At 54.7% G+C, this 139,623-nt stretch overlaps 4 protein-coding genes, 1 long non-coding RNA gene and 1 pseudogene across 9 annotated transcripts; 3 read left to right on the plus strand and 3 right to left on the minus strand.

Moving 5' to 3' along the window:
- Positions 1–1,145: 1,145 nt before the first annotated feature.
- Positions 1,146–9,119, minus strand: ISLR2 (immunoglobulin superfamily containing leucine rich repeat 2). 5 transcript variants are annotated; one of them, XM_055320262.1, is made up of 4 exons: positions 7,285–7,302; positions 6,637–6,694; positions 5,899–6,045; positions 1,146–4,542 (listed from the first exon to the last, which is right to left on the minus strand). In XM_055320262.1, the coding sequence occupies exons 3-4, from the start codon at positions 5,924–5,926 to the stop codon at positions 2,297–2,299; spliced, it is 2,274 nt and encodes a 757-aa protein (XP_055176237.1). In that variant the 5' UTR covers positions 5,927–6,045; positions 6,637–6,694; positions 7,285–7,302; the 3' UTR covers positions 1,146–2,296. The 5 variants fall into 5 exon arrangements, with proteins under 5 accessions (XP_055176237.1, XP_055176239.1, XP_055176241.1 ...); XM_055320264.1 differs by lacking the exons at positions 6,637–6,694; positions 7,285–7,302 and adding an exon at positions 8,977–9,119 and having other exon boundaries at positions 5,939–6,045; XM_055320266.1 differs by lacking the exon at positions 7,285–7,302 and having other exon boundaries at positions 1,146–4,539; positions 5,939–6,045; positions 6,637–7,124.
- A 12,105-nt stretch (positions 9,120–21,224) lies between these two features.
- PML (PML nuclear body scaffold) lies at positions 21,225–67,218 on the minus strand. The gene is given in 10 exon segments (XM_055319644.1): positions 21,225–23,759; positions 24,853–25,003; positions 32,768–32,820; positions 33,874–34,129; positions 34,502–34,675; positions 40,605–40,675; positions 42,378–42,753; positions 42,756–42,960; positions 63,723–64,189; positions 66,964–67,218. Coding segments are annotated over 10 exon segments (2,676 nt in total). The 5' UTR covers positions 67,099–67,218; the 3' UTR covers positions 21,225–22,971.
- On the plus strand, positions 34,662–38,002 carry LOC129506202 (uncharacterized). The gene is made up of 2 exons (XR_008663723.1): positions 34,662–35,195; positions 35,323–38,002. It is a non-coding gene; the product is annotated as an uncharacterized LOC129506202 (long non-coding RNA).
- Positions 45,167–46,038, plus strand: LOC129506201 (60S ribosomal protein L35a-like; annotated as a pseudogene).
- Positions 67,219–69,627: 2,409 nt separating the features above from the next.
- Positions 69,628–82,503, plus strand: STOML1 (stomatin like 1). The gene is given in 8 exon segments (XM_055320237.1): positions 69,628–69,777; positions 71,576–71,682; positions 72,805–72,954; positions 73,265–73,468; positions 76,315–76,345; positions 76,348–76,509; positions 77,065–77,277; positions 77,784–82,503. Coding segments are annotated over 8 exon segments (1,194 nt in total). The 5' UTR covers positions 69,628–69,644; the 3' UTR covers positions 77,978–82,503.
- Positions 82,504–95,667: 13,164 nt separating this feature from the next.
- Positions 95,668–118,036, minus strand: LOXL1 (lysyl oxidase like 1). The gene is made up of 7 exons (XM_055319862.1): positions 116,797–118,036; positions 104,205–104,313; positions 101,406–101,543; positions 100,799–100,955; positions 100,159–100,254; positions 98,548–98,663; positions 95,668–96,005 (listed from the first exon to the last, which is right to left on the minus strand). The coding sequence occupies exons 1-7, from the start codon at positions 117,947–117,949 to the stop codon at positions 95,999–96,001; spliced, it is 1,776 nt and encodes a 591-aa protein (XP_055175837.1). The 5' UTR covers positions 117,950–118,036; the 3' UTR covers positions 95,668–95,998.
- Positions 118,037–139,623: the final 21,587 nt, after the last annotated feature.

A 139,623-nucleotide genomic window follows, 5' to 3' on the forward strand; every position in this document is an offset into this window, starting at 1 on the left:
CAGGCCCTGCCCTGTGGGCTGGTCAGGGCCACAGCACTCCCTCTTAATTCCTGTTTCTGTCTCCCGTTCTCCTCCACACAGGAAACCTCACTTCTAGGACTATCAAATCAGTGTGCTTTCAGCACTGATCCTACATGTGCACCCACCTCAACTCACCCCAGGGACTCACAGACCTTGTCAGTTGTCCATCATCCACTGAGCAGCCCTGTCCCAGACACACACGTGCGCACACGCGCAGGCACCTGCTTGGGCATGCACACACAGCTCCTCCGCTGAAGGTGCCAGCTTGTTCTGCAGAACCAGCCTTGCCAGGTTGGTTTTCTGCTCTCCATCATTTTGCCTGCTCTGTACTTTGTGTTATCTGGGACTTCTTTTGTGCAAGGTGCAGCAGTCTTGCCCCTATGAATCCCCCCACGGTCTTCTTCTCACTGGAGATGAAACAGAAACCAGGCAGTCCACACACGTGTGCACATGCACACACACACACACACACACACACAGCAACACCCCATCAGAGCCACAGTGTCCACCCACGGAGGATTTGGCACCCACACAACACACTCCACGTGCATGCCCTTGAGCTCCCTGGACTCCTGGAGCTTAGCCTGCAGAGAGCCACCCACCCTCCCTGCAAGCCCTCTCCACTCCTTCCAGCTTCCACCATCCCACGTGGTTTTACCCCCTCCACCCAGGAGTCGGAGGCGCCGCGGAGAAAGAGCAGGCGGCAAAATCACAGGACAGTCAAACCAACACGAAATCACACAAAGGATCCCAAAGGGAGGATCCTGGGGGCTCCTTCCTTCTGTGGTTTCCACCAGCATCCCCCAGGCTTCCTTCCTCTGTCCCCCCCCCCCCCAGAAAGAGTCAGCGAGCCCAGTTCAAATCGATTGTTTTATTGACTGTTTACATACAGACGCCTTTAGAAAAGGGCGCGGGCTCCGGAGGGGGCAGGGCGCTCCTCCGCCCCGGGCCGCACTTGTGCTGCGCTTTGCGGACGGGCCGGTCCCGACGCCCGACCCCCACCCACCCCCCACCCCCCGCCCCATCCCCGACGTTTACCTTCAAGAATGAAAACAGGACCCCGCCCCAGGCGCCGCGCCGAGTCCACCCTCCCTTCCGCCCCACCCCTGCCCGCCCGCCCCCCGCCCCCCTACACTACACGGTCACACTTTACGGAACACAGACTTCTGCTACGGAGCTCGCTCGGCTATAGGACTAGTCGCCGGGAGGGAGGGGGGCGGGTGGCCCAGGACCGAGCCTCTCTGGTCCGCATCCCGCCGCCCGGCGCGCTCGGCTTTGTGCTGCGACCTGGGGCGCGGCCCGGGGACCGCCCTGGACTTCCTTTGCACCCCCCTCCCCCAACCTGGAAAAGCAGGTCTGGGCTGCGGGCAGCAGCGGAGGTGGAGGTGGAGAGCTCCGAGCGCCGGGACCCCAACTCACCCACAACGAAACTCCCCCAGGACCAAGCCCGCGGCTCCGCGGCGCCTTAAGTTAGGAGGAGGAGGGAGAGAATGGGGTTCCCCCACGCGTCCCAGGGGCTGGGAAGGGGGTGTTAGCACCAGACCCGGAGTGTCGCTGTCTTTGGGGGCGGGGGGACAAAAACAGAAACAAAAAAACACAACGAAAATATGAAAATCGGAGGCGGAGCTGAAAGGCGCCCCAGGAACCGGGCTGGGCTCCAGCCCGTCAGCAGGTTGGGGGGATGGGGGCACCGAAGGGTTTGCTTCCCCGGTCGGAAGCGGGCTTCCAAACTAAGACTAGGGAGTTGCCACCAAAGTCCTGGCTTCTGGGACGTGCACCCCAGAAAGGACGGAGTGGGGGTCCAGGCGGGACCCTGCAGCGCTCCGCGCAAGGGGCTTCTGCTTAGGGTCCGGGCTGACCCCTGGCCGCAGCGTTGCCACCAGACGCTCCCCACGTCGCCTCGGTTTCCTCGGGTTCCAGGGCCCACGGCAGGCAGGAGCATCACACTTTGCAGATAACAATTGCGGTGGGAATGGAGAGGCGCGGACATGGCTTCAGGGGCGGCAGGTGGGGTGTCAGAGGGAGGGCAGCGCGGGTACTGTGCTTGCCACGGAGGGGCACTGGGTCCGCCAGGTAGTGGGGGGCCAGGGACCGGTGAAGTCGTCCCCCTCCCCACTAGAGGTCCCCGGTAGTGAAGGTCGGGGATGGTAAAGGGGCGGAATAAGTGAAGGTTGCAGGACGGGGTGGGGGTGGGCAGCGCCCTGCCAGCCCGGGGCTTCTGCTCCGGGCACCCAAGGTGGGGGACGGGAATGGGCGGGCCCTCGGCGCTGGGGGTTCAGCCTGCCGTCTGCTTGTAGTTGCCATTAATTTCCTGGGCGATGTTGACCGCCTCAGCGCCCAGGGGCAGCCGATCACTGTACTCGGAGCCCGCCTCGAACTCCTCTTGGTTGGCCTTGGACTGGGACTCCGCCAGCGAGCAGGCCGCCAGGCTCTCCTCCCTCTGCAGGTCCCCGCCTGGGTCCCCCTGCTCCGCGTCTTCGTCCAGGCCCTCCCCGGAGGCCTCCTCTGGCCCCCCCGCGTCTGCCCCGCCTCCAGCGGGGTAGCTTTTCTCGGACTCGAGGTAGGAGGCACGCGGGTCAAAGTCGGCGGCGATGCGTTTCTCCATGGGGTCAGGGGCCTGTGGCCGCAGGATTAGACGGTAGGGCTTACCTGGGTGTTTGGCCAAGAGGTGGCAGCAGGCGGCGCCCAGCAGGGGCACGGTGGCCAGCACCAGGAGGAACACGCTCACCGCCACGATCACCAGCAGGGAGGGCAGCTCTTTCTTGGTGGCGAACACCACCTGCACGTGGCAGGCCTCCCCTGCTAGCGCCAGGCACACGGAGTAGTTAGTGCCGGGCCGCAGGCCGCGGAACCAGTAGGCGTTGACCCCCTCCTCCACGCGCGACCACTGCACGGCCGCGCCGCCCCCGGCTGGACACAGGTAGAGCAGGCGCAGCGGCCTCCGGCCGGGCCGCCCGGGGCCCCCGGGCCCGGATCCCCAGCGCGCCGCCAGCGGCGTCAGCTGCACCCGAGCCTCGCGCTCCGCCACGTCCAGCGCGATGACCCCCAGCTCGAAGACGTGCTGCTTGAGCTCCGAGCTCTGGTTGAACGCGTGGTTGGACACGTACCGCGAGGGGTCCCCGTGGCCGCAGCGCTGCTCCTCCACTGGGTGCGCGGAGACCTGGTCCTCCGCCTCCTCCCCCTCACCTGCCTCCGCCTCCTCCTCCTCCGGCCCCGCCTCCGCCTCCCCGAGGGCAACCCGGGCCAGGCCTTGGCCTTTGACTTTGCCCTCGGGCTTGGACGGTAGAACGCTGTTGCCTCGGCCTTTGGCTGTGGACTTGCGCTCAGAAGCAGGGGCCTGCCCTTCAGAGTCTCCCCCAGCGCCGGGAGCGTGCTTGGGGGGGCCAGCAGCCGCCACCGCCACGCGGAGGGACGTGGAGTTGGCGCCCAGCTCATTGTGGGCACGGCAGGTGTAGATGCCCGCTTCCTTGGCACTCAGGAGGGGCACCAAGAGGGAACCGTTGGTGAGGGCCAGGAATCGGGGGTTGGCTGGAGGTGCGGGCCACGCGGGTGCTGGAGTGGGGGTTGGGGCCTCCGTCTGGGTCGGCCCGTCCCCATCTCCTTCCTCCTCCCTGTACTCTGCCCCAAGCCCCTCGTCCTCCCCGCTCCGGACGGGAGGCTCTAAGACTACGGTACCACCCGGGATCTGAAGTTGCCATTGGAGGCGGGGTGTGGGGTGTCCTTCCGCGACGCAGTGGAGCATGAGCGCCAGGCCCGCGGGCAACGGGCTGCCCGGAGCCTCAGGCGGCGGCTCCGCACTCAGCCGCACGCTGGGTGGGACACAGGACAGGGCGGGCAGGCGGTGCACCGGCACCCCCTGCAGCGCCGGAGGCGAGGCACACGCAATGGAGTCGGGCTCGGGTAAGGAGACCCTGGTGCTTGCGGCCCAGGTCTGCAGCCACACGAGGCTGCAGCCGCAGTGGAAGGGGTTGTGATACAGTTGCAGATGCGACAGCGCGCTCAAGGCATCGAAGGTGCCAGGAGCCAGAGTACGCAGGCGGTTGTTGTTGATGCGCAGGGAGCGCAGGTCGGGCAGTGCCCCAAGGGCGTCCCGGGGCAGCGAGCCCAAGCGATTGTGGTTCATTTTGAGCAGCTGCAGCGCGCTCAGGTTACGCAGGTCGCTCCACGGAAAGCTGGATATGAGGTTGTGGCTGAGGTCGAGGTTCTTGAGCTGGCTCAGCACCGCCAGCGCGCCCGGCTCCACCGTGCGCACCTCATTGTGGGCCAGCCACAGCGACGTGACCTGGGTGACGTCGGCGAAGGCCCCACGCCGCAGCACTGTGATCTTGTTGGCGGACAGGCTAAGCGTGGTCACGTTGGCCGGCAGTCCCTCGGGCACCTCGCGCAGCTCCTTGTACGCGCAGTCGGCGAACTGGTGCGCGTACTTGTCCACGCAGGCGCAAGGCTCTGGGCACGCTGCAGCCACTCCTAGCAGAGCCCAGGCCAGCCACAGGGCCCGCACAGGCACCATCGCGGAATCTGCTGGTGGAAGCCAGGGGAAGAGGGGAGAAGGTGACTCAGGAGCCCGGCTTCCCTCCCCCTATTAAGTACTGTCTGCGCAAACACATCTAGGGCAGGCCCTAGGGCTCCAGTAACCTCCTCTGGGCTCAGGAGTATCTCTTGGACACGAGTGGGGCTCGATCAAAGTCTCAGGATCCACTGCATGCTCTCTCTCAGGACTCTGACTTCCTCTTCTAGCGGCCTCGGACCTCGATTTTCCCCCCTACTCTTTGAATCTGGCACCAGACCTCTTAGAGGCTCAGTGGCTCGCCTGTCTGCACTGGGCTCTGCCCTCACCCCGGTGTGTGTGTGTGTGTCTAAGCCTTCGTTTAACTCCTTGGCAGGGAACCACAGTAAAAGTATTTTTGTCCGTGACCTGTTGTCCTTCCTGGAACTGTGTGTCCCATGCACAGCGCTCGCACACGCGACCATACGAGCAGACAACAATACAAACACGCGCTGGGCACCGCCATCAAATCAAGTCCTGCAGGGTTTAGAGGTTCCCAGCCCATTTGCTAGCATACACACACAAAGACACCCAGGCGTGGACACACTGCACCCTGGAGACTTCATTGTTCTTTCGGCTGAACCTAGCTTTTGCACAGCGTTCTCCCTCGCGGCGCTCTCCTGTTCATTGTGCAGCTGAGCTGACAGACACAAGGACACAAGTCCTCGCACGAACCGACCCACACGCGGGCACACGCGCGCACGCTTGCATGCACAAAAGCCCTCCGCTGAGGCTGAAATCCCAGCGGACCAGCAATGCCCAGAACTTGCAGCGGTGGTGGGAGGCGACCCGGGCAGCAGACCCGACGGCGCCCCTCCCTCAGACACCCAAGCACTCTGCCCTGGGCGGCAGCTCCCTGGGACGCGGGAGAACCGAGGTTGCTGGGTCAACTTCCTTCTGAGAGAGGAGGTCCTCCCCCACGCCTGGACCAGGATCCTTGAGGAGGTTGTCACTAAAGATGCCTCCTCCCATCCCCTAGAGCCCAGGCGGCTCCCAGAGGGCGTGGGGTCCCCAAGCTGCAGGTGACGGGCTGCCACTAGCTAAGGAAGCCAGAGACGGTCCGGAATCTGCCCCTTTTCTGCAGCTCTGATGCCTTAGCATCCCTCAACACCCTCCCCCCCCCAATTAAACCTTCTCATCCGCAGCCACCCAAACGCCTGCTGCTCCCACCTGGGGTTCTGGGACGGTAGGGCTGAGCCCCTCCCACACGACCCTCTTTGGGAACCTGGGTTCCCCACGCCGCCTTTGCTCCCAGGGGAGGCCCCCTCCCCACCCCTCCTGGTCTCCCTCTGACGGCACAAGCGGATTACGGGACCCCAGGTGGGACCTACCTACACCCGGGGCGAGGTTGTGGGGCATCCCCAGGCTTACCCGCTGCTCGCCGACCCTCCGCTCGCTGCCCTCGGGCTGCAACCCCTGCTCCGGACGGGAGGTCTGGGGGCCAGGCCACTACCCAAGGGCGCTTTCCACATCTGTTGCTGTGGGAAAGACCGGGGAGGGCGGAGAAGGGGCCAGGTGAGAGTGGGCAGCTCCCGGGCCCTGAGGTCCCGCTTCAGTTTTTCCTTTCGCGTCCGTTCCCCCCACGTCTGGCTGGCTGCACACTGGAGTCCTCGCGCGCTCCCGGCTGGGCGGCCACGCGCACAGCCTCTCCCACCTCCCGCATGGGCCGCATTTGTTAAAGCCGCAGCGGCTCTCCCCGAGGCTGAGCCGCGCGGGTCCCCAGGGTGCCCCCGCGCGCACCGCCCTCCTCCGGCTCTCCCCGGTTCCCCGCACACCCAGACCCACGGCCCCCCACGTTCACACACCGGGCAGACATTGCCACTATGCCTAATCACACCGCCCCCCACATCCAAACACATTAGTGCAGACACACACGGACCCTTCACACCCTCCACGCAGTCGACCTTCACATGTTCGAATTCTTTATCATCATGTAATAATAACCGAGGCAGTGTGTGGAGGCCTCTCTACCTTCACACACCTTTTCAAAGGCTCACCTTCGCCCGGGACGCTCACCATTGCCCCCCCCTCCCCGCCACGCGCACACACACACATTCACGCTCACTCACCCTCACGCGCGGGTCCCGCCGGGGCCGGGGAGCTTCGCTGCTAATTGAATGCCAGCCGCTTTTACGCCCAGCAACACGTGAGACAAACCATCTTTGAGGAATTTGGGGGAAGGCGAGGCGCACGACCGGAGGGGGGGGCGTGTCTTTGCCTTTAAACTCTTTCTGCAAACGCGGGCCGCGCCGCCGGCGGACCTGAACTAGGACCTGCTGAGCTGCGCGCAGCCGGGCGCGCGCGGACCCTTCCTTCCCGCACCCCCCTCCCCACTAGCAGCCTCCTCCCCGAAGCCACGTTCAACACGATGCATAATTGATAGTGTTAGCAGAGCGCCTCGCCCTCCCTGCTATTTTTTGCTTGGATCTGGGTAGATGCGAGCCCTGGTCTCCCCCGCCCCCCGCCTGTCCAACCGGGAGACCGGAGCGCACGACCCGCGGGGCGCGCGGGGAGGTGACGCCTACACCCCAGCCCGCCGCCGCCCCTGCCCTGCCGTTTACGCCCTAATCTTTGGGTCTGGATTTCCGTGGCTGGAGCAGCGCGCGAAGCCCACCGCCCAGCCTGCAGCCTGGGCGCACGGCCCGGTGCGCGGGGAGCTCGGTACCGGCCTACGCCTCCCTCCCCCGGGGCGGCCTGGGCGCACCCCGGCGCCTTACCGTCAGCTCTTGGCAGCTACCGGGGAGGGGGGCACCGGGGCAGAGCGGCAGGCAGCAGCGCCCCAGGGATGGTTACAAAACGTCTGCTCCTCCTGAGCCGTGTGGGCTGGGAACTTCAGGCCCGAGCCTCTCTCGCCGTCCCTCCCTCGCCAACGTCTTCACAGCCTCTCCGGCAAACCGTCAACCCCACGCACTAGCCCCCAAGCCTCCGCGGCCGCCACCGCCAGCGTGTCTCACACCCTCACACAACAGCCGGCCTCAGCAGATTCGAATACTCGCTGTTCCCGACTCTCGCTCCCTGTCTCTGGCGAAACCCCGACATTTCTTTTAGCGACGAGGAGGTGGAGGCGCAGGAATGTCGAGGCATTTGGCTGGAACTCGATGTGTAGCTCCTGCCTGCCCATAGCAGCCCTGGAGACAGAGCTGGCGGCCAGAATGGGGAAGGGGATGCAGGCTCCGGGAGACCCCGGGGGACACCCCCCACCCCGCCCTTCCTTCCCGGTCCTTTCCCTGGACGCTGCGCGCTCTCGGGGCGCCCGGTCCCCGAGCCCTCATCCCAGGCCGGGTGCGGGGGTTCTCTGGCGGTGGGTCGATGGCGCGGGTTTGGGGCCTCTGAGATCAATCTCCGGATTTGAGTGTTGAGCATTTTAATGAGCCAAGGAAGTGGGGAAGGGAGACGGACGAGGAGCTTTGCAGCTACACGGGCTGCCCAACCGGCGCTCCGAGAATCCTTTGTAAATTAAATATGAACCGACCCGCGCGCGCTCAGCATCCCTCTCTCTCTCCTCCTCCTGCGGGGGCTGCAGGCGGCCCAACGGGCTGGGACCGGCCCGGCTCCTTCGGACCAGGATTGCCAACCCAGAATGTCACTCCACCTGCCTGGGCCTGACGACCTAGGGGGGAGTACAGGGCGCCCTGAGAGCGATGGAGTCTTCCAGGAGGGTTGGAGGGGTGAGGGCGCCTGGGCTCCGCAGTCTGGGGCCGAGTCCCTGCGGTTGGGCCAGGGAGTGGTGCAGCGGGAGGGTCCGGTGCAACCTCTTTGTCCGTGGAGCCAGGGCGGCGTGTTGGGAACGCGCAGGGGGGCGGTTCTGCGACCTCGGTTCTGGAAGAGGGGTCCCGGAGGCGGGGGGCCCGCAGCAAGGATGGGCAGGCAGGGCCCGGGGCGCGGGTCTGGGAGACGTCCCGGGGCGCGGGGGAGGGGCGCCTGCCCTAGAGGCGGGGGCCGAAGCTCGGGCGGGAGGCGCCCTGCTTGTGGAACTTTCCACCCAGCTTTCACCTTTCTTGTGGTTCTTTTTGGCTTGGTCGAGGAGGCGGACAGGTAGGCGGGCGGGTGAGGGACAACCTGGAAGCGCTGATGGAATGGAAGGCGGAGGCTGGGGAGCAGAAGGGGGAATGGGCTGGCTCATCCTCCGCGGAGAGCCTCCCGGAACCGCAGGGACCCGCCCCGCCAGCGTCCCGGGAACCCTCGGGGCCCGCGGGCCACGCAGGACCCCCTTTTCCGTGGCTTGCTTGCCAGGGATGCAGAAGCCAGAGGATTCGGCGGGGAGACGGGGCTCCGGGGCCAGGAGGGCGGCCAAGGATGCGGTGGTCACCCAGGCGAGGGACCGGCCGCCCGCGGGCCCCTGCGACCCCCGTGGGGGAGAAGCTAGCGCTTCTGTGCCCCGAGCCCCCGTGGGGAGAGACGCCCCTTACCCCCGCCTGCGACCCCGGAGCGCCCAGTGCCTGCCCTGCCGGGGCAGAGTCCGCCGAGGCCGGAGCCGGGAGCCACGCCTGCAGGATCAGCCTGGGGCCCCGCCGGGAGAGGACCGCGCGTTCCCCCCGGGGCGGCCGGGGCGCGGGAGCTGGCGTGCGGTCTGTAGGGTGAATGATGCTACAGTTGCGAGGGGCCCGGGAGCCCGAGCAGCGAACACCCCACCCCCGCCGCCTCCCACGTCCTTGATCGTTAAAGAAACAGGCACCTAATCAGGTGCGTGGAAGTAGGTAGGCGGGGAGGAGGGATTCAAGGTTCTCAGCCGCCAGGGGTGGGGGGAGGGGGGCGGGTTCCAGAATGGGATTCTGTAGCATCCCCGGCTCAGGCTTCTGGACCAGGATGGGGGCCGGACCCTCGACAGGCCCCCCCCGCCCCCCGGCAGCTGTGGCTCCAGGCAGGTCTTTGCGGATCGACTTCTGACTGCAGACTTCGCGGACCCGCGTGGTCCAGAGGGTGAGGACGGTTGCAAGCCCGCGGCCCCCCGCGCTGGTTCCCGCCGCTCCGTGGGCGCCGGGTCCCGGTCCCGGGCCTGGTCCGTGCGCGCCCCCTGCTGGACACGGTGTGCAGGGCGCAGAGGCCGGGGCCGGGTCCCAGAGGGGCACGCGCCCCCAGGGCACCGCAGCTTTCCTTCTCAAGCCCACCCAGTCTCGCCCAGGGCGTCTGCAGCCTCCTGTCCGCTGCCCACCACACGCGCCCCATTGAGTACCAGCACGTTCCAGTGCTCTCAGTTCTCCCGGGAGGGAGGAAATCTTCCTGTCTGCCTTCCTCACCCACACCCCCCACCCACCCCTGGTGGGATGAGCCCATTCTCTTTGAGTCTTATAGGAGGGTTCTAGAACACAGTCCTTAAGCCTTATGACTTTGTCAGGGACCTAAAATGTCCGAGATCTGGAAAAGAAAATCTGCTGGCTCTAAAAGCTGGGGAAACCCCCTGAGAGTCGGAAGTCGTAGATGTTTAATAGGAAAAAGTTCAGGACTTTTCTAACACGGTGTGAACGATCCAGTTACCCCTGCACTCAAGAGTCGTATGTGCCCTCGTATTTAGTGTGGCATGTGAGTGACTTAAGGGATGTGGGACGGCCTCGAGAGGCAGAAAGCGGGGACCCAGGAGGGCATCAAATCCTCCCTGCATCACAGCGGCTCAGGAGTTCTTCCCACAGCTGCCCTCCAACCAGGGTCTCCAGAACACTCACCGCTCCCGCCTTGCAGCTCCCACCTTGCACTCCGCAGTGTACCTCCCGGCCTCCCAACACACACACTCACACAGTGCTCCTACCCCCCCCCCCCCCCCCCCCCCCCCCCCCCCCCCCCGAGAAGCAGCTTTCTTTTTTCTAATTTCCAGCAAAAAAGCTCCCCCACCTGGGAAGCCAGTTCCCCTTGAGGATAGCTCCTCCCACCTGCCAGCTCTCCTTCCCCTCCTACACCCTCCATGGAGTGGTCAAGAGGAAAGGTTTCTTTTTTTTTTTTTTTTTTTTTTTTTTTTAAGAGGAAAGGTTTCAACAGCAGACTCCACCAGGTACCAGCTGTGTGACCTTGGCCAAGTTACTTTACCTCTCTGTGTCTGGGGTTGGGGAACCGGCATAAATAAGAATAGCTATTGTGTTAAGTGGCTGTGAGGATTCAGTGAGTCAATGCATGCAAATCGCATAGTACCTGGCACTTAGTGCTCAGAAACGACTAATTTTTTCCAACAATAGCCAGAATTAGCCATTATTATTGCCTCCCAGAGTTGGGTACAGGTATGATGAGATGTTCTGTTACACCTGCTCCCACATGCTTGTGTCCCCCCCCCCCAGCCTGCTCCATAGGAAGAAGGACCTTGGCCCTGCCCCCATGTGTCTCTCTTTCCTCCCTCCGCCCCTACCCCCATGGCATGGGTCGCAATCAGAATTACTATTACGATTTGTAAAGCTCTGTAGTCTCAGATACTGAAACTCAGATTCTCATGCTTGTAGCTGTCACCAGTGTGCCTGTTTGGAAAGAAAGACTTGCAGCTGCAGCCCTGGTGGAAGGTTTTTAATTAAAACCACAATCTGTTTAAGTATTTATTGGGCTCAGTGACTTCAATTACTTTCCGGGGAAAAACAAAACAAAACAAAAATCCACATTTGCATATGGGAAGACCTTTGATTTCAGAGGAAAGTAGCAACCTGTGGCAGTTTGCTGGAGGCCACTGGGAGGAATTTCCTGAATGGTTCAAATGAAGCTCGACTTATTAATAACCTGGGATCTAGTCCACAACCTTCCTCCTAGTGCTTTCATGAAATTAGCTTAACATGCTGGCAAGGCCCTTTATTGCCATCAAAATTAACGACGGCTCTTCCGGTGGCATCTCTTGTAATTATCTGGGTCTGTGCTTATCTCACTAAAAAGAGGGGGGAGCCCCTGCCTGGGAGAGGCAACACACCTGCCTGCGAGGGGCAGCGTGCTTAGCTCTTCTACTCAGCCCAGGCGAGACTGGTTCTCCCCAGAGTGAGGAGTCTGGGCAGCCTGCCCCTCCACAGTAGGGTGAAGCAGGGTAAAGGAGGGTTTCCATCTGCAGATAACAAAGTTCTCATCTCGAAGGGAGCAAGCAGGCCTGGCATCAGGGCTGGTTGGTTCAGTGGCCCAGTGACATCAGCAGGGCCCTCTCCTGCCCCTCTCCTCCGCCACCCTTAACGGGGCTCCGGCCTGAGTCTTGTGTTCCTTGATGCCCGTTGGAGGGCTTCGGCAGCAGCTGGGGTAACATGCTTGGTGGCGGCAGACTAGTGGGACAGAGGGACTGGATTCCCTTTCTACAAGCCACAGCCTCTCCTTAGGTCTTATCCACGCCTATTGGCTCAGGACCTCTCATCTGTGAGCCAATCAGTGGTAAAGGGGATCAAATTGATTGGCTGAGAGTAATCATCTAGCCCTGAAAAGGATGTTGAGGACTCAATCCCAAGATTATCTACAGGCAAGAAATCCTTTAAATCCAAGTGCTGGGGAATGGCATGATCGGAGTAATCTATAATTGTGTCAAACTGAATCGAAATGAAACTGACCGTAATTATATTAGATGCCATGTCAGACATTAAACCACATTAGACACCATATCTGGAGATCGGACCAGTCTATGTCCACCATCTGTGACCAGGATCAGGACGCAGTGCGCGACCAGGATTAGGGAGCTCTCTGGGGTAGGTATACGTACAAGCTAGCGAATTCTTTGCTTTCACAGAATTCTTGAAATGATAAAAATTTGTTCTTGGAAATGCCTGCGCTGGGATCCAAATGCCTGTGCTGGGATCCAAAGCTATTTTGGGAGCAGTAGAAGCTTGAGTCTTCAGTTGGATATTTATGAACAGGAGATGTTTATGAACTCAAAGATGTTCCTACATGACTTCACATCCTGAACATGTCGCCTGGTCCCACGGCAGAGAAGAGAGGCACTTTACTGTCGAGGTGGAAGACAAGGGGAAGAACTGTACCCTGGTCTTATGAAGAATGTGGAGGCAGCGCAAAGCTGCCAGCTTCACAGACTCCTTGTGTGACCTTAAGCGACTTCTGTCCTCCTCCTAGATGTCCATGCTTGTGAAGGTAGGAAAGTGGGCTGGGTTTGCTCGGAGGCCCTTCCAGTGCTGCTGCTCTCTGAGGCCTTGGCTCTTGGGTGCTGTGGCTTTAGAAGGAGCCAGTTTGCCGGTTGAACTGGAGCATCTAGGGAGCCTCTGCAGGCGCTTCCTGCAAGAAGAGGTCTTTGGAGAGTCTGGGAACCATTGCTTGCCCTCCCCCTCATGGCCCTGGAGGGCTTCTTTATTTTCCTTTCTCCACACTGCCTTATCTCTTGAGGTCATCAGCACACCTGGGCCAGGAGCTAACTCCTCCTCCCCAAAACTGCTCTCCATTGTTCTCAGGGCAGGGGGAGTCTTCTTGCTACAAAACACATCTGGAAGGCTCTTCCTGTAGTAGGATAAGTGAGACATCACTAGAAATTAAGTCTGATCACTCAGTATTTCAGGAGCCTGATACGTGGGCCCAGGAAGAAATGCCAAGGCTGCCAGGGGCTTCCTGACTGGAGAGGGCATGCAGAAGGAAGACACAACTCTTCATGCCCTTCTGGCCACTCCTCTCTGCTCTGCTCCCCTCAGGTCTCCATCTCCTGGTGCCCTTAGTAGTGCCTTCAGAAGCCACGTTTGCTGTGACCCCCTGAGGTCCCCCTGTGGCCCTCATCTGAGACCACAAGGGTCCGACCTGGGGTGAGCGGCTCCTCCTCCTTCATCCTCCAGGTGGAAAGCTCCTGGAGGGTCACCCAGAGCTTTCTCATCTCCTGTCCCCATCAAAGCCAGAACAGCACAGGATGGGGCACATGGTGGCATCAAATAAACTGAATGTCCTCTGGGATAGTCTCTCACTGACAACAGGCTCTTTGTTTTTGGAACCCATTTCCCAGAAGCAAAGCTGCGATAAGGATTCACACACATGCCCATTGACTGAGGAAATTTCTTAGCAGAAACTGGCAGGAGAAGGGAAGTAGGAGAGGAAGGGGAAGAAGCCAAGGCAGCGGTGTGATCTCAGGAAATCTCAGTGGAGGTCTGATCCCCGGGAGTTCTAGGCATAAATCACACCTCAGAGTCTATACTGATTGAGGCGGGGAAGCTCGCCTCCTCCATGGATGCACAGCAGCAGCGGTCAGACACTGCCTAAGGGCTGCTCCCGGAGATAGAAACTTCCAGGCACTTCACACACACACACACACACACACACACACACACACACACACACACGCTCGTGAAGCTTCTCTGAGATGCCTTCTCAGGGTAGTCTGGTCTAGGACAGGCCGAGCTTGGTGGCCAGTGCTGACCTTGCCTGTGGGGCCTGTTTCCCATCCAGAATCAGCCATCTGCCTGAGAGTCTCAAGGGCCTCCTAAACCACAGTGAGCGCGTGCGACTGCACCACTCGGCCTGTTCATAGAACCAGACTACCCAGAAGGCACTCAGAGAAGCTTCATGAGCGTGTGTGTGTGTGTGATGTGAGAGTAGGAGTGAGGTGTGAGGTGAGGTAAGTGACCGGAAGTTTCTATCATCCGGGAGCACCCCTTAGGCAGTGTCTTACCGCTGCTGGGCGAGGAGGGTGAGTGCATCCATGGATGAGGCGAGCTTCCCCGCCTCAACCAGTATAGACTCTGAGTGTGAGTTATGCCTAAAACTCCCGGGGATCATACCCTCCTGCGAGATTTCCGTAGATTTACACCGCTGCCGATTCTTCTTCCCCTTCCCTCTCCTACTTCCCTCACCCTGCCAGTTTCTGCTAAGGAAATTTCCTCAGTCTATGGGCATGTGGTGAATCCTTAAAATCCGCAGCTTTGCCTTTTGGGAAACTGGGTTCCAAAAACATAAGGAGCCTGTTGTCCAGTGAGAGACTATCCCAGAGACATTCTCACTCGTGTATATTTTGATCCACCATGTGCCCCACCTGTGCTGTTTCTGGCTATTGAAGGACAGGATATGAGAAAGCCTCTGGTGACCCTCCAGGAGCATTCCACCTGGAGGATGAAGGAGGAGATCCGCTCACCCCCCATAGGTCCCCCTGTGGCCCTCATCTGAGACCACAAGGGTCCGACCTGGGGTGAGCGGCTCCTCCTCCTTCATCCTCCAGGTGGAAAGCTCCTGGAGGGTCACCCAGAGCTTTCTCATCTCCTGTCCCCATCAAAGCCAGAACAGCACAGGATGGGGCACATGGTGGCATCAAATAAACTGAATGTCCTCTGGGATAGTCTCTCACTGACAACAGGCTCTTTGTTTTTGGAACCCATTTCCCAGAAGCAAAGCTGCGATAAGGATTCACACACATGCCCATTGACTGAGGAAATTTCTTAGCAGAAACTGGCAGGAGAAGGGAAGTAGGAGAGGAAGGGGAAGAAGCCAAGGCAGCGGTGTGATCTCAGGAAATCTCAGTGGAGGTCTGATCCCCGGGAGTTCTAGGCATAAATCACACCTCAGAGTCTATACTGATTGAGGCGGGGAAGCTCGCCTCCTCCATGGATGCACAGCAGCAGCGGTCAGACACTGCCTAAGGGCTGCTCCCGGAGATAGAAACTTCCAGGCACTTCACACACACACACACACACACACACACACACACACACACACACACGCTCGTGAAGCTTCTCTGAGATGCCTTCTCAGGGTAGTCTGGTCTAGGACAGGCCGAGCTTGGTGGCCAGTGCTGACCTTGCTGGTTAGGAGGCCCTTGAGACTCTCAGGCAGATGGCTGATTCTGGATGGGAAACAGGCCCCCACGCAGGTCTCCCGTATTAGCCCCTGTACCCCACTCCAGGGCTCCTGGGCCCCAGAAGCAGAGCCACCCCACGTGTGGGGAAGACTGAGGTGGTGCCCTATTGGAGCAGGTCCCAATGACTAACAGCATATCCCAGAGAGAGAGCATTCCTGCCAGGCAGCTGGCCAGGGCAGAGACGTGGAGGAAGGACATCCCTCCCTCAGGCGAGCCTCGGCATGTCCAATTCTGCACCCAGGTAAGGCCAGATCTGATGGCCGTGTCTTGGGGTCAGCCAGGGACATTTCAGTGTAAGGGGGGCCAGAGCAGGAGACCAGGGAATAGGGGCTGCCCCTGCTTTCCCCTCCGACTTTCTGCCTTCTTTGCCTCAGTTTCCCTTCCTGTGCCATGGGGCTAAACATCCTTTCCAACCTGTCTGTCTCCTCTGGGACAGGAGCTTAGATCTGTCCTTTCTTGCTCTCAGGCCTGTCCCTACCTAGTCCAAAAGGAGGAAGCATCTTTCAAGTGCAGCCACCCCCAGGAGGGACCGCCCCCTCCCCTAGTTCTCTGCAGGGCCCTCTTTGAAGTGCCCCAAATAGGTTTTCCCTGCCAGCCAGCAAAATGCCTCAGCCTCATTTCCCTGAGTCCTTATCTCCAGACCCAGCTGGAAACTTGATGTATTTATTTGCTTCTCCCAGAACCTCTTCTGTCCAACCCACAGCTCTGCTGGTGCTGCAGAAAGTGACCTTCCTGGAGATGGCTGTGTCTGGTAGCCAGGTGGGGGCTGAGGAGAGAAGGGACAGCAGTAAATCCCTCCAGCCTTCAGCCTGCAGGGTGAACCCATTGTCATTGCTGTAGTCATTGTCTTAGGCTTCATAGGGGTAGGGGAGACAGTTCAGGAGGCTTGGAGAGATGGGGACAGAAGTACCAGAAGTAGTTGGGATAGGGTCTTTCCATTCTTAAATGGACTGGAGTCAGGAGGGGGAGGGAGAAAGAGAGAAAGAGAGAGAGAGAGAGGAGGAAAGTGAAGGAGAGGGAGCAGACAGGATAGGGGTGGAGGAAGGGAGGAGGGAGCAGGGAAGAAGGAGGAGGAGGAAGGAGGGAGAGGGCAGGGCAATGGAAGGAAGAAGCCCACAGGGCCTTGTGGGGTCAGCACAGTGCCTTCTCTAGGGTGCTGGAGGTATAGAGTTACTTTTTACTCAGTGTTGCCAATTCACAGAGTTTCGTGCTTTCTGTATGTCACTGCGTTTGTCCTCCTCATTTCTGAAGGCTGTATTATCACCCCCAATTTGCATATGAGGCCACGGAGGGAGGCGAAGGATCTTGTCTAAGGTCTCCAGAGCCCCCGTCCTAACCACCTGCAGACTCAGGGACCCTACCTCGGGCCTAGCCCGCTGTCCTCTGCTCCGGGGCTGCTCTCATCTACTGAGAACTCTCCAGCGTCAGCCAGCACCGTTGGGCCAAAGAACTCCTAGAACTCCCAGAGAGAGTCTCTGAAGGCAAATTCTGTTCCCAGGCCCTCACGCTCCAGCTGGTCAAGGAACAGTTTCAGAGGATCAGACAGGTGACACCGGATTTCACACTTAGGTCCTCTCACACTTGTCCGGCCGGCTTTGCGGAAAATGTCTGTGGTTAGTTAGCCAGCTTTTGTAATCTGCTTGGCTGTCGGGTTTGGAATCCTGATATTTATAAACTGAGTTTAGCACAGTCCAGGCAGCTGGTCTTTAAGGAATTCCTCAGGGCTGAGTTTAAGGAGTTTGCTGGAGCCAAGAATGAAAGAATTCTCCCTCCCTCTGTCAGCAAATGCATTTTGTAAGGGTGGGTAGAGACTTCCACACTTTCTGTTTTGGTTTATTTGGGAAGGGGTGTCTCAGTTGAAGATCTAGACCCTTCTCTCTAAAGAATCACCACAGGCATCTGCTTTACTCAGATCTGAAGGGTCTGGAGCTGACACCTGGATCTTGATACAACAATGAATGATGGGCCTGTCCCCCTCTGGCCCCAAGCCCCAGGCCCAGGTACCAGGCTCACCCCAGCACCAAGGCTACTCTGGGAGAGTGCTTCCTTGCAGACTTCTGCTCTCCTTCCCTCCCTACCGCCTCCCTGCAGCCTCTTCCACCTCATTCCCACCAGCAAGTCAACCACATGAAGGGCTTAATAAGCCCCAAGACACTTCTTACTTGCAGTGTCACTGGGGATGGGGACTTCCCCTAAATCACGCATTCTCAACGGATCAAGATTATGCCACAGAGGATGCAAATTGGTTCAAGGGGTCCCACTAACCACCTTAGATATTTCAGTGGTTTCTGACCCCAGAAAGGACCACAGCACACACACAGACATATGGTACGTGTGTGTAAGGCAAAAGGAAAGGGATCTCTACTTGCAGATGATAGGATTTTGTATGTAGAACATCCTAAGTAATAGATAGGGTATCTATAGTATTAAAGTTTCATGGGGGGGGGCGCATGACTAGGTAAAAATAGGTCTAAAGAGGCTTCTTATGGGGGCAAAATAAAAGTTTTGAGAAGCACAGCTGGGCCCAGAGTGTTGGGATGTTAGCTTTTTAAAGCTTGAATTTCACACTTGTGAGACCGAAGGATCAGGAGGGAACAGGAAGGGGAGGGCGGGGAGTGTCCCCCCCCCCCGCCCCCGCCCGCCCGTGGCGCCAAGGCGGTGCACCTGCCAGCTGTGGGTCACAGATGGCTCCAGTCTAGACACAGGCGCCCCGTTGGGCAAACTCCAACTCTGTGACATACAAGTTTAATGACCTTGAGTAAGGTGCGCGGCCTTCCCGCCCCCACCCGCACCGGCACCCCGCGTTCAGCTGTAGAGAGAGGGTGAGAGGGGGCTGGGAAGGTTCCCGGGACTAAATGGGGTGCACGATTCCTTCGGGTCATGCCGCTGGGGGCAGTACTCCCAGGCTCCAGGGGGAGGCTCGGGCTCCCGACTGATCCTCGGCTGGGGTGCAGCGAGCTGCTCCGAGCTCCGGTGGAAGCGGATTGCTGGGGCATCGAAGAGGATGCTGCGGAGGGGGCAGGCCACTCCCAGGGCCCATAGGAGGGGGTTCCCAGAAGCTCCTGCCCCTCTGTCCACAGCTTCATGGACTCTGAAGCTGCTAAAGCGACCTATCCGTAGCCTCAAGAGTGACAAATTCAGGACACCTGGGTGGCTCAGTGGTTGAGCACCTGCCTTTGACTCAGGTCATGAACCTGGGGTCCTGGGATAGGGTCCCTCATCGGGCTCCCTGCATGGAGCCTGCTTCTCCCTCTGCCTGTGTCTCTGCCTCTCTCTCTCTCTCTCTCTCTCTCTCTCTCTCTCTCTCGTTGTGTCTCTCATCAATAAATAAAATCTTTTTTTCAAAAAAAAGGTGACAAATTCCTTTCGTCTGCTTCCTAACTCCATTGCTAATCTTCATCGCCCAATGTGCCCCTAAATTTCATATAGCTCCAAATCCTAACCTAAGGCCTTAGGCCACCTTCCTTTAAAAAAAAAAAAAATTTTATTAATTTATTCATGAGAGACACAGAGAGAGAGGCAGAGACACAGGCAGAGGGAGAAGCAGGCTCCATGCAGGGAGCCTGACATGGGACTCGATCCCGGGACCCCGGGGTCACGCCCTGGGCCAAAGGCGTAGCTAAACCGCCGAGCGCCCCCCCCCCCCCCCGGGCTGCCCCCTTAGGCCACCTTCTAACCCTTCTGACCCTGCCCTATCCTTACCCTTGGCTCTAACCTGGGCCCGGACCTTAGCTCTAACCCTCATCCATGACCGTTACCCTAATTCCCCTGGCAGGTAGCCCAGGATTTCTCCAAATGAAGTCACAAGTTTTGCAATACCTGCCTCCCTCCCGAGCTTGTGGTTACCTAATATTTGTCCTTGAATCAGACCTTCAAATAATCCCACTTTAGCGTCATTCTGAGCAGCGATGTTCGGAAATCACAGTTTTGATACGCTGACTCTATGTTTTTCTAGGACATATTAAACTCAGCACAACCCCATGAACGATCCTACCCGCTCCCCCCCCAAGCTCTACCCAAAGTGCCTCCTGTGCCACCCGCTCTGAGCCCCGAGCCTAGGGAAGCACCGGGCGCCCCCGAGCCCCAGCCCCATGCACCCCTACCCCCCACTGGCCCCGCCGGGCCTGCGTCCCCTGCTGGCTGAGCCTGGGAGTAGCTGTGGCTCAGCTCCTTGGGGGTCCGGGGTCTGGGGTCGCGACCTGCTGCTGCCTTTGGCCTGCCACTTGGTGCCATTAACTGTGGGGTTCTTCAATTGTGAGGGCTGAAGAAAGGTGAGAAAGGACCCCCCCTTTCCCATACTCTAGGTACAGGGCTGGGGATACCTGGGGTGTGGGGTGGGGACAACCTGAGGTCAGAGGATCCAGCCAAGGAGGGGCTGGCAGGTGGAGGGTGAAGGGTAAACTCAGAGAGGGACAATTGTCGGGGTTGGGAGTAGGGGTTGGAGCGGGGTTGGGAGTAGGGGTTGGAGCGAGAATGGGTGGGAGTAAGGATGAAGGGGGGCAGGCAGGGGGTGGGGGGAGGGGATGGGGGGAGGGACACAGGTACCAGGCAGCAGCTGGGGTTGGGCCGGTAGAAGGAAGAGTAAGGTTGGAGTTAAAGCAGATTTCTGAGCCAGGTTCCTGGGGTGTGAGTGCCTGGGCCTCAGGAGGCCCTGGAGCAGGCCGGGCTGGCTGCCGCTGAGCCGAGCGGTCCCTGGAAGGCTGCTCTCTACTTCAGGTATGCGAGGCTGACACCCCTCATTGGGGTGTGTTGGGGACACAGCACCACTGGCTTCTCAGCCACTCCAGGGCAGAAGCCCCTGCTCTCCTCCCTGATTCCCTCGGACCCCCTGCAATCGCCTGCTCCATTCCAGATCCTGTTTTTTTTTTTTTAATTCCCTGAAGCCAACCCCATGCGTGTATATATATACATATTTTTTTTTTTGCTAAGATCTAACATCTATTAATTTTTTATAACTCATGAAGCAATAAAACTGTCATCTTCGTTGTCTGTAAAATAAGATCTTATGTTTGTGTGGTTCTTCACATATTCAAAAGCTATTTCCACATTCTCTCATTGGTTCATGCAAAGGCCTGTGATGTAAAAGTGATCCCTATGATCCCATCTGACAGTGCTGGGGCCCAAGCACCGGGGAGCTTGACGCACCAGATGGGTGGAGCTGGTGGAGCGAGGACAAAACTCAGTGCCCTGACCTCTATCCCAGCAAGTTCATGGTGAGCTGACCTAGCGTTCAAACGGGAGGCACAGGGGACGCCTCCGGATTTGCTCTTGGGGACTAAAACTCCAGGACTGGAACTTGGGCATCTGGGGGCAGGGAGATGCCGTTAAGGGTGGTGGCACTGATCAAATGACAATTACGGGGCCGCTCACCCAGGCCTGGGGGAGGGCCAGTTCCCACACTGCCTGTGCTGTGGGAATCCCTGCATGTACTCCTGTGGATTCCACCTGTGACACCCTGGACACACATTGATTACACATTGCTCATGTTCTGGGCTCCCCTCCCCCTTTTGGGGGGTTTTCCCACCTGGGACTCTGGGGACACAGACAGGGGGTGCACGATTACCCTGCAGGGACTGAGGGGGAAGTTGTTAGACTCTGGTCTCTGGCTCCTGACTCCCTCTAGGGGGCAATTCTTGAAACTGGTGCTTCTTTTCCTCCTCCTCCATTTGCCTCTTCTTTTGGGAGATGATCCCCCGCAGGCCCACCCTGGGTCTCCCCCTTTGGAATGGGGGAGTTCACATCTGTGAGGCCCTCAGCACTGAGCAACATGGGGTCTCAGCTCTCCTAGGTCCTGAAAGGATTTCACAAAGGGCAGCTCTCCCACATCCAGGGTCCTACCCTCTTCCCCGGGGCAAGAGGCTGCCCAGTGGCTCCTGGGGTGGGCTGAGCAGCGCTTGATCAGTGCATCAGACTTTGAACATTCACATCTTTTTTTTTTTTTAAGAGTTTATTTATTTATTCATGAAAGACACACACACACACAGAGAGGGAGACACAGGCAGAGGGAGAAGCAGGCTCCATGCCGGGAGCCCGACATGGTTCTCAATCCCTGGACCTGGGATCCTGCCCTGAGCCGAAGGCAGATGCTCAATCACTGAGCCACCCAGGGATCCCCCAACATTTGCATCTTTATTAAAGGCTGCATAACTGGAGAGAGGCACAACAGCCCTTTGTTAGAAAACCTGCGGTCAAACGCATTGGGGTTCACCGTAGGACCAGTGCTCCCACTGTGGCAGCCAGTTCCTAGGTAATCCCTTAGGGAATCTCCAGGGCACCTCGATGAATGGGGGCTGAGGCGTGGGCACGCAGACCTCCCCCCTGTGAAAGCTCAGGCTCTGGAAGCTGGAGGTCTGGGCTGTGTCCTGGTGGCAGGAGCCAAGGAAGAGGGAACATTGGGTAGCAGGGCAGGGCCAGTGGTTCTGCTAGTCAGAGGGAAGGCCCTGACCTGCCGGTGTTCTGCTGCTGATCTCTGGTACGACCACAACGCTGGGGACCTTGGCTTAGGGCTGAGAGCTAGGTTTAAGCCCTTGTCCACTGCCTCGGTGGCCATCGTCCATGTCTAAACCCAGAATGGCAGAGCTGGACGGGAACTCAGAGACCAGCTGGACCGACTGGCCCATTTATCAGGTGGGTATGCTGGAGCTCGGGAAGGGGTCTTTTCCTAGGTCACACTCCCTGTCCGGACTAGGACGGGCTCTGCTACAGCGCCCTGCTCCTCTTTCGGGGAGCAGTCTAACCGAACACTGGCTCTGAGTCTTAGCAGGCATCAGAATCATTTGGAGGATGTGCTTAAACAGCTGGCTGGGTCCACCTCAGAGATGCTGATTCCAGAGGGCCGGGGGAGGGCTCTCGGGGGATGCCAACACTGCAAGTCCCTGGTGTATGTGGCAAGCAGCGCTGGGTAGGAGGACACTCCTCGGTGTGGCGGATGTGGGCAATGCAGAGGGCAAAAGCCATGCAGACAGGGGCTGGCGGCCTGAGGACCAAGGAGCAAAGCCTAACTAAGAGGAGGTGGCTGCGTGGCCAGCAGGAAAGAAGCAAGCTCGGAAGGGTCATACTTTGGAAGGAGGGGTAGGCATGGAGCAGCAGCTTCTGCCTCTGCAGATATGAGGCCCTCTGGGGACAAAAATACATTTTGTTCCCAAAGAAGTGAACAGAGAGCTGGCCTTCAGACAGGCAGACGGTGGGAGAACCAAACTCAAGAGGGCAGTTTGGTTTGAAAGGCACTTGGGGTACCCGTGGGTGTTGCGGGCACTGTCTGCGGGGACTACCAGCAGGTCCCCTACTGCAGTGACTGGGGGTCAGGGAGGGGCTGCAGGGACACTCATGGAAGTGGCAAGTTGGGGGTGGGGGGGGCCACTCGGCCCGGAGGCCAGGCCTTCTTTACGCCCTGGTTTTGGCTCCTTGACAAGAGGGGCCAGGGCTCAGGGGAAACCAACCTACTGGTGCCCCCAAAGCCTGAAAGGGGATCTGGTGGCCCTGGGTGGTTAGAACTCAGACTTAGAACCTTCTCTGTGGGGTTTTTAGAGAAGGGGAATTTGGTCCCAGAGAGCTGATTCTGGACCAAAAGACGACTGAGTGCTAGGGATTAGGACACGGGAATGCTGTGATGGGTCGGGCAGGCGGCTGGCTCAGGGACCCCATCCCTCTCTGTACCTAGAGATCCCAAGCCAGTCTTGGCTTCCTCTCAGCTCTGCTGGCATGCCCTCTTTGCAAAGCTGTGGCCAGTGAGAAGGGTGGAGAGGCCTTGTGCCTGAGCGGAGACGGCCCCCTCCGACCGGCCTTTGAAGTAGGTGCTCAGGGCCTGCAGGCTGACAGCTCGCTGGCTGGGGGGTGACATGCTGGTCTGCGGGCCCAGGTAGCGGCTGTACTTCTTCAAGCCCTGCTGTGGGTCACGGCGGTGCGCGGCCAGCAGCTCGGTGAAGCTCACATTGTGCAGGGCCAGGAGGCGGGCCTGGGCCTGGACCAGGGCGGCCTCCTGCACCAGGGGCTGCAGGGACGCAAAGCACTGCAGGCTGCTGAAGGAGTAGACGTGCTGGGCTAGCCGAGGGCCCGGGGAGATCTCGAGGAGCCGGCACAGGTCTCGCAGGGCCAGGACGGTGGCCAGGGCACTGCGTTCGTTCACGTTTCTTGCCAGGTAGGTCTTGGCCAGACTCCCGAGTCTGAAGCTGCTGGCCTGGGGAACCCGCTCCCGGACGAGGGGCAGCACAGCCAGGAAGCCCGAGATGGCCTCCTGGAACCCCCAAAGCCTGTTCATGTCTTCCAGGGCCTGGAAGAAAATCGGGAGGCTGGGCCCCCACAGTTTGGAGCAGGCCAGGACGGGGCGGCGCATGGAGCCCAGGAAGCCAAGGAAGTGCTGCAGCCCCACCTCCAGGGAGACGGCCTTGGAGAACATGCTGGAGTAGGCCTGGGGCTGGATGAGCACGCGGAACTCACTCTCCCGGTTTACAGCCGCCAGCTGGCTAATCTTCTGGGCTGGGCAGGAGAGAAGGGCAGGGTGAGGCCCCAGGGGCCTGTGAGCCCCAGGGCGGGGGCAGCGGGACCACTAGGGCAGCTGTCCCCCCACACGGAGACCCCACCTTGGGGCCTGCCGGCAGGAACCCAGCATCACCTCCAAATGCGGCTCTACGCTGGCTGCGGTGGGGCCAGGGGTCAGGAGGGGGAGGGCTGGCCACTCTGCAAACATGCCCTACTCACCTGCTGGGAGTCCAGCTCCCCCCTGCCCCCACCACCTGCCCAGAGTTTGCCAAGCAGGTTAGGTCTGGGTCCCTCCTGCCCGCCTTCTGTTAGCCTCACCCGCCTACACTGGGGAGCCTTCTGTGTCTCCACCACATCCTCCGCTCCCTGCCTCAGCCTCCAGTCCGGACCATCGGTCGCTGAGCCGAGACTCCCAGCCTGCTCAGAGCCCTGGGACACGCGGCCCACCTGTGCGACCTACTCCCTTCAGAACGTGGCTCAGAGCTGCCCTGCGAGGTCTGCAAACGACTCCCCCATCCTCGGGGGGCACCGCTATTTCTGCCTGGCTGGGCCGGCCCCAGGCTGGGTCTGTGCCACAGGGCAGGCTGGGACCTTCTGGTTCGACAAAGGGTACTGCAGGTAAGGCCTGTGGGGTGGTGAGGGGCTCCTGGGAGGAGGGCTCATCTTCCTCCACGACCGCGGCCTCCAGCCTCCCTGCGTAGCCCAGTGGTGGCATGAGCCTCTACCCAGAACCCCGCCCTCGAGGCCCAGGGCCTTGCTTGGACTGCCGGCCTCAGAGCGGGGACTTCCCACACGGTGGTTGTCTAGAAGTGCGCTGCCAGGGCTCAGAGAAGCGCTGGTCAGAGGTGAGCTCAAGGATGCACCTGCCTCATGCTTTCAGGCGCTGGTCAAGGCAGGAGTCCTTATTCCATCAGCCAAGAGGGACACCTGGGGTCCTGGGGGGACGCCACGTGCTGCCTGCTTTCTGGCTGCTGTCACTGGCCAGAGCTCTAGGCTCTCCTGGGCCCAGAACATAGCTCTGCCTGCACCTATTTCCGGGACTCAGAGACTAAGCTTAGAGCGGGGTGGGGGTAGCCACTGGAGAACCCACTTTCACTGTCAATCTTGAGGTCAAAGAAAACCAGGGGCCTGTCTTCTGCTTGGGGGCCGGCGAGGCTGTTGTCCAGGACCCTGAGGGAGCTAGGGCCCTCCAGCTGGAGGTCACTGGACTCGCTGCTGCTGTCGTCCAGCTCTCGGGAGGACTGCAACACAGAAAAACCAACAGGTCAGGGGTCCGGAGGGCGAGTGTGCATGCTGGCAATGTGAGCCTGTGCCCGTGATGAGCCTGTGTGTGCGTGACTGCATGGTGTGAATGTGGGGACACGAGTGAGCTGGTGTGGTCGGTGGCACCGGCATGCACACGAGGGAGGGCAGGGTGTCGGGAAGAGGGAGGTGTATGTCTGAGTGCGCACGCAGGATGAGTCGCAAGAATGCACATCAACGTGTGTGTGCACGTGAGGCCATGTGTGAACCACACAGTAGTGAGCAGGAGTGAGAGACTGAGATCACGCGGGGGAGTGTGTGTGAAAGCACGAGCAAGGGAACGAGGGCAAATGTCAAACGTGTGTGTGCATGCATTGGGTGTCAATTTGTGAACGTGTGTTGACAGGTGTGTGGGCCTGTGAGTGTATGTGAGTGCACGGTGTGGGTGTGGACGCTCAGGGAAGGGGCCAGTGCTGTGGGGGGCACGGCCGGAGGGTCTGCTGCTCCCTTCTCTCTGAACAGACTCAGAAGAAACTCATGAGCTTGGGACAGGAGGAAGGAGGCTCAGCTCAAACCCCAGAACTTCCTCGGGAAGGGGCCTGGAGCCTGGCTTTCGTCCCCGTGGCCAGCCCAGGCCCCAGCGCCCTACACAGAGGCTGGGTGGGGGGGCCCGCTCAGCCTCAGGAGCACCCCATCTGAGGCCGCAGGGCCGGGCAGCGAGAGCAGTGGGGAGAGGCCTTGGGGCTGCTCAGGGAAGCCTCAGGCCCAGGGCTCCCCTACCGGGGCGCCCGAGGCCCTGTTCCCTCCAGCTCAAGGCAGGGACACCGAGAGACTCGGGGCTGGGGGAAGGCTCCAGGGCTGCAGCTCCCTTCATCTGCACAGCTGCCAAACCCACAAGTGTCTTCGGTGGCCTGCTCAGGATCTCAGGATGTCCTGGGAATGCCACCTGCGGGTGGAGCCAGAGACCAAGAGGAAAGGACAAGGCCGATGTCACGGGGTGGGGGGGGTGGGGGGGGTACTGCTGGCACAGCCCAGAGCAGGCCTCGGGTCTTCCTGCCTCCAGACAGCCTCTAGAAGGGTGATGCTGGGTGGACTGCCCCGCGGCTACCTGAAGCCTCCCAGGATTAATGCTGGCTTCTGGCTAATGTCCCTGGCTCGGGGGCGGGGGGGGGGGGGCGGCGCGGGTGGCATGGCTCTAGCCCTAATTTTACTCCCCAGGTGAAACATTTTAACAAAATGTCAGCCAAGAGCCAAGCCATTACTCGGCACAGGTAAAATGTGCTGGATTTTCCTAGGAGTGGCTGAGTTTTACTGTTTGCTTTCCATGGCCCTACCCCAGGCTCACCAGGTCCTCCCAGTCACTGACAAAGACTATGAATCCATCTACAGTGGGTCTTGCTTAAAGCCCGAGACGTGATCCTGGAGACCCGGGATCGAGTCCCACGTCAGGCTTCCTGCATGGAGCCTGCTTCTCCCTCTGCCTGTGTCTCTGCCTCTCTCTCTCTCTGTCTCTCATGAATAAATAAATAAAATCTTAAAAAAAAAAGAGAGAGAGAGAAGCCGAGAGTTAGGGGGTTCCACACATAAGGCCCCTGCATATCTCAATCCCTGATTTGGCCATGCATCAAATGTGGATTTTGCCTGGCTTGCTCTGAGTCATCTCATGGCCCCAGCTCCCTTCCGTCCTGTAAGGAGCCTCTGCAGGTGTCTTCCTCAAAGTTGCTGGCTAATGGTCCAGAGACACCACTTTCTTCCCCTACCCCGGAAGGAAAAATCCAAGTTTTGTTTTTGTTTTTTTTTAATCTTCAGCCTTCCAGACCTTGCTCTTGCACTTGGGCTGGTGGAAAGAGCTGGACTCCTCTTGCTGTGTCCTCCCCAGAGCCAAATAACTGTCCCTTTTCCCAAGGCCTCTTGGTCACCCACTGACATGGCACACTGCCAGCTTTTTCTTCGTCCTTCCTATTTTTGATCCTAATATAACAGCAAATGCACATGCGGTGGCCCGGAGTCCTTCCACCAGTCTCCTTCCTTCTGGAATATCCTCTCGGGCTTTAAAGCCATAGTCAGCTCTTTGGATATCCTCTTCCAAGATCTGAACTCCCTGGAGAGCAGCACCGCAGCTTCCTTGGGCTAGCTCCATCCTCATACCGGGGTCATTTATGATGGCCAGCAGAATCTCATTTTTAGGGCCTCCCGTTGTCCTGGGGTCATTTTCTCTTTTATAGTGGCACAACATGTCTTTCTTGTCACGTACTGAAGACCATGCTGGCTCCCTTCATAAAAGGACAGCCTCCCTTCTGCTGAGCTCGTCCCTGGCGGGAAGGCTGGAACCTCCAGCCCTGACTCTTCTTCCTCTCAGATTCCTCTTCACTCTCGGGACTTCTGTCGAGTGCAGCTAGTGCAAGGGGATGATCTTGCCAGAACGCCTTCCACTGAACTCCAGCCGGCCATACACGTGAGCCCCCCCTCCCCGGCCCTAAATCCCAGCAACATGGCCAGGAAGTACTGGCACGCTTAGAAGAGACTTCGGAAGACCCAGCAATCAACACAAGATGCAGGATGTCTTCCTGCCCCCCTCTGCTCACAGAAGGGGCGCCACTGCTGGGCTTCCGTCCACCGTCCGGGTGACTGAGTGTGCGGGTGGGGAGCGTAGAGGGATAGTAGGAGAGACCCGGACCCAAGCCAGGAAAAGGCCTTTTCTTGCAAAACGCTTGAGATCTGCTGGGGAGGGAAGAGGAACAGCGGGAGAGGAAACAGAGTGGGGGAAGATGAGAGTCCACATGCATGACCTGGAAAGTGAGAAGTGGGAAGCTCCAAGGAACAAGCAAGCGGGCAGGCGTGGTGGGAATGTAAGGAAAGAGGAAGAGGACTTGAGGATGTACTTCTGGAAGCTGGGAGTCAAATCCCCTTTAATATTCTTTGAAAGATGCAAGTAAATACTAGGCTTCATTTCTTTATTATACTTGTAATGGACTGTGTTTCTTTGACTGCCACAGGGGGCCCAGGCGTTTTTCAGGATACACACGGCACTAGGATACACATGCAGCCTGGCTGGTGAGCCACAGTTCACTGGTCTTCCACACAGATTAACTCAGTCGGGCAACTGCATTCCGAACCCACACAGCAGGCCTACCCGCCATACCAAGCCTACCCACAGGAAGCAGCTGGCATTTTAATCACCTTCCACGGGCCTAGGAGGTTTCTTTGGGAAGATCCAGTGTCCCCCTCTCCCCTGCTGGATCACATCCCAGTACATACGGGTCACCTCCATTCAAGGCTGATAACACACACAAATCACAGACGTGCCACCGAATCCCCCAATTCAGTGGTTCTCTCCTTTCTGGCTGTGCATTAGCAGCTTCAACAAATCCAGATGCCCGGGCTGTACCCCAGACCAATTCAATTACGATCTCTGGGGGTGGGAGCCAGGAATCTGGCATTGATAACCGATCCCCCCGTAACCACCCCCCCAAAAAAAGACTCCCGTGTGCAGCCGGGGTTGGGAACTACTGTCCGAGTGGTCAGCAGCCACTTAGACAGAAGCCCGACTCTTCAGCATCCGGTCACCCGGTGTCGTCTATGCAGTATCACCATTAATTCTTATCAAGAGTCCCCAGGTTTCTGAGGAATTTTCTTAGCACCCAAGCTTAAATGACAGCTGGGATCAGTTTGGCAAGACACACACATTTCTCGTTTTTGCAGACACAAAGCCCCAGCTCTCCCAGCTCTTGCAAAGTCTGGAAGGCCCGAACCACTTCACAGGTATCTGCAAACTGGACCATCCTGTCAGCTAGCCTGTGACTCCCGCTGCCCTCTGCCCACTGCGCCCAGCTTCTCAGACGAGCACCTGCTTCTTTTCCTGACACCCACACTCCCCAGCGTCACGGCCCCTCTCATGGATCGGCCATCGCCCACGGGCCTCCCTTCTACGGCTGGCCACCACTGCCACTTCAGCCACAGACTGCCCCCTCCTGTGTCCACTTGGTCCTGCTACTGCCAGACACTGAGGCTAGTCATCTGTCACAAGAATAGGTGAGAGCATCTATTTTTTCCTGCCTTGGGCCCTAACACAGAGCCTATGGCAGAGGCACCGCTGACCACCCCTTCCCCCCGCCTGCCCTGCCTCGTTTTCAGGCCTCGTCCTCACCCACAGTCCTGGGTCTTACCCCTCCGCTGCCTTCTCCCACTCACGGATCACTCTTCCTGTGCAGTCTCTCCCTGAGCCTTGCCCATCTTGCCAGGCTTGTGCCAGAGCCCCCAGATTCCAGCAACAGACTCAGCTACAGCCTGGGGTGGGGGTCCCTACGCACCTGATATGCTTGGAAAACATGCTCTTTAAGTAGTAGGCCAACTTTCACACCTGGAAGGTGGGATGGAGGCCATGGTGGGGTGCGGTGGGGTGGTGGTGGCTGGGGCAGGGGTGTGCGGAAGCCTGGAACACCTTGCAAGGGTTGCCCTGCTCCCCAGTCAAGTTCCTGCAGGTACTCTAGGAGCTCCAGGGGCGGCAGGGGGCATAGGAGGTGGGTGAGAAATGCACAAAGGCCCCTAATTTGTTTCCTTTTAAAATACTATGTTTTTAAAAAGTTTGGGTTAATTTTAAAGTAATGGTTAATTTTTAAAATGTACAGTCTGAAAAATACCAACACAAAAGCAGTGGCCCTCTGGCTCTCTCCCACTCCAGAGCTGGCCTCCGGAGGTGAGTGGCTGCTTCTAATTTTTTTTTAACTCATCACGACCTAAAATGAACTTCTTTCTCCCTCCTCCCTTGAAGAACCTCAGCCGTCACCTAGTGCCTCCCTGCTGACAGCTGAGGCTTAGGCTGACACCTGCCCCCTCGATATTGCCGGTGAGACCCCTGGCATGGCCATCCTTTCTCCCAGTGTCCTTTCCAAGCTTCTTTCTACCTCCGCCCCAGGTCAGTTTTGTTTTAGGTTTCGGGGAGGAAAGAGATGCCCAGAGTTTCAGAGGAATGTAGAATGTGGAAAGGTAAGACGGAAAATCTGACCGGTGCTGAGGAACAATCAAGAGACGCCTCCAGGGTGGCCAGAGAGCCTCCGTTTGCGCGGCCAGGCAGATGCTGCGACGTACTCAGAGGAGAGGCAGAGAGATGAGTCTGAGGGATCTATGGGGCATCTGAGGGCAGACGTCAGAGGGCCACGGGCTACTGGTCTAGCAGCAGGAGCGAGCGCCAGGCACCAATGGAAGCCACGGGTGTGGCTGAGACCACAGGGAAGGGCACACTAGGAAGAGAAGAGGGGCTGTGGCTGGAAAGAACAGAGGCCTGGGAGGAAGGAGGATGAGGAGCAGCAGCTGGAGCTATGGGAACTGGGGCGGGGAGGGAGGAGGCCTTCGAAGTACCTGAGAGCTAAGGGACAGGATGCTGTGGTCAGGGTCCCCATGGGCCAGTTCGTGGTAGGATGTGCAGGGGTTGGCCACGGGGCTGCTGGCTGCAGCAGAGTGGGGTGAAGACCCCGGAGAAGACAAGGTGCTGGGTGTGGAGGTCACCCAGAAAGAAGGCTGGGCCTGGCTAAGAAGAAGCCACCTGGGAGGCAAATGCTGGAGCCTTCCCTCTGTGAGAGGGAGGCAAATGCCAGAGCCTTCCCTCTGTGGGATGGAGGCAGGAGGAGGCATGAAATGGTCTGGGGTGAGTGGGGTTGCCCTCAAGGCACAGGGGACCTTACCAGATGGTGGGACCAGTCTAGGAGGCACAGAAGACCCGACCCGTCTCCCACTCTGATGCTCACAGGGTGTGGGAGAAGAGGGGACACGGTAACCCCCCCCCCCCCCCGCCCCGAGAACCAAGTTTCAGCGCAGGGAGGACACAAAGCCACCTGCAAGAGAAGAGCTGAATCCAGCAGGGAACGTGATGGTCGTGGAAGAAGGGTGTGCAAGGGCAATCATTCAACAAGTATTTATTGAGTAGCCATATCTGCCAGTCCTGACCTCATGGGCTGGGGTCCTGGCAAGGCCCAGTAGAAAGCCTTGGGGTGGCAGGATGGGGCAGTGGGAGGTGCAAAGGGTAACAGATACTTCCTATTTTTTGGGCAAAGAGGCCCGGGGATGTGAGGAACAGCAGCCTGAATCTCACTCGTGCCCTTTCGGGGGAAGAGGGCTTACATGTCCTTGCTGAAACCATCCAGCCATTCCTTCCTCGGTCTGCTCTTTGACCACAATGCACTGAATGCCTACGGTGTGCAGGGTCTTTGGTGCATGGGCCGGGCTGGGCCACGCAGTGGGGTGGAGGCGGCCCGGGCAGCAGGGGCTGAGTGAGTGGCCACAAAGCTCCAAAAGGATGGTGGCCAGCAGCTAGAGCAGAGGGAGGTGCCAGGGACTCTGAGGCCTGAGGGCGGCTGGGCTGGTGGGGGGCGTCTCTGGAGGGCAAGGGGAGGGCAAGGGGGTGGCAAGGCAATTGGAGAGCCTTTCAGTGGGACCTGGACCACGTAGTGGCTGGGGGGGTTCTCCCCGGGGGCTCTGTCAATCCCTGGGGGAGATTTCCGCCCTAAGAGTCTGGGGCGCTCTGTCCCCCTTCATTCCCACTGTTGAGAGAGGTGTTAAGCTGAGCAGCCACAGAGGAGAAAGGAAGGGCAAAAAAGTTGTTGAGCCACTGGGCTACGTTGGGGGAGCCCCGGAGGGAGCAGCCGAGGGAGCGCACTGCTCCGCGTGCCCGGCGTCGATGGCCCATGGCCCTCTGGAAGTGGCAGGGACCCTCCTGGGCACCGAAAGGATGGCCAGGAGGCCCTATGGCGGCAGGGGTGGTGGCCTGGACTGCAGGGGCAGGGTAAGTACACACGGGTTTACAGTACACTTTGAGGGGCAGGCGGAAGATTCGCCCAAGACGGGCGGTTCTCTGCGCTCTACGAGACAGGGGGCCGGTCCCGCGGCGGGGGCGGACGGCAGCCTCCTCCTGGTGGCGGGCAGGCTGGCTGGGAGAGTCGGCCTCAGAGACTGCGGCTTGCTCGGCGGGGTGGTGGGAAGACCGAGCCGGGGGGCGGCATGCGCCATGGGGCAGGCGGGAGGCCCAGCAGAGGCGGAAGGCTCCTCGTGCTCTTGGCAGGGGGTGGGCAGGCGAGGCATGTGGTGTCGCGGTCTCCGTGGACTCCGTGCACTTTCCAACACAGAACCTCAGACTGAGAGCTGGAAGGGACCTCAGAGGCCACCCAGTCCAACCTTTCACTCTGTTCGGATCCCCTTTTCCCCAGCCTCCGTTAACCAACCTCCAGGGACAGAAGGGAGGCAGCCCACAGTGGTGCTTGCTCCGCTGTGGGGTGGTTTTAAAGTCCTCTCTTACGGAGTGAAAACTGGCCTAATTGGGCCCTGTGCGCTGCTGCCCACACCCTCGGGCCCCTGCGCTGACCCTCGCTGGCTGCGGTTAGCTGGGGTATGGGTTCTCGTCCACCCTCCTTGCTGAGGACTTAGAGGTTAGAGAACATGTAAGGAAGCTCCAGGCGTAAGGAAGCTCCAGACAAAGGCATTGGCTAGTCCAGCAAAGAGACAGGGCGCTGGAAGGAAGTGTTCTATCAGCATTTCGGAGGAGTACATATGGTTACTGAAGGCTCCTGCCCTGGTACGGGGGGACGGCTGGGGTGGTCCGGGCCCGCAGCTGGCATTTGGAGGCTGTCCTCAGGACAGCGGGGAATTCACTGCCTCGCTGGAGAACTCCCCAGGTGCAGGGCAAGTCTGAGAGTCACCTGCTGTGGCTGTGTCCCCTGGGACCTGGAGTGGGGGGAGGCAGGAGTCCGGGGCCGAACTTCTGGACCACTCACCGAGTTTTCAGCGTCTGAGTCTTCCGAGCTGCTGATCACCACAACGCGTTCCTCTGAAACAATGCAGGGGGCACAGCATTAGGCCCTCCTGGGACGCTCGCTGGGTGGGGCCCCAGGTACACTCTGTGGGAATCCCTGAAGGGCCAGTGGACGGGGCAGACGACGTGTGCCCTGCAGCGGGGGGAGATGGGAATATTCCCTGGGCATGCCTGCTGGTCTGGGTCTGTTTATTCAGCTTGGTTCCTGACACCCCTCTTTGCGAGGGACCTTCCATCAGGGTCTGCTTATTCAAAACGGCTTTCTGTCACTGCCCACTGTGCCCTGTGCATGAATACTCAATTTAGCTATTGGCCTTGAAATCGGAATTTGCTCCCGGTACAGGCAACTTGGCAAGCAGCACCTGCTTTGGAACTTTTGCAATCCTAGAGAAAGAAGCACGTTGGTTTGTTCCAACCCTCAGCCTCATGAGCTGAGATGTTTGGCTTAGAAGATACTTTATTTGGTTAATCAAAACCTTTTGATTACCAATAGCATTGTGAGCAAGGAATGTCGGTCAGGGCTCAGTGTGCAAGCAGGATCAGGGCTCAGTCTGGGACCTAGAATGAAAACAAAGGGGGGGCCTCTGGGTGAAGCAGATCTAGGAAGAACTATCTCGACCATTCCAGAATTCTATTAGTTGACCTCAGCTCACGCCCCAGGACTCCCTGTCTGGCAGCGTCCCTAAGAGAGATCGAAGGACAAATGAGGCATGCTTGAGGCAGGTGACCTTTGCAGACAAATTTGGGAAGTGAGAGGTGTGGACTTTCCCCGAGGTCTCTCTGGGCACGTGCTAGGTACCCACCAACAGACGCACCCTTGTGTGTGTCGGGGGAAGGAGCTACGGAACCACGGGCTTCCTCGCACTGGAATCCCAGTACATCACACAGTAACTTGTATCCATCCTCACTCCCTCCCCTGGTAAACCGTGGGCGTCCCCTCTCCCCTCTGGTGGCAGCTGAGGGCACAACACACGGGGGACGCTGTTGCCTTTGGCCTCCCTGGGTCCCACCCAGGCCTTGGAGGACAGCACGCTGGCTTTGGCCTCTGCCGCCTGCCCGCCTCCCTACCTGCCTCCCCAGGGTCGCCGGTTGAGTGGTTGCTGTTGGGCAGAAAGATCTCGTTTCCCATGATGGGACTTTCAGGGCTGGAGGGCCCATCCAGGGGTGGCGAGACCGCCTTGGAGGTGCTGGGCCTGGGCTGCTCCGGGGAGCTCTGGGCCAACCGAGTCTCCCGCTCCTCCTCAGACTCCATCTTGATGGCCTTCCTGGGGCACTCGGTTTGGCAGGACTTCCTCTTCTGGGGAGTGACTTTGTTGCAGACCTCCTACACGGCAGGGAGTCAGAGGCCAGGTTAGCAGCCTTTGGGGGTGCCGGGGCGGTGGGCAGAGATGCGGACCTGGGTGGCAGGGGCCTGTGGGCCTCCCTCACCCCCGCCCCCCGCTCTCGCCATGCAGATCGTGTCTCTCTCCACACACAGCGCCCCCTGAGCCATCACACGCACTGGCTGTGCGCTGACCACCGCCTCTGCGGGCCTCTGCCCACCCCGGAGCGGCTTGTGCTTACGGGGGGCTTCGCAGCATGGCCCCCAGGAGCAAGGGAGAGAACAGAGTCAGTGCTGACAAAGGCCTGCATTCTCACCCCAATTGGCCCCGCCTGCCGGGTGGGACCTGGGCCTCGGGTGCGGAGGGAAGCTCACCTCTCTACAGGACGGGTCTTTGATGGAGTAGGCGTGTACCGGCACCGGGTGGACCCCGGGCACAGACTGTACCAAAGCCACACTGTGGGTCTCCGCCAGCTGCGGGGCCTGTGCCGGACCCGCCAGTTGCGGGGCCTGCGCCAGACTCCCCAGCATCTCCTCTGGCGGTGGGGTCTAGAAACAGAGATGGAAATGAGAACCCCGGCCTGGGGGCGGCCCAGTCCCCAGGGCCCACCAGGGGCCAGGAATTCCTCCTCGCACCCTCTAGGACCTCACCTTCTCAGGCCCGTGAGGTGCTGGCGTCTGGGCCATTTCAGTGCCTGGGCTCCCGCCCAGAGCCAGCCAGTGACTTCTGGTATCGCATGGACCAGAAGGCCTGACGGCTTGCTCAACAGCTAGCTCTAGAAACAAAGCTCTCACTCCCCACGGAAGCCAATCCTCTCCAGGTGCGGAGTTCCAACAGTGAGGACACCCTCCCTGGGAGCTTCACCATGACCCTCACTCTGCCCCTGGGCCTTGATCCCACCCGGCCAGAGAAGTCAGTACACACCCGGGACACATCACTTAAAACTGCTCCAGCCTCAGTTCCCCTGTGCAGAACGGGAATACCAGTACCAGCGGTCTCAGGGGACGCTGTGGATGAAGCGTGCTTAGAAGAGCACCTGGCACTTCCTAAGTGCCACCACCGATAACGGTCAGTACTGTTTTGGTCGCACCAGGTGAAGTGTGTCCTACATCTAAGTCAAAAGGAAGCAGGCAGGGGCAGTTCCTCCAAAAGCTAACCACAGAATTTCCAAACGAGCCAACAATTCTGCTCCCAGGCACAGGCGCAACGGACTGGAAACACGTTCAAACAGAAACCTGCACACGAATATTCACAGCGGCCAAAAGGCCCATCAGGTGCTGAGTCGATACACAAAACGTGGCGCAGCCATTGGTTGGGACATTATTTGGCCACGAGAAGGAACGTGCAACCTGGATGAACCTTGCACGCTGTGCTAAATGAAAAGAAGGCAGCCAGAGAAGAACGCACGTTGTATAGCGCCCCCCAGGTGAACAGGGCCCACGTCTCCTTTCGGGGCAATGGCCCAGCTGGGTGGGGTGGCTGTACAAGACTGAGGGTGCTAAGAGGTCACCCAACTGTACTCTCTAAGATGGTTCAGATGGCGACTTCCCTCTATGAATTTTCCCACAATAGAAAAAAAAGATTACCGTTAAAAGAAAGAAACAGGGACCATCCTGTGGTTATTGCCAACCTACAGAGAAGGGTCAGAGGGACAAGGGGTGAAGTGATCTGATTCCCCAAGGTCCTGGACCAAGGCAGGGTTTGAATCTAGTGTTTCTGAAATGCAAGTTCCTTTTATTTTTATTTATTTATTTATTTGACAGAGAGGGGGTGGGGAGAGAGCCTAAGAGGGGACAGTGGCAGGGAGAAGGAGAGGGAGAAGCAGGCTCCTCGCTGAGCAGAGGGCCAGCTGTGGGGCTCCATCCCAGGACCCTGGGATCATGACCTGAGCCGAAGGTGGACACTCAACCGACTGAGCCACCCAGGTGCCCCCAAGTTCCCTTTTCTTTAGTCACTGTCTCTCCTTTCTATCCCTCCACACCACCTTTCTCTACTGTGAAGCATCCGCTGGACCGTTTGCTGAAAATAAGTGACAAGTGATGTGGGAAGCGTCCCTCGGAGGGGGGAGGCCCAGACTCTGGCGTTCGGCTCCAGGAACCCTGGCCTGCTATTCCTGCCTCCAATCCTGCCCCGTTGGTGCTCCAGCTCTGTGTGTGCCCAGGAGATGACCATGAGCAGAGCCCTGTGGCTGTGTAGTGAAGGAAAGGGAACCCCTCACAGCTGGACGGGGTGCGTCCTCGAGCAGAGCTGCGCTGAAGAAGCCAGACCCTGGACTGTGAGATTAGGAGGAGGCCGGGGATATGCCTTCCTCCCAGGGACAAGCTCTCTCCCTCCTGTGTGGTAGAGGAAGGGTCAGGACCACACTCACAGGGGGAACCCCGGGAACTGCCTGGCCAAACCCGTGCTGGGGGCAGGAAGGGGAAACCCAGCACAAGATGGGGCCACATGCTGCACCGGAACCCCCAGCCGGGGCTCTCCTTGGTCTCAAGCACTCTGATGTGGGATGTGGGCTCCCCTATCATTTGCTATAATGGACTGATTTCTTTTGCCCCCTCTTCCTTCCTGGATTTCTTTTTCTCAACATCTTTACAGAAAGGAAGGAGAGCGGTCCCTCTGGATCAGAGCAGAGTGTGTATCTGGGGGAAGGGGAGAGAACAGACGATCTCCTGGGCCTCTAGGAACGCATACAATCTCCGCGGAGTGCTCTACACCAGTATTTTTCAAACTGTAGTCTGTGACCCACTGGCGGATCATGGAAGCAATCCAGTAGGTCGGGACTAGCATTTTTAAACGTTACACAATAGTACAGAACAGAAAGCATTAGAGCACATCCCATGTAACAAGTGTAATTTGCTGTGCAAAACTATCACTTTAGTCACAATTAGGTATGTCCATGTGTATATACTGTAGACTAGATATAAAATATATTTCTCAGGGGGTAGTGGTCAAAAATTGAAACCACCGTGAGGATGGCTATTATATTACGGAAAAAAGTGAGGATGAATATGTAAAGAAAACAGAGCCCCTGCGCACTGTTGGTGGGAATGCAGGACGGCGTAGCCCACCATGGAAAATTGCAGAGTGACTCCTCAAAACATAAAAAAATAGAATGACCGGGACCCTGGGTGGCTCAGTGGTTTGGCGCCTGCCTTCGGCCCAGAGCATGATCTTGGAGTTCCGGGATCGAGTCCCACGTCAGGCTCCCTGCATGGAGCCTGCTTCTCCCTCTGCCTGTGTCTCTGCCTCTCTCTCTCTCTCTGTATCTCTCATGAATAAATAAAATCCTTTTTTATTTTTTAATTTTCTTAAAAAAAATCCAGAATGACCATATGATCCAGCAATTCTGCAGCTGGGGTTATTTTACATTATGTTGTATTTTATCACCATGGAAGTTTTTTAAAAGAAGTTGAAAAGGTCCTTTTGCATCTGGATCTACGACTCACTGGTAGGTGAAGACCCCCTTTCCACGTGAGCTATGAACGCCCCACAGGTGGGCCTGCCTTCTTCTCTCTGCCTCTGCCCCACCCATGACACCCTGACTCTCCTGTTAACGAACCAGGGGACACACAGGAGGGCTCACTAAAGACAAAAAAATCATGATGACTGATTTCCAGTCACTTTATAGCTTTAAAATGTTTTATTTTTTTCATTGAAGTATTATAACGTCATTACAAAAAGAGCCTAGAGGGATCCCTGGGTGGCTCAGGGGTTTAGTGCCTGCCTTTGGCTGAGGGTGTGACCCCGGGGTCCCGGGATCAAGTCCCACATCAGGCTCCCTGCATGGAGCCTGCTTCTCCCTCTGCGTGTGTCTCTGCTTCTCTCTCTCTCTGTGTGTCTATTATGAATAAATAAATAAAATCTTAAAAAAAAAAAAAGAGCCTAGAAGTCAAAGGAAAACGCCTCTAAGCTGGGCAGTCCCAGTCAAGCCTACCTCTGCGTCTTCTCATCACCTCTCACACCCATGCCATGAAAGTAAAGCAACGCTTTCAAGAGGGATCAAGTGTTGGTACCAAAAGCCCAGCTCCTGCTTCCTAAGGCCGGGGCACGGGCCCAAGAGTGGCCTTTCTCCTCGCCTCGCTGAAGGACCGGACTTTCTCCTGGGACAGCCGGACCGTGCCTGCCACCTCGCCAGGGCTGCTCCACGGGTCCCTGGGGCTCCCAGTGTGTGAAATCTGTTCCCCTCCCCCAGCTCCACTGGCCTCCCTGCCCCCTCCTCCAGCCTGCTACCAAAGTAAAGCAAGAGGCTTTGCAAAAAGAGCATTCTTTTTTTTAATTTAAAAAATTTTTAAACTAAAAAAATTGTTATTATTTTGCATTCTTCTGATGTTCCAAGTTCAAACTGCTTAGTAGTGGATAGGATAGTGAGAGGTCACATAAGACCCAGCAAAATGCTGTTCATTAACCAGGGACTGGGACCTGGAAGACAGCCGGGTTCTGTGGACCTGGGACACTTTGCACAATTATTCATAGGATTTTTTTTTTTAAATAGGATTTCTGTGGGGACTTATTCATTCTAGTACTGTAAAACCAAAACAACCCAAATATGCACTGGCAGGGAACTGGCTAAATATAGTACATCACATCCATTCCATAGGCCACTATGCAGATGTCAGAAGGCATCAGGAAGCTCCCTACCTATGGACAGTGTAAGAATTCCAGAGAATTCCAGAATACTTCCTTGGGTGAAAAAGCTTGGCCACAATACTATGAATATATGGTATTATGCTACCTTTGTACTAAAAAGGAATGGAAAAACTAACTACCTGTAATCGTATTTGCTTGTAGTTAGATAAAGAAATTCTGGAAGGATATGTAAGAAATTAATAAAGATAGGTATATGGGCATGAGAAGTAGAAAGACAGGGACAAGGTGGGAGTGAGACATTATGTATCATTTTCTTTCTTTTTTCAAATCCAGGTAAGGTACGTGCAGGACATGGGCGGCAAGGTGCCATACATAGGGTATTATGTGAAAATATAGGATATGCACAATTACAATCTTAGGTAGTATAAGAAATCATTGTGATGCTGGCTAATGGAAGGCTCATATGAGGAATGGAGTAGGGAGGGATGCTAGGTGAGTGTCCTCCCTACCTCAAAACAGTGGTTCTCAACTTAGCTATAAATTATCATCACCTGGGGGCCAGGAAAAAAATTTTTAGGTACAACTTATATACAGTGAAATGCAGAAATTGTGAGTGTACAAAAGTTTAAAAAATTGGAGTACAGTTGACATATTTATCACTTTCTGTGTTTTTATTTCTGACAATGTGACTGTATTACTGATCTAAAAAATACAATAAAATGTCCTTTTTTATTTTTCAAGCTAAACATATGGGGATGCAGTACCCAAGGCAATTAGGAGTTGGCTTCTAGTCCTACCTATAGTTCGCCGTGTCATGTAGCCCTGAGTTAAGTCACCCTCTCCCTGGGCCTTACCTTCATCCTGTACAACAGAGGGGGTAAGACTCCATGCTCTCTCCTAGCTCTAAAATTCTCAGAGGCTAAATCCTGCCTCCTCCAGGAAGTCTCTCCAGATTGCCTCTGTTTATAGCAATCTCTCTCTCCTAAAGGCCATGCATGGCAAAGCTAGGAAGGCTCACCTGACTGCTACCACCAGACCTGCTTTCCATGGATCAGTCTGGCGTGCACATCCTTGACAGGGAGGTGCACGCACACCTGGATGAGCAGGATGTGGAGGAGACCAGATGCCTGGTCCAAGAAGGAACTCAGGAAACTTAGCCCGAAGGAGAGGAATCATGCCTGCAATCATCCAAGAGAGCAAGCCAAAGGGGTGCCCCTGCATTTTCACCCAGGCAAGCAATCTAAGAGCAATCCAGAGACAGGAGTGGCCGCCTCAAGAATGAGTGACCTTTAACTTCCTGGAGGTGTGTGTGTGGACAGCCACAGGTCAAGGGTGCTGCAGAGGGAATGCCAGAATAGGGGGGTTATGGACACCTCCAAATCCTGAGAAACTATGATTCCTGCATATATGCTGCTCCTGAAATCACACCAATGAAACCCAAGCTGCTGGGCCTGAGGTCTGACTCCTGGCCCCATTCTTGCTCCAGGAGCCAAGTGTAGGGGGAGAGGAAGGGAAGGCCCCTATGTCGATTCCAGGAAAAGGCACACGTATCTGGGGTGGGGTACAGGATAAGGGAGAGGTCCTCTACCACAACTATCAGGGCCACCCACCAGCGACCGCCTTCTTCACCTCCTGTCCACCCCTTCCCGAACCCATCAAGTGCCACTCTGGCATTCAGCAGCCCAGAACCAGCCAGTTCACCCAGCCTTCCTTTCTTCCCTCCCACCAAAAGCTCCAGTCCAGCCACCTGCCATCCCTCTCAGGCGCTCTCCCTCCTCTACTGCCTGCAGACATGGGGACAAGAAGACTGTTTCCTTCCAGACGCAGGGGAACTCCGGAGCCGCCGATCTGCTGGACCATACCGCCTCCCCTTCAGACCTCAACCCCTCTCACCTGGTCAACGTCTAAAGAGTCCCTGGGAGTGCTGGCAGCGTCTGGGCTGGCTCTCCTGGGTACAGCTAGATCTGGAGAACACAGAAAAGGTCAAAGGCAGGTCAGGGATATTTTGGCTTGGGCCGGTGACAGAGGAAATGTCCCTGCTGCTTTTCCTAGAGTCTTATGCTTCAGGACCTCTCACGGCAACGGGGCAGCTCCGTGGAGGGGCTGCCATGTGGAAGGAGAGCTCCCTAACTGCAGTGAGCATGAACCCAAAAGGGAGGGGGGAAGCAGAAGAGAACAAGCCCCAGGCGCACCTGTCCATTTCTTGGCCGCCACCAAGGCAAAGTGTGAACAATCCTAAGGCTGTTATTGCTGCTCACTTCTCTGCATACAGTGAGAGCGTCACGGTACTCTTATGACCCACAGCTCCTTTCCCTGCCACTGCCCAGTTACGATACCAAAGACAAGATGCTTAAACTCTGTGGGGGTCATTTCCTGTATATGGAGTAACATTCGCTGCCTCATGGAGGAGGCACGAGTCCATGACCACTCTAGGATTATGCTTTTATGGGCCCACGTCCACCAGCCCCAAGGGCAGGAGAGAGGGAGCTGAGGGAGCCCCCATGGCTGGCGCTTGCTCAGATGCCTTCAGATTCTGTTGCCACCCACCCCTCTCCCAGTAAGGGCGTCCTCACACCAGTTATCTATCTAGAGCTCAGATTTCAGCCTAGAGATTTTTGTCTAAGGGCTTTTAAAGGTTCCTCGCTCTGGGGGCCCTGTTGGGCATCTCTTCCCCCAGTGTCTTCTGAAAGCCCCCCACCCCCTCCCTGACATCACCAGCTCATACAGAGTCACCACAATTCCTGGATTTGGACTGCAGAGCCAAGCACTACCTCATCTCCAGCTATATAATGTGTCCCATCTGTGTCCTGGTTGGACTGGACAACTCTTGAGCTCAGGAACCGGCCTGCTGTCTACTTCCCAAGTGCCCAATACCAGGCAGGGCCCACGAAGGTGGGCAGTTGGTCCAGATGACAGGCCATGGAGGAGGCAAAGCATCTCCTCCACTGAGCCACAGCATGGTTTTGGGTAAACATCCAACCACTCAACAACCAACCAACCATCCAAATTTTGGGGGGTAAAAATCCATCCAAGGGGACAGCCCGGGTGGCTCAGCGATTTAGCACTGGCTTTGGCCCAGGGTGTGATCCTAGAGACCCAGGATCGAGTCCCACGTCGGGCTCCCTGCATGGAGCCTGCTTCCCCCTCTGCCTGTGTCTCTGCCTCTCTCTCTCTCTGTGTCTCACCTCATGAATAAATAAATAAAAAAATATATTTTTAAAATAAAATATTTTTTTAAAAAATCCATCCAAGGGAGCAGGTTTTCTCTGCTCCCTTCTGCTCTAACTTCACTGCTGACTGCTCTGTTGCTAGATACTGGGCTTAAGAGGAACTTCCTGGAGTGGTTCTCTCTCCAGGGCTGAACTGATACTGCATCTGGTTCTCAGCTTTGTGTTTTAACTTCCCTGAGGATCGCCACATCACAGCTCATCCAAAAGGTCTTACAAATTGGTAAAACGTGACCCCCCTTGGGAGGCCGCAGACCCACCCCAGGGCCTCCCCTCCTCCTTACCCTGTGCTCTAGAATCTACCATGCGAGCAAACCAGAGACTTCATGTGTCAAAAGCCACAGTTTCCGCTTCTGCCACATGCAAATGGCCCCTTCCCCCCTCCCCCCACCCAGGGAGCAACAGCAATGCAAAAGGATGCAAAGAGGCGGGCGCTCACCTCTGCCCCCCGTGATGCAGGAGACAAGCTCCTGCAGGCGCACTTTGAATTCCTCGAAGCCGTCGGTGCGCACGGCCGTGTGCAGGTCGCGGGGCTCCTCCTGGCGCAGGCGGCCGAGCGCGTCGCGCAGGAAGCCGTGCATGTCCAGCACCTCCTGGTCCGAGGCGTAGAGCTTCATCCTGTGCACCAGCGCGCTCCCCGTGCGGATGCGCTGCAGCACGGCCTCCAGGCGGCCCATGCGGCCCGCCAGCTCCTCGTAGCAGCGCTGGTACCGCGCCGTCACCCCCGCCAGCAGCTCCTGCTCCCGCGCCAGCACGTGCTCCACCAGCTGGCGCACCTGCGCGTGGATCAGCGCCTCGGTGTCGGCGCGCGCGCGCGGCCCAGCTGGCTGACGGCCGAGTGCATCTGCGCGTGCGCCGCCCCGAAGGCGCCGTCCTGGTCCCGCAGCACCCGGGCCATGGTGTCCAGCTCCTCCTGGCGCTGCTGGATCTCCGCGCTGATGTCGCACTTGAGCTCGCCGTGGCTGCTGTCCAGGAGCGCGCACGAGCAGCACAGCGGCTTGGAGCAGCCTCGGCAGTAGATGCTGCGGACACACGAGGCCGGCGCGGTTGAGGGCTCTCCTGCCCCCCCCCCCGCCCCCAGCTCCCCAAGGGAGACTCCCCTTCGAGGGTGATAAAACCTCGAATCGTGGCATGTTCCCCGGTTCCGTCTGTGGCCAGTGCGACGGTGTCCAAACCACCAATAAAGCATTAGCACATGTAAAGGTACTGAGGTTCCAACCGCTAGCCTCCCCCCAGCCTCCCCCTAGCCTCCCGCTAGCCTCCAGCTAGCCTCCACCCAGCCTCCTGCTAGCCTCCCCCTAGCCTCCACCCAGCCCCCACCTAGCCTCCAGCTAGCCTCCACCCAGCCCCCACCTAGCCTCCACCCAGCCTCCAGCTAGCCTCCACCCAGCCCCCAGCTAGCCTCCACCCAGCCCCCACCTAGCCTCCACCCAGCCTCCAGCTAGCCTCCACCCAGCCCCCAGCTAGCCTCCACCCAGCCTCCAGCTAGCCTCCACACACACAGGGGATCAGCTCTTCACACGCTTCTGAACTTCCTTTCCCTTCCTGCTAGGCAACCAGATGAACGTCCAGGTGCCTCCTTCCAGCCCTCTGTCTGCTTTCAACCACTTTGCACAGATAGCCAGGCTATGCAGCTGCTCGCAGGATCTTAAGGAGCTGATGCGACGCATCCCGTGTAATCCTCACTAGAGTTTCAGAGGCGAGGAGAGCTACCTAAGTTACCCTCATTTCACAGGTGAAGAAACAGAGGCCCTCAGAGGTTAAATAATTGCCCCAAGTATCTACAACAATTCTAGTAGGTTGATACTTGGTTTACAAGAAAGATCATGCTACAAATGAGATCATGAGTCATGACTCTGTAACTTCCTCCTCTAATTTAACTTTTGCTTAGGACAACATTCCTGGAGGTCTGATAAGTATGGGTCTAACGTATTCTCTTTAAAAGCTCCCTTAAAGGGGATCCCTGGGTGGCTCAGTGGTTCAGCACCTGCCTTTGGCCCAGGGCTTGATCCTGGAGTCCTGGGATCGAGTCCCGCATCAGGCTCCCGGCATGGGGCCTGCTTCCCCCTCTGCCTGTGTCTCTGACTCTCTCTCTCTCATGGTCTATCATGAAGAAATAAATAAAATCCTTAAAAAGTAAAATAAAATAAAGCTCCCTTAAATTCCATGTGTACCACAACTGATCCAGTCAGTCTCCCGTTATGGACAATCCAGTGATTTCCTATTTGTACTCCCCCCACCCCTTTTTGCCAATATGGACAATGTTAGGCTGACTTTATGTGGCCTAACACGTCTTCTGTTCTATGAAATAGGTTACAAATAATAGGAGTGCTAAATCAAACCGTATGCATGCTTTTAGTTATTTAATATATTTTAGCTAGCAGACACTTCTATGGCATTATTATAAACATTTGAGGAATATCAACCCTTTTAATCCTCCTAACAGTCCTACAGAGTAGGAATTATTATATCTTCATTTTTTTTAAAAGATTTTATTTATTTACTCATGAGAGACACACAGAGAGGCAGAGACACAGGCAGAGGGAGAAGCAGGCTCCATGCAGGGAGCCCGACACGGGACTCGATCCTGGGTCTCCAGGATCACACCCTGGGCTGAAGGCAGCGCTAAACCGTTGAACCACCTGGGCTGCCCTTATATCTTCATTTTAATGATGGGGAACCTGAACAAGAGGTACAATGACTTGTCCAAGGTGACACAATTAGTGAGTGATAGACTCCAGAGACAAACTGTAGTAGGCAGAAAATGTACTAATAATCCCCAGAACCTGTGTATGTTACCTTATATGATGGCAAGGACTTAGTACATGTGATTAAGTTAAGGATCCGGGATGGGAAGATTATCTTGGATTATCTGGGTGGACCCAGTATAATCACGAGGATCCTTATAAGGAAAATAGAGGGGGAAGCAGGCAGGTGTGAGGAAGAAGATTTGATCATGGAAGCAGAGGTCTCATGATGCTATCCTGCTGGCTTTGAAGATGGACCGGGGTCATGAACCAAGGAATGCAGGCAGCCCCTAGAAGTTGGAAAAGGCAAGAAGACAGATTCTCCCCAAGAGCCTCCAGAAGGAACACGGCCCTACTGACACCTTGATTTTATCTCAGTGAAACCCATTTCAGGCTTCTGACCTCCAGAGGTACATAATAATAACAACTTTGTGATATTTCGCTATACCTTTCTCTTCCTACCATCTTGGGGCCTGTGGAGGCTTTTTTTTTTCTTTTTTTAAAAGATCTTATTTATTTATTCATGAGAGATACACAGAGAGAGGCAGAGACATAGGCAGAGGGAGAAGCAGGCTCCTCGCAGGGAGCCTGATGTGGGACTCGATCCCAGCACCAGGACCATGCCCTGAGCCAAAGGCAAATGCTCAACTGCTGAGCTACCCAGGCTTCCCAGGGCCTGTGGAGGCTTGCTGGGAACAGGACTCTTAGAATGACAAGTATGTCCACAGAGCTGTGGTCCAAGGCCGTGTTTGCTGGCTATACGTGGGGTTTCCAGAACCAGAGGGAGCACACAGATCTTCTTAAAATTGAAGGTGTTTATGCGTGAGATGAAACTGAATTCCATCCAGGCAAGAGATATGCTTACGTGAACAAAGCAAAGAACAACAGAGTGACTCCCAGTGGCAAACCAAACCAAACCAGACTAGTCTGGGGAAAAGCAATTCATGAAGCAGTGGCATGGTTCATGCCAAATTCCCAAGCAACCTTCCTGCTAAAGCCATTGGCCATAGAATTCATGTGATGCTGTACCCCTCAAGAATTTAAACTTACAAGTAAATACATAAAGGTGTAGAAAAGAAAATCAATTTGTAATGTTTTAAGCTCCTAAATTTGCAGTAATTTGTTACAGTAGCCATAGGAAACTACCATAAAACCCCAGGCAGTCTGGCTCAAGTCCATGGTCTCAAACACTCCACTGCTGCCTCTTCAACACTCCCAGGAAAATATTGTTAGTCATTTCCCCAGAAATATTGCTGTAATTTGTTCTCACTAGCAACGATAGCCCACCTGAGGCCAGGAGAAAGGATCTTAGCTGGAGCCACTTTGGCCTCTGTTACTGAGATCAATTTGTCCTGGAACTGCCAGCAGAGACCCTGCTGGCCAACCTGACTTCAAAATTGTGGCACCAGGCACAGGGCCCCAGCTTCACCAGCTCTCAACCTCCCCACATCCCCCGAGAAGGGAAGGCCTTAGAGCTTGAACCTCTTGATCAAACACAGGAGACTTATTCCAGGCCAGCAGAGGTTTCCTGGAGAGCCCAGAGTATGAGGGAATCATGGGGGCTGCCACTGGGTCAAGGGCCTTCAGCTCCTTCCAGCCTCAGGAAATATGATGTGACAGAGACCCAGCAGTAAGAGGCAGGGCCAGTGACTGATGTCAGTGGCAGCTGAAGCAGAGAAAAGAGCTGGACAAATGCAGATCTGACCTCGGCCCAGCACCCTGGGCAAATACCTAACCTCCTTGCACACCTCAGTGTTCTTATCTGTAAAACAGGGATAATCCCCAACTCACATGGGAGTGGAGTAGAGGATCAAATGAGAGAAGTCCTACATAAATGTTCTCAACAAAGACTGTGATTATTGTAATTGACTGAAATATTCCTACTCAACCAATGATACGAGTAACGAGAAATGCTGAGCAATTATGAAGAGAACTAGTAACTCTGCAGAGGGCAGCTTGGCACCAGCCATCAAAATCACAATGTTTTTATCCTCTGGCCCAGCAATCTCTCTTACAGGTATCTGTTCTATAGCTCTATCTCTACGTCTTTGAAACAACATCTGTACAATGTCACGCAGTATGTAAGAGCAAAAAAATAGAAACAATGCTAGGCAATATGTTTTATAAATTAGGATACAGCCTTACAGTGGAATCTTATGCAGCTTTAAGAAACCACAGAAGCTCTTTATATGGAAAAATCTCCACGGTAAAATGAGGATGATAATAGGAATGATAGAAAGATTAAATGACCTAATATATATATATATATATAAAAGGTTAGAGTAGTGACTAGCATACAATGATGTTCAATATTTGTACTATTATAATGTATATTTTATTTTATATTTTATATATCTGCCTTTGGCTCAGGTCATGGTCCCAGGGTCCCAGGATGAAGCCCTGCATCAGGCTCCAGCTCAATGGGGAGTCTGCTTCTCCCTCTCCCTCTACCCCCTACTTGTCCTCTCTCTCTTGCTCACTCTCTCTCAAATATTTACTTAAGTAAATAAAATCTTATTTGAGAGAGAGTGAGCAAGAGAGAGAGGACAAGTAGGGGGTAGAGGGAGAGGGAGAAGCAGACTCCCCATTGAGCTGGAGCCTGATGCAGGGCTTCATCCTGGGACCCTGGGACCATGACCTGAGCCAAAGGCAGATGCTTCTCTGACTGAGCCATCCAGGCACCCCTATAATGTATATTTTATTTTATTTTTTTTAATATTTTATTTATTTATTCATAGAGACAGAGAGAGAGAGAGAGAGAGGCAGAGACACAGGCAGAGGGAGAAGCAGGCTCCATGCAGAGAGCCTGATGTGGGACTCGATCCAGGGTCTCCAGGATCACGCCCTGGGCTGCAGGCGGCACTAAACCGCTGCGCCACCGGGGCTGCCCTATCATATATATTTTAAATTTAAAAAATCAATAAGATGCTACCTATTGTGTAAGAATGAAGTAAGATGGAGTTAGGAATAGATGGGGCTAGGCAGGGCAAGATAAGAGAAAGGCCCAGAGTCAGGCTCCCATAAATCCCAAGGACACTGAGAGGCCCCAGAGTCAGGCTCCTACCCATCCCAAGGAAACTGAGATAATGCAGCAAAAACAGAAAAAATAAAAAATAAAAATAAAATAAACCTGGCTCCCTAACTCCAAAATGTTAGGGAGTATCTTCCTTTGGTGGTTAGATGGACAGACCAGACCCCAAGACAGCCATATGTCAATAACTCAAGACAGCACAAAGAAATCTCAAGGCTGTGGGCTCCCTGGTTTGGTTCTCAATAAAAGGCCAGCCAGAAAGCCTTCAGCGGCAACCCTGTCGGGACCCCCCTCACTTCTGAGATCTTTCTCTGTATCTTGGCTTAATAATCTTCTATCACTTTACTCACTCTCTGTTTGTCCACCACATTCATTCTTCGGCTCTGTGAGACAAGAACCTAGCTCTTCCATATCAAGACTATATTCAGGGGCCCCTGGGTGGCTCAGTGGCTGAGCATCTGCCTTTGGCTCAGGTCATGATCTTGGGGTCCTGGGATCGAATGCCGCAGTGGGCTCCCCACAGAGAGCCTGCTTCTCCCTCTGCCTATGTCTCTGCCTCTCTCTGTCTCTCATGAATAATTTTTTAAAAAAAGACTATACTCATATTTGGTTGTATCTACATAAAGACATTTTAGAAGGACACACAAGTTGATAAAAGTGGTTCTGGGTGGGGCAGGGCAGAGGTGGAATGAGACATTTCACTGTTAAGTCCTTTAAATGGTTTTTATATTTGGGGTGCCTGGCTGGCTCAGTCAGTTGAACGTGAGACTCTTGATCTCGGGGTTTTGAATTCAAGCCCCACACTGGGGGTAGAGCGTACATTTAAAAACAATTATTCTAATGAAATCTTTTGACTGCTTTCATGTTTGAACCTTGTGAATGGATGCCTATTTTCTAAATGAAAGAAGAGAACACAAGTCAATGTGGGCAACCACATAGTGCGCAGAAATAGAGAACTAAAGCTTGCTGTCACTTTCCCTGCTTTGGACCCTGGGAAGGGCTGAGTCTGAACTCAGCCTCCCTTCCTTAGGAGGAATGTTCCAGAGCTACCTTGGTGGCTCAGCAGTTGAGCATCTGCCTCTGGCTCAGGGTGTGATCGGGGCCAGGGATCGAGTCCCACATCAGGCTCCCCACTGGGAGCCTGCTTCTCCCTGTACACCTAGAGTGGTCTGGCTGGCGGTAGAGCAAGACTTTCTGGGTTGACCCCAGTCTCTGCTAGGGACTTACTCTGAAGCCCCATCTCCCCTAAATGGGTCCTCCTAGGGCAAGTGGCCACTGCTCCCCCACTGGACAGAAGCAGACAATTGGCAGCAGGTTTCCGTGAGGTGGTTGGCCTGCATCAGACTCCCTGGGTCTGAAAGCTCCCAGCCTTCTGATAAGACCAAGGTGCAGACCATAAATTGGAGTGGCTCATCAACGGGCTGCCCCCCGGGACCAGGACTTCCTTGGCTTAAGATTCCTTCACCCTCATTCAAGGGACCCTCACTGAGCAGCACCTTTATGCTTGGCACTTTGCGGAAGGCAAGGTGAGGTGGGCACATGCCCACAAGGAGCTCCATGACAAAAACCAGAACTTAGACACAGACATAGAAAATAGCTCTGAAGCAAAATGACAGTAATTTGCTCCTGGATTACTGAAAAGAATGAACTAAAACAGCATAGAATTAATAAGAAGTTGCTCCAGAAAGTGGCTGGAATATTCCAGAATTAAGAGTCGAAAATCACTTAATTCTAGCCCAGCAATTCAGATGAAAAGAGATATGGAAAAAAATTTCGATGCTCTCATTCACAAACAGCAATTCACAAATGCTTAAAAAACAAACCCAAGGGATCCCTGGGTGGCGCAGCAGTTTGGCGCCTGCCTTTGGCTCAGGGCGCGATCCTGGAGACCCTGGATCGAATCCCATATCGGGCTCCCGGTGCATGGAGCCTGCTTCTCCCTCTGCCTATGTCTCTGCCTCTCTCTCTCTCTCTCTGTGACTATCATAAATAAATAAATTAAAAAAAAAAGATTAAAAAAACAAACCCAAACAAACTGTAGATGTAATTCTAGCAAAAAGTATACATATGGAAAAAAAAGACAAAACTACTGAGAAAAATCTAAAAAACAGGAAGATGTACCCAGGTCCCAATGGAGGAGGCTAAATATTAATGATTATCAATTCTTCTCAAGTTAATATAAAGGGTTAAGGGAATTTTAATCAAATCACAGATGAGATTTTGAAACTGTACTGACTGATTCTACATTTCACAGGATAGAATAAACAGATCAAATAGTTAAGAAATTTTGGGGAAGCCAGTGTCAGGAAGAATTTTCTCTGCCAAGATAACATAGGACAGAATGTCCATTAAGAGAGTACATGTGGGGGTACCTGGGTGGCTCGGTTGGTTAAGCATCTGGCTGTTGGTTTTGGCTCAGGTCATGATCTCAGGGTTGTAGGATTGAGCCCCATGTCGGGCTCCGCACTGGGCGTGAAGTCTGCTTAATATTCTCGCCCTCTCCCTCTACCTCTTCCCCAAAGCACATGCTGTCTGTCTGTCTCTCTCTCAAATAAATAAATAAATAAATCTTTAAAAAAAAAAGGGGGTATGTGTGGAGCTAGTCGCAGAGTAATGAGAAAGATGAGCAGAACAGACTAGATAGTCCTGAAATAGGCCCTGTCATCTATAATAATGTGATATTTTATGAGATACAAAAAGCATCCCACACTAATGGACATTAAACAATTCCATTCAGCAACTGGAATCGAGAAAACTGGCTACCCAGGGGCAAAAAGCAAGTTAGAGCTTGCTTCATATATCACACTTCATCACATTTGTGATGGGTCACGGAATTAAAGATGAACCCTAACAATATGCTAGTTGACTGTTTACTTAAGATGGTAAAGACCTATAAACTCTGAAGAAATGGAAGAAATCATACAATCGACGGATGCGACTACCTAAAAATTCAAAACTACATATTTTCTGGAAAGACATTCACAACTGTCTATCATGAGAAAAGCAAGTTACGGAATGCCACACACTGTTCGTTTTGGTTTAGATGATTATAGAGATCCCAAGAGGGAGAGAAAACAGTCTACATTGATGGGAGTTAGTCACTTCTTTCTCTTTTTCCCTCCCTCCCCCTTTTCATCTATTTAGATCTTCCAAAAATTTCCATAATCACTTCAAAGTGAAGGAGTTTGGGCTTTAAATAGAAGGCAATGGAGACCTCAAAAAACATTCCATCTGGGAATTACAAAGCTCTTCCTCTTCTTCCCTGAGATGGGTTGTTTCCCTTATCCATTTATGACTGTTCAGTGAACTGACTACGTTGTTAATATTTTTTTCATTTTTTATTTTTTAAAGATTTTAAAAAATTTATTTATTAATGAGAGAGAGAGAGAGAGAGAGGCAGAGACACAGGCAGAGGGAGAAGCAGGCTCCCTGTGGGGAGCTCAATGTGGGACTCGATACCAGGACTCCAGGATCATGCCCTGAGCCAAAGGCCGACACTCAACCACTGAGCCATCCAGGTGCCATGTTGTTAATATTTTAATAAAAGCCTCACATTGGTGGCAGCAGAGGCGACTAGTGACCCCGTGTGAACAAAGCTGTTCTCAGGGATCCATGTGCATTCATCTTCCTTAAGTTCGATCCTCGTCCTGTTTCCAAAAATGCATACAGGCTCGTCCTGGGGCCAACAGGGATGAATTTTACCACAGACCGTCCAGGTTAGCTGACTTCTGGGGGACAAGGAGGTCCTCAGTGGGCCTGACATGGAGGAAGGCAAGGAAGGGGGCACATGGCTGGGCCTCAGCACGCGGACCCTCTGGCCGTGCTCACCGACCACCTGCAGCCAAGCAAGAGCGGGGCGCCCGGGCCGAGGTGAGCTGGTGGCCCACCTTCGGACCACAGACGTGGCCAGCCTGTCCTCCCCAGAGAGGGCACCCGCGGAGGGCCACCTGCACAGCGGCTTTAACCTCCCCTCCGGCCTGAGCAGACAAGGCAGCTGTCCTCGGCTACTACGGAAACGGGGGGGTGGGGAGCCCCCGCTGGTGGTCCTGGCACCAGGGGCCTATGCAGCAAGTAGGGCACTGCGGGAGACGCCGGGGGAGCCGTGCTCTGGGAGCAGCTCTTCCTGGGACATCCCCATTGCCCGCTCCTGAACGTGCTCAAGGATGGCGAGGTCTGAGTGGGCAGATCTGCTGGGGCCAGCAGAGCACCCTCTTCCTTCTCTAGCCCTGGGACACCAAGGCAGGCGGCTGTGCTGCCCTGGGGGGCTCAAGGTGACTGGGCCCCCCCACTCGGCCAGCGGGACCCAATGGACACACTATTCTTCGCTCCTCCTCTCCTAACTGCTCCCCTCCTGGACCAGTACACTTGGAAACTCAAAAATAAGTAAAATAAAATAAAATAAAATAAAATAAAATAAATAAATAAATAAAAAAATAAAATAAAAAAATAAAATAAAATAAAATAAAATAAAATAAAATAAAATAAAATAAAAGCCTCAACAGGTCTCCTGGGTTCTCGGTGTCCCCATCCGAAAGCTGCCTATGTCTACATTGCTCTGCGAGAGGCTACGTGACAGCAGGAAGGGTAGAGGACAGCTTTGGGCCTGAATCTGGGCCCTTTTCATTTCTAGCTACAAGGACTTGAGCAGGGATCCCTGGGTGGCACAGCGGTTTAGCGCCTGCCTTTCGCCCAGGGCACGATCCTAGAAACCAGGGATCAAGTCCCACGTCGGGCTCCCTGCATGGAGCCTGCTTCTCCTTCTGCCTGGGTCTCTGCCTCTCTCTCTCTCTCTCTGTGTGTGTGTCTATCATGAATAAATAAATAAAATCTTAAAAACAAAAAAAAGGACTTGAGCAAATGACTTTTTTAGAGTCTTTACTTCCCTGTCTATAAAATGGGGATAAATAACGATGCCTCTCATAGACCGTTGCAAGGGACAAAGGGGGGCTGGTCTATGTGAAGTCAGCTGCACAGAGCCAGCTCCACAGTGGACATTCTGGAACCATGTAAGAAGGGGAGGCATTAACTACACATGTACATATGGCAGGGCGAGCCCTCCTTTGGGTGGGCAAAGCCCTCAATCTCAAACAGTAAGGAAACATTACATTGAGCGTGGTCTCCAGGCTGCCCTCCTTCCTACTGCGGCCAGGCCACATCTCCTGCTGGGACCAGGGCGGCATACCTACCACTTCTGCTGTTCTAGGGAACAGGGTAGCTTGGAAATGTAGGAAGCAAAAATCCTATGAAAGTGGGACCTGCACAGGAGAGCTGGCCCCAGAGCAGGACTCTGGGGCAGGGCCCAGCTTGCCTGAATGGCAACTGCAAAACTCTCTCCTCTAGCACCTTCACCTCCACAAGAATGGTAGGGAGCTTTCACTTTGGTGGAGCAGAAGAAGGAGCAGCCTCCCTTGAAAACTCAAATTATTAGCTATAGGGCAAGTAAAAGGGATCCGTCAGTCATTTCCATAGGAGTATGAATGCATTTAATCAGGACTGGTTTCCTGAAATCTGCGGGGGGGACAGAGTTGAGGAGAGATTTCTGAAGCCGGGAGTGGACCTGGGTAAGTACAGAGCCTGGGACACTGAGAGTAAAAGCACTATTCCTGTTGACCTCCCCTCTTCCACCCATTCTTTGGTTGAGAAGGTGGTGACAACGGTGGGGGAACCCGAGGGCTCAGGGAGGAAGATACTAGAAAAGAAGCAGCAAGGAAAGGTGAGAGGAGAAAGGCTTGTCTGTCTCACATGGCCATCTTATGCCGACCCCACACCCAAGAATGACAAAGAGGAAGTTTGTGCTTTCCCTCCCCACTCTTTTCTCTACAGTCCCTGCTCCCAAGTCAGAGGACCATACCCTGGTGGACAGTGTTCTCTCGGCCACACCACTGCCCTATATATGGCAGTTAATGGCACTACCATTGAAAGGCCAGGCAAGCCAGAGACCAAGGGGAATGCCAGATACACCCCCCACCACAACTTCAACAACTCTTTAATTCTTGTTAATTCCTTTCATTTACCCAAAAAAGATTTATTAAGTACCAACTATGTGCAGGTGTGGTGCTAGGATGTAAAAGTGCTCAAGGTGGAATCCTGGTTCTTATATTTGTCTCATCAGTTCCCATTGCAATAACCTTTGTTCTTGCCTCAGTAATGACTTATCTCCTTTGGTGCTGTCCCCTAAGACCTCCCTGCCTCTGGTCTCTCCAATCAACTCTTCCCAGTGGCCACCAACATGATATTTCTAAAATGCAATGACCATCATACACTGAGATGACTACAATGATGCCCCTCAGAAGTACAGTTGAAACAGTATCAACTGCAAGACAATTTTTAAATCATCACATAAGTCACATGTTAATAAGACATTCAATTTTTGGAACAATGATAGATAACTTAGGGGAATTCACTGAGTTTTATAAAAATGCACTACAGTTATACAGTATTGAATACCAGTGAACATTGATAAAATAGGAACTTAGGTGCCAGGAAATGTTGCAAGACACCAGGACAAGGTTTATCACATAGATAAGTATAGTGATTGTCAAATTATTTAAGTCTAATCTAGGGACACCTGGGTGGCTCAGCAGTTGAGCATCTGCCTTCGGCTCAGAATGAAATCTCTAAGTTCCTGGATCGAGTCCCTTATCAGGCTCCCTGCATGGAGCCTGCTTCTCCCTCTGCCTGGGTCTCTGCCTCTCTCTCTCTCTCTCATGAATAAATAAGTAAAATCTTAAAAAAAAAAAAAAAGTCTAATCTAATTTGCAGTGCCTGTGGGGCTCTGTCAGTTGGGTATCTAATCTTGGTTTTGGCTCAGGCCATGGTCTCAGGGTAGCAAGATCGAGCCCCGCCATTGGGCTCCACACTCAGCAGGGAGTCTTCTTCTCTCTCCTCCCCCCCTCCATGTGCACATGCTCTCTCCTGCTGTCTCTCTCTCTCTCTAAAATAAATAAATATATCTTTAAATCGATCTAATTTCAGTAAAGGAGATGGCAAAAGAGACAGAAATAGCTAAAACAATCAATTAAAGCCATGAATGAGAAAATGTTATTTGATGATTAGGTTAACAATAACTTAACACTGTATTAGTTAAGTGACATATGGTATAAAGAGGCAGCTCTTCTACTTAGCCATACTAATCTTGAAATACTTCTCCAAATTTCAGCTTTGGCAGAACAAATCCAAACTGTAAAAGATGCCAAAGCAGGAATTTGTTACAAAATTCAACAGCTAAGGTTAATCATTAAATGTTAATAGAATCTCATAAAGTAGAAAACTGGCAGTAACTCCTTATATGTGACAAACAATTCTGATAATCTCAAGTACGTTTATCACAATGTGTATAAAATGATTTTATGTAACTCTGAATGTATACTGTGGTTCTGAACTTCATTACTCATTCAATGGTCATCAAATAAATCAGTTTCCCCCAACTGAAATAATACTGTTAAGATTATGAGTTGGAAAAACCTGGAAACAAAAAATTAAAGCTTGTAATACTAAGAGTGATAGAGGAAAATGAGAAGGAAAAGAAAGAGGGGGGGAAGCCTGGGTGGCTCAGCGGTTTAGCGCTGCCTTTGGCCCAGGTTGTGATCCTGGGGACCTGGGATCGAGTTCCACGTTGAGCTCCATGCATGGAGCCTGCTTCTTCCTCTGCCTGTGTCTCTGCCTCTCTCTCTCTCTTTCTCTTTGTCTCTCATGAATAAATAAAATCTTAAAAAAAAAAATCTTTAAAAAAAAGAAAAGGAAGAGAGAAAAAGAGGAAGAGGAAAAAATTTTACTGAAATAATATAAATAATAATAAGAATTTTTATTTTTATTATTTTATTTTCTAAGATTTTATTAATTAATTTATTTGACATAGAGGGAGAGAGAGAACGCATGAGCAAGGGGAGGAGCAGAGGGGGAGTGAGAAGGAATCCCAAGTAGATTCCATGCTGATTCAGAGTGCTAAATGGGGCTCAATCTCACCAACCTGAGGTCATGACCTAAACTGAAACAGAGTCAAATGTATAACAAACTGAGCCACCCAGGTACTCTGAAATAAAAAGAATTTTTAGATTGAAGAAGCCTGCCAGGTTCTAGAATAATCTGATACAAAATGCTCAACATGAAGACACTTTGATTAAATTAATAAACTTCAAGAATGAAAAAGTCTTTAAGTCTCAAGACAGAAAAAGCAAATACATTTGGCCTCAGGACTCTCCTCATGAACATTTGATACTGAAAGACAATGTATCAAAGTCTATAGAATTCTACAGGCAACAGTATGACCCAGGTATATTATACCCAGCTAAGATATCATTCAACAGCAACTGATAGACATTTTCAATGCCAAGAGAGCCTGGGAATTGAGACAACTTATTGACAACATCCATCCAATTAAGAGGTGGATCAAAATAATTTGCAAGAAGGAATGCTAGAGTACAAGGCCCAGGGTCATGCATGAGAGCCATCTTAACATAGAACGAAGATAGGTAGATGAGAATGGGCCATGGTGCTCTTTTCCAGCAGAGACCCTATCACGATTGTCTAAAAATGGGACTGTTTCATTAAAAGCAAACTATAATGACTCTAACCTCTTAATGTATTAGCAATTTTTTTTTGCTTACTCGGAGATATTTTAGGAAACTTTTTTTTTAAAGAATATATTTATTTATTCATGAGAAACACTGACAAAGAGGCAGAGATGTAGGCAGAGGGAGAGGCAGACTTTCTGTGCGGAGCCCGATATGGAACTTGATCCCGGGACCCCAGGATCACAACTCGAGCCAAAGGCAGACACTCAACCACTGAGCCACCCAGGTGCCCTATTTTAGGAAACATTTTAAGATGAAGAAATATTTCTTTGAAGTTTAGTAAGTCCAATCTTACTTCAGTATCTTTTTCTTCTGTTAAAGTCAAGGAAAATTAAATTTATTATTGCTTAAATAGCATGCTTCTTTTTAATAATCCACTTCTGAGGGGGAAAACACTCTGAGTTCTGAACAAGCAACTTACAGAATCCCTTTTTTGCAATTCAGCCTGGTTGTTAATTGAGGACTGTCTGAATGTAGAGGCCAGCAGTGCCAGGAGAGGCTTTGCAGTCGGGAAACCCTGCACCCATTTGGGCCTTGGCTCAGACAAGATCTTCTATTTGGGTTAGCTCCCATTAATGCACTGGCCTCTTGCCTCACTTATACAATGGGAACAATCCTCAGCTCCTCAATCATCTTTCAAGAAGGTGTGAGAATTAAGGCGACACCCCAAGAAAAAGAGCTCAAAGAAGGAAAATACTGTTATATTAATAAGGGGGATCCTCCTACTAGCCCATTCTCTGCCTATATAGGAAGAGGGAAAGCTTCCTGTTGGAAAGGGACTGCCCAGGTTCCAAGGGGTTGGGGAGCTTCACTTGAGGCTGGCTTCGAACCTGTCCCCTGCACAGACAGGTATCTGATCCAATCAGAAACACACTCAAACTAGGCTTAGAATTTGGGAAGAGATTCTTACTCTCTCCCACTGGATTTGAGGATGGCGGGGTCTAACAAGGGCCTCTGGAGCTGCTGAAATAATCTGGCAAGCAACAGGGAGAAATCCTTCTGTGAATAGAGCTTGGAGGAAAGCCACATCACAAGAAATACGGGGAAAATAGGTCCTGGTGACACAATTTGAATATCTAATCAAGTAGGGTCAGAAGCCAGCCACAACCCTATTCACTCCTCACATAGGCCATTCATTCACTTTTGCTTATGCCTCTAACTAAACATTTGTTACTAATTTACACATTTGTTTCAGTTGTAACTTATACAGACAAGATTTTTTGAGGCATAGCTCCCATGTCCCTTCATCCACACCTTCAACCAAATCTACCTTCCAGCTCTACCCCCCCACCCCACCTGCCACCATGAAAGGAAAAGCAGTTGCTCTTGGCTATGAAAACAAGTCCCCTGGGTGAGTTCATAGGAAAAAAAAAATGGGTGATTTGACTGTGCCCGAACTCCTGGGAGCAGCAGCCTTCACCCCGTTCGTGTGGTGCTCCTGGGCCAGCTTTCAATCCCAGTACAATCATCAATCCCCAGGAAGGTGCAACTTACACAGCTATGGTGCAAACTCTCAGGAGGCACTTGCTTGGTTCAGGAGGTCAGGGGGGCTCCCCAGAGTTGGCACCTAAGGTATCTGGCCTTCCTCCTCCAAGCCTTGACCCTACAAGGGCCCTGACAGGATGTCTTTTCCATATCTTTTTCAGCTAGACACCCTTCGCTTCCTTGCCACCAGCTCTGCCACTGCATGCTGCCCACCTCTGCCCTGAATCTTTCCCCTGGGCTGTCCAGCCTGCTTCTCCTTGACCTGTTGTGAATCATCCCAACTTCAAGTCTCAGGAACCCTCTCCCCAATTTATGATCTCATCACACCTTTCAAACTGGATTAATAGGTCTTTTGTTTTTTCCACTCAACTAACCCAAACACTTTCTGGCTATAAGCTTTGATGACCCTGGATTAATTCCCCCACCCCATCTGGCCATGCTTTGGGATCTGAGACCCAGATGTGGGTGCTCCCCTAGACCTATATTACTCTTGGGTGGAAGACACTCCCCATCCCTCCCAAATACACACAATGGAGAGGCAGCCACCTGGACCTCCCTCCAGGTCAGGCAGGCCCTGGGAGTATGAGATTTGGACATTTTCCCCAGCCTTCCATCTCCACATTCTTGCAGGCCTCACCCCCACCTGGACCATGGCCTCAGTCTCCTAATGGGGCTCCTTTTTCCCTGGTGCTGATTCTTTGTTTCAGTCTTTGCTAGATACGTAAACCCAACACTATGGTGGTCAATCTCTTCAAATTCTTTGTGGAATGGGGTGAAATGCAAAGAAGCATGCAGCCAAAGAAACAAACACTCACCTCCCATCTCCCAAACGTACCGCTTTACAGAACCACAGCGCAGAGAGAGAATCTAATCCTCCCACCCTCTGCCTGCCTTAACACCCATCAGTGGCTTTGAACAGAGCCCCCGCTAGGGTCCCCTTCAGAGTACGTTCTATAGGCCATTCCCCTGGTAAAACAAGAGTAAACTGAGTGAAAAAGGAGCAAGCTGAGAACATTCTATGTTCCAGAAATGATACGCTAGAGTCCTATCACCAGGCTCCCCCATGTCTGACTCTAGCTCCCCCTTCCAGCGCCTGCCTTCAGGCATACCCTTTACTTTGCAATTCCTGAAATGCAACAGACTCACTAGTGCCTCTGCCTTTGTACCTGCTGCCCGGCCCACTCCACCCTGCCCCCACACCATTTCTCCTTTCTTACACATCAGGCTAAACGTGACACTCTCTTGGAGGCTACCTTCCCCAGCCAATGTCTCTTCTAAGATGACTCACTTTTGTGCCTGTGCTCCTCTCCTTTCTGCCCTTAACAACAGATTGAGCACACACTCAGCAGGGATACTGACTAGCAAGGGAAAGTGTAAGGTAGAGGACAGTGCGAAATTATTCAAGCTCAGGGTGAGCAGGTTTCCTGTTGGCCTTACAGCCTTGGTGGTTAGTTGTAGATCTGGTTTTTCTACCACACTATGACCTCACAGAGTGCCTGTGTATCTGTCTGTATTTACACTCTAGTCCCCTAGCAGATGGCCTAACACATAGGAGGAAGTAGGCTGAAAAAAATGTACTCCGTGGAGGTGGTGATATCAGCCCCAAGGCAGACACTGCCAGGCTGAGTTCTAAGTTCAAAGCCACCTCTGGTGCTGCTCCCCAACCTGGGTCCGAAATCAACTCAGCATCAATGGATGGAGTGGTCTCTCATGAATAAATAAATAAATAAAATCTTAAAGAAAAGAAAAAAGAAAGGGGGGGCAGCCCGAGTGGCTTAGCGGTTCAGTGCCACCTTCAGCCCAGGGTGTGATCCTGGAGACTTGGGATCGAGTCCCGCATTGGGCTCCCCGCAGGGAGCCTGCTTCTCCCTCTGCCTCTCTCTATGTCTCTCATGAATAAATAAATAAAATCTTAAAATATATATATATGTATATATCTATATCTATATATATATACATATATATATAACTTAGAAAGAAAGAAAGAAAGAAAGAAAGAAAGAAAGAAAGAAAGAAAGAAAGAAGAAAGGGGGGATCCCTGGTTGGCTCAGCGGTTTAGCACCTTCAGCCTGGGGCATGATCCTGGAGACCTGGGATGGAGTCCCACGTCAGGCTCCCTGCATGGAGCCTGCTTCTCCCCTCTTCTGCCTGCGTCTCGGCCTCTCTCTCTCTCTCTGTGTCTCTCATGAATACACATAAATACAAATACAAATAAATAAATCTTTAAAAAAAAGAAAGAAGAAACGGGAGAGCATTACAGGTATAAAGGAGATTTTTAAATTATGAAAGAACTCAGGACAAACTGGAAAATTTTCCAGAAAATCTGACTCAAAATCCCTAACAAACCAATACCAAGGAGGAAAATCTACTCTTGGGATTCCTGAATGGCTCAGCGGTTGAGCGCCTGCCTTCAGCTCAGGGTATGATCCTGGAGTCCAGGGATTGAGTCCTGCATCAGGCTTCCTGTGTGGAGCCTGCTTCTCCCTCAGCCTCTGTCTCTGCCTCTCTCTGTGTGTCTCTCATGAATAAGTAAATAAAATCTTAAAAAAATAAAATAAAAATAAAATCTACTCTTCAAAAAAAAAAGCACCAGTTCCAGGAAATTTTTCAAGAAACTTCTATAAGCTCAAACTACGTATGTTCTTTAGCTGTTCTAGAGCAGAGCAGAGAAATTATAGGACTAGGATTTTAACATTGACTTAGTACATAATACGTGCCAGGCATTGTGCTAAGCAAATCCCAGGATCACGTCCCACATCAGGCTCTGCAGGGAACCTGCTTCTCTCTCTGACTGTGTCTCTGCCTCTCTCTCTCTCTCTCTCTGTGTGTGTCTCTCATGAATAAATAAAATCTTTAAAAAAAAAAAAAGCTTACAAATTCACTGATGGAGATCAGTATAAAATGGGTCAAAAACCTTGAAAGAAATCATACATACTCATAAAAATTGATCACATTTGTAAATACAGATAATAGCCTAAGTAAAATAGCATTGAATGAAATCCAGCTATGAATTAAAATAATAGTATATCATGACCAAATAGCATTTTTCCTCCTGGGAATTTAAAAAAAAAAAAAAAAAGGCTCAACATAAAGAAACACATTGCTGTAATTCACCACAATGAAAGGTATAAGGACATCTTCATAGAATCCCAAAGAACACCCATTCCTGAGTTAAAAATAAAACAAAATAGTAAAACAAAAAACTCTTAGTAAGCTAGAAGTGGGAGGCAACTTTCTAAATGTGATTTTGTAAAGTTACCTAAGGAAAGCAATAATAAATAGCATCATATATAAGAAAAAAACTCTCTCATGAAAGCTAGGAATAAGATGAAGTTTCTTTTTCTTTTAAGTTTTTTTTTTAAAGTTGCCTTTCTAACCACTTCCTTTCACCATTCAATATTGCTCTGATGGTTTTAGCTATGAGAAACAACAAAACAAAACAAAGCTACAAGGAGGTAATACGTGTAAATTTTGGAGACAATAAAGTTTTTATTACTTGTGGATGACATGAATTGTTTACCTAGGAAATTCAGAAGAATCAATTGGAAAAGCTTACAAAAATAAAAGAGCTCAAATGGCTAATATAATACATAAATTAGGGGGATTAAAGGATGTTAATGATCACCAGGTAGAAATAATGGAAAAGATTTTATTCACAGGCTCATTAAATATTATATATATATATATATATATATATATATATATTTTTTTTTTTTTTTTTTTTTTAATTCATGAGAGACAGAAAGAGAGAGGCAGAGACATAGGCAGAGGGAGAAGCAGGCTCCATGCAGGGAGCCTGATGTGGGACTCGATCCCAGGTCCCAGGTCTCTAGGATCACGCCCTGGGCTGAAGGCGGCGCTAAACCGCTGAGCCACCTGGGTTGCCCAAATATTGTAAATTTAACTACAACTTAAAAATTCAAGAGGTATGTCCATAAAAGTATAAAGAAAGATATAACCAGAGATGAGGCCAACTCTTCCCAGATTTAATACAATTTCATTCAAAATCCCAGTGAATATATAAGTTCTGAAATGGCATCAACTGTAAAAACATAAGAAAAGCAAAATTTGGGACGCCTGGGTGGCTCAGCAGTTGAGCATCTGCCTTTGGCCCAGGGCGTGATCCTGGAGTCCTGGGATCGAGTCCTGCGCCGGGCTCCCTGCATGGACCCTGCTTCTCCCTCTGCCTATGTCTCTGCCTCTCTCTGTGTGTCTCTCATGAATAAATAAAATCTTTTTTAAAAAAAGTAAAATTGCTTCTGAAGAAGAATGGGAAATTGCCCTATCAAACATGAAGCTACTAGATTCCCTAGGACAGCACAGATCTTTACAAACATACCCATGACTGCTTGAGCATTTAGTATAGGGCGTGTGAGATGAAGGCAAGAGTGGATTATTCAATAAAAGTTGTTGAGAGAACCAACATTCCAGTTGGGAGAGAAAAGCAAAGTGAGGAATCCTACTTCATACCATGCAGAAAAATTGATTCCTTATGAATTAAAGATTCAATTATAAACATAAAACCACGGGATTATTAACACAGGATATAAGAAAATATTTTTAAGGTGGGCATGGGAAGAAAATCTTTCCCAGTATGATCAAAGCAGGACACCATACAGGAAGACTGATGAACTGGATCCTATAAAACAAAAAACTTAAAACACAATCCCACGTAGGAAATGACGCAAAAGTCAACAGGAGAAAACGTTTGCACCGTCACTGGCTCTTGAAATTAAGGATTGCATGGAGCCTGCTTCTCTCTCTCTGTGTCTCTCAAGAATAAATAAATGAAATCTTTAAAAAAAAAAAAATTAGGAACTAATTTCTTGAAGAAAAAACCAAACAGGCAAAGGACCTAAATAGGCAATTCACAAATGAAGAAATAACAATAGGCAATAAATATATAAAAAGCCACTAAATCTGAATCTTAACAAACAAGGAAATCCAAATTCTAACGTCCTTCTGTTGGAGGAATCTGCTGGAAACAGAAACTCATTCTTGTAGTAGAAGTCCAAGCCAGAAGCAAGTCACACTCAGGTTTAGGAAGAATGCAGTTCTGAGTGTGTTCCCAATGGGCAAAGAAGACTTTTGCTATGCAGATCCCCAATGAGCACACCTAGGAATCTTACAGAAGCAATCTATTGGGAGCAGGAATAGTTCACATAGGTATGTTACCTTTTTGGCTAAAAGGGGGAAAATTAGAATTTGTAGGGCTATCTACCCCTATCTGTGCATAATTCACAAAGAAACTCTGAAGGCATTCCAAACTGGTAACTGTTTAACTGTGGGTGGGGGGAGGGAGAAGTGGTAGGAATTAAGCAGATGGGGACAGAGTGGAGTGGAGACTTTGTCCCCTTTATAAATTTCATATTTTTTTTAACCATACACATATATTATGAAAAATATTGGATGAAAATCCTGTGCTGTTTAATAAAAATAATTTTAACTGGATTCAATTGGATTTTTTTCCTATAGACATTCTGAGACAGCATCGTGTTATGGTTTTGACTTTCAGACAGAAACTACCTGCATCTCCTCTGGAATCTATCCATGACCCACACTCCATGGCTGGTGACGTAGAAAAACCCACTGTAAAAACTTTCTAAAGGGCAGTTTGGTAACATGTACGAAATGTAAAATTTTCATACCCCTTCTCCTAGCAATGGCATTTCCAAAATATACCCTGAAAAAATTATTGGGTAAGCGTGTAAAGATGGTTCTGCAGCACTATCTACTACAGGGGGAGGCTGTTACCGATCGCTATCCATTTGCATGGGATAATATAAACTGTGGTCATGGCCACAGATGCTGCTGGTCCCTGGACCACATTTTGAGTTGCAAAGGCCCAGAAGCCCTTTATCCCCCGGTCCCCGCTATGTGACTCTCTGCTCCCTGTACCTTCTACCCGGCTCTGGGATGTGCCACCCCACCAGGACCAGCAGGCTCACCTCGTCAGCATAGGGGTGCGGTGGTTGGGGTTGGAGCAGAAGATGCTGTTGGACTTTCGAGTGCTGTCTAGGAACTCACACACCGACTGGCTCCGGAGCTCTGCCAGGGGCCGAGCCTCGTGCTTGAGGAACCACTGGTGCGCCTCGAAGCACTTTGCACAGAGGAGCTGCTCGCACTCAAAACACCAGAAGTCCGCAGGTTCTTTGCATCGGGTGCAAACAGCTTGCGCGTCCACGATCTGCCTGTAAACCGACAGGCGCCGCTGCAGGCTCTCGAAGAAGACGTTGTCCAGGGCCGGCGAGCCAGCGCCTAGAGGCCCGGGCACCTGGCAGATGGAGCAGCGCAGGCCCGATGCCTCCAGGCATCCCGAGCAGAGCGTGTGCAGACACGGCAGCAGCTTGGGGCACTTGGCTTCGGCCTGGCAGCTCTGGCAGCACAGGAACTGGAACTCCTCCTCCAGGGCTTGCTGGGGGACCAGAGAGGTGGGGTGAGGCCTGAAATCCCGGAGCCCCCCCAGATCCTCTGCTGCGGCTGGAGGGTGGAGTGGGCTCCATATTCCACGCCAGGCAGTCATTAGATGATACAAAGCCCAGGCTGAGCAGGACCACAGTTCCCAGCCTCTACCCGGGCGTCCCTCTCCCACTACGCAATGCGGGGAGCACAGCACTACGAGGCCCAGACACCCAAGGATGGGAGTATAAATCCCTACCTTCAAGGGACTCGCTCTAGAAAGGAGATACGTGAAGTGTATCTCATGTAACATCATAAACAGTGCTTAATATGGTTTGGTGGAGGGGCGCCTGGGGGGCTCAGGGCGTGATCCTGGGGTCCTGGGATCGAGTCCCGCATTGGGCTTCCCGCAGGGAGCCTGCTTCTCCCTCTATGTCTCTGCCTCTCTCTCTGTGTGTGTCTCTCATGAATAAATAAATAAAATCTTTTAAAAAATATATGGTTTGGTGGCTCCTGAAGAAGTTAAACACAGGAGTACTATATAACCCAGCAATTTCATTCCTAGATAGATTTCCCAAAATAACTGAAGATGAGTAGCTGAACAGATACTTCACACCCATGTCCACAGCACCATCATGCACAGGCTCCAAAAGGTAGAAATAACCCAAGTGTCCATCAACAAATGAATGGATAAACAAAAGTGGTCTACGCATGCAATGGAGTATCATTCAGTTTTTAAAAATGAAGGAAGATGGGATCCCTGGGTGGCGCAGCGGTTTGGCGCCTGCCTTTGGCCCAGGGCGCGATCCTGGAGACCCAGGATCGAATCCCACGTCAGGCTCCCGGTGCATGGAGCCTGCTTCTCCCTCTGCCTATGTCTCTGCCTCTCTCTCTCATTCTGTGTGACTATCATAAATAAATAAAAAAAAAAAATTAAAAAAAAATGAAGGAAGAGGGGACGTCTGGGTGGCTCAGCAGTTGAGCATCTGCCTTTGGCCCCGGGCCTGATCCTGGGGTCCCTGGATCGAGTCCCATATCGGGCTTCCTGCATGGAGCCTGCTTCTCCCTCTGCCTGTGTCTCTGCCTCTCTTGAATAAATAAAATCTTAAAAAAAAAAATCTTTAAAAAAATAAAATAAATAAAATAAAATCTTTAAAAAAGAAAATGAAGGAAGGGGCGCCTGGCTGGCTCAACTGATGGAGAATGTGACTCTTGATCTTGGGTTTGTGAGTTCAAGCCCCACACTGGGTGTAGAGGTTACTTAAAAATAAGATCTTTACTAAAAATAACATAAAATAAGATGAAAAGGAAGTAAATTCTCATACATGTATGAGAACCTTGAAAACATTAGGCTAAGCAAAATAAGACAAACACGAAGGGACAAATAATTGGATGGTTCACTTATATGAAATATCTAGCATCGGCAGATCCACAGCAGCAGAAAAGTAGAGTGGAGGTTACCAGGAGCTGGGAGAAGCAGGTAAATAAGGAGCTACTGCTTAGGGAGTACAGTTTCTATTGAGGGTGATGAAAAAAATTCTGGAAATAGATGGTGGTTGACGGTTACCCAACATTGTGAATATATTCAATGCCACTGAAATGTACATTTAAAAACCGTTAAGGGGATCCCTGGGTGGCGCAGCGGTTTGGCGCCTGCCTTTGGCCCAGGGCACGATCCTGGAGACCCGGGATCGAATCCCACATTGGGCTCCCGGTGCATGGAGCCTGCTTCTCCCTCTGCTTGTGTCTCTGCCTCTCTCTCTCTCTCTCTCTGTGACTATCATAAATAAATAAAAAAAAATTAAAAAAAAAAAAACCGTTAAGTTTTTGGGGCACCTGGCTGGCTCAGAGAGTGCAGCACGAGGCTCTGGATCCCGTGGTTGTTAAGTTCAAGCCCCATGCTGGGCGTAGAGATTACTTACAAGAAATAAAATGTTAAAAGCATGGTAATTTTAATATTATGGATATTTTCTAGCAAAAAAAAAAAAAGGAAAGAAAGAAAGGGTAAAAAAAGTGCTTAATAAAGTACTGGCCCACGAGGAATGTTCACAAGGAAGTAGTACGATTCCTAGTTGTAATAATGCACAGAATAGAAGTTACTGCAGGATGGTGCTTTCATGAAGGGCCTGGGAAAACACACTGCATGAGATGTGAAGTAGCTCCTCTGGGGCAGGAGGGCACCTGGGGAGCTTGTCCCGGAGCAGACCCAGGCAAGCTTCCCGAGCAGACCCAGGCAAGCTTCCCGGAAGAGGCCCCAGTAAACCCTTTGTGGACCCAGGGTGAGGGTGCGGGGGTGGAGGGCACACAGAGTGTTCCAACAGAAGGATCTTGGAGGTAGGTATCCTAGCGGAGAAGCCACCCCAAGAGCTGTGAGGCCTTAGCCAAGACACTTCTCTCGTCTGGGCCAGGTTCCCACTTCCTGATCTGGGAACTCGGGTTTTGGTTTTCCACACTTGGGACATGCCCCTGGCTCTCGGCCTGCTCCCCAGGGCTACCCCGCCATCCCCCGAATCCCTGGACATTCATCTGGGGCTCAGGGGGCAAGTCGCCAGGGTGGGCAGATGAGTCCAGGCCCTCAGCACCTTGCCCCTGTCCGTGGGGCATGCCAGCACCGAGGCCCCCCCCAGCTCACCCTGGTACCCTTTCCCGCTCTCAGCTGCCCCGAGGGTCGGGCCCAGAGTCTGGCTTTCTCTCTGGGTCACTCTGGGGAGGTGCCTGGCCTCGCTGTCCCCTCCCTTCCCCGAAGCCATCAACCAAGCCTCCACCCCACCTCCCCAAGCCCAGGGGTACCTCCGCGGGGTTGCGGCTGGGGCTGGGCTGGTGGCCCTCGCAGGCGGGCTCCGGGGGAGGCATGCTGGGCGCCGGGGGCGGTGCGGGGTCCTGCCCGGGAGCCGGAGAGCGGGGGGGCGCGGGCTCCTGCTGCATGGATCCCAGCACAGTTTCGCTTCTGGGTTTTGAGCCTGAGGCGGGGGAGGAGAAGCGAAACCGAGAGGCAGGCGCCGGATCGCGGTCGCCGGAGCCCGTCGGAGGGACGGCCCCACTCAGGGCCCGCCTCCCCGGAGGAAGTGAGACAGAGCCGGGGGGCGGTTCTAGGGGGGGGGGGCTGGAGACACGCCCCGAGCGGGAGGGAGGAGCGGAGGAGAGAAGATGCTCAGCCGACCTGGGGGTAACTGGCCGCGGCCTGGCCTAGCGGGAAGGAGGCCGGGCCGCCCTTGGCTTGACCCGGGGCACAGACAGGAGCCACAGGTGGGCCTGCTTTGGAAGAACCCAGGTCTAAGCCAGAGCAGTCACCCAAACAGGTTTGCACGCTGCAGAGGGGCAGTCCGGAAAGGAGATCTCAGCTGGGAAGTGCAGGAACTTGGGGATGGGGAACGCTTGCAACAGCACGAGCAAAGGCATGGAGGTTTGAAACAGGAGAGTCTGTTTAGAAACCAGTTTCCAGGGACGCCCGGGGGGCTCAGCGGTTTAGCTCCTGCCTTCAGCCCGGGGTGTGATCCTGGAGACCCCAGATCGAGTCCCACGTCGGGCTCCCTGCATGGAGCCTGCTTCTCCCTCTGCCTGTGTCTCTGCCCCTCTCTGTGTGTGTGTGTCTCATGAATAAATAAATAAAATCTTAAAAAGAAACCGGTTTTCATTATTTTCAAATTTAAGAGGGGGCCCATGAGCAGGATCAAGGCTAAGGAGATGCACTTGTTCTGTGGGCAACAGCGTGAGATTAGAACCCAGAAACATGACCCAACACCCATGTTGGGACAGTCACTCTGGCAACCTGGGTCGGGTGACCTGGTCTAGGACAATGGCTGTGGGATGCAGAGGAGGGATCTGAGTCTGAGACACGGGAGGACAGTGAGTGGAGCTGAGGGGAACAGGATGATGCCTTGGTTGAGAGTTGGAAAGGTTGGTGAGTCTGAGGCAGCGTGGGCAGGGAGTGGAAGGGGAGAGCCAATGAGCAGGTATGAAGACAGCGAGGAGAGAGCAAGTTAGTTCTTGGCTAAAGGGGAAGCATGCCAGCTCCCAGCTGGTGAGGGTAGGAAGAACAACCCCGGGCAGCTTCACCGGGTGAAGGGCCCTGGCTTCAAACACCAAACCACCCCAACCACTGTACTACCCACTGGGTATAATTCTGTGCTCAGTTCCAGCTTGGAGCGGACTAGGGATGGTGATGGGACCTTGCTCTTGTAAAGTTTATCCTCTGGGCTATGTGGGGAAAGGGATTGGCAGGGAGACCCCACTTCCCAGGACCGTGTGAGGCCTCAGGGGCCCTACCCTTCCCTCCAGCCTGATCAGTACCCTCAGGGCTTCACAATCAGGCCATCAAACTAGAAAAAGCCAAAGATAGTGAGCAGCATCTGCAGAAGGGACCTGAAAGGGTCACATCAGGGGGTGTGAGGGTCTGAGGAGGCAGGATTGGCATGTGGCTGAGACAAGGAAAGCTTTATTATTTGTTTGCTCACCTTTTTTTTTTTTTTTTAAGATTTTATTTATTTATTTGACAGAGCACAAGTCAGCGGAGCAGCAGGCAGGGGGAGATGCTGAAGCACACCCTCCACCGCGCAGGGAGCCCATAGGGCTCAATCCCAGGACCTGGGATCATGACCTGAGCAGAAGGCAGACGCTAGGCACCCCTCTTCGCTCACCTGCCCCAACTCAATGTTGAATATCAGTGCTGTTCAGAGTGAATTTACCATCTGCATTTAGATTTTTCCCAAGTCATGGAGAGGCAAGCTAAAGCTACCTCTAGGTCACATTACCTCTCTGGGTCAAGGGGTGTGCTGTTTCCTGGACGTCTGTGATGACAAAATTCCTCTTTTTGTGCCAACAGTGAACTGGCTATGGCTTTACTCAACAGACAAGTATCTTTTTTTTTTTTTTAAGATTTCATTTATGAGACACACACACACACACACACACACACACACACATATATAGAGAGAGAGAGAGGCAGAGACACAGGCAGAGACACAGGCAGAGGGAGAAGCAGGGTCCATGCAGGGTGCCCCACGAGGGACTCGATCCCAGGTCTCCAGGGTCACGCCCTGGGCCAATGGCAGTGCTAAACCGCTGAGCCACAAGTAATTGAGATCCATTCTATGCCAGACCCTGCTTGGGAGGCTGGGGGGCTGGAGGGGGGGGCCGCAAGGAAGAATCATTTGCTGACGGTGCCTAGGAGAAACCCTAATTCTAGATAAGACACTCCAGCCCGCCAACCCCGCAGTATGGGAGTTTGCAGCAGCAGCGCGGAGCAGGCTTGATTCTGGAGGGAACGTGGTTCCCCGGCTCCCCCCGCCCACTGGCCTGCGGGGCGCGGAGGCAAGGCGCGGGCGGGCGGGCGGGGGGTCGCGGTCCTCCAGTCGCAGGGGGCGCTGTGCCGCGCGGGCCGGCCCCTCTAGCCGCCGCCTCCCGCCTCGGTGGCCCGCGACCCCGGAAGCGGCGGCCGAGGGGGCGGGGCGCGGGTGCACCTGCCGGGAGCCATGCTCGGCAGGTCGGGGTACCGGGCGCTACCCCTGGGGGACTTTGACCGTTTCCAGCAGTCGAGCTTCGGCTTCCTGGGCTCGCAGAAGGGCTGCCTGTCTCCGGAGCGGGGCGGCGCGGGGCCGGGGGCTGGTGAGTGGCCGCCCAGCGCCGCGGAGCCGGGGCCCGGGAGGAGGAGGCCGAGAGGGGGGATCACAAGTCCCCATTTCGAAGATTTAGTTTATTATTATTCTTTTAAAGATTGCATTTATTCATGAGAGGCCGAGAGAGGGAGAGAGGCAGAGGGAGAAGCAGGCTCCGTGCAGGGGGCCCGTCGCGGGGCTCGACCCCGGGACCCCGGGTCACGCCCTGGGTCAAAGGCAGGCGCCCAACCGCTGAGCCCCCTAGGGGTCCCCTGAAGATTTATTTTATTTTTTTAAGATCGTATTTATTTGTTTATTCATGAAAGACGGGGGCGGGGCAGAGGGAGAAGCAGGCTCCGTGCAGGGGACCCGAGGCAGGACTCGACCTCGTGGTCACGCCCTGGGTCAAAGGCAGGCGCTCAACCGCTGAGCCCCCAGGGATCCCCTGAATATTTATTTTAAAGAGAGAGAGAGAGAGGGAGAGAATCTCCAGCAGATGGGGCCATATCTCAGGACCCAGAGGCCACCATCTGAGCGGAAACCAGAGGCAGCAGCTCCTGGACTGGTCCTCCCCGACCCCCAACCCCGGGCGCCCTTCAGATTCCCATTTCGGCCAAAAGGAGCCCAGGGTGGAGGCCTAGGAGGTGGTCCACATGCTAAGGGCGCCTGGCTGCGGAGAAATGGCACAGTCTTCATTCATCCTGGGGGTGCTTCTAGACGCCCCAGACGCCCCAGGCCCAGGCATCCGCCTGTCTCCCGGTGGGTACGGGCAGGCCCTCGGCTGCCTCTTGTTGAGCTTCCACCACCTCCTGCTCCAGAGCCTTGAGGGATTCCCTGGCCCTGGAGTAAGATCCCCACGAGCCTCCGACGTTGGAGGATTTGGTCCGTCCCGACCCTCCTGTGATGACAGCCGGCCCCTCTCCCGGGCTTCCTTTTCTGCAGGGGCCGCGGGGGTCAGAGCCAGGCAGGAAGGTGCCCCGGGGTCTTGGAGACCGCAGAGGGCACGGCGTTCCTGGGAGCACAGAGCAGAGCCTCCAGGGTTGCTTCCTGTCTAGGCTTGCAAGGGGAACGAGAGCAAAGAGAGCAGAGGATCACCATGCTAGGTTCTGGGGCTTTCTCCGCTCCACTTGCATCTTGAGCCCTTGGTTCTGCAGGAGCCGGGCTCACGGGCCCCTCATCTTCCTAGTTCACACCTCCCTTTCAAGTAAAGCATTCCGTAGTCCTTAGGGCATTAAAGGGTGGGGGTGGGGGGTGAATTTTGAACTAGGGAAGAACATCTTCGCCCTCGCCACGCCATTCACGCTTTATCCCTTTAGGCTAAAGCATTATTTCCAAAGGGCAGCCCTGAAAGCACACTTTTTGGGGCTGATGGTAGAGGAGGGAGGTTCAGGAGCATTCGGTTCACCCCCAGTGCAGTGTTTACAGATGCCTGGATGCTCCTGGCTCCATGCCAGGTGTGGGAGGCACTCCGCGTGAGGCAAGAGCATTGATCCAGGTACCCGGTGAGGAGAGCATCACTTGGATTGGCTTCTCAAGTCTAACGGCTCTTGCTTAGCAGAGACTCGGCCTTGTGGAGGTGGGACTTGAGACAGATTAGTTTTGACGAGTGGGAGGAGGGAACATCCTTACCTAGCACCTGGCTAAAGACCGGAGTCTTAGGGAGGCAACTGAGGGCCCTGAGAAGGGACGAGCCGCCAAAGAGGGAGGTGGGCAGAAGGTACCCTCGACCAGCTTCACTCCGCCCACGGCTCTGCTGCCAGAACCCGTCGGTGTTCCCTGACTGCCTCTGTCTGCTCTCTTGTCCCCAGATGCGCCCCAGAGCTGGCCCTCCTACCTCTGCCACGGCCTCATCAGCTTCCTGGGGCTCTTGCTGCTGCTGCTCACCTTCCCCATTTCTGGCTGGTTCGCCTTGAAGGTAAGGCTGCCTGGGTCAGACCCCGGGGCTTTGGGCCACGCTCAGAGCTTTGGCATTGTTGGATCAATCCTCCCTCCATCCTCTGTCCCCTTCCCCTACAGATTACATTATCGCATCCCGATGAAATGGGCTGGTCCGGGATTATCCATTCACATCTTTCAGATGAGGAAAAAACAGGCTCAGACTTGCCCAAAGTCATACTGGAAGCCAGTGAGTGGTGCAGAAGCCTTCCCAAACTCCCAGGTCCTGGGGTCTGGGCACTGGCTTTAAGGGTGCACACAGATATTTTCCTTTCTTTGGGTCAGGCTAAAATTTGAAATGAGAAATACTCTGCTTGGCCCAGCGGGTAATAAGTAATAGGAATTCAGGCCTGGTTTTTAACAAGGGCTGGTGAAGAGGGGAAAGGGTGAGCTCTCCCTAAGGATCTCATCTGCAAGCCGCAGCGAAGGTGGAAGTCCAGGCAGGCCTTGTGCTTTGTGTGGCCCTAGGAAACAGCCAACCCTTCCAGGGAGCCTTTGGGTTTGGTATGGTCTGGAAGGAAGTCTCTTAGAAGGTGCTAAACCCTAGTCCTAGAACTGCCACTGAAACAAATTCTGTGTGACCTTGGGCAAGTCACCTTGCTTCTCTGGGCCTTCATTTCTCAGTTTGGACATATTTACTTCTAAAGTTGGCAAAGCCCTTTGCCTGGGGTTGGAGTCATTCAGAACTGCCTTCAAATCTTGTCTGTTTCACTTGGGGGCCGTGTGATTTTTGAGCAAGTCACGTAACCTCTCAGAGCCTTGGTTTTCTCTTCTAAAAAGATCTAAGAAGGGATACCCGGGTAGCTCAGCGGTTGAGCGGCTGCCTGTGGCTCCGGGTGTGATCCCTGAGTCCCGGGATCAAGTCCCCCCCGCCCCATCAGGCTCTCTGCAGGGAGCCTGCTTCTCCCTCTGCCTTTGTGTCTGCCTCTCTCTCTGTGTCTCTCATGAATAAATAAATGAAATCTTTAAATAAAAAAAAAATAATAAAAAAGATCTAAGGATAGCTGACACTGACCAAGGCAGAGGGGGGCAGTGGGGGGACCTGGGCAGATGCTGTGGTCAGCCCGGTACTTTGACCGCTTTCCCTCCCCCTCATGAACAGATTGTACCTACCTATGAGCGGATGATCGTGTTTCGACTGGGCCGGATCCGCACCCCTCAAGGGCCTGGCATGGTTCTGCTCTTGCCCTTCATTGACTCCTTTCAGCGGGTGGATTTAAGGACACGCGCTTTCAATGTCCCTCCCTGCAAGGTTAGGAGCTTCTCGGCTCTCCCGGAAAGAGGGGGTGGGGGCTTTTGCAGAGTGATTGTGGGAGCCAGTACCTCGGTGTGTGAGCAACCATCAAGGTCAGGGTAGGGGAAGAAACCAAAAGGTCGAGGATGGAGACTGGGGGACGTCCTTATGCAGTGTACCTAATGACATGAACTTGGGGACATGATATTCCCATCGGGGAGCCAGGTACCCAGTGGGTGGTCAAGCTGGGTGGTCTCAGAGGGCCTGACCCCCCTGCAGCGCCAGCCCCTTGACCATCTCCTCTCTCACCAACCCTCCACCCCAACAGCTGACTTCTAAGGATGGGGCCGTGCTGTCCGTGGGGGCCGATGTCCAGTTCCGCATCTGGGACCCGGTACTGTCCGTGATGACCGTAAAGGACCTGAACACGGCCACGCGTATGACAGCCCAAAATGCCATGACCAAGGCCCTGCTCAAGAGACCTCTGCGGGAGATCCAGACTGAGCAGCTCAAGATCAGCGACCAGCTCCTGGTAGGCAGCTCCTCGCACGGTAGAGGTCAGTGGTGGGCACCTGGGCCTGGCTCTCCCTGCCGAGGCTCTTTGAGCAGAGTGCCAGATCGCTCTGGGCCTCAGTTTACTGTGTGTTCCAACCTTTGAAGAGCCAGTGGTCTGGGTAGGACTGAGGAACAGAAGATGAGTGCAGACCATAGTGGTTTTGGAGAGGCGCTGGTGCCCTGAGAGGGCAGTGGCCCCACTGAGATTCTCGGGGGCCCTGCCTCACTGCTGGGGCTTTACCCTTCCCTGCCAGCATTGCCTTTGACACAGCCTCGCAGGCAGGCAGACCAGCAGATGGGCGGGCGGGTGAAAGGAGCAGGGGCCTGCCTGGGCACAGTCACCTGGGGAATTCCATGCCCCACAGGGCAGCATTTGTGTTTTGAGGGCTTTGTGTTGCTTGTTCAGAATAGAACAAAGGGACACAAGGGCTTTTGGACCTTTTCCTGCCTCTTCCCCAAGAATAATGATCTGAACCAGAACTACCCTTGCATCCCTTCTGTGGCAGGACAGGATGGAAATGCATGTCCCCTGCTCCCTGCGCTCACCTTGGGCTCCCCCCGCCACCCCGCCCCAGTGGCCCTGGGTGAAGTTTCCTCTTACTCCCCTTGGCTCTGCTTTCTGGGGGCCTAGGGTTCCAGGATGGGTGGGGCAGGTAGTGCCAGTTCCAGAGATCCCAGGCCCTGGGGCAGTGAGTCAGCCATGGGAGGGAGGGAAGCCCCCTAGGAGGAGCTGCTGCTGTTCTGGTGAGAGCAGCTCCTGCGTGCAGAGCGTGCAGAGTATCGTAGTTTAGAGTCCATTCCCTGCCCAGGTGTATCTGCTTTATGTTTTGCTGCAGGAGGACCGATATTCTGGTTTTATTTTGGAGGGAGGAAACTAAGGGCTTATTTGGTGCCCCCCCCCCACATCAAGGGCAGAGTGGGCCCAGCGCCAGATCAACTGCCTTCTGCCCCCCCCCCATCAAACCAGTGCTCCGTCTTCTACAATTGATAACAATTTTTATTTATGAAGCTACATGGCATTTTAGTGTACTTTTTGAAGGAGAAAGCTGATCTCAGCCTAGTTGCTGTCAGGGGCGGGCAGGGGAAGAAACCAGAACACCAGGCCTGTTGTGCAACAAGGCCGAGAGGGGCAGTCTGGGGGAGGTCGGTCCCACTCCACAACATTAGTCATTGAGGGCCTGTTGCCCAGACGGAGTTGGCGCCCAGGAGAAGGGGGTCAGTGCCTGTGGTTAAGGCGAAGTCTCCAGAAAGCCAGCTGCCTCCTGGAAGCCCCAGGCCAGGCGGACATCTCTCATCCTCACTCCCCTTTCTGCCTACCCCTGGAGGTATGCCCCCCGCGGGGGCGGTGCTCTGGGCTGGGGGCATGGCTCCTGCCTCTGTTGATCCTCCCTCCCTCCTCCCCTTTCTGTGAGGCTGCAGGCTCTGTCTGCACCCCAGGCCCTCGCAGCTCTCCCCCTCCACTCCCTGACACCAGATCCCTATCATTTCTGCCCATAATTTGAAAAAATGGCCCACGTGGTCTCCATGCCGCCAGCTTCAGCCCCCTTCAATCTAGTGTCCGTGGAGCAGCCAGGAGGCTCTTCCCAAGGAGCAAGTCCTGGTTACCTCCCTGCTAAACTCCTCTCAAATGTTCCGTGTGTCAGGGTAAATCCAAGTGAGCGGAGCCCCCACCTCTGAGCCAGCTGTCTCCTCTCCTGGCCCATTGCGAGGGTCTAGCTAAACGGGACTCTGGTTACTCCCATTTCCCCAGACATTCCAGGTTATCCTGTCCCTGCCCTTGTACACGCTGTTCCCATTGCCTGGAAGAGCCCTTCTCAAGGAGTTCCCGGACCCGGTTCCAATGTGGGGGAGTTTGCACACACACAACACCAATCTTCAGATGCCTGTAGGGTGTCCCAAGAATCCAGCTCCATTCTGACACTGTCTCCCCAGAGACAGCATCAGATCCCATGGGTTAAGTCCCACAAGACTGCCCCCTGGCCCCCACTAAAGACGCCAGTCACAAGCCCAGGCTGTTACTGTGCTTCTGGCAACCAGCTACAGATTTGGGGGTTCCACCAACCTCCCTGGGTTCTTTTGCTAGAGTGGCTCACAGAACTATGTTTACCAGTTTATTAAAGGATATGATAAAAGATATGAATTAACAGCCGGACAAAGAGAGACACAGGTTGAGGTCTGGGGAAAAGGCGCGGAGCTTCCATGCCCTCCCCAGGCACACCTCTCTGGCATTCACCAGCCCGGAAGCTCTGGAGCCCAGTCCTTCTGGGAATTTTCTAGAGGCTTCTTTGCATACTGAGAACTAAGTCATTGGTCATCTGTCCCGTCCCAGTGGAAATTCCAACTCTCCAATCACATAGTTGGTCCTCCTGGTAACCAGCCCCCCATCCTTGGGTGGGCTCCAAAAATCACCTTTTTTAACATAACAAAAGACCCCTTTATTTCTCTTCTCACGGCAATTCCAAGGGTTATAGGGCTGGGAGTCTTGAAACAAAGACATACTTGGAGGTATCATTTAAACGATCAGTGCGCATTTCTTATAAATTACAGCATCTGCTCAGTCTTCCTTCCTGCTCTACCCATGGACTGGATGGCTCCCTTCCTCCTGGCGTCACCGCTCCCTCTCTGGACCTCCAGGGGGTCAGGCCCTGTCCTAGTTGCTCACCACCAGCTGCTAGCAGCTGGGTTGTAATTGCCCTCTGCCTGCATTTCCCAGGAGGGAGCTTGGCCCCGGAGGGAGGGAGGTGGTGGGGCCTCCAGACCAAAGAAGGTCCTCCCACAAAGGCTTGCAGATTTAATTCCACATCTCCCCACGCTGTTTTCCAGCTGGAAATCAATGACGTGACCAGAGCCTGGGGCTGGAGGTGGACCGAGTGGAACTAGCAGTGGAGGCTGTGCTCCAGCCACCCCAGGACAGCCCAACGGGGCCCAGCTTGGACAGCACCCTCCAGCAACTGGCTCTCCACTTCTTGGGAGGAGGCCTGCCCTCAGTGGCTGGAGGCGCCTCACCCCTTGGGCCAGGTGAGGAGTCCTGGGAAGAAGGGGAGGTGCCCCCTAGGGCACTGGGCTGGTTGTCCGCACAGGCTCTGCGCGGAGTACCTTCGTGCACGGGGACGCCTGCCCAGCCGCTCAGGCCACCCGTCTCTAGGGCCCATGGGAACTAAGGCCAGATGTCTGAGCGTGTAGAGGCCTTGGGGAGCCCCCATGGGGGGAAGGGACGGCACCCAGGGAGCGGGAGTTAAGCTGAAAGCTGAAAGGCGGGCAGCCCCGGTGGCGCAGCGGTTTAGCACTGCCTGCAGCCCTGGGGTGTGATCGAGTCCCACATCGGGCTTCCTGCATGTCTCTGCCTCTCCGCTCTCTCTGAATGAATAAAGAAATAAATCTTTAAAAAAAAAAAAAAAAGAAAGAAAGCTAAAAGGCTGCCTCTTAGCAGAGGAGGAAGGGGAACTCAGGCCAGATGGGCGCAGAAGAGGGAGCAGCCACAGACAGTGCAGAGGTCACAGGGAGCCTGACCTCGGCAGCACCCTGACTTTCTTCTCTCTGCTTCCTTCCCCCTGGCTGTTGGCCACCCCCCAGCAGACACCTTGGAGATGGTGAGCGAAGCTGAGCCGCCTGCCCCTCACGTTGGTGCTGGGCCCAGTCTGAAGCAGCCTGTGGCTGAGGGGCTGCTGACTGCCCTGCAGCCCTTCCTATCAGAGGCCCTGGTCAGCCAGGTCGGGGCCTGCTACCAGTTCAATGTCATCCTGCCCAGCGGCGCCCAGAGCATCTACTTCCTCGACCTCACTACAGGTGCGCCTGCCTTCCCCGCCCTAACCGTCCCAGCCAGGTGGCCCGTAGCGGCAACCACCCCCGTGGTCCTATTTTAAATTGCCCCCTGCTCCTGCCAGGAGTTTTGGGTGAACTTGCACCATGTGCGGAAAGTGATGAGCCAGGCCGTTGTCTCCCTGCCCTGCCCCGGTGAGCAGGGAAGCAGGTGAGCAGGGGCCCCTGGGGCGAGAGCTTCACGCACACAGTGCAGCTCTGCTGGCCAGGGTCTGTGCTGAGCACGGCAGTGTGTGATCCCACCTGCCCCTCACCGTGGTTCTCTGATTCAGGGATGATTGTCATCCCCGTTTCACCAGTTTGAAAACCGGGGCCCTGAGTGGTCACACAGCCAATAGTACTTGAACTCAGTGAATTGGAACCTGGACACTTAGCTGTTACTTTCTACTCCTTAGCAGGCCATGCTAACCCCGTCTTCCCCCTGCTGCGTAGCTGTCCCCCTGCTAATGCTCCGTTTTTCTCTTCCCCCATAGGGCACGGGAGCATAGGGCATGGGGTGCCCGACAGCATCCCTGATGTGGTGGTGGAGATGGCTGAGGCAGACCTGCGGGCCCTTCTGTGCAGGGAGCTGCGGCCCCTGGGGGCCTACATGAGTGGGCGCCTAAAGGTGAAGGGTGACCTGGCCGTGGCCATGAAGCTGGAGGCTGTTCTCAGGGCCCTGAAGTAGCAGCTTTGGCTGACTGCCCATAAGCCAGCCCCAATTCCAGCGTGAAGCCTGGGGTGGGGGGACGTCTTGGAGGAGGAGGTGCTGGTGCCACATCTCGGGTTGTTGAGCCTTGAGAAGTTTCAGGCTCGGCCAGGAGCCAACAAATGGAGGCTGGCAGACACGAGAGGCTGGGAGAGACTGAGTCAGGCCGCCTTGCCATCTCACCTGGAGTGCTTCTCTGGATAAGCCTTTGCCCATCCCGGCCCCTGGCTGAACACCCAGCCCTGAGCGGGCCCATGGGGTGCTGACCAGAGAGCAGGGCCCTCTCCCCTCTGCCAGCTACCTGACTGGAGAGACGGGGCCCACAGGGCCAGCCCGACTGCACCTGATTTGGTCCCAGTGTGAGGGAGCCAAGCGTGTGGCTCGGGTCCCGGCTCTAGAGTGGGGATCAGAGAGGTGCTGGGGGCGAAGGAAGGCAGCCCACCGCCGAGAGTCACCGCAGGGCAGGGATGTGCCCTTGTGGCAGTGGTTCAGGCCCAGGCCAGTGGGCAGTGCGGATGGAAAAGCGCGGGGCCTTCTCGGCGTCCAGCTCTGCTCCTGAAGATGGCTTGCCTCACCTCCCAGCTCTGTCTTGCATGCCTGGCGGGCTGGGGCCCAGGGCAGCATGTAGGAAGGCCCTGCTGTTCTGTGCTTTTTACCAGAGGTTTACAAACCACCAATAAATGTGCTGTTTACAGTGTAATGAAGAGAAGTGGGGGCACAGGGGTGGGTTGTGGGGGTCCCTGAGGCCATGCTCCTGCTGGCACCTGGGCGAGGACAGGGGCTCAAGATAGGAGGGTGTGTGCATCACCCACAGTTCCCCTTCTTGCCACGGGGTTCAGAGACCGTGGGGCGGGTGCAGGCTCTTCTGCTGCTCTTTATGGTAGAAGCTGGCCCAAAGAGAAGGTGTGGGTGTGTCAGGACTGGTCCTGAAGACGCCCTGCTGAGACTGAGACCGGGGTGAGGGGTCTTACCAGTCGCCTTCAGGAGAGTCCCGTCCCTCTTTCTCCACTAGCACAAGGGAGGGAAGGGGACGGAACGGGCCTGGAGGCCTGGCCCAAACCCCAGGGACCTCAGGGAAGGGGCCTTTTGCTTGTTTAGCCCTAAGAAATGAATCTCAGTTCCTGAAAAGGCTTGTGAGAAAAGGAACCCACAGAAATTGGGACCTCCCCTTTGCAAAACAGCTCTTGGCTGGTCCTCCGGGCCCGGGCTCCCCGGGGCCTCCCGCACACCACTGGTTAGTTGTCCCTCTGTTCCCGCCAGTGCCCGCCCTCTCCCTCCTCTCGCCAGCCCTCCCAGCGTGGGCTGCACAGCCTTGGGGTTCAAGGGTCGGCCCCGGGGCCCATCCTGGAGGGCCAGAGCCCCAGGCAGCTGGCCCTCCTCTGCCCTCAGCCTGTTCAGGAGCCGTCCCTGTGGTCCCCGCCGGCCACTCCCGCCATCCTTGAGGCCCAGTGGGGCACAGTACAGTCCTCTGCCCTCGACTGGGCCCCCTCAGCACTTGGGCGTCGCGCCCATTCCCCACTGTCCGTGTCGCCGTTCTCGCCTCGGTGGCTGCTCTCCCTGCCGGACCCTGAGCCTCCCGCGCAAGCTCTGGTCCCTCCGACCCGGCTGCACGCAGTGGACCAGGAGTTCCAGGAAAGCCCGCGCCTCCCTCACAGAGCTTAGGAGAAACCGAAACTCAGATTCTTGTGGGTGTGGGAGGATCAAGAGAACATTTACAGGAAACTGAAACTTGTGGGTGTCTCTCTAGGTGGAGGGTAGGGCCTGCTACTGACTTCCCTGGTGGGCAGAAGTCATTCCTTGGTGAGGCCAGCCCTCCAGGCCGGGGGGGCCCCAGGTTCCAGGGCCCCTGGGCTTCTGAAGACTGAGGAGACCTTGCAGTCTGTGTTTTGGGAGGGGGGGTGGACAAGGGGCACTTAACGGGCAGTAGGGTGTGAGGAGGGAGGGAGAGGATGTCAATCAGAGGAGGTTTCCCTGAAGAGACGATGCCCTTGCAGCCACAGGGCAGGCTGATGAGGTGGGGCACGGGGTGGGGCATGCGTGCCACAGAGCGGAAGCCCCTGCGAGGCCGAGGCTGCAGTTGAGGCAGCTGAGCACCTCTGATTTTGGGAAATGGAGCCTAAGGTATGGGGGTGGTGCAGAGATTTGGGGGAGAGACCATAAAAATAGTAACACCAGACCATGCATGTCCCTGCACTGGGCTAGACCCTTGCTAGCTATCCTCTTCTCCCTCAAGGTAACCTTGTGAATAATGATAAGACACTTATATTGACGTCATGTAATATATTACTTTTCTTTTTTAAAGATTTTATTTATTTAGGGCAGCCCTGGTGGTGCAGCGGTTTAGTGCTGCCTGCAGCCCGGGGTGCGATCCTGGAGACCCCGGATCGAGTCCCATATCAGGCTCCCTGCATGGAGCCTGCTTCTCCCTCGGCCTGTGTCTCTGCTTCTCTCTCTCTCTCTCTCTCTCTCTCTCTCTGAATAAATAAATAAATCTTAAAAAAAAAAAAGATTTCATTTATTCTTGAGAAACACACACACAGAGAGAGAGAGAGGCAGAGACACAGGCGGATATGGAAGCAGGGCCCACGCAGGGAGCCCAACGACATGGGACTCGATCCCGGGACTCCAGGATCAGGCCTTGGGCTAAAGGTGGCACTAAACCGCTGAGCCACCCGGGCTGCCCCATGGAATGTATTACTTTGATGTCATTTTAAAAATAAGTAAATTTGAAAAAAAAAATAGGTAAATTTGGGGGTACCTGGGTAGCTCCCAGTCCGTTAAGCATCTGCCTCCAGCTCAGGTCATGATCCCAGGTCCTGGGATCAAGGCAGGCACTGGGCTCCCTGCTCAGCAGGGAGTCTGCTTCTCCCTCACCCTTTGCCAGACTCTTCCCCTGCTCATGTGTGCTCACTCTCTCTCAAATAAATAAACCTTAAATACGTAAATTTTGGGTAGCTGGTACAGTCATGTCACTCAAAATTTTTTGAAGATTAAGAAGTCATAGTATTAAAAATTTCCCTCATCTCCTGACTCCATCCACATATTTCCCACACCTGCCTCCAAACAGGTATCCCCTAATATTAGTTTCTTGGTTATGCTTCCAGAAGTTGTTGTTTTTTAACTGCATATACAAGAAAACCCAAATATATATAAATCCTCCAGGGTTTTTTTCATACAAGTGGCAACATAACATATGTAATGTTGCTTTATTTACTTAATATTACACCTTCAGCATCTTTCCATAATAGTACACGCAGACTTTTTTCACGGGGGGGGGGGGGGTGTTTAGTTACACAGGATTCCATTGTTCAAATGTACACTATTTAACCTGCCTGCATTGGTAGACAGTTTATTTTTTGTGTTTTGCTGTTTCAAACAATGTTGCAGTGATAGCCTTTAACATATGCTTCTTTGCCAGGGTTGAGTTTATATCTGTAGAATAAAATCCCTGTAGGAAATGGCTAGGTTAAAACCTTTGTAATTTAATAAATATTGCCCAAATGCCTGTTTATAGATGTTCAAAGGAGCTTTATTTGATCATCAGAAACAGAAAACTACAAATAACTAAATGGTGCCGCTCTCCATACAGTGGGAGGGGCAGACGGTAAAAAGGTGCAAACAAACTATAGACAGATGTGATAACTTGGGGTTATTCCTATTTACACTCCCATCATTGGTGAGTAAGGGTGTGTTTTCCTCGCAGCCAGGCCAACACACACTGTTATTAAACTTCTGGAGTTTTTGACAATCTGGTAAGTGAAAAATTGCATCTCAGTATAGGGTTTTTATTATCATTATCCAATTGTTTATTGCTTTCTAACTTGGATTTTCTTTCTTTTTTTTCCTTAAGATTTTATGTATTTATTCATGAGAGATACAGTGAGAGAGAGAGGCAGAGACACAGGCAGGGGGAAGAAGCAAGCCCCATGCAGGGAGCCCAACATGGGACTCGATCCTGGGACTCCAGGATCATGCCCTGGGCCAAAGGCAGGCACAAAACCGCTGGGCCACCCAGGCGTCCCTCTAACTTGGATTTTCAATCCCAGCAAAAGCACAGGATTTTTGCTGTCTTCCTCCAGCATTTACTTTTTTTTTTTTTCCTTTTTTAAAAAATATACTGCCAGGAGATGCACCCATTAAATGGAGTGCTGGATGAGTTCTGACAAATGTGAACACAGTGCACCCATCAGCCAACACAAGACCGAGGACATTTCCATCAACTCACAAAACTCCCCCAGGCCCCTTCCCAGCCCCAGGCCCCCGCGGGTCTCGTCCATCGCAGGGGTTACATTTCACTTTCTGGAACTTCAGACAGATGCAGCCGCGCGGTATGTATCCTCCCGGGTCCCGCTCCTCCCCGCCCTCGCGTGTCTGAGAGTCCCACTCTTCGTGTCTGTCTGTAGTCGCGCCTTTTTGCTGCCTGTTCCTCCCACCGTGTGGATGGCTGCACCGTTACTCACTCTAGTGTCCGTTACTGAGGATCAAATAAAGCTCCTTTGAACGAGTGTGGACATGCGTTTTATTTGGGTAAACACCTAGGAGTAGGGCACCTGGTGGTTGAGCGGCTGCCTTTGGCCCAGGGCGTGATCCTGGAGTCCCGGGATTGAGCCCCACGTCGGGCTCCCTGCATGGAGCCTGCTTCTCCCTCTGCCTGTGCCTCTGCCTCTCTCTCTGTGTCTCTCATGAATAAATAAAATCTTTTAAAAAATAACATCTTTCCTTCCATTAAAATATCTGATTGGGATGCAGGTGCTCTCAGGGTATTTTGCACCTCACTAACTTCCTGTCTTTCTCCTCAGAGCACTTTACCTGCAGTAAACGGGCGTCTGCAAATGTTAACTTCATCTCCTCCCACTAAGGCTTTAAGACGCTTTCTCTTGCCTAATTGCATTGGCTGCCATGGAGGTGGGCACTTTGAGGGTGGAAGTGAGAGAGGCAAGATCCAGCAGGAAGAGAGAAAGAGGGAGAGGGAAGGTTCTAGAGGGAGGCAAGGGAACAGGACCCAAGCCTGATGGAGGGATTAGCTTTGGACAGAGTGGCCCCTTGCCCCTATAAAGAATGAGGAAGTTGGATGGGGTAAATATCTGGGCAAAGGAAAAAAAGAAAAATCTGTAGTCCAGCCCACCCACGCCCCCGTGCAACACACAGGTCGGTGTGGTTGGTGGGAAGATCTCAGTCCTTGGGTGACTCACTCAACGTCCCGGCTTAGCCTCTGATGCCCCCACCCCCACCCCAAACCTTGAAATGAGAGCGATGAGGAGGTGGGCCTCGGGAAGAGTTGGGTAGGGAGGGATGGGAGCTGGGAGGAGAACACTCTGGCTCTTTCTTCTTTCTGGTGAGTGTTCCTTGGTCGGGAAGAGAGGGGCCTCCAGGGAAGGGGGAGGGGAGAGGGAGGAGGCAGAGAAGAAGGGGCTCCCTACCCCAGTCCTCTGCTGGGACGACACCTACCTTCCCCGACTTTCCAGAACCGGCCACAGCGTCTGCCATACAATAGGCACCAGCGCCTGGTCTTTAAAACTAACCGGTTGAAGGAGACGGGGAAGTACTGGATTTGCTGGGGAAGGTGGAGGTAGGGGATGGGGAGAGAGATGGGAAGAGGAGGGCCGCAGCTGGAGGCTGGAACAGAGGGAGCAGCAGTGCAACTGCCGGCAGCCCCCCGGGGGAACGGCCATGTGAACCACCCAGGGGGGCCAGAGTCAGGTCAGCCTGGGGAAGGAGAAGCCTGGGGGGCACCCGGGGCCTCCCGACGCCCATCTCCTCGAAGGGAGCCCATAGAAGCCCAGGCATGAGCTTGTGGCTCCACCTGGTGGCGGAGTCCCTGTTCCCAAGCCGGCCCGGGCTCTCCGGGAACAAAGAACGGGGCGACCCGAGGGGCAAGCAGGTAAAGGGGGGACCAGAGCCTGGGAAATGTACACCTCGCCCTGACCATCGTCACCCATAGGCGCACACACCCCGTGTGTCCCCAGGCCCCGGGTGGGCCTGTTGGTGTTGGGGGGGCGGGTGGAAATAAGAAGGCAGGAGGACCTGGCCTGGAGAAATGGGGGAGGTCGACTAGTGTGACCAGGAAACTGCAGACCATGGAGTTAAATCTGTAAAATGGGGGACGCCCGGGTGGCTCAGGGGTTGAGCGTCTGCCTTTGGCCCAGGCTATGATCCTGGGGTCCTGAGATTGAGTCCCACGTTGGGCTCCCTTCGTGGAGCCTGCTTCTCCCTCTGCTGTGCCTCTGCCTCTCTCTCTGTGTGTGTCTCTCATGAATAAATAAATAACATCTTTTTTAAAAAATCTGTAAAATGAGGCTGATTGTATCAAAGGCCAATTTTAAGATGTTCCTAAGATGAAGTACTATTACTTTTGGAAGTTCCTCCCCAGATCAATTATGAAACCCACAGAATTACTACATTAAATATAACATATTACTGTGAAAGAACATGAAGTGATTTTTGTAAGTCTGCTTGGAAATTATTTGGCTAAAAGTGATTCATTTATAGTATAATCCCACGAGTTCTCAGGGCTCTTGGGTGCTCATTTGCATTCTTGAAGTACTCACGGAGTTTTTAAAAAAATATAATTTACAAATTATTTCCAAATGTAATGAAATTCTTATGAACACTACATTTAATAATTAAAGAAGTTGACACAGAATTGATGACATACATTAACAACTGATGACATCTTGTAGACATTTCATTAAACATTTAATAATTTGGGTTATTGTATAGTTTTTGCATTTTGGAACTAGGGCTCCTCTTGGGCTTTAAACTTTTATGTAGGTCTCTGAGAAGCTCCGGGACTCAGTTCTGTTTCCCTGGAACTACCTTACTTGGACAGGAAGTGGTTCTGATAACACCCCAGTCGGAGAGCTATGAAGGATAAAAATGGGATAATATATTAATGCACTTAGCACAGTGTACACTAAACTCCAAGCACCTGATAGAAAGTAGTAGATGTTATTCACTATATTTGCACACACATACTCACATATTAGTTTCCTCATTCATTAAAAAAAAAAAGTTGTATTGGGCACTCACTCTGTGCTGGACAAGGTTCCAGGTGCTGGAATAGAAGTCAAAAAAACAACCCAAACTGGTATCCTCATAAAATTTATACTCTAGTTGGGAGTGTAAATAATATATAGATATATAAACAGCAAGCATGAAAAATAAGAAAGTCTTTCTCCTTCTGTCTCTCTGTGTGTCTCTCATGAATAAATAAATAAAATCTCAAAAAAAAAGTAAAAAAAAAAAGGCGGGGGGGAATGCCTGGGTGGATCAGCAGTTGAGTGTCTGCCTTCAGCCCAGGGCATGACCCCGGGGTCCAGGTATCAAGTCCCACATCGAGCTCCCTGCATGGAGCCTGCTTCTCCCTTTGCCTGTGTCTCTGCCTCTTTCTGTGTGTCTCTCATGAATAAATAGATAAAATCTTTTTTAAAAAGTTTAAAAATAAGAAAGGCAGTGTGTGAGAAGGATAGAAGTGCCTTGGGAGAGGGGCTGGCATGCTCTAGAATAGCAAGGCAGCCAGTGAGGCTGGAGTGGAGAGTGCAAGAGAGTAGGAGGAGGCTAGAGGGACAGAATGGGGCCAGGTCACGTAGGGTGTTGGAGGCCATTGTGAGGACTCTATGGGATGAGGACCCGCTGGAGAATTCTAGCAGAGGGAATATGAGAGACTGAATATACGAGCTGACAATGGCCAAGCTACATATAAAATGAACTTCGACCTCAACCTTCAAACCATTGCCTTTTCTACAATAACCAGCCCAGGAAGCCAGCCTGCTGTGTGTCAGGTTTGTGAGAGGCCAGAACGCTGTCTCATGTCAATCCAGGAAGCCAGGTTCCTTTGTGTCCCTCCTCCCAACTTAGAATCAACCAGAAAAAAGCCAAATGTGCACTCCTAACCCATAACACAGGATGTCTTGCTTCTGGTCAGCCACCTACAGCCTCCCTGTGCCAGCAGGCTCCAATGGGGCACACCCAAAGCCTCCCCATTTTCCACCATAAAGCCTCCCCATGCGTCTGCTGCCTTTGAGTCTCTGCCAAAACACAAGTGACGGTGTGTTTTGACTCCCTTCCAGAGCAAGCTTCCGATAAATAGCCTTTGCTTTTCTCATCTGGTTGGTCTCCATTTATTTCTATAAATGACAGAAATTGCCTTCCGTTGTAGAAGCTGCTCTTTTTGAGGACAGACTGTATGTAAAAGCAGGAAGATCCAGGAAGAGGCAGTTGCAGCAATCCAGGCAAGAGATGGTAGTGGTTTGGACCTACCTGGTAACTGGGCAGGTGACTGGAAGGGAGTGGGCTCTGGGTATATGTATTTAAAGTTGTTCTTGGGGATCCCTGGGTGGCTCAGCAGTTTAGTGCCTGCCTTCGGTCCAGGGTGCGATCCTGGAGACCCGGGATCGAGTCCCACGTCGTGCTCCCTGCATGGAGCCTGCTTCTCCCTCTGCCTGTGTCTCTGTCTCTCTCTCTGTGTGTCCCTCATGAATAAATAAATAAATAAATAAATAAATAAATAAATAAATAAATCTTTTAAAAAAAATAAAGTTGTTCTTATATGGAAAAAATTGCATATTCACAGGTGTGCAAAGGAGCACACCAAGACGTCCCCTCCCCATCTCACATAACCCCAGCAAGGTAGCAACACCAAGGAATTGGCATTGGCATCGTGTAGTTTATTCAAATTTCACTGGTTGCCTGTGCACTCTGTGTGTGTGTGTGTGTGTGTGTGTGTAGCTCTACTCAACTTTTGTCACATGTGAACCCAAAGTCACCACCACAACAATCAAGACCCTCAAGTATACCACTGCCATGAGGTCTCTTGTGTCACTCCTTTCTAGCCACATCCCTCCCCTCCTGTTCCTAACCTCTGGCAGCCGCGCCGGTCTGTAACTCTGGGATCACGTTACGCACAAGTGTCGCACACATGGCATCGCGCAGCAGGTATTCTTCTGAGACTGGCTTTTCCATGCCCTGTAACTCCCTGGAGGTTCATCCCAGCTGGTGCTTGTATCACTAGCTCGTTACCTTTGGTTGCCCAGTGGCTCTCCACAGTCGGGGTGCCTCATGGTTATGTTTAACCAGTCCCCTGTTGAAGGATAGCGGGAGGTCTCCAGGTTGGGGCTATTTACAAAGAAAGCCGCTTAGGAACATTTGAAAATGAGTTTCATTCATCCAGGATAAATGCAATTGCTGGGCCCTTGGTAAGTCCATTTTTTAAAAAAGATTTTATTTATTTATTCATGAGAGAGAGAGAGAGAGAGAGAGAGAGAGAGAGGCAGAGACACAGGCAGAGGGAGAAGCAGGCTCCCTGCGGGGAGCCCCATGCAGGACTCGATGCTGGGACCCCAGGATCACGCCCTGGAAAGGCAGGCGCTCACCGCTAAGCCCCCCCCCACCCCCCCGGGGCATCCCAGTAAGTACATTTTTAGTTTTGAAAGGAACTGGTTATATTTTAAAGCTTGAGCCACAGGATCCCCCAGAGGATTAGATGTGGGCGTGAAAGACAGGAGTCAGGGGAGCCTTGAAAGGACCTAATGCACTTAGAGCAGTGCTGGGACAGGTGAGGGCTCGTGTCAGCTAGATGGCAGCTCCGCAAGTGACAGCAAACGACAACACAAACCGAGGAAATGAGAAAACCCGCGAGTCACCGTAGACCACAAGCACCAGGGAGTCCCTCAGAGGCAGGTAGTGCACGAAACCCCTTTGCTACCTGCATGTATCAAAAGTGAGGGAGGACTTCCACCCTCTCTTGGGATGCGGAAAGGCACAGGACAGTGTCACCCCCATTCTAGTGAGAAAAAGCCAGATAATCTACAAACTGTAAGTCTTTAAACTTACCAGAGAGCTGAGGTCGTCGGGAGCAACCACGAGAACTGAATTCCAGAGAGTGACAAGTGCCTCTTAGGGAAGACAGGACAGACAGTTTGCCTTGGGGGCTCTCGAGGGGGCAGGTCTTGGAGTGGAGGAGCAGGGGAGGGAGGAGGCCCCCTCCCCAAGGCACATGTGCAGAGGGTGAAGGGCTGCTGCTGGTGGGCAGTCCCTGGACCTCACCTGTTTCTCGAGGAGGTTCTTTCCACCACATGGGGCCCTGAGGAGGTTCTTTCCACCACATGGGGCCCTGAGGAGGTTCTTTCCACCACATGGGGCAGGGCCCGGGAGGGTAGGGGGAGCCCCCTCTGGTCCCTGGGCTGCAGGAGGAGAGGCAGAAACTAAGATCCTGTTGCTGGGGAAGGATAAAGGTCAAACGCCGCCTCTTGCCCTTGTGGGAGGTACACACCTACCACCCAGGTAAGGTTTTGTCTAAGACCCACCAGGAGGCACAAGGTGAAGGTCAGGAACACTTCCAGGGCACCCCCTCTGAGTGGCAGGTGCACGGCTCCCTGATGCTGGGCCCAGGAAGGAGAAGCAGCAACAGCAGCCTACCAATGGGGGGGGGGGGGGCGGCAAGAGCACGCGGAGGGACCGCGGGGTGGGGGGACAGGCAGGGACCTCAGCGTGGCTGAGGATGGGACACCGACAGCAGGACTCGGCCCCTCCCCGGAGGACCCCGGGCTGCCTACAAGAAACCCTCTTTAAATATAAAGACCGAGTTACGTTAAAGTAAAAGAATGAAAAGTAGACAAGCCATGCAAACACCAACCCAAAGATAGAGCGAGTGCCTACACTAACACAAGGTGAGGGAGCCTATGGGACTGAGACTATTCCAGGAATAGAGGGACACAACACAGAATGATAAAGAGGAAAATTAACCTCAGAGTGGAGAACAGACCCCCCCCCCCGGCATAATTACAAGTGATAGAACTGGAAGGAGAAGTAGACTCACCCACTCATTTCTCAATAAATACCTCACAGAACGAATGAATAGACAGAAGGTCAGTCTGGACGTATAACTCAAACAACATTTTTTTATATTTATTTTTTTACTTTTTAAAATATTTTATTTATTTATTCATGAGAGACACACAGAAAGAGAGAGAGGCAGAGACACAGGCAGAGGGAGAAGCAGGCTCCATGCAGGGAGCCTGACGCGGGACTCGATCCCGGGTCTCCAGGATCACGCCCTGGGCTGAGGGCTGCGCTAAACCGCTGAGCCACCGGGGCTGCCCCTCGGGCAACACTTTAAAAAAATATTTTATTTATTTATTCATGAAAGACACGAGAGGCAGAGACACAGGCAGAGAGAGAAGCAGGCTCCATGCAGGGAGCCCGACGTGGGACTTGATCCCTGGACTCCAGGATCACACCCTGAGCCAAAGGCAGATGCTCAACTGCTGAGCCACCCCAGCATCCTTTAAATAACAGTTAACTGACTAAAAAACCCGTTGACATTTATAGGACACTCCACCCAACAACAGTGGAATACACATTCTCTTTGAAGCCATGGAACTGGCCCAACATTGATCATATTCTGAGCCATAAAACAAATCTCAACTTTAAAAAAAAAGATTTTATTTATTCATTCATGAAAGACACACACAGAAAGGCAGAGACACAGGCAGAAGGAGAAGCAGGCTCCATGCAGGGAGCCCCATGTGGGACTTGGTTCCAGGACCCCGGGATCGTGACCTGAGCCCAAGGCAGACGCTCAACCACTGAGCCACCCAGGTGTTCCTGTGGGATAAAATTTAAAGTAGTGCTTAGAGGGAAATGGCAGCATTGCGTATCTGTATTAGGGAGTAAAGGAGAATATCTTGATGACCTTGTTTAGGTAGAGACTTCTTAGCTAGCACAAAGAGTACAATCCATAAAAGAAAAACATGGTTACATTGGCTTTCACCAAAATTAAAAACTGCTTTTCTGAAGGTACTAGGAAGAAAATGAAAATACAAACTCCCGATTGGGAGAAAATATTTGCAACACCCATAACTGATAAAGAACCTGTGTCCAGAATAAAGAAAACTTTTGAATCAATAATAAGGCCATTTAAAAATGGGCAAAGGATTTGAAGAGAGACTTCATGAAAGATGAGATATGATGGAAAATATGTACATGAACAGATTCTTCCCATTATGAGTCATCAGGGCAGGGCAAAATAAAAGCATAATGAAATACCACTGCATACCTATGAGAATGGCTTAAAAAAAAAAAAAAACAAAAAAACCCGAAGTTCTGGCAATAGCCAGTTTGTGAAGCAATAGCCTCTTTGGACAACAATTTGGCAGGTTCTTGTACAGTTAAACATGCACTTATCCTATGACTCAGTAGTCTCATTCCTAGATGTTTACCCAAGAAAAATGAAGATGTATGTCCACTTAGAAAGATCTCTTTGTGAATGATTACAGCAGTTTTCTTCATAATGGTGCCAAACTGGAAATGACCCATATATTCATCTTCTGGTAAGTGAAAAAAAAAAAAAGAACACACCAAAAAAACCAAACCCGTGGTCCCTATGATGGAACACTACTCAGCAATGTACTCAGCTGTGTACTGTGTTTTATATAAGATTCTAGGAAAGGCAAAATATGGGGGCTGAAAGAAGATCAGTGGTGGCCGGGGGTTGGAGGTGGGGGTAGAAAATTGGCCACATAGCAGCATGAAAGGGCTTTTTTTTTTTTAAGATTTAATTTTTTATTTTATTTATTCATGAGAGACACAGAGAGAGAGAGAGAGGCAGGGACCCAGGCAGAGGGAGAAGCAGGCTCCATGCAGGGAGCCCAACGTGGGACTCGATCCCGGGTCTCCAGGGTCACACCCTGGGCCAAAGGCAGATGCTCAATTGCTGAGCCACTCAGGTGTCCCCATGAAAGGGCTTTTAAGGGTGATGGAAATATTTTACATCTTGACGTGTTGTATTTTTTTTATTTTACAACTGCACATATTCATCAAAACCTTTCATACACCTGAACTGGGTGACCGTCACCGTATGCAAATTATTCGTCAATATATCTGATTGAGTTTAGAAGTGAAAGAGGCAATTGCTGCGAATCTGAAAGGAGGTGGCCTCCGATGTCATGTATCCTGGAAACGGAGTCCTGCACCCTCTGGTGGCGTCCGGGGACAGTGACAGTCTGTTTTCTGGCTGAGAAGCTGCGAGACTGCTGGGACCCTAGACAGAGGCCACAGCCCCCATCTGTTGCCTGGCTCGGGTGCACCGCCAGCTGGCTCAAGTCCCTGGGGCCAAGGTGGGTTTGGTGGCCCGTGTCACCCGAGTTTGGGCGGGTATGTGTAGGGACACTGCAGAGAGGGAACTCCATCAGGACCTGTTTATTTAGTCAGACGTTCCCAAGCGCAGCGGGGAGAAGCCGGAGGATGTAACCTATTTAAAAGCAAACAAACAAAGACTTCAGAAGTTCTCAAGGAGAAAAAGAAATGACAAATTGTCGGCCTCTCGGGGCACTCCGGCTCACTACAAGTTTCTGGGAAATAGCAGTGACTCAGTTATGGCCTTTTGGTATCGTTGCAAGCTTTGCCTACTGTCCGCGCGCCCTGGGAGGGGCACTTAAGCCTGGAAGGGGATGTCCTGTCCCCTGCGCTTGGACCCGGGTCTCAGGGTCAAGTTTAGCCCCAGCACAGACCGGGGCTGCGGGAAAGAAGGCCTCACTGGGTGTTGGATAATGATGAGCAACGCTGGCTGCATCCGAGGACACGACAGCCCAGGGTCCTGTGAGCTGCCCTTTTATCCAGGACTTTCGTGTCCACGGCCCAGAATAAAATCGCTCTGTGATTATCATCATGAGGGCGGCTGGGGCGATCCGGTGACCTTTGTCAGATTTGGGTGTGGGGACTGTGTTAGCTTCATAAGATCAATCCGGAGGCATAACATCAATCCACAGTTTCCCGCCTTCCCCGCTGGGAAGAGTTTAGCATAGACCTGACCCGCTTCCCTTGGTTTGAAAGAACTCCTTCTAACGTGGGGGGTCTTTTTCAGAGATGATAACTTTTAGGATTTCTCCTGTGGTTATTGGTCTTTTGCTCGTTGAGTCAATTTTGGCAATTTACAAATATATTCCTAGAATGTTACGCTTTAATGTTGAAACACTCTAATTTGTAAGCATGGGGTTATACGTCCTACTCTCTTAAATTTCAGAAATAATCTCCACAGCTGTGTTAATATTCCCTTCTGAATCTCATGTTTTGTGTTATTATTTTGTTCTTGACCAGACTAGTTGATGGATTGTCCATTTTATTTATTTTTATTTTTTATTTTTTAAATTTCATTTATTTATTCATGAGGGACACACACACACACACAGAGGCAGAGACACAGGCAGAGGGAGAAGCAGGCCCCATGCAGGAAGCCCGACGCGGGACTCGATCTCGGGTCTCTAGGATCAGGCACTGGGCTGAAGGCTGATGCTACAGGCTGAGCCACCCCGGCTGCCCGGCTTGTCCATTTTAATTAGTTCCTGCCTTCCCCTGCCAATAAAGAACGATCTAAGTATGAATTATACTGCTTCTAAGAAGAATTTTGCCTCTCCCCTCGCAGCCACTTTTTGAACCGCTCTTTCCAGGAGTCATGATTCCAGGGAGCTGCAGAGGAAGGAGATGAAGGTTTGAGCAGTGGTCTGGCCGTGCTTCAAAGCACAGGCGTATGGTTTTCCGTCTGGTCCCAGAGGCCTGCGACGACCTCGTGGGAACCACGCCCCTGTCTCCAGAAATGTGCTTGCCTTTGAATCCTGGCTCTCCTATTCACTAGCTGGGGGAAGTGGGACAAGTCACATGGCCTCTCTTTGCCTCAGCTCCTCCATCTGCAAAATGGGAATAGTAACAGCACTGCCTTCCTAGGGACATTGTGAGGATTAAAAGGGAACATTTGTATAGCATTTAGGGCAGAGCCTGGCACAAGCTGTGGTCCACAAGTTAGCTATGGTGAGCGTCATTCTTGGTGTTCTCCTGCAGGGTCTTTTGCTTCTCCCATTCCCCCCAGAAGGTAACTGTGCTTTCCCCAAAGGCCAGATCTGAAGAGGCTTCATGAACTGAGGCACAGGGTGGGGGTGATGGAAGGTTGCCCCAGAGGGGAAGAGGGACGGGGCTGGGGAAGAATGAGGGAGGGCACAGTGAAGCAGGCAGAGAAAAGAGGCTGGGAGAGCTTCTCCCAGACTGGAGAGATGGGCCTACGCCTCTGCTAAGTAGCAAGGACAGCATTTGCTCAGGCCAGTGCCCTGACGACGTGGTGAATCTCCAGGGACACAGCTGCATGGTGTCCCTGTGCTGTACTGCTGAGTTCAGCCACTGGGCCAGCTTGCAGTGCCTGGCGTGGACTAAGGACCACAGGGTCCGTCTCTGTTGTTCTGGGTCTTTTATTTTAAAATGTATTTATCCATGAGAGACACACAGAGAGAAGCAGAGACACAGGCAGAGGGAGAAGCAGGCTCCCTGCAGGGGGTCCAATGCGGGACTCGATCCCAGGACCCCGGGGTCACGCCCTGAGCCGAGGGCAGATGCTCAGCCACTGAGCCACCCAGGTGTCCCTCCGATGCCCCCACTGCAAGCCTCTGTGGCTTCCCCCCAAGCCCAGTGATGCCTCAGGTCCTCCAGAGGCTACAGTGTCTCCCCCTGGCTGTTCTGCTCTGAGGCCCCGGCCTGTCACCGTGCAGCCGAGGTTTTGCATGTCACCTCTTCTCTCCTCTCTGTGTCCTTCTCCACCCTCTACCCTCTTTTCTTCTGTCCAATTCTCTGGCAGACGAGGAGCAGCACGGAGCCCAAGGCGCCCCCGCTCCTCAGGGCACAGATGGAGAGACTGAGGCCTAGTGGCCGGGAGAGTTAGGACCCTGCCACTTGCATGGCATCTGCTCTCTCTGTCCCTCCTGCTTCCAGCCACGCCAACCCCAGATCGTCCGTATTTAACAGACTCTGTGGCCTAGACCTACGAGGAGGTGGACAGGAGGCCCACGGAGCCTCAAGATGATTCTAATGGCATAGTCTGGGAGGCGGGGAGCGTCTCCACCTTAGGGCTGAGCAAGCCCGGGGCAGGGGGTATTGGGCAGGTGTCCGGGAGGCTCTTTGCAACCCAAGTGGCTCAGGAGTGCCTGGATGTGATGCTGGGGCCCTTCTGGCTCGGGGAACCCTGGAGGCAGGTGCTGAGGCAGGGGTGGAGATGGCTTGGCCGCCAAGCCTCCCTTCTGCCCCCTCGAAGGTCCTGCCTGTACGGGGCTGAGTACTGGGCTCAGGTGGGGCCCACAAGCATTGCCAGGGACGGGGACTGAGGATGAATCACCCTTTCTTGATTCCAGCAGGGGAGGTGATCCCACCCTCTGGCCCTGGGAGAGCAAGCAGCCCCCGGCCCCTGAGCCCTGTGCCTCCGGGATCCTTGAGCTGAAGGCACAGCTTGTCCCCGGAGATACACCAGCAACACCCGGCCCCGGGTCCCGGACGGGGGCCTAGAGCATTAGAGCATGGCTTCCAGCACCGGGTCCTTCTTGAACTCACCTGTGGCCTCAGACAAGTTCCCATGCTGGACTTCAGCTGCCTGACCTGGGAACTGGGGACTCGTGACTCAACCTCATAGGGTCCTTCTTGTCTGAGACCCCCCCCTTCACCTGGGGGGGGCACCTGGAGAGGAGGCGGCAGGGCCGGAATCAGGACAGCATCTCCGCGGGGTACAAGGGCGAGGCCACAGCAGAAAGGGGGCCCCCGGATGACGGGCATCTGCCCACACTCCTCCTCAGTCCTCCAGCGCCTTGTGGAGGGCAGCGAGGTCCCAGCACCTGGCACCATGTGTCAGGGAGGAGTTGGCGCCCAGCACGACTCCGTGGGGACGTGGGCTGGAGGAGCCAGGCGGGCTGGGACTCTTCTGGAGGAGCTGCTTGGCTCCAAGAAGCCCTCCCTCTCCACCTCTGCTGCCAGGCATCGAGGCACGAATAGCGTGAGAACCAAAGCGGTGTGGGGGGGGGGGCCAGCCTGCACTCACCCAGGGCTCCTTGGAGGGCACTCCAGGTCGGCCTGTGGGCCACGCACCAGGGCATTCCCATACCAAGGCCCAGAGCACGACTTACCCAAAGTCACAGAGCCTGTGAACAAACACGAGCCTGGCCCCTAGAGCCCTGGTGCTTAGACCCAGGCCTCCCCTTCCTCACTCACATCAATCCCCTGGGAAGGAAGGAAGCTGGCAGGGCCAGGTGGGTGCTCACGGAAGGGGAGGAGGAGAGGTGCCCCGACTGTGTCCAGGGCTCAGGGATGCTGTGGGGGGGGGCAGACAGCCACGGGGCCCCTCTCTGTGCCCTTCAGCCTCACTCAGGCAGATGCCTGCGCTTCCCTTCCCGGGAGACGCTGCAGCAAAGGCTCCGCCACCCCCCCAGGCCTGTGTCGCCAGCTGCGGGGAGCACCAGCTGTGGGGAGCACCATGTGAGCTCCGGACAGCAAGCCCGACCGCAGGCCCAGCGCAGGCCCGGCATCGGGAGGCTCTCAGGCTGCAAGTGAAGCGGGGGTGGCCGGCAGAGTCGGTGCAGGAGGAGGGCAGGTGGGGGAGACTGGGCAGGGGTGAAGGGCTAGAGCTGCCCCCCCCACCCTGCCTCGCCCCCCGCCCACGGGACGCGGGGCCCCTTGTCACCCAGTGGGCTTGGCCTTGGGATAAACCTCGGGGTTTCCCAGCAGGGCTGGGGGCCCCCTGGTCGAGTAGTGGTGGTGGCTGTCCCCCCACCATTCTGCCAGGGGAAGGAGGCGGCCCAAGGACGGCCCCTGAGCCTGACCCAGCCCTGGCCAGCCCCGGCGGCAGGCCACAGCGCAGAACCACAGGGTAGAAAAACCTTGTTTTATTCAGCCCAGGCCTGGGCGATCTTGCTCTGTGATATGGCCAAAATATAAAAAATAAAAACCAACAACCGACAAAACAACGTTGTAGAGAAGAGTTAAGTACAAAATTGGGCCTGGCATCCGGAATCCCTGTGGTTTCGGTCTGCGCTTGCTCCCTGAGGCCGGCAGGGAGGGATGCCTGTGGCTTCCAGCTGCCCCTGCCTGGGGTGGGGGCTGGGCCCCTTGGGCCAGGTCGGGCCTGGCGGGAGGCTTCCTGGGGAGCCAGGCCGGCTTTGGAAGTGGGGGAGATTGGCCGTCTGTCCCTCCTCGGCAAGATCAGGATCTAAGGAAAGAAAGAGAGTGGGTCAGTGGCGGGCTCTGGGGCAGGCCCCTCATGCAGCCCAGACAAGGCTGGCCACCGTGTCGCCGGCGGAGGGATGCCCTTCCCGAACCCAGATCCCAGATGGAGGGAGGGCAGGCTGTGGAGGAGCCCCCAGCCCCAGCCTCCAGGAGAGGGGTGTCCCGGCCTCAGCCACGCACGCAGGGGCCGTCTCAGCACCACCCTTTCCCCTGGCCCCCTGTCTTCCAGGCCATTAGCAGAGCTGCTACTGTCTGGAAACACTTTCTTGTTTTTTCTAACTCAGTGCTTTTAAAAAAAGCCTTCCTTCCTCCTCTTCAGAAATATGATCGAAAGCCACAGGCGTCAGTCCCGTGGCCTTTCTGGGAACACTGCATCCAGCTTCCTGTGCGCTGGCCCGGCTGCCCGCCTGCGGTCAGGGTACCAGAGACGCTCTAATAAGTCTTGATTGAGCCTTTCCAAGCACTTATGTAAAGGGCCTGGAAAGAAGGGCCTCCGCCTTCCCTGGCCCGCAGGCCCCAGGGGACCAGAGGGGGCACGGGGCTGCTTCTCCGCCCGGCCTGTCGGGGGGCCTCGCTCGTGCATGGGCGGGATGGGCAAGAGAGGGACGTGGTTCCCTGCCTCTGTGCACACCCCCGGCCCCCTTTTTGCCGTGTGCCCCTTTCCTTCCTCCTTCTCCTTCCACAGAATTGCTTCCCAGAAACCCTCTACCATTTAGGTGACCCCTGAATTGGGAATGGCTGAATGAGACAGGCCCTGAGGAGGGAGGTTAGAAACTCAGACCTAAAAAGAGCCAAGTTGCCAGGGATGGGGCAGGAGTCAGTTGTTTTAGACGTATTCTGTGACCTGGACAATTCTGATCAAATTCGATTTATGAGGAATCTAATTTCTAGATTAGAGGCTGCTGTTCTCATTTTCAATATACAGAGGGTGGTAGTAGTGGTGGGGTGTGTGTGTGGTGTGTGAGCAGTTAGCTTAGTGGGGGCAGCTGAGGATGAAAGGGCGGTCTCTAAGTGGGTCCTGACTCTGATCACACGTGGAGTCTTAATCCTGGACACACACTGAGCTCTGACCCTGGTCACACACTGAGCCCCGACCCTGGACACATGCTGAGCCCTGAGCCTGGTCACACACAGAGCCCTGATCCTGGTCACACACTGAGCCATGAGCCTAGTCACCTGAGCCCTGACCCTGGACACACACTGAACCCCGACCCTGGACATACACTGAGCTCTGACCTTGGTCACACACGGATCTCCCCCCATCCCCTCCCAACACACACGGAATCTCAAGCCTGGTCACATACTGAGTCCTGACCCTGTCACACACAGAGCCCCCACCCCCCCGGCACACACTGAGCCCCGACCCTGGTCACACACTGAGCCCCGACCCCAGACACACACTGAGCCCTGAGCCTGGTCACATGCTGAGCCCCGACCCCAGACACACACTGAGCCCTGAGCCTGGTCACATGCTGAGCCCCGACCCCAGACACACACTGAGCCCTGAGCCTGGTCACACACTGAGCCCCGACCCTGGACACATGCTGAGCCCTGAGCCTGGTCACACACTGAGCCCCGACCCCAGACACACACTGAGCCCTGAGCCTGGTCACACACTGAGCCCCAACCCTGGACACACACTGAGCCCTGAGCCTGGTCACAGGCTAAACTTCATACCTGTCAATCATTCCTAAGCATATGCTTTTGTTTCTCCGAGCCCTGAAATCTCTGTCATTTGTCCCGCAGCTGATGGACTGAAGTCTAAGACTACTCCTGTTTTGCTTTGTTTTTGTTTTAAATGGAAAAGACTTGCTTTGAGCAACTCAAAGGGTCCCCCCGCAAGTACTTCATGTGGGAAATCAGGAGACAGACTGAAGACAGGCAGCGTGGGACACGGCACCTGAGGGCCCTGCCCTAGAGCTGTGTGCCAAAGGCCTGGCCCAGAGTTCTTCAGCTGCTTGCACAGCTGGGCCCAGGCACTGGTGACAGCTCATTCCAACCAGAATCAGGGCTAATCTGGGACTGTTTAATTCAATTGATTTGACAGAGACACAGCTGCCATTCCCTGAGCACCACCAGGAAGGCTTCTCCAACACCAGACATCAGGCCTTGATCTTTTAACCTCACAAGCCTACGTGGGAAGGGCCTAATTTGTTGTTGAGAAAAGTAGTTCAGAGAGGTGAGGCGACCTGCCCAATGTTCCAGAGCGAAGAAGGCGGAGAACCAGGCTGCAGACCTCCCCCCACCCAACTATGCTGCTTCCTGCTGGTTCCCATTTGAGAACGCTTAGGGAGCCACACAATCTAGCCCCAGGTCCACACCCCGTGGCCAGAGCCCCCCTGGGAGCACTCGGCTTGAGGCTGGCACGGATGGGGCTCCACCTGCTTGGCTGTGGACTGGGCCTGACTGCAGCCCAGGGTGCAGGCGCGGTGGGTGGTTGGTACACCGCCCCCCCCCCCCCCCGCCGCCCTGCTCCCCAGGTAGGAAAGGGGCTGGGGCAGGGAAGGTGGTGGGTGAGCACTCACTGGACAATTTTGCAGTTTGTGGTAGAAACATAGCGACCTGTGTAGTGGATGTTGCAACGCACCACATTGTTGGTGAAGTCAGACTCCAAGACTATATACTTCGGGTTCACGTGGACCTGAGGAGGAAGGGATCCGGTCAGGGGGCCACACCTCACCTGGTCAGCAGGGAGGGTGGTGGGGGTGCAGACAGACATGGAGGAGGCTGGGAAACGGAGAAAGACCACTTGAGACCAAGAGCTACGGAGACAGAGATACACTGATCCAGAGATACAGCCTGTAGTCAACAAAACACGTCACCAGATCTTATCGGAAGAAGGGAAGCTTCCCCAGAGCCCGAGCCCAGGCCAGCTGGGGCCTGCGGGGTGCTCAGGGTCAGAGAGGCTGAATCACTGCCCCAGTGGTGAACGAGGGATGCACGGGGACCCGAAGCCTGGTTTCCCGGGTCTGAAGCTGGGACCCTCTCGCCACACGTCCGTCGAGAGGAGCCGAGGCAGGGCTGCCGGCTGCCAGGTGGCCTCCCCTGCCCTGGTGCCCGAGATGCCGGACTCTCACTGAGATGATGGCCCAGGTGTAACCTTCAATGCTGGACTAACTGGCGAGGGGGGGTGCCTCACTGGGGTGGGCCACACCCGGCTCACACTTGCAGAACACCGAAGAACGTGTCCCTTCTAAATCCTTCACACTCCCCACGGGCAGGAATTGTGCAGGACTTATGTGGCCTGAATCCCTGGTGCCTGGAACCCAGAGGGGCCTTTGTACAGGTCTGGCGAGTGGATGCACAAGGGAAGGAAAAGAATACCCCCGGCAACCCTGGCCCCTGGCCGCCGAGCTCACTGGGAGGCTCCAGGGACGGGGCTGAAACCGGGGGCGTCCGGGTTGTGCGTTCTGAATGCAGCTTTGCCGGCGGGCCATGTTCAGGCAGGTTAAAGGGCCGCCCCAGCCTGGCTTCACCGCTCACTGCTCAGTCTTTGCTTCTCTCTGGCGTGCAGCGGCGGGCCCAGGGCGCCCAGCACCATGGTTCCCGGCCCTTGCTTTGTGCGGAGGAGGAGGAGGCAGCAATCTGAGGGCCCCTGGTGAGGCCGTGCGCAGCCTGCGTGGAGGTACCACACTGGGCTGTGTGTCCTGAACATGCTTTTCTCCTTTTTCCCAAGGGAAGTGGCATTGGGGTGAGCATACTGGAGAAGCGGTTCAGGCCAGAGGGGACTCGGTCACAGGAGCCCTTGGCTTTGCAGGGGCCTCTCTCAGAGAGCACCAGCACCCTCTTCCAGATGGCACGAAGCCTCCCCTGCCTGCGGGTGGCACGGCGGGGGAGCGTGGGTGCCCGCACAGCTTTCTAAGTCACCTAGGGAAGACAGTCTCACTACCTCCTCCATCACCACACCTGGGCCAAAGGTTCCTGCTTGTCTTTGTGGCCAGAGAGGCTCTACCTGCCTGAGACCCAGAGCCTCCAACGGGAAGAGGAGAGCTCCCCGTGAGGTCCAGGACGGCGCCTGTGCTCAGCAGCTGGGGAAGCGAGGGCCCTAGAGGCTGGAGCATTTACGGCAGGGGCAGGAACACAGAGCCCGAGCAACAGGAGCAGCAGGAGGGAGCACCCCAGACCAGGAGGCCCACCTTGAGGATGTAGTTCCCGGGCTGCACGTCCGTTATGTCAATCCACTGGCAGTCGATGTCCGCGTTGTAAGTGTCATAGCAGCCTGGGCTCAGGCCCTGGGAGGAGGGACAGGGGTCCAGGCTGCGGTGCTGTGCACTCCCCAGCCGCCCAGGGCCACGCCAGCAGTCTGTGCCCCTCCTGCCTCCCTCCTTAAGCCAGCTGGGTGGATGCACCAGAGAGAAAATAGGGGTGCAGAGCAGCCAGGTGGGTGGGCCTGGACGAGGGGGATGCCGGGAGAGTGGGCTGGAGGAATGGATCAAGAGATCCACTCTGTGGATGCCCGGACCGACCGCCAGAAAAGGGGGATCTGGGTGGACAAATGGGCAGCAGAACACTGTGCCATCTAGACTTCGTTGGAACGTTCCTTTCTTTCCATGGGCAGCCACGCCTGGGAGCCACGCAGGAAGGGGCCTGCGCTGGGGGGTGGGAGGGATGTGTGAGCAGTCCCCCAGGGCCCGTGGTGGTCTGGGGGCTGATGAGAAGACCCTGGCTCCCACTGGGCTGAGGGGCCAGGAGCCGTGGGGCTCCTCAGTGCTCCCCTGGGCAGGGCTCCCTCCTGGTGCTCCCGAGTGCCCGCCCCCGCCCTCTCCCGGGCCGCACCTGTGTGTGAGAGGTGCAGGCGTAGCGCTTGAGGTTGCCGAAGTCACACGTGCTGTCCTCCAGGCAGAAGCTGGCCTTGTGGCCCTCGGCCACCTTCTTGCCTGTGGCTGCATCCAGCAGGTCATAGTGGCTGAACTCATCCATGCTGTGGTAATGTCTGGGGGCAGAGGACACGAGGAGAGAAGGGGGCCGAGTCACCCCTGGGTTCCTGAGCTGGCCCTGGTGAGCCTGCTGTGGCACGGCCTCCCATCCCCCGTGGGCTCCCGGGGCTCTGTGGTCCCCTGGGTCCCCCAGAGCGCTGTCTCTGGTGCTCCCCACCTAGCCAAGTCACCCTGGGGGAGCACCTCCCAAGGACCCCACATTTCTTTTCTGGGCTCCCACCTGTGCTAGCCTCCCTTGGGCAATTTCCTGTACTCTAGGCATTTCAATCCCGTAAGACCGAGCGTCCTGCAGTCTAGCTTTTGCTAAGGGACTCTCGCCCTAGTGCTGGATCCGTGGCACAAAATACCTCACAGGTGCCCCAGCAGCACCTGCTCCTCCCAGAGCACTCCCGGCGGGAGGAGCTCAGGCCCCGAGGTCCTGGGCCCACAGGAGGGGCCCCACTCACTGGTGGCAGCTGTGCCACTCCCAGGTGTGCCGCGGCCGGTTCGGGAGGAAGTCCGCGGTGCCCTGGTTCTTCACGCGCTGGGGGAAGCGCAGCAGCACCCGCACGTCGTAGTCGGTGGCCTCGGGGGCATAGGCTGTGCTGCAGGGACAGGTGGGGAGAAGAGTGAGGCCGGGGACTGTGACACCGATGCCCAGAATGGGCCCACTTGTGCCTGAAGAGCCTCACAACGGACTCTCGGTACGGTGGCCAAAGCTCAGGCCCCTCCCCGTCCCTCCTGAGCACACGGACTTGGCTGTCCCCTCCCTTGTGGCCTCCACCAGGTGCTGGCAGCTACCAGTGAGGTCTTTCCAAAGTGGCATCTGGCCAAACAAGGACAGTCACACCTGCAGGTGATTCTCAGCTGGGGATGGCCTTGGGGCGTGGGGACATAGCAAAATCTTCGGAGGGCTTTTCAGAAGTGGCCCTGCCCCTATCCAGGAGATTCTGGACAAGCGGCCCCTCCTCTGGATGGAGCCCAGACGGTTGACCAAAGTACGCCATGTCTCAGGTGTGGGCCCAAGAAACAGGCTTGGGCTCTCCAGTGTCCCTCCCTTCCGTCCGGGGGTTCTGGCTTCGAACACTGTTTCTCAAGCCGACTTCAGCCCTGGTAATCCATACTGTGCCCAAGCAGTTCATTTGATCCAGATCTCACCCAGCCTCCTAGGTCTAACTCGTTTCCTCCTCCAGGAAGTCTGCCCTGATTGCCTCACTGAGACAAGTCTTGACTGCTTGTGAACTCAATGGGTGAACACAATGTGTGGCCTGTGGCTGTATCCAGCAGGTCATAGTGGCTGAATTCATCCATGTGGCCCAGCCCGACACCACATGCCCCCTGAACGGGGTCGGTAGGACCAGGCCACCTTTCCCTGACTGCATGGCAGCAGGGTCAGCAAGCTGCCCTTGCCTGTTCAGGGCTCACGGGCCTGCTGCAGACCGCCTGCTCCCAGTGTCCTTGCTGACCCCTCTTTCCCAACTGAGACGGGCTCTGTGAGAAGAGGAAGGGAGGGAGAGAGGAGCGAGGGGCAGCAGCGAGGGGAGACACACGCACGCGCACGTCGGGGAGCAGCCTGAACTCCCCTTCCGCAGAGGATGCCGACAGCTGTCCTGGCCGGCCTCAGGGGCACTTCCCTGGCACTCACTACGGTCTGGGTCCTGAAGCCAGAGGCAGCAGGCGGCCAGCTGTAGGGATTAGCTCTCTCTGAGGACGTCTGCACAACAGGCAGTGTCGGCTGCCAGGACGTAAGGCCCTTGGCCTAGTCTGGGGGAGGCTTGGAATCTGTCTGGGTCTGGGCTGGAGCAAAACATCCTCCTTCCCCCTGTTCAGTCAAATCCTGCCCTTCTGTTCGGCTCCGCACACCGTGGGAACCCGTCAGGGCCTGAGGTCTGGGCCCAGCTGGCCGCAGACTCGTGGGGAGACTTGGCGGGGTGCCCTCCCCTCGTCTGGGCTCAGCCCAGCCCACGCGCTCCGGACTCTCGGTGATCTTGGGGGCCCGGCCCCGCCACTGCCCTCTCCTCCTCTGACCTCCCCCGACAGCTCCAGCCTGGGAGCCAGCTCTTGGCCCGCTCCCTGCGGCTGGCTCCTGTCATCGGGGTGCCTGAGGGGCCACTCCCCAGTGGCCCAGGACCTGGGCGGGCTGCCTCCCCTCTCCAGCCCATCCGCACAAGATGCTCCATAAAGATGGGGCCGTATTCTGGCTTTGACTCACACCCCTCAAAATTCAGCCTCGGTGGCCTGCCATGGAGGCCGTGAGGTGCTCCCTGCTGGAGGGATTGTAGCGGGGACACGACCATGATGCTCTGTTCCAGGGACAACTGAGACGCGAGAACTGGATGCGCAGGCCTACTGAGTACTTCGCTGCACCCCCTTATCTGCGGTCTCACTTTCCACGGCTTTGGTTACCCACGATCAGGGCAAGGCACTCTGAGCCAAGGACGCAGTGAGCAAAGCTACATTCTGGTGCAAGCGCCCTGTCCTGTTAGGGATAGACAATGCCTTGCAGGGAGCTACTCTGAGGGGCTTGGTGGGGAAATGTTGAGATTCCAGAGGGCTTCCCAGATACTGAAAAGTAAAAGTAAATAAAGAATTAAAAAAAAAAAAGCCAGCAAGTAATTGCTCTCCAACGTGGAGGGATGTCCACAAATGAGGCAGGACGATGTAATCTCTAATTCTTTGAGCACAGGGAGATGTCCCAAAAGCATATGCATCTGAACAGAATATGCGAGGTTAATCAATTCCGAAGCAAGCTCTGCAGGAGGCACTGTCGCCTAGGGATAAAGCAGAGCTGGCCTCGCTCCCGCTCCCTTCCCGCGGTCTTGCCAACTGGTCTCCTTCCCGTCCCGATTGCCGCACATACCCAAGGCCTCTCAGTCCCGGTGCCCCCTGCCCTGCTGGAGAGCTACACCTGCCCTCTGTCCCGATGGCTCGTTCCCCCACTGAGCTTCCCTGGGTCCTTGTGGGAGCACCTTCTCCTGGGGGCAGCTCAGGGTGGGAAGGCCTTAGCTCCTCTCTGCTCCTCAATTGCCTGCCTGCAAAGGGCTGGTGTGAAGATTAAACGCCACAGTGAGGTTCCCTGTATAGTAACCTGTACGGAAAAGCTTGCCTGTTGCCTTCCCCTCCTGGCTCCCCGGGGGCAGCCGAGACTCCCAGGCGAAGAGGGCAGGGTCACTCGGCTTGGAGGCAGCCTGGCTGGCATGAGCACGGGCTCTGGGGGACTCCCAGACACTGTCCCCACATTCCATACTTCATCCTCTGCCCCTTACCTGGCCAGACACTTCTCCTCCGCAGCACAGCGCAGGGAGTAGAGATGGGCTCTCTGCACATAAGTGGATGCTTGCACGTAGTTGGGGTCCGGGACCAAGTCAGGGAGACCTGGAGATGGAGGAGAGACGGGGGAGGGGGAAAGAGTTGGCTTCGAGGGGCGTCAGGCTGGCCGCGGCTAATGCCCAGAGATCTCCCCGACCTCAACCACCCTCCGCCACCCTCCTTCCTCTACACAGGCTGTCGCCTCCCCCAAGAAGCCTCCTCACCCGAGCGAGGGGAATAGGGACAACTATTCCCTCTGGGCTCAGGTGTGGGCCGGGTGGCTTGGGGAGCAGGGGCCCACTCCTGGAGCTCCGTGCTGCGGGGGCCTCGGAGGCCCCCCTGGAGGAGCTGGGACACGAGCGAGGTCTGGGAGGCAGGGTGGAGTCTGGAAAGCCAGCGAAGGGGGAAGGGTATGCTTGGCGGGGCGAGCAGCATGAACAGGGGCCTGGAGGCAGGGCTGCGTGAACCAAGTGGTTTCCTGGCCTGGGCACTCCCTCCATGTCCTCGTTCCCCAGGCTTCTGGGCGCCAGCCCCCAGATGCCCTCTGCAGCCAGCATGCTTCCCGAACCACCGGGAGAGCCCTGGGCTCTGGCCCCAAGTGGATCCTGGAGACCTCACGGGCAGAGCCAGGTGAATGTTGGTTGGCACAAGCGGGGCGGGCAGGAAGGGAAGGGCAGCAGGGAAACATCCGTAGCACGGGCTGCTGACAGGGCAGAATTCCTTTCTTCTTGCCAGCAGCCCCCACACCTGATCACACCCTCCCCTGGCTGCCTCCTCTCGCCTCCAAGCTGAGAGGCCCGGAGTCTGCTCAGACCCTGCGGTCACCTGCTCCCCAGGCCACGCTAGGGGCCAGCGCCCTGGCCATCCTGCCCCTCCCCGGTCTCTGTGCATCAGCTGGCCCCAGGGAACAGGTATTAGGAATCAGCAAAAACCAAACTCAGGTGTCCAGACCCTCTCTGCACTGGAACCATCTAATCTGGCTGCTGGCCGCGCAGGTTGGTAGGTGGGCAGGGGCCTCCAGAGCCCTGGGCTCTCCCCCCGTGTGGCCACGGACTCCCGGGTGAGCGAGCCTGGAGCCTCTCTGTCCCCTCGTCCTCAGGCCTCAGGGATTCTGGCCGTTAAGCGAGGACATGAGGCCACAGGTTGCTTTTCAATTTCTTTCAAGCCCTTGGTTCTTGGGGGCCAAGTGAGGTGCGGGCAGGGAGTCACACAGGCAGTATTCCAGCCCCTCTTCTTGCTCCCCAAACCCTCTGCTCTGTTTTCAGGTCCCCAAAGTGAGGCTGACCCTCACACACGCGCATCCTCTGGGCTCCGAGACCCCAGCTCAGCTCGCCCTGGCCCCGGGGCCTTGGCCCCACGCGGGAGCCTGGTCCAGGCCGCCAATGTGATGTCACCTACTCGGAATGAAGAGGAAGCTTGGAGCACAAGGGTGGGTGAGGATGAGGTGGCTCCTGGCTGAGGGGGGCCGTCTTGGCCAGCCTAGGTCCCATTACTCAAACTCCAGGAATGCCTGCAGTCATTTCCCCAGGGATCCCTGGGCCCTCAAAGCGAGGTGCACCTCGCTGCCAAGCTGGTTCTCCCCCTCTGGTCCCCCGGAAGCCTCTGGTGGGGGGAGGGGAGGAAGAAAGGACCGGTAGGTCCCTTTCCCCATCATCAAAGCGCCTTTCCCGCAGCAACGTGTGGGGGTGGATTAGCTGGGCCTGAAGCCTCATGAGACCCAGTTATTTGGCACCAGCCGGCCTGCCTCCCCACCCCAGGCCCGGTTTCAATAAACAATGCACAGATGGCTCCTCAAAGCTTTTCTGGCCCAACCCTTCCTCTCTAGGCCATTCTATGAGCCGGCTGTGCCGTCCAGGGAAGTTAGGAGAACCAGCTGCGAAAGAGGCGAGAGGTACTTCGGGCCCATGACTGAGCCCTGACCCTGGTCCTACATGAGGCCAGACATACTAAAGGCTTTTTTTTTACCTATCAACAACTCTGAACCTCAAATTCACGGTCTCCAAATTATGTACCAAAACCTTTGTACTTAAAACAGTTTTGGGGCACCCCGGGTGGCTCAGTGGCTTAGCGCCGCCTTCAGCCTGGGGCGGGATCCTGGAGACCCAGGATCGAGTCCCACGTCGGGCTCCCTGCATGGAGCCTGCTTCTCCCTCTGCCTGTGTCTCTGCCTCTCTCTGTGTGTCTCTCATGAATAAATAAATAAAAACTTTAAAAAAAACAGAACTGTTTTTAAGGAATTGCTTTGACCTCATTAATCCTTTTTATTGTAACGGAGTGGGTGGGTTTGGGTATCTGCAGCATCTACACGTAGGGGTTCTGGAGGACAACCAGCGACAGAACCCCTCAGAGCTGTCCCTCACAACGGGGGTCCAGGCCCTGGCCATAGATGACCACCTTCCTCTTACTGCTGAGGAATCTCAGGTTCACCCCTATTCCAGGAAGTCCTCCCTGACTGGTAGCGACATTCCAGGTCACACAGGCTTCGGTCTCACCACTAGATCTGTACGGATTTAGAATTAGATCTCGTCTTATTTACCTGGGTTAATTCCCCCCAGACTCTGCACTCCCTGAGGGCAAGAACCAGGCCCCCCCACCCCCCCTTAGCGAGCAACTCGCCAGGCTTTGGGGCTGACGGACTGCCCTGTCACATGGGCCTGTCTGCTAGGTTTCTTTAATAATTAGTGGCTTGATACTTTTCTGTTCCAACCATGGAGTGCGCTTTGCATCCTGTCCCGTAGGAGGCACGAGGGTACACGAGGTGCTGGAGGGACCAGGGCTCAGAGAGGGTGATGAATTTGCCCATGTTACACAGGGAGTCAGGGCAGCCCTAGGCGAGGCTCCCCACGCCCTCCTAGGACTCCCTTTAAGACTCTTTTTATAAAAATGAACTTTTTGGAAGTATAATCTACACACAGACAAATTCAGACTTAAGGCATACACTTTAAGTTTTGACAAATAATATACGCGATGTGACTATCACCACCATCAAGCTACGTATTGTTTCCACCATCCCTGAAAGTTCCCTCCTGTCCTTCCTGGTAAATCCCCCTTTCCCCCTCCACCACCCCAGGTAATCACTGATCTGCTTCTTAATCACTGTAGATAATTATGCCTTTTCTAGAACCTAAATGGAATCACTCCTGGCATGATTTTATTTTCTTTGTTCTGTTCTCTCTGACCATCACAGGAGTCCCCTAAATGGCTCCCCATGGCCATGCTCCACCTCTGTCACACTGGGGGAAGTCGCTGGAAAAGACAGTAGCCCTGGAAGCTCAGGCTGGGCCCCCCTTACCCCATTAGAGGAGGGGATCCCCTGCAGAGGCCCCTGGGAACTGCAGGCCCCTCCCTCAGGTGGTGGGCTTCTCAGGGAAGGAACAATGCCTCCTCCTCCACCTGCTCTCCTAGGAGGTATTCCATCCACAGCGGGGGCCCCAGGCTTGGGCTCTCAGCCCCAGGGGGCTGGGAATCGGGGGTTAGCCCATGTGTTGGTAGAAGGGCACCCTCCCTGCCTTCAAGGGAAGACTTGGACAGGGGCTTGCAAATGTAGGGATAGGGGATTGGTTTGCGGTTTCTGGCTTAGGGGTTAAGGGTTAGGACCAGGCCCTCCAGGCCCATGTTACATGAAGTGCACCTACAGCTGCATCATGTGCTCATCCCCCAACCCAGGAAGCATGCATTTTAAGAGGAAGACCACCCCCCCCCCCAAGAGAGGGTAAGGCTTACTCAGAAGGCCAGGAGAACTCCCCGTTGTGGGGCTGTAATTTTGAGGAGGGGTTAGAATCTTTTATCCAGAATATATGGCATCATCCAGCCCTGGGACCTGGCACTGGAGACTCTTATAAAGTGGGTTCCAATGAGAACGTCTCCCAGAGACCCCACATTTCTCTACATGCAGAGACTGAATGAACTGTAACCTTAATGTCAGAGCCAAGTAACCATTATTGGGGGGCACTCTTCCCCAGAAACAAAGTGCTAACCATGGGGGTTGGGCACACAGGGATCCAGGCTGTATAGTCTAGGCCAGGGTTGGAGGCAGCGGGCAGTAAAGGCCCCTGGGATGGCTGAAAACAGGCTGCTCCCAGCATAAGTGAATCGGGTCCCAGGGCCATTCTGCAGGCAGCCTTGGAGGGGGGCCCCATCAGACCCTCCAGGCCTGGAAGACACAGAACCAAGGCAGTCTGTATTCCGGCTCCACCCCTGGAGCTTCCTCGGGGTGGGGGGGTGGGAACCCAGGGCCCCTTCATAAGGGGCTCAGGAGCTGCCCCGTTCCCCACCCCAGGCTGGCCCACATGTCAGCCTGTGGCCCGAGGCCTATCTTCCTCCTCCCAGGCAGGACCCGGCTGGGGCCTTCTCCGGGAAAGACTCCATCTCATCCAACCTCCCCAGTGTTCTTAGGCTCAGTTTCCCCATCTGGATGCCAGAGAGAGAACACTCACCTGCCCACGAGCACTTCTGTGGCTCCAAAAACATTTGGAGATGAAAATACTTTTCAGGAGCTACTCAGTCTGTTCCCTAGCCTCAGGCAAGAGCCCAGGACCTCTTAGAACCTCTACAGAAGATACTTCAGCAGCCCGGCAATCCTCCAGCTGTCTGACCTAAATCCTTCCTGCTCCAGGAAAACACTGCTTCCTCCCTCTCAGCGGCTCCAGGAGGCCACCGGGGCAGAGGGCCTGTGGTTACCTCCTGGTCACCTGCCCACGCCTCACCTGTTCCCCTCCTGGCTTCCCCCTTCCTGTGGGTTCCATAAACCTCGGCTCCTTTGAACTCTATCCTCCCCAGGCCTCCAGCTCCAGAAGTGGAATGCAAAATAGCCCTAATCTCTTGAGCCTGGGGCTGGAGGATACACAGTGCCCAGCAGAAACCGGTGGTGGCCTGGGAGAGATGTGTGGGGCGGGACGTCCTGGCTCAGCAGCGAGGCTGGGAAAGCGGAGAGCTCACGGCTCGCCCTGCATCGCGAGGAGCTGACGGGGCCTCCAGGGTGGGAGCTGACGGCTGAGCCCCGGGAAATCCTCATCTCATCAGGACATTGAATTGTCAGGGCTGGCCCGCACCTGTGTGACGAGGCGGCTGCGGGATTTGCTGGTTCTGCCATGAAGGGGCGCCCCCAGCCCAGGCAAAGGAGCTGTGAGCAGCCAGGAGGCCAGGCGGCCAGGCCCGGGACTGCCCACCAGACCTCTTCTGTCCTGGTCTGATGCCACGGGGCCTGGTCTTGGAATTCCTTGGAATTGCTTACACTTACACACACACACACACACACACACACACACACACACACACACACGGAGCCCTGCAGGGTCCAGTCTTTAGGCCCCGACTCTGAGCAGGGGATCTGGGAGTGTTTGTTCAGCTGAGAGGCTGCCCAGGAAGCCGGCTGGGCTGAACCTTTTGGGGGGGGGGTCAGCCACCCTCGGCTCTGGCTCAGCCCGTCTGCTGCCCCCTTGCTCCCTCACTCCCTTGCGCTCTTCCCCTCGCTGTGAACACAGCCCCCGAACCCGTTGCCCTCTGTTCCCCGTGCCCCGGCCCATACCTCCAGAAGCCTCTGTGGCTGCTTCTGTCCCCTGGGTCCCTCCCAGCCCCTCAGGCCCTTCCCAGTGACTCAAACTTTCATCTTTCTTACAAAACCTGCTCAGCCCACTGCCTTCCCATCTCAGCTCAGGGCACCTGTCTCCTTCCAGCTGCACAGGCCACAAACCTTCGTGGTACGCCTGACCTGTCTTCCTCTTACACTCCACGTCCAAGCCATCAGGAAATCCCATCACAGCTCCATCTCCAGAAGAGATCCTGAATCGGACTTCTCACCACCTCCGTTGTTAGCGCCCTGCGCGGCGCTGTCACCCCTGCCTGTGTCTCTGTACCAGCCTCCTCTCTGTCTCCCGCCTGCCTCCTCGCTGCCCATCCCGGCATACAGTCAGGGACCCTGTTCAAATGTCACTGCTCAGCTCGAAGCCTGCAGTAGCTCCCCAACGCTGGGAGAGGAAAAGCCAAAGTCCTCCTAGTGGCCTCTAAGGGCCTGCTGCCTCTCTGGCCTGCCTCCTATCACACCCCTAGCTCAAGTTCTGCTCTGTTCTAACCAGACCTGAATACATTTGAAACCCCCAGGGAATCCCTGCCTCAGGGCCTAGGCACTGGCGATTTCCCCTTCCTGGAATGCTCATCCTGATTGTTGCCTGCCTCACTCATTGGCCTCCTCTCTGCCCAAATGTCCCCTTCGTGAGGCCTACCTTAACCACCTTTGCAGCCTTCTCCTTGTCCCTCCCCATCCACGCCAGATTTCTAGTTACCTCTATTTTCCCACCATCTTTGCCACATTGTCATTTCCCCATTTATTATGTTTAGGCAGGAAAATACAATGTCCGCAAAGGAAGGGTTTTGTCTCTTCCCCCTAATACTCCACTCTAGACTGCACCTGGCAAGCAGTAAGGCCCTCAATAGTTCTGGAGTGGGTGATTTTCCTCAGGAGATGCCATCTCTTCTCCTCAACCAGAGGAGAGCCCCAGGGGGTGGGAGGGACTGCCCTTTGCCTGCCCCGCCAACTATGGGGGCAAAGCAGGTGGGAGAGAGGCCGGTGAGCTGGTGGTGGGCGCTTAGGCTCCTGAAACCTGTAACCTGTTTTCTGGCTGCCGGGCCAAGACTTTGGGGGAGGACAGGCCTGGGTCTGGGGCCTCCCTGACCTGTATGTGTGCAGCTTGGGGCCTGGCACCTGTGTGCCCTGGCACGCACAGGCGCGAAAACCCGCAGGGTCTGGTGGCCTCTGCCTGAGTGAGCAGACTTCATTATCAAGCAAAGGCTGAGGCGGATTCCAAAAGGCCTTTCTTTTGAAAAAGGATTAGCTTTGGGGTTGGAAAACCCATGGTTGCAGTTGGTCTGCAAGCAGGAGGAAGGGCGGGTTGTTTCCTGGGGCTTTGATGGCAAAGACCCCTGGGACCCGAGTCCCTTCCTGCTCAGGCGTCCTGACACCAGCACCAGCCCATTGCTAGGTGACACTGAAAGGCCCGGTTCCTGAGTGCCCATCAAGCAAGGGGGGTGGGGGCAGGGACCCAGGCCTGGCGCCGCCCGGTAATTGGGAATCCACACAGAAAGGCCCTCTGGGTCCAGCTGCCTGTGGCAAGGAGGCTGTTAGGTCAGAGCAGGGGGGGACCAGACCTGGCCTCGCCTTCCGGCCGAGCCGACGGCCTGGCTGAGCCATTGCCGCTCCACAGGAATGCCCGGCACGGGAATTGGAAGCAGGTGTGGGCTGCCTGCGCGGACCACCCGCCTCCTCCCCCTCCTCTCCTGCCATTCCAGCAGGGCCCTGGGGAGTTTTCCATGTGTTCTTGGCTCGGACAGGAGTGGGATGGACTCAGGCTGGGGCTACTGGCGCAGTGTGTGTGTGTGTGTGTGTGTGTGTGTGCGCGCGCGCGCTTGTGCATGCATGCACGCGCCCCTTCGGAGAGGAGAGGGCGCTGAGATGGGGACCCCTAGGGTTAGGAGAGAGGGAGGAGGGGGGACAAGAGGCCAGAACTCCTGGGTGGAGGGTGGCAACAGCCTGGTGCTACTACCCCAAAGGCCTGTGGGGCCTGCGAACTCAGGGCAAAAGTCCAAATTCTGGTTTTCCAGGGGGTTTAGGCCTGAGAGAAGCAAGGAGCCACCCAGTCCCTGAGGAGCGGGAGCGAGAGGCTGGGGCGGTCCAGCAGGACAGAGGGGCGTCCTGGCTCCCCGCCCCGCCGGGGCCTCAGGACCAACTACCTCCCGGGGCTGCTGGGGGCACAAGAGGAAACAGAAATCCTGTGCTTAGCAGAGCATCGGGTGCACGGTTGGTGTTTGAGAAATGCCAACTTCCATGACTATTATTTAAGACAGGAGCCGTCTCTTTTTGCAGGGATGGTGCAGCTTGAGACCAGGGGAGAGAGGATGTGGCTCTGCAACCAGATAACAGAGGAGACAGGAAGTCTGCCTGTGATGAAGTTGCCAGGGACCCTGGCTTGTTCCGACACTAGTGACCTTCGACTGCCAAACAGGGGAGCAGGAAGGGGACCCAGGTCCCTCTGTCTCCACAACTGGTCTGACCCTTTAAGACAGTTTCCTCGGCCTGAAGACTCCCATTTCCTTCTGAAGGAGTAGCCAAGACAATGTCAGGGAAGGAAGAAGGGAGGCCGGGTTGTGATTCTGGCTCTACCACTCACCAGCGAGGTGACCTTGGACAAGTCATTTAACCTCTGGGGGTCTCAGTTTACTCATCTGCAAAACAGGGATGATAAACAGTACCTAGGGTTGCCCTGGGGATTAAGTGACTCGTCAGCTCCAGGAAGAAAGGAAGACACTTAGGAAGCATGCTGAGGGCTTCTGACATAAATGTTCTGGAGTCTGGCGTGAGAATGGCAAGTCTTTGCAAACATCCCACTGGGAAGGGACTCTTTGCTTCCAAAGCCTCACAGATCCTCAGTCCCATCTCACCCTGTCATAACCAGTGCCTGGAACATAGCAGACGGTCAAGTACCTGTTTAGTTACCAAATGAAGGAGTCACTAAATGAGGTGCGTAGGACAAGCAAGAATACAGAAAGTCAAACAAAATTCTGCTGGTGTCAGAACTCCGCATCGGAGGTCATGCAGACACACCACCTGGTTTCACCACCAAGAGGCTGTGCCTGTCACCTTATCTATGAGATGGGACCAAAGACAGGAGCAGCTCATGGGGCTGCGGCGGGAATTAAGGGCGGTGATGTGCAAAGTGCCCATAAATGCTAGTGTCATCCCCCCTCCCCCGGTTGCAGCTGGGGAAACTGAAGCCTGGGGAGCTGCTGGAGGAGGCTGAGGTGCTCAGCCTGCCCCATCCTGCTCACAGGCAGGTGGCTTGTGGGTCCTCCCAGGGTCATCAGGGCTGGCTCGTTACTCTAATCCCGCCTTGGGGCTGGAACTCTGGACACTTTTTGGGGAGAGGCCGGCTCCTGTCCTTCCCTGCATCTACTCTAAGCCCTGTGGCGGCAGGGAGGTTACCTGGAGAAGGGGAGGAGGGGCTCAGGGGCTAGCTCAGGCACAGAGACGGAGCCAGGGAGCCAGGGCTGCTCTCAGGGACTAGGGGGTCCTATCTGGCTTCTTGGGTGCAGCGGCTAGATGGAGACGGGAGTGTGCTGGGAACACTGCTGGGTGTGCACGGAGGTGAAACATCCAGGCCGGGGAGCAGCCTGGTTCCCATGAGGCTGTGGAGGGGTGAGACGGGGGAGGAAGAGAAGGAGGTGCCTCTGCTTCCAGAGCAGTAGGCTAAGGCGTTTGTTTTGTGGTGAAGGCCTTCGGGAGCTACAGAACTTTCTTGAGCAGGAGAGTAATACGGCCAGCACTGCAAGGCTTTATCTGCCCCACATGTAGAGGGACTGGCCGGGGAGAGGCTGGGAGCAGGGGAGCAGGGGGGAGGCAGCCAGGGCTTCGTCCTGGGCTCTGATTGGCCGTGGGAGGACGGGGACGCAGGACCAGGCCAGGGAAGGCTGGCACAGCCATCAGCGATGCCCTGGGAGAATGGCCAGCGAGGCCGCTCCATGTTACTTTCCACGGGGTTGCCAGCGCCGGTGAAGCAGGCCGGGGCTAGGAGAGGGAGCCTGGGGGAAGAGCTGTGGTCTTCGGGGACCAGTAGTCCTCTTAGTCCAAAGACCACCAGCTCAGAGAAGCTGAGGCCGTGGAGTGGGGAGGCGGGGAGGGGAGGGCTGGCCACGGCAGAGGGAGAGGCACAGTGCAGGGGGCGCAGCTAGGCCTCCCCTAGGCCTGGAAGCCGTGGGCCACGCTGCAGGCGTCGGCCCGAATTTGCTGAGAGCCAGGCAAAGTATGTGACCCTCTCTGGGCCTCTGTTTCCTGGTCTTCTCTCCAGTTACAAGTTGCAGAGCTGGAGACAGTGGTATTGCAGGAGGCCTGGGCAGCCCCAGCCCTGGGTGGGAGGGAGAAGGTGCAGGCGCCAGAGGAATAAACCGGGCTCTGGACAGACGCTTGGAAACTGCCCAAACATGAAGGGACGTGGGCGGAGCGCACATGTGTTTGGTGTTGTGAGGACACGTCCACGCCCACACACATGGGCTGCCAGCACCCAGCCTCAGAACCCTGGGTGTGTGGCCAGGAGGAATGAGGTCAGTCCCAGAGAATCTGCCTTGGACTCCCACACCGGGCCTGGGGGTCTGAGCTCAAGCACAAGGCTTGGCCCTCTCTTAACGGGGATTTTCCATGGTCTGAGCCTAGCAGGGTGGGAAGGGGAAATCAATGATGGGGGAGAAAGTACTGCTCCTTCTCTGGTCTCTCTGTGGGCCCCAAACTAGCCTGCACCCCCATGCTCCCTCCCGCCTCCCACCCCATCCCCTCCATGACCAGGGGAAGGAGCACCTGGAGGGTGCCGATGGTCATCACCTGCAGCAACGCACAGATCCCTCCTCCTCTGGGAAGTCCTCTCTGGGCCGCCAGCCCCCACCTGGGGAGGCCCCTTATCTGGGCTCCCGCGCCTCATGCCCCGCAGGCCTGCCCCATCACAGCACTGAGGTGTCCCCTTTGCTATGCCTCTCCCAGACCAGGGGCCGGATCTGATGCTTACCAGCAACAGCAAAAATGCCTTTAACCCCAAATGAACGGTGGGGCTCAGGGGCAAGACCAGAGACACCGATAAGCCCCGAGCACCCCCACTCCAGACGTGGCCTTGCCCTGGCCGGTCGCCTCTGAACTTTAAGAACTGTCAGGCCAAGAGGGCCTGAACCCACTGGCTTGGAACGCAGGTGCTGAGTCCCAGGCCTAGCTCTGCCAGAGTGCTGGGGCATTGGAGGCCTCAGATTTCTCCCATGCCCTTCTGACTGAGCCCCACTTTGAGGTCGAGTATCCTAAGAAAAGCCTCACGAAAGCTTAGCACCCCATATATGGGTTGCCCTCTCCTCCAAGGAGCGGACGATGCCCAGCTTTTAGCACCCCCAAAAGAGCAAATCTCTTGGAGGCCCAGATGTGGGGGAGGCCAGTGGGCAGGAGGACGCATGCTTCATCACAGCACAGCAGGCCCCCCCCCCAACATCTAGCTCCTGTCCTGCGCCCCTGCAGGTTCTCCAAGTGGGATTCAGCACCCAACTTGAGTGCTATGCCATGGATGTGAGGGAGTGGGTGCTACCAGTGGGGACACACCTCTCCCCTAGCCTTGGGTTCCAGCAGCCCTCCCCCACCCCCACCCCCAAGCAGCAGCCTCTCACCCAGGTCAGTGTGGCTAGAGACAAGGCAGCAGTTCCTGAGCGAACACAGGCACAGGAGCAAAGGCTGGGGGTGCTGTGCCTGTACCCCCTGGGCCCTGCCGGGCTCAGCCCTCACCTGGTACGCCTGGCACAGCAACCTTGGCGTGGAGCACAGAACTGGGGCAGTGACTGCAGCCCGAAGGGGCTCAACGGAAAACCCCGATCGAAGCTGACTTTGGACTTGCAATAGCCACCTAGCCTTGGCCAGGCCACTCGGGGGCCCTCAGCACGGAAGCCTGTCTGCCACAGCATGTGTGGAGCTGTCCACCCGGAGGAAAGCTGCCGCTTCACAGGGGCTCTCCCGTAGGGATGGCTTGGGCCTTCCCAAGACAAGTCACAGTTTCGCATCCATCCCCACCCTCTCTCCCGCTGAAAATGAAAACGCCAGAGGGAGGCCTGTCTCCAGCTCCCTCCTGGGGCTCTCCCCGGAGCACCAGGACTACAGTGAGAGGAGCGAGCTGAGCAGGTATGGGCCTGGGCACCCAAAAGTAAATAATAATAATAATAATAATAAAATAAAAACCAGTAGCCAAGAGAAGTAGTATTTGCAGCAACACTTTTTAAAACTCAGAATCGGTGGCCAGAAAAATCTGTGACGGAACAAAATACTCAACATTTCAAATAAATACAGGATCAGTCCGCCTCTGGCCCCCATACGGCTCGGCGGGGCTCGGTTACTAATTCTGCTTGAAAGCGGGATACTACTCTGTTCATCACAGATTTTTCTTAGGCGTCTGCATGATTTTTGACCCAAGAGGCATTAGCATGTCACTTTCCTTGATCCCTGAGCTTTTTTTTGACATCCGCCTTAAATTTTGCGCCCGGGGTCGGTGCCTCGCTCGCTAGCTTGGCCAGCCTGGCCCTGGCAGTGTCCGTCGTCCCCCCCCCCCCCCCCCCCCCCCGCTCCCCGAGGGAAGTCCTGTCGTTTAGTGTGGACTGCGGCCTGGGCCACGAGGTGCCTCCCTGACCTCCTGCGCACGGCGGGCCAAGCTCACAGATGCTAGGGACTGGGATTTTGCTGCACGTCCAGGGGCATCCCCCCGGGGGGCCTTAGCGGACCCACCCGAGCGAGACCCAGCTTTACCCCTGCGAGGCTGGCGCTGCGGAGGGAGGGGGGCGGGTGGCAGATGCCCCCCTACTCCGTTGGAACCAGGGAGGAGGGCAGGCAGGGGGAGAGCGTCCTTCCCTTTGTCCCCAGCTGACCCCAACCTGCAGGTGCAGGGGCCTCCTCCCGCAAAGCCCGGCCAGGTGCCGCCTCTAGGGGTGCGCGCGGGCCTGGGGGCCCCGAGGCCGCGGGGGCGCGGGGGGGGGTCCCGGGCGGGTACTCACCGCGGCCGCTCGGGCTGGGCCGGTACACGCTGCCCACGCTGAGGCGCCCCTGCTGCGCGCCGGCCCGCTCGGCCCCGGGCGGGGGCGCGTCCGAGCTGCGCAGCGGCAGGTAGGGCGGCTCCGGCGCGCGGAAGGGCGGCTGCGGCTCGGCGTGGGCGTAGGGCGGGAGCCAGGCGCGGCGCGGCGCGGCGGGGCCCGCGTCCGGGGCGGCGAGCTCGGGGCCGGCGGCCTCGTGGTACAGGCTGTGCGCGTAGCGGCGGTCCAGGCCGTCGGGCGCGGGCGCGGGCGGCGGGGGCGCGTAGGGCCGCTCGGGGCCGGGGTAGAAGGCCTGCGGCGGGAGCTCGGGGGGCTCCTCGCCGCCGCCGCCGTAGTCCTCGTAGCGCGGCCGCGGCGGGAACGGGTAGGCGCCCCCCGCGGAGGCCGAGGCCGAGGCCGCCGCCGCCGCCGCCAGCGCGCCCCCCGCGCCGCCGCGGTAGTACACGTAGCCCTGGTCGTAGCTGCGCGACCCGGGGTCGTAGGCCTCGTAGTGGCCGACGAAGGGCGCCTGCGGCGGGGGGAAGGGCTGCGGGAAGGAGGGCTGCTGGCGGTAGGTGGCGGCGAAGGCCGAGGCCGCCACCGACGAGCCCGCGCCCGCGCCCGCGTGGCGCGGCGGGGACACGGCCGTGCGCACCCGCGCCAGCCCCGCGCCGTCCCCGACCGCCACCTCGCGCCAGTTGTCGGGCACCTGGCCGAAGCCGAAGGGGTGGCGCGCCTGGCCGCGCACCGTGTCGGAGCCCGCGCGCCCGGGCAGGGGCTGCAGGGGCTGCAGGGGCTGCAGGGGCTGCAGGGGCTGCAGGGGGTGCGCGGGGTGCGCGGGGTGCGGCGGGGCCTGCCTGCGCCGGAGGCCTCCGGGGCCGCGCCGCGCCGGGGCCTGGGGGGCGCCGGCCAGCAGCAGCCGCGAGCTACCGTCGGGGCGCGGCGGCCCGGGCGCCACGTACTCGGAGCCCGAGTTGAGCAGGCTGTACACCTGCCCGTTGTTCTCCCAGCGGATCAGCTGCCGCCAGCGCCCCGCGGCCGCGCCCTGCCCGGGCCGCGCCTCCTGCCCGCGCGCCAGGGCGCAGAGGCAGGCGCCCCACAGCAGGGCCCGCAGCCGGCCGCCCGCGCCGGCACCCATGGCGGCCCCTCGGCACAGCCCCCGCGGCGCGGCGCGCGCTCCTCTGCCCGCGGCCTGCACGACGGCTCGGCGCTCCGCCCGCCGCGGCTCTAGCTGAGTCCATGCCGGCCGGGCCCCGGGCGGCGCGGCTCCTCCGGGGACGGCATGGCGCGGCCGCGGGCGGGGCGGGGCGGGGCGGGGCGGGGCGGCGCCCGGGGCGCGGGGCTCTCGGCGGGAGAGGGGCTCCCGCTCCCCGCACCTGCCGCCCGCGCCGCGGGAACGAGCCGGGGCCGGGCGCGCGGGGAGGCCGAGGCCGCGGGGCCGCCCGCCGGGGCCTCCTCCGCGCGGCCCTACGGCCCGCCGGCTTCGAGCCGGGCTCCCGCCGCCCCAGCGAGCGCGCAGCCAAGCCGCAGACCTGCCCCCGAGCAAGGCGGTGAAGCGGGGGGCGGGGCGGGGCGGGGGGCGGGGGCGGGGAGGCCTCCAGCGGGGCCCTGGCAGGCGGAGCCGCCTCGACATCCCTGGGACCATTTCCCCCTGCCTTGGGCTCAGCATCCCTGGGCTCGGCCGCACTGGCTTCCCCGGCCCTGAAGGAGCCCCTAACTCCTGTTCACCCCCGCCACCCCCCCAGGACTCCCCGAGCGCCCCTTCCCCCGAAGCCAGCCCTAAGAGACCCCCCTTCTTGTTGATGGGGACATGCCGAATCCCCCCTCCCCCTGATTCTGGACCCCAGTTCCTTAGGCCTGAGCACAAAGGGGCTGGAGTGTCAGCTTTTCACCCCTCCCGGCACACCTCTTGGCCTTCCTCTCCTGATGGGCCTCCTTGGGGACATGCCGAATCCCCCCTCCCCCTGATTCTGCACCCCAGTTCCTTAAGCCTGAGCACAAAGGGGCTGGAGCGGCAGCTTTTCCCCCCTCCCGGCACACCTCTTGGCCTTCCTCTCCTGGTCTGTAGAACGGGGTGAGCCCCTGTAGAACGGGGTGTAGACCGGGGTGTGCCCCTGTGCCCAACAGAACTTGTGAAGTCACGGGAGAGGTCAGTTTCTCATGCATTGCATTGCATGAGGTTTCTGTTCTCTCTCTCTCTCTCTCTCTCTCTCTCTCTCTCTCTCTCTCTCTCTCTCGTCGACATAGCCTGGCAATAATCTGAGGGTGCCCGTGGGTAAAATGCGACTCAGGGGCTGTCTTTGATGGAGCAGAGGAGGCCTCCAGTGCTGACAGAACAGCAGGAAGGGGGATTCAGGAGAGCCAGGGCTGGTCCTGTTGTTGTGATGAAGTCCCTGGGGGTAGGTGGGGGGGTCTTGGGCAAGGCCCTTCTCCATTCTGATCCAGTTGCCACATCTGATCAATGGGGGATTCGGGCAGATGGTCCCCAAGAGTGCTTTGAGAGTTTCTCTGTCTTCTCCGAGGACAGCAGGGATAGGAGGGGTGCCAGAAGTTTGAACCTTGGCACCCAAGGAGTCACCCTCTGACTGCCTCCCCTGGGCTGCCTTCCCCAGCCTTGCTCATGCGTGAACTGGAGAGCAAAAATTTCCCTCCTGTGCTTCTACATCACATAGGAAGAACTTGCCCTTTACTTGGCCTCTGCAGATTCCCCTCTGCTTTGGAGACTCCTGGAGCCCACCTGGGAGAAGCAAACCAGAGTGGACATTCCGCGGGGACCCTGGAGCCCTGGCCCTCACCCTTGCCAGCTGGCATTTGTTCACCCATTGCACTGTGCCTCGGGGTGAGGCTCCATTCAGGGGACTCCTGCCGGCAACCCTTCAACACAGGCCCCTCAGTTACCTCATGTGGGGTTAAGTTTCAGACCCCAGGCGGGACTCCTGCCAGGAGTCACCCGTTTGGCTCCTACAAGGAGCCAGAGTTAGAGCCAGGCTCACTGGGGGCCGGGACCTGGAGGGTTAAGCCTTCGCAGCCTCCTGCCTGCCCCCTGCAGGGCCGGCCCCAGCTGCTTGGAATCCCTGGTGTCCCGTAGGGCCCTCCAACCAGCCAGATGGGCAGCAGCGCCTGGAGAGGAGGAGAAGTGGAAACAGGCCTCAGGGTACCCCCAGTCAGGGAGGGGGGAGGGAAGAGGAAGGATGGAGGGAGGACAGAGGATGGCTGCGAGGTAGGGGAGCCCCACCAGCTGAGAGTGGAGAGGACAGGACCCCTCTTCTAGAGCCAGGCAGAGATGGGGTTGTGGGGAGATGGGGGCACAGGCTATCGAGCTCAACTGGCCTCTGCCTGAGAGCCAGCTCTTGGCGTGAAACCCTACCCAGTGCTGGCTCCTGCTCCTCTTTCTTTTTTTCTTAATAAGGTCGAATCAGAGTGAGTCAGAGGAGCCAAGTTTCCTGTTAGGCTCTGTTTGAATAAATTCTGCTCTGAACAGAGCTTGGGCCTCTGCGTAGGTTCCCCGAGCCAGGGCCACGGCCCTGCCAGCCGTCCCTGCTGAGAGCAGAGAGCTGGGGTCCCCAGGATGACCCCCCCCCCCCCGGGAACCTGGCCCAGCTCTCAGCCATTCCCTGGGGTAGCCTGTTAGGCGCTCGGAGCTTCAGTCAGTCTGTATCTCGGGGGTGACAATACCCTTCTTGTGGCATATCTGGGAGGATGAAATGAGAAGATTATGAAAAGTGCCTGGCTCAGCGCCAGGCATGTGGCCACTATCTTCCTCCTCCTGCACCCATGAGAGGGGAAGAGAGGAGGTGGGGCTCATCTCCCATGGGGGGTTCCCCCCCATTTGCTCTGTCCCTTTCCAGTTTGTATCTGTCTCCAGCACCCTTCCTGGTACTGGGGGGGGATCCTTGCGGGGAGGGGGCGCTGAGCACCACCCCCTTTCTCCCTCCTCTCCACCCCCTCCCTTGACCTTCTTTGGCCTTCCCATCTGCACCTCCTGCAGCTCTGTGAGCCCAGCGGAGCCTGCCCCACTCCCTGTCTCCAGACACAGGGCCAGGCCTCGTCTGCCTCCGTCGCTGGAGGTGTCCTGGCATCCTCTGACTGAAAACCTTCAGAGTGGCCGTCTTAGAGAGGCCTGGCCGGGCTGCAGAGGGTGCAGAGCTTGGCTCCAGTGAAGCCCTTGAGTCACCAGGCTGGGCTGGGCTGTCTGGACTTGAGGAGGTGGCGTGGGGGCTCCTCTCTGGGCCCTGTCCTTACAGGCTGGGATTCACACTCACGTTTTTTAAGGTCTAGCCATATGGTTGATTAGGGAGCAGGGCTAGCTGAGGACAAAGCACAGCTGATGTCCCGCAAACACCCCCCACCCAGGGTGGGATATGTGTGACATTCTTTAGGAAGCTTCCAGTTGTCTTAATGTTAGTGCCTTGCTAGAGGGAAAAGCAGTCTTTAACGTGACAATGGCAAGGCCTCTGGTACCGTGTAGGTCCTCCTTAGCATATGAAAATGCTTTTGAAATCTCCCTTTTTGCATAGCTCCCCCAACTCTGCAAGAATATGCTCAGCCACCCCTCACTGGCCCGGGCAGCAGCTCGTCCTGCCCAGGGGTCCGGTCCCGTCCTGTCCCGGGCTTTAATAAAACCACCGTTTTGCACCAAAGACGTCTCATGAATTCTTTCTTGGTCACTGGCTCCAGATCTCACCTATATTCCAAAACTTCATCCTGGTGGAGGCTTATTGCCAGTTCCTGTCACTTGGAACCAGTCTCGAGGGACCTCGGAGGGCCAGCTATGCAGGGCTGCAAGCTTGTCGAGAGCACGACTTCAGTGAGACCGACTGTGTGCTTGGATCTGGGCTGGGCTGCTGTGTTGCTGGGCTCGGGGAGCAGTTAGTGTCCCGTGCCTGACCCTGGGATGGAACTCAAGGTTCTGGAAAATCCACGCAGGAGTGAGGAAACATTAGGCCTGACCTGCAGAGGGTTTGGGGAGCAGAGGAGGAACAGAGTGTGGGAGTCCTCTCTGCTTTGCAGGAGGAAGGGCCAGGAGGCCCACTGGGGGTCTGAACATTTCTGTGATGTGGGAGGGAGGAGGAAGGAGGCAGTCGTGTGTGTCCCCCCCTCCCCACCCCCAGGCCCTGACACCTGGGTGGGCAGCTCAGGAAAGGGCACTGGTGGGATTTGTGCCGAACTGGGAACGGAAGCTCCGCTCTGGCCCACCCAGCCTTGACCTCTGTACCCCAGCCCTGCCTCTGGAAGGGTGGCTAGAGGAAGTGCTGCATGAGGAGGCCTGGTGAGCTGACCCAGAACTCGCTGACTCCGCAGAGTGAGGACCACCGAGTGACCACTGCCAGCTGAGGCCTGTGCTCCCCCCTCCCCGGCAGCCACATCTGGCACAACGGTCGGGGAGGCAGGGGGGCTTTGGTCCCCAGAGCCAAGCCAAGGGAGGGGCCCGTGACGGGACTGCGGCCCTTGGGTTTGGAGGGTCTCTCCAGGGCTGGAACTCTGGAGAAGTCCGGAAGTGGGGGAGGTGAGATCAGGACCTTTCCGAGGGACAGATGTGGTGGGGGCGGTGGGGGGAGGAAAGGAGCCACCCTTCTCTAGGACCGGAGGAGTTCGGTGGCTCTGGCTGCCTCCCACTCGCCTTCCCTCCCAGCAAGCTGGGCCCCTGCCCGCCCCCTCCCCCACCCTGGTTCCCTGGGAATTGGAAATACCAGAGCTGAAATAACAGTCTGGGCACCGAGGCACGTCTCCACGGAGGCAGGAAGCCCCCTCGGTCCCCCTAGGCCACCAGCCTGGCCAGCTTCTCCCTTTCCTGACTCCCTCCGCCCCTACTCCAGAGGCAGGCGGGTCTGGGGCCTGCGGATGGGAACCTTCCCTGCTCCCACCCCCAGCCCTCCAACCTCAGGCCCAGAAACTAGAGACCCAGCTTGTCCTCAGGTCCTGGGACTGGGGCCTCCCTCCGTAGGGTTGCACCAAAGCTGTAGGCAGGGGCCTGCTGTGGGGAGAGCCCCTTCTGTCCAGCTCAGGGGCTCGGGGCGGCAGGTGGGCCTCAGCCAGCGTACAGTGTGGGGAAGGAGCCAGCGGAGTCCCCTGCCCAAAGGAGAAAGCTGGCAAGACCAAGCAGGGTGCCAGTGCCTCGGGCTCCAGCCCTGTAAACCCCGAGGAGGGAAACTGAGGAAGGAACCCAGGGGTGCTGACTAAGGCATCCTGGCAAGGCTAAGGGAAGCCTTGCTCCTCTCCTTTCTCTGCTTTAATTTTCCTGCCTCTGTGTCTTTAACTTTCATTTGGGTCTCCCTGGGTTTCTTTAGCTTTTTTGCTTCTTTTTCTCAACACCCCCCCCCCCCCCGCACTTGTCATTCATTCACTCATCCTCTCCGCGCCCCTCCACTTCTGTGGCTTGCGGTCTCTTCCATCTGTCTGTTCTCGCACATGGCTTACCCACTCACTCCGTCTCTGCTGCCAATGTTTCTCTCAACTATTCATTTGTCTGCACATTCAGTCAGCAGGTCCCCTGCGTGCCTGCTGAATGCCAGGCCCTGGGCTGGTGGTGGGTGGGTGGGAGGGGGACAAAAGCCTCACGTGGCTGGTCTCCCAGAACCTTGCCATCTAGTGAGGGTGACACAATAGGCAAGACCAGGGTGAGGAGCCCCGGGTGGCAGTGAGGGTGCTGGGCCAGCGCTCTGTGACCTTTGAGAGAATTTCTGTCCGTCTGTCCGGGATCCCTGTCCCTGTGTGACTCCGTCCTTGCGGCACCTTTGTGAGGTGGCTTGCTTTCTGTGGGGCACATGCAATTTGCTCATTTGCCTCTGGTGGGGGAGGCAGTGAGCTGAAGGGCCAGTGTGTGGGTCAGGTGGCCCCCGGCTGGCTTCTGAGCAGGGCCCTCGGGGCGGCTGACAGCAGTGCCCACTCCCGGGCTGGCTGCCTGCGGCTCCGGTGCGCTTCAAGGCGCTGAGCCTGACGCTTGGGCTTCTACTCAAGGGATGTTTTGCAGGCAATTCTGGGTAAGAGGAGATGATGGTCACGGGTATGGATTAAGCTCCTACTGTATGCCACAGGACTGGACAAAATAAGGTTCTTCACTGCTGGTATTTCCTATAGTTTAGTGTGTGGGACGCCCCCCTCCCCACCCCAGGAGTCCTCCAGGAGATGAGTTTTGCCCTCTTGGGTCCTGGATGTAGGGGTCACAGGGTATGAAAGAGGAGTAGAGACAGGATACCAGCAATCTCTCCCTTACATATTCTACAGCTTTTTATTGCAGATTACAAAATATGTCAGTTATAGGAAATTGAGAATATAGGCTAATAAAATAAATTACTCTGTAACATAGACAAAAACCACTCTCTCCAGTTTTTACCCCCATCTTTAAAAAAAAATTGAGGGATGCCTGGATGGCTCAGTGGTTGAGTGTCTGCATTCGGCTCAGGGTATGATTCCAGGGTCCCGGAATCGAGTCCCGCATCAGGCTCTGCAGGGAGCCTGCTTCTCCCTCTGCCTATGTCTCTGCCTCTCTCTGTGTGTCTCTCATGAACAAATAAATAAAATCTTTTAAAAAAAATTTGAGATCATATTACATATATTGTTTTATGACTTGCTTTATGTAATCATATTTGATGACCATTTCCCATGTTAGGGTAACTGTCAAGACCTGCTTGCCTTTTCAGTATTCACATTGATCATTGTTAGGCCCTCATCCCCTTTAGGATGGGACCTGGATCCAGAGGCTATAGTCAGATCTTCAGGTTCACTCTGGCGGGATGAACTCAGATCTCGGTTGGGATATCCTGACCCACTGTTTAAGATGGCAAGTTGAGTGGTAGGGATTACCTTAATTTCTATCTGCCCTGAGGCCAACCACATCCTTCCTTCATTCCCCATGGAGCAAGTGGTGGCTACCAGCCATACACCTACATACAAGAGGGACTCCAGAGACCCCAAAAGACCTGCTCCACAGACTTTTTTGTGTTCCCCAGGAGAAGAAGCATCGGGCAACTTAAAATTTTTTAAATAACTTAAATTTTTTTAATTATAATACATACACAGTAAAGTATGCAAAGTGTTCAGTTTGATGAACGATCCCAAAGTGAACACACCCATGGAACTTCCACCTAGATCAAGAAACATCACAGCAGCTGGCAAATTGTAGCAGGAAACTCCTTAAAGTTCTGCCTATATCAGCACTTGGCTGCATCTATTTTTCTTCAATAAGATTTTTAATAACTGAATTATGTAGATAAATCATGATTTAATTAATAACCTCCCTTGGGCAGCCCGGTGGCTCAGTGGTTTAGCACTGCCTTCAGTCCAGGGTGTGATCCTGGAGACCCGGGATGGAGTCCCGCATCGGGCTCCCTGCATGGAGCCTGCTTCTCCCTCTGCCTGTGTCTCTGCCTCTCTCTCTCTCTCTCTCTCTGTCTCTCATAAATAAATAAATAAAATCTTTAAACAAAACAAAACAAAAAAACCTCCCCTTATTGGTTTCATTTTACTTTCTTAGCTCCTACAAGTGACAATGCAATAAGCACCCTTGCACATAAACCTTTGTGTCTGCTCTGCTGTTTTAGCCTCAGAGTCCCTGGGCTTGGTTCCTTCCCTCATCTGTGAGCTGCATGACTCACTGTGCCTTTTTTCTTTCTATATAATGGGAATGGTGGTAAGGATTCAAATGAGAGAACATATAGGGTAGGGCAGCCTGGGTGGCTCAGCGGTTTAGCACCGCCTTCAGCCCAGGGTGTGATTCTGGAGACCTGGGATGGGTCCTGCATTGGGCTCCCTACATGGAGCCTGCTTCTCCTTCTGCCTGTGTCTCTGCCTCTCTCTCTCTCTCTCTGTCTCTCTCATGAATAAATAAAATTTAAAAAAATATATAGGGAATATTTAGTACACAGTCCAGTGCTTACAAACACTCAATAAGCAGCAGGCATTATTAGCACCTTGGATTAATTCATTAGAAGTTGGAGACCTGGGATGGGTCCTGCATTGGGCTCCCTACATGGAGCCTGCTTCTCCTTCTGCCTGTGTCTCTGCCTCTCTCTCTCTCTCTCTGTCTCTCTCATGAATAAATAAAATTTAAAAAAATATATAGGGAATATTTAGTACACAGTCCAGTGCTTACAAACACTCAATAAGCAGCAGGCATTATTAGCACCTTGGATTAATTCATTAGAAGTTGGATTTCCAGAGAAAGGGTTTGAACATTTCTGAGGTTTTGATACAGGTTATTCAGCTGGTTCCAGAAAGGTGATCTCCATTTACCTGCCCAGAATGCCCTGGCTCTTATCACTACAGTGTACTGTCTTCTTCAAAGAGAATTGAACATTAAGCATAAAACATGTCAATGTATTTTTTTAGTTGCATTTCTTTGATTACTTGTGAGAGTGAGCCTTTTGTCTGCGTTTGTTGACCTTCCACGTGGTTTCCCTGCCTCTACCTTTGTACACAAGTCTATTCTAGGACAGTAGCCAGAATGGCCCATTTAAGACCTAAGTCAAAATTTCTTTTTTTAAGTCAAAATTTCTCTCTTCTGCTTAAAACCCAGTAATGGTTCCCCATTCACAGAGAATAAAAGCCAAAGCCCTCTTGGTGGCTCCAGGGTCCTCCTCAATTGGAGCCTGGCTCTCCCTGCACCAGCCTTACTAGCCTCACTCTGTCCCTCCAGCACCCTACCTCGCCCCATCCCCCATGGCACTCTGAACTTGTTCAAGATTGGTTCAACTGTCATCTTCTCAATGAGGCCCCTCAGTACTGATCTTACTTACTCTTCTCTTTTACCCATAGTGTTTCTAAAATACTGCACAACTTACTTATTTGTTTGTTGCCTGTCTCTCCCCTGCAGAATGTAAGCTCCATAGAGATAGACATGTTAGCTTGGTCACTGGGGTGTCTTAAGAACCTAGAACTATGTCTGGCACATAGGAGGCACTTGGTAAATATTTATTGATTAAATGAATAAATGGTGAATTTCCTGATCACATTCTTCAACTATTTTCTATTGTAACATTCATCTGTTTAGTATGCGTTTATAAGATGTAGTATATTTAGCACCTATCCATATAAAACTCTTTGTCACATCTTGCACAATGAAGTTTTGACGTTTGTCATTTGTATTGATATTTTTTATACTTTACTAATATGCTGAAGTGCTTATTTTTATTTATTTCCCCCATGATCTCAGACTTTGTTGTGTGACCTTTGCCTTCACCAAGAATATATACATTTTCAATGAATATTTATTTCTGATTTCACTTTTTTAAAAAAATATTTATTTATGTATGGAGAGAGGCAGAGGGAAAAAATCTCAAGCAGATTCTCCTCTGAACTGGGTGTGGAGGAGGAGCCGATGTGGGGCTCCATCTCAGGACCCTGAGATCATGACCTGAGTTGAAACCAAGAGTTAGCCATTTAACTGACTGTGCCCCCTAGGTACCCTCAAAATTTCACTTCTTAACTCTTTAACCTATTTAGTCTTCATGCATAATGAGAAGTAAGAACATAACTTTAAAACAAATTAAGCACTGGGTGTATTCTGTATGTTGGCAAATTGAACACCAATAAAAAATAAATTTATTATTAAAAATAAAAAAAATAAAACAAATTAAGCAACTACCCCAAAGTTGATCATAAATGAATCAATCATTTTCTGGTCATCTAAAAGAACTTTTAAATCATATGCTGAATGTATTTTATGTGTTTGGACTTTCTGTTCTGTTCCATTGGCCTGTGAGACATTGCCTATTTTACACAGACATTGCGTATTTTAATAATCATGACAGCCCCTTTTATTATTTTTTAATTATGTTTTGCTCTGGTCATTTATGTGAACATTAGAATTTTTTTTTGTCAAGGCAAACAAAATCAAAACAATCCCTCTGTGTGTTGGAATTGGATTAAGTTTATAGATTAAGGGACGCCTGGGTGACTCAGCAGTTGAGCGTCTGTCTTCAGCTCAGGGCGTGATCCCGGGGTCCTGGGATCGAGTCCCCCATGGGGCTCCCTGCATGGAGCCTGCTTTTCCCTCTGCCTGTGTCTCTGCCTCTCTCCCTCTGTGTCTCTCATGAATAAAGAAATAAAATCTTAAAAAAAAGTTCATAGATTAATTTAGTGACAAACAACTTTACACCATTGAGCATTTCCATCCAGGAACATGGTGTATCTTTCTATTACGAAGGTCTCTTCTATTGTTATTCTTTAGCAAAGTTTTGTTTTATAGATGAGTGTGTTTTTTGCTTCTTCTCATGAAATACAGAAATTGTGTCTGTGGTCGGGAGCTTCTGAAATGGCTCCTAGTGATCCCTGAAGTCCTTACTTGTATGATCCCCTCCCCTTGTATGTGGGATGGACCTAGTGACTGGCTCCTAATGAATAGAATGTGGCAAAAAGTGATGGGATGCTACTTCTGGGTCTACATTATAAGAAACTGTGACTTTTGTCTTGCAAAAACTCCCTCTGACCCTCTCACTTGCCTGCTCTGATGAAACCAGCTGCCACATTGTGAGCCACCTTATGGGAAGCCCATGTGGCAGGGAACTGAGTGAGGGTGGCTTCTGGCCAACAAGTAGCAAGGAACTGAGGCCCTTGGCCCAAGAACACGTGAGGAATGGAATCCTGCCGGCAACCACGTGGGTGGGCTTTCCCAGGTGAACCTTCAGAAGAGACCATAGCCTTGGCTAAGAACTTGATTATTGCTTCATGGAAGATCCTGAGACAGAGAATTCAGCTAAGCCACACCCAGATTCCTGACCCACAGAAACTGAGATGGTAAATGTTTTGAACCACTAAGCTTTGGGGTAATCTGTTATGCATATTGTAACTAATATAGCATCTTTTGTTGTGTTGTGTTGTGTTGTGTGCATTATGTTTTCTAACTGTTGGTAGGAAGTAGAAAAGGGGAACTTTTCTGTAGTTATTTTATAACTGGACACTTTACTAAATCTTCTGTTCTGATAATTTTGTATTTTCCTAGTTTTTCTAAGAAGACCATCATATTTGCAAATATAATTTGTTCTCTTTTTTCTGTCTAACTGTGTTAGCTAGGATCTATGAAACAATGTTGAATAACAAAATAGTAGAAATCTTTGCCTTGTCTCCATATTTAATGAGAATGCTTCCACTCTTTTGGTGCTGCCTGTGGGCTTGAGAGTTAGTATTTTTTATCATGTGAAATAAGCATCCTTCGATTTCTAGTTCACTGGAGCTTTTTAGAAGAAAATCAGGAATGGTTGTTGACATTTACCAAACATCTATTTGGCATGTGAAATGATCTCTCTTTTTTTTTATTTTTTATCTTTATTTTTTATATCTTTTTTTAAAAGATTTTATTTATTTATTCATGAGAGACACACAGAGAGAGAGACAGGCAGAGCAAGAAGCAGGCTCCATGCAGGGAGCCCAATGCGGGACTTGAACCTGGGTCTCCAGGATCATGTCCTAGGCCGATGGCAGGCGCTAAACAACTGAGCCACCCAGGGATCGCCTCTCTCTCTCTTTTTTTTAAAGATATTATTTATTTATTCATGAGAGACACATAAAGAGAGAGGCAGAGACACAAGCAGAGGGAAGAGCAGGCTCCATGAAGGAGCCCTATGTGGGACTCAATCCCAGGACTCTGGGATCACACCCTGAGCTGAAGGCAGATGCTCAACCGCTGAGCAACCCAGCCATCCCGTGTGAAATGATCTTTTTCTTCTCTGACCTATTGCTGTGGTTATTCAGCTTACTGCGTTTTTTGATATAGCATCATCCATGCATTCCAGGAATGTTTGCTCATGATGTATTCTTTTTTTTTATGTATTCTTTTAATATATTGTTGGACTTACTTTTGACTTAATCTAATTAAACTTTTATTCGGACTTTTTATCTATATAAATGAGACTAGCGTATGACTCATTCATGCATTCCATTTTTCTTTGGTGCCATTTGTTGGGTTTTAATATAACTAGGGTTATTTTGGCTCTACAAAAAGAATTGAGAAGTGTGTGAGTCAGGGTCCTGGCGTGAAACATCCTCCCAAAATAGTTTAAATAAAGAGACTTGAATGAAGGGGCTACCTACAGAAGTGTGAATAAGGGGAAGGGAACAGACAAGGGCTGGTGAGGCACCTGGAAACTAGTCATGACCAGGAGCTGTTACCATCTCCACAGCCACAGGGACAGGGGAGGAACCCATGTGACTGGAGCATACAGAGAACTGGAACCTTGGAGAATAGATCACATAAGGGCTAAGGCTGGGAACATTAGTGCCCAGAGAGAGGGCACTAAAGTAGGGAGGGAGCAGGGAAGATACACCTGCACTTCTCTCCTCCCACCTTCCAGCTTCCTGCCCATGCCTCCTGTTGTTAGAACCCAAGCGGAAGCTTTGAAGCTTTGCAGACCGGAGAGTCTCTGGTTTGCAGATTGTGGGGGGTCAGCCCCTGGGGCATGAGATGTGGCAGGGAAGGATATGGTTTCTGTCTCATGACTGGATCCTGATGGATCCCTACAGAGTCATGTGCCTAACAGCTTTTAAATATTCACTGAGGTCTTTTATACAACTTCCTTATACAGATTTTTGTTGCTGTTCACTATGATTTTGCATATTTTGATTCTCTCTTGCTTGCTAAGAGTGCATGGCTGAGTATTTTTCCCCCACAGAAGGTAGAGCTGTGCGTGATATGTGTTCTAAGTTCAGCGTGTAGGAAAGTCTTTCTTGTCTTCATGCAAGAATGCACCTGGCAGATTGTTGCAATTTTAGGTCACAACTGTGACCTCTCAGAATTCTGTAGAAAAGTGGTCCCTAAGGTATATTCCATTGAACACTCATCTTACCACATGGTGGATGCAAAGAGGTTTCATTGTCAAATAAATTTGGAAAACTGTACTCTCTAATCTTGCTAAGTTAAGAATATGCACAAACACTTAAAAAAAAAAAAACCAACCCTGAGACTCAGGCTGGGATTTTGTCTTTTTTCTTCTTCTTTTTTATTTTTTTAAGATTTTATTTATTTATTATTCATAAGAAACAGAGAGAGGCAGGGACATAGGCAGAGGTAGAAGCAGTTTCCATGCAGGGAGCCTGATGTGGAACTCGATCCTGGGACCCCAGGATTATGCCCTGGGCCAAAGGCAGGTGCTTAACCACTGAGCCACCCAGGTGTCCCTTATTTTTTTTTCTTCTTCATTCAGCATTTCCTGAGTTTGTTTTATGGCAGAAGCTCTTTTCTCCAACAGAAGCACTTCCCAACATTCCATGGAATTTCTCTTCCAATTATACATTTTCAGGAATGTTATAGATGTTCCCTGAAACTTTTGCTCTCCGGAGGTGCTTATAGGATTATTTCCTTATCCTCCAAATGGACAAAATCCTGAATGGTATTTCCAAGGATGCCTTTGTTTTTACTAATTTGACATGGGTAAAAGGAACCTTTTAACTTTATAGGTTCAGGTTTTTCATCAGCCTTCATTCTACTTGGATTCTTGCTTTTGTGCAGTTTCTTCCTTGGGCCTCCATGTCTGTTATTTTTTCTCCTATTGTTTTTTGTCCCTTTGGGTATTTCCTCTGCATTTTCAGAGAACTCCTATCTTCCATATTTACGGATTCAATTTTCTGTAGTTTCAGTTATGTTCTTTTTACCATCAAAATGCAATTTTGAATTCTGTTGCTGCTTTTTGGTTTCTTTATAGCTTTTGGGGTTATGGTTTGCTTTTGATTTCTACCTGCTTCTCAGCCAGCAAACTTTTCATCTCATCCTTTCCTCTTATTTTTGACTCTCCTTTCTTAGAATTCACATTTTAATTAAATGAATTGAGTACAAAGTGAATGTGGTCTGAAAGTTATTTATGTTTTTGTGACAAATCTTTTTTGAAGGCATTCTTTTTCTCTGCCTTTTGAGGGACACGATCTTTTCCCTTCATGATACAGCATCTTTCTAAAGACTGTATTTGCAAGCATGTGTTTACATATGGGTGTGTGCATGTGGGCGTGTGTTTGCTTTTACTCCTCCTTAAAAAAAAATGAGTATTTTGTGAAATCTTATTATTTTCCCCAAAACAGGAGGCAAAGAAGGAGATTCTCTTTAGCTCATCATACACCTGGATGCTTTTCCAATTGTCCTGTCATATTTTAGGCTGAAGGACTGGTTAATGAAAACTCATGTCACTGGGTGGCTGCAAACACAAATTGCCCGTGATGTATGTCCTCCCCCCACCCACTCATTGCCGGAGTCAACCGGTGGATCTCACTGGCTCCAGGGTATGTGTGTGTGTGTGTGTGTGTGTGTTGTGTGCACATGCACACTTTTTTCTCAGGGCAAGTCTTCCAAGGGCCATTATGAGCTTGGGGATCTAGTTGAAGGAAAGGGATGGGCATCAGCAGGGGGCAGGCCCTGTGGGGAAATTTGCCTGCGCACCAGGGAAGCTGTATGCCATGCTCCTTCTCTAGGTAACTGACAAAGCCATGACAAGGTGTCTGCCCACCCTGTCAGGACAGGAAAGAGAAACCTGATACCTGTCAGGTATCAGAGAAAACCTGATCCAAGGAGGAGCTTCCCCTAGTTGTCTACTTGGCCTATCAACTGTGTGCACCCCAGGACTTCCCAGTGAGCTCCTCCCAAATGCTGTTGATCTGTAGCACCGATACATCTTCCATCTGCCATACTGTCTGCAAACCCCATGCTTCCCACCTGTCCTCCAAGTCCAAGGGCAGTCAGCCCTACTTGCTTCGCATGAGGGAACTTTTTGCTTTCTTAGAAACTGAAATTGTGAACCAGCCCTCGGGGGTCTCCCTTCAGTCTGGATCTTGCCCATTTTCCACAGATCGGCAGCATTCCTGGCACAGGAATACGCCTTCCCTGGTTCCCAGGCCAACACAGGCTTTCCCTTTATATTCATTTGATCAATTCAGCTGGGATCCAGGCAGAAGGAGAGCCCTGCAGCAGCATAACAGGATGTCACGTGGGACTTTTCCTTCTGTTCTGGAATGCAGCTAAGACCCAAAACTGAGTACAAAACACTAGGGACCCTGTGTCCCTACATTCAGAGAATTGTGGGTGAGCAGAGGAGCTATATTATCTCCCATTGGTGGGGCTTCCAAGGGGTCACACTGGTTCCTCTCTCATCAACTACCACCACCTCCCACAGGGGGTGCAAAGGGCAGGGGTGGGGGGAGTCATCAGCAGTGTGGGCAGCGCAGTGTTACAGCAGAGGCTACTCTCTTCCGTCTTTGGGGGAGGCTGCTTTTTCTCCCCAACGCCACAGGGAATTTCGAGTTATGGCAGACCAGCACATCATAGCTCAGGCGGGTGTCTGCAGACTCTGTGATATACCTCTGCACTGTCTGAGTAGGGAAAGGGGAAATAGTTAGATGGCAGGTGGGGAGAGCCATGTGTGGTGGCTGAGCTCAAGCCCACATGCTGGTGTCCAGCCCAGGAGGTCCTCATGCGGGGCTTCAAAGGATGCCTTCGCAGGTCCTCCAGAGGGAGCCAGCTTTTGAACAGAGAATGAGTCAGAGGGGCCAGAGAAGCAGGGACAGTCCACTGAGGAGAGGACAGTCTTAGGAGATTTGCTTCCGTATCCTCCTGGGCCCCCCAGTCCCAGAGATCCCCAGAAGAGAGAGCAGTAGGATGGATGTAGTCGGATTCCCCTTGCTCTGGGCCATCAGCTGGGGGTCAGCGCTCTGTCTAAGTGGAGGTGGGGAGGCTGGAGGGGATGAGCAGGAACCAGTCTCAGTTCTACTTACAGAAACTAGAGTGTTTGGGATGCCCGAGGGGCTCAGCAGTTTAGCCCCTGCCTTCAGCCCAGGGTGTGATCCTGGGGTCCCGAGATCGAGTCCCGCATTGGGCTCCCCGCAGGGAGCCTGCTTCTCCCTCTGCCTGTGTCTCTGCCTCTCTCCATGTGTCTCTCATAAATAAATAAATAAAATATTTAAAAAAAAAAACTAGACTGTTCTAATAGATGAAGATGGCAGGGAGTTGGGCTATGCAGCCATTGTCACCGAGAGCCCTGCCGCCCAGCAGGAGAGGGGATTTCAGCAGGGCCGAGTGTGGTGAGGAGGGTGGTGGTGAGAAAGCATCTTATTCCCCAACAAATTGAGACTCAAGGAAATCTGTTACATTTGAACAAAAGCAAAAGGGGAAAAAAAACAGCTGTGGAACGCTTAAGGTAAGGAAGGTACAGAAGTGTGGGATGGGAGCATCCGTGACTGAAGAGGGAGAGAGGCAGCCATCCGCGGGGTGGGGGTAGGGGACCTGAGGGGCGGGAGTAACGCGTCTGTGCCCTTTTGCTTACAAGTGATAGAAGCCCCGTTCACACCAGCTTCAGCAGAAGTGGGATTTATTGGAAGGATCCTGGAGCATCTCACAGAATCTAAGTAAGAGTCTGAGAGTTGAGTGGGAGGCGGGGAGGGGCCACAGGTGGGCGTGAGCAGCATCTGGAACCCAGGGTCTGCAAGCCCCAGGACGCTTGCACACCCTTATGTTTTCCTTGCACTGTAGGTCAGCCTTGCTGTCCCCTCACACAGACTGGTCTCACAGGGCACAGAAAATGTGACCATTAACAGCTTCTAAGTGTTGTGACCTGGGGGTTCTGCTACAGGACAGAACCGCCTCTTAGTGGCCCCAGAGGAGGCTTGGACCATCAGCCGGGCCCCGTGAGGGCCGCTGTCCCGAGAAGCAGTGAAGGACCGTTCCAGGAGAAAGAAGGCTGGGGTCCATCAGGTGGTCTCTTTCTTTTCTTCTTTCTTTCTTTCTTTCTTTCTTTCTTTCTTTCTTTCTTTCTTTCTTTCTTTCTTTCTTTCTTTCTTCTTTCTTTCTTTCTTTCTTTCTTTCTTTCTTTCTTTCTTTCTTCTTTCTTTCTTTCTTTCTTCTTTCTTTCTTGTGATTTTATTTTTAAAACTTAAAAAAAATTTTTAAATTTATTTGTGATAGTCACACACAGAGAGAGAGAGAGGCAGAGACATAGGCAGAGGGGGAAGCAGGCTCCATGCACCAGGAGCCCGACGTGGGATTCGATCCCGGGTCTCCAGGATCGTGCCCTGGGCCAAAGGCAGATGCCAAACCGCTGTGCCACCCAGGGAATCCCCTATTTTAAAAAATTTTTAAAGATTTTATTTATTTATTCATGAGACACAGAGAGAGAGGCAGAGACACAGGCAGAAGGAGAAGCAGGCTCCCTGCAGGGAGCCCGATGTGGGACTCAATCCCAGGACCCCGGGGTCACGTCCTGAGCCAGAGGCAGATGCCCAACGGCTGAGCGCCCTGGACGTCCCACGGCTGGTGTTTCTGGCAGGAATCGGACAGCCTCATGCTGACCTCCTGCAAAGTCGTGGCTCCCACTGCAGAGGCTCTGATGACACTGCGCCTCTTCGGAGACCCGTGGCAAGGGAAACGACAGATAACAGCTTGCATTTATTTTGTGCCTGCTGTGTACCAGGCCCTGGGCTGTGCTCTGCGTGAAATTTCACTTCGTCCTCACAGAAAACGTATTATTTCCACCCATTTCGGGGATGAGGATGCAGCAGCTTGGAGAGGGTAGGAGCCAAGGTCACGGGGCCCTGAGGGGCGGCCCGGGCACCCTGCCTGTTTGTGTCTGGCTCCAGGCCCACCTTCTTCACCATCAAGCTCTTCCACCTCCAAGATTGAGCATCTGGGCCTGGACATTTCCAGGGAAGGAAGAAGAGTCCATGGGGTCCGGGGTGTGGTTCTGTGGCGTGGACCTACAGGCAAGCACAACCGGAGCAGCGGACCCAGCCTGGAGCCCGGCTGAGTCGCAGGGAGCTCGCAGAGGATCCTTGGATCACCTGAGAAGAAGATCCTATGGTGAATCTCTGCTGTGGTCCGTGCTGTGGCTGCGAAGCCCGGCCCTCGGCCCTGGTGGCTTGCAGGGCAGAAGGGGGCCCAGCCTCCTGTGCTCCCTCCTCTTCCAACCAGCTGGAGGGGAGTCCTTGTCCCGGTCCAGGCTCTCGCTGGGGACCCTGCGGACTGCAGGCAGCACCGTGCCCAGCAGAGGGCGCCAGAGCCTCTTCACGGCCAGGAGAGGGGAGCCGGCCAGGAGGGCCGCGGGTCTGTAAGCTCCCTGCCCATTCCTCCTGCCTCCGTGGGCCTGGCTCTGTGCACCTGCACCCTGCGCACCTGCACCCTGCGCGGACAGATGTGCACGTGCCTCTGTGTGTGTGGGGGGGGCGGGGGCATAATCAGGGCATCGGGACCGATACGCTGTCCCTAAGAAGCCTCTGATTTTACAGATTCCAGGAAAACCATTTTCCGGGCAGGCATTTCTTTTTTTTTTTTTTTTTTTTCGGGCAGGCATTTCAATTCTAGTTTCTGTTGCACCACGGGGCAGGCACAGAATGACTTTGCAGGAAGGGAGGTCACCAACCCTCCAGGGCCTGGCCACGTAGGTCTCGGCTCCCAGCTCACTCCTGCCATCCTGGTTGACCGTCCCAGCATCCCGGAAGCCAGGGTGGTAGCAGCCTCACTGGACAGCTGGGGATGATGAGGCTCAGAGAAGTTAAATAACTTGCCTGAGGTCACACGGTGAGGAAGTGGTGAAGCTGAGGTTCGAACCCTCGTCTCTCCGATCCCGAAGAACATGCTGGTCTTGCATCTTCGGAACTAGATTTCTCAAACTTGTCTTTTCCTCACACGCAGACCCCACCAAAAATGGGCTTGAAAGCAGCCCAGCGAGGTTCCGGGAGCAGCAGCTGGCTCGTGGCTGGGATGGCAGCTGAGAAATGAAGGTTGATGGACGGTTTGTGGCCAGTTTCTAGGAGTCCGGGAGTTGTTTGCTGTGGGCTGATGGGGAGTGAGAGCCCAGGTGGGGGGGGGGGGGGAAGGGAGAGGCAGAGATAGGGAGGCAGAAATGAGAGAGAGACTCAGACGCAGAGACACAGAGAGAGACACAGAGGGGGAGCATGGCTATGAGGCACCCAGCTGCCTCGCTGGCTTCTCGCCCTCAGGGTCAGTCTCCTTCCAGCTTTGCATGGAAGCATGATGGCTGGTTGGGGTCTCTTTATGAAGGGAAGGCCTGACCATAGCACCAGGCTTGTGGGACAGAGAGCAGGGCTTGGAGAAGAGAATCTTCCAGGCCTGAGAGTGTCTCCTCCACATACATGGCATTGGGGTAGGAGCCTTTCCAGCTCGGGGTTCCGGGGCTCAGACCCAAGGAAGAGTCAGCATTGCAGCTTCATCCTGGGTGCCCCAGGGCTTAGGCGTGTCCCTCTAATGTACCTGACCTCAGTTGCCCTTCCTCACTGCCGGGACCTCTCTCTTCTTCCTCACAAGAGGAAATGCAGGCACTTGCTCTAATGTGCTCCGGCCTGCTTTCCTGAGCAGTCTGCTTTCCCAGGAACAGAGCGAGGACTCCCGCCTTCTGCTCACACACAGGCCTGTGGTTCCCCCCTGCCCGCAGCAGCACTTGGCAGGCCTTTTGGGCATTTCTCTGCCCCCCACCCCCATCTCCACCCTTCTTTCCATATGGTTCTCTTACCTCCCTGCCTGCCTCCCGGTCCCCCAAGGTGGGCAGCTCAGAGGCCACTGGTCCCTGGGACTCGGCTCCCCGAGGAGGCTGTGGAGCTGCAAGTAACAACGAACTGCCCTCCATATAGAGGTAGCACCACTGTCTGGGACTCTCTTAGGCTGGGAGAGGCCTCTAGGCTGGAGCCCAGGAGACCAGCCTGGCCCATCCCATCCATGTGCAGGTGACCTAGAGTCAGCCACTTCCCTTGCGTGGCCTGTGCTACCTGGCTGACACTTAGGGGTTCTCTGGGGTTGCCTGCCCTTTAGGCCAACACTCTACCCTCCAGACCATACTTGAAGGGAGGCATGAGGACCCAGCAGGCCTCAGGCTGCCATTTGACCTGCCCACAAAGCATTCTGCTCTGCCCCTCAAGGAAGACTTGCACCTGGGGCTGCGGCACACCTGGGAGCCAGAGATTGGTGGGGTCGGTGGGGAGGGGAGTGAAGGAACTCACTGGTTTGTAGCAGCTGCCAGCTCCCATGGGGTAGCTACTCCCTGCCCAATGGATTTCAAGCTACTGACTTGATGGCCCTGTGTGCAGAACTAGGGAAGGCGTGCAAATAATTGTGCCTGAGCCAGGACGAGTGGACTTGAGCACAGCTAAGGGGAAGAAAGGACGTACATCTGGGGACCCTGACCGCAAGGACGCACCCAGTCCCCTGGGGAGAGAGCCCCCAGCAGATCTGCAGAGCTGCGGGGCCCTCTGGCTACACCCCAGAAGAGGGGATTAAAAGCGCCAGGGAGCGTTATGAAGGAATTTCTTTCAGAAACAATCAAATCACTTTGCAATTTAATTGCCTAAATATTTTTTACCTAATTTAAAATCGCTTGTCATGTGAATAATTGGGCAACGCATTATTGAATTACGGGAGGAATGCAGTCCCCAAATTGAAGAAGTAATCAAATATTTGCATCTTTGAATCAAGTGGTTGATTGACACCCGAGGAGGCTGTGCTGGGGCGCGGGGGAGGGGGGGTGGCAGGGTGCCTCCCTTGCTGGGCCCCCCTTCCTGGGAGCCCGAAGGCGGCAGGGGTGGGTTCTGCGTGGCCCCCCTGGCCCAGCCAGCCTCCCCACCTCCCTGCTGCTCCCGGCTTCACTGCACTTTGCTCAGCTCCCAAGTTCTCCTGGTTGTCCTGTGTCTCTCGCTGCCCTGGGCTTTCCCGGTCCTGTCCTCTCCCCTCGCCCAGCTGTCCTCCTTGTCCTCTCTTCCTGCCTCTGTCTCTGCCTCGCTCCTCTCACTCTTGTCCCCGCCTCTGGATATTGTGTTCGCTTTGTGGGTTCGCTTTACCTCTCCCCGTGCTGATTTGGTGCCAATTCAGCCCTGCCCCTTGGGGGAGCCCAGAGCAAGGGCCTGTGCCTTGAGCCCGAGACATCCCCAGGATTTTGCCACAGGCTGTTGGTGGTGGGAAGGGGCATCGGCAATGGTGGCTCTCGGAAGAGGATGAAATCCTAGCATGGGCCAGCTTGCATGGTGTAAATACCCCCCACGGCTGCCTGCAAGCCACCGACACCATGGCACCGAATGCAAACTGAGAAGTGATGTGTTTCGGTGCTTCGGAGCCAGCGCACCCCCGGGCCAGGGGAAGGAAGGGGGTCTGCTAACAGAGCTGCTCACAGAGCGCCCGCTGCAGTCTCCTGAGCATAAAGCAGAAGTGCTGGAGGGGGCAAGGCTTTCCAGGGGAGGGAAGGAGCCAGAGTAGAGGGGACCCTCACTGTCATGGGCGGTGCAGGCGACAGTGGGGCTGCAGTACCAGAAAGGTGAGGGTGGTGCAGAAGGGGCAGATGAGGGCCAGGATCACCGAGGGTCTTGAGGATTGAATGAAGGAGCCTGGTCTTTTCTGGTGGCCACCGAGGAGAGGAACATGCTCTGGTGCCTTAGTTTGGCTTCCCAGGAAACAGATTTGTGGATATGGATTTGGGTGAAGTCCTTTGTTTGGGAGATGATCCTGGGAAGCAGGTGAGGGAGTGGGGCAGTGAGACCAGGTGGAGAGGAAGGTCAATGAAGGGTGTATCACTGCTTCTGCTGTGGAGCGTGGGGGCCCCGTCTCTGGAGGCCCCTCTGACTTATGGAGCATGCCTTAGAGCTGTCCAATCAAGGGGCAAGTAGCCACCAATTCTCATCCCTTGTTGGTCAAGGGTTGCTCCTGGGGCGTTAGTGTCCTTGGCATTCCAGCCTGCCCCATGTGGAGCCAAGGTCAGTCCGGGCCAGAGAACGCCTTTATGAAGAGCGACCAAGAAGCTGGCCTGGGCACCGGGGCGGGAAGCAGCAGCAGAGAAGCCTGTCGTGGTTGGTGCCTTTTGAGTGATGCCTTTGGCGCAGGTGGCCCAGGGGTGGCTGGTGGCTCTGTGA

This window comes from Nyctereutes procyonoides, unplaced genomic scaffold (assembly GCF_905146905.1).
Source record: "Nyctereutes procyonoides isolate TBG_1078 unplaced genomic scaffold, NYPRO_anot_genome, whole genome shotgun sequence".
In the NCBI taxonomy this organism is placed as follows: Eukaryota; Metazoa; Chordata; class Mammalia; order Carnivora; family Canidae; genus Nyctereutes; species Nyctereutes procyonoides.

Excerpts from the sequence above, each read along its gene's own strand:
- ISLR2 (XM_055320262.1), bottom strand. The coding sequence starts at position 5,926 with ATGCCCCACAACCTCGCCCCGGGTGTAG. Across the intron at positions 4,543-5,898 it reads CAACCTCGCCCCGGGTGTAG|CAGATTCCGCGATGGTGCCT; the intron begins GTAGGTCCCACC and ends GGCTTCCACCAG.
- LOXL1 (XM_055319862.1), bottom strand. The coding sequence starts at position 117,949 with ATGGGTGCCGGCGCGGGCGGCCGGCTGCGGGCCCTGCTGTGGGGCGCC. Across the intron at positions 100,956-101,405 it reads GAGTGGCACAGCTGCCACCA|ACATTACCACAGCATGGATG; the intron begins GTGAGTGGGGCC and ends CTCTGCCCCCAG. Across the intron at positions 98,664-100,158 it reads CCGGGAACTACATCCTCAAG|GTCCACGTGAACCCGAAGTA; the intron begins GTGGGCCTCCTG and ends CTTCCTCCTCAG.